General features: G+C 41.5%; 4 protein-coding genes and 1 long non-coding RNA gene across 10 annotated transcripts; 3 read left to right on the plus strand and 2 right to left on the minus strand.

Annotated features, from left to right (window-relative positions):
• Positions 1 to 3,658: 3,658 nt before the first annotated feature.
• PAQR9 (progestin and adipoQ receptor family member 9) lies at positions 3,659 to 11,548 on the minus strand. The gene has a single exon (XM_021536929.3). The coding sequence runs from the start codon at positions 11,417 to 11,419 to the stop codon at positions 10,205 to 10,207; it is 1,215 nt and encodes a 404-aa protein (XP_021392604.1). The 5' UTR covers positions 11,420 to 11,548; the 3' UTR covers positions 3,659 to 10,204.
• A 45-nt stretch (positions 11,549 to 11,593) lies between these two features.
• LOC144246820 (uncharacterized) lies at positions 11,594 to 18,132 on the plus strand. Its single transcript, XM_077785784.1, has 2 exons — positions 11,594 to 11,952; positions 16,578 to 18,132. Exons 1-2 carry the CDS (start codon positions 11,594 to 11,596, stop codon positions 17,152 to 17,154), a joined length of 936 nt encoding a protein of 311 aa, XP_077641910.1. The 3' UTR covers positions 17,155 to 18,132.
• Positions 18,133 to 19,028: 896 nt separating this feature from the next.
• Positions 19,029 to 63,759, plus strand: U2SURP (U2 snRNP associated SURP domain containing). 6 transcript variants are annotated; one of them, XM_077785660.1, is made up of 28 exons: positions 19,029 to 19,200; positions 26,909 to 26,956; positions 29,699 to 29,797; positions 30,873 to 30,987; positions 31,387 to 31,520; positions 32,644 to 32,685; positions 33,464 to 33,531; positions 34,869 to 34,963; positions 35,046 to 35,081; positions 35,183 to 35,265; positions 35,641 to 35,806; positions 36,225 to 36,436; positions 37,378 to 37,421; positions 40,657 to 40,761; positions 41,951 to 42,017; positions 42,109 to 42,272; positions 43,385 to 43,547; positions 44,052 to 44,131; positions 45,159 to 45,246; positions 46,844 to 46,966; positions 47,868 to 48,024; positions 48,358 to 48,453; positions 49,072 to 49,138; positions 50,101 to 50,263; positions 58,381 to 58,491; positions 60,915 to 61,033; positions 61,813 to 61,989; positions 63,248 to 63,759. In XM_077785660.1, exons 3-28 carry the CDS (start codon positions 29,705 to 29,707, stop codon positions 63,384 to 63,386), a joined length of 2,907 nt encoding a protein of 968 aa, XP_077641786.1. In that variant the 5' UTR covers positions 19,029 to 19,200; positions 26,909 to 26,956; positions 29,699 to 29,704; the 3' UTR covers positions 63,387 to 63,759. The 6 variants fall into 6 exon arrangements, with proteins under 6 accessions (XP_077641786.1, XP_077641784.1, XP_077641785.1 ...); XM_077785658.1 differs by lacking the exon at positions 19,029 to 19,200 and adding an exon at positions 19,732 to 19,836; XM_077785659.1 differs by lacking the exon at positions 19,029 to 19,200 and adding an exon at positions 19,732 to 19,836 and having other exon boundaries at positions 35,046 to 35,078.
• LOC110473934 (uncharacterized) lies at positions 51,814 to 52,987 on the minus strand. The gene is made up of 2 exons (XR_002466001.3): positions 52,897 to 52,987; positions 51,814 to 52,010 (listed from the first exon to the last, which is right to left on the minus strand). It is a non-coding gene; the product is annotated as an uncharacterized LOC110473934 (long non-coding RNA).
• A 10,839-nt stretch (positions 63,760 to 74,598) lies between the features above and the next one.
• On the plus strand, positions 74,599 to 79,142 carry CHST2 (carbohydrate sulfotransferase 2). Its single transcript, XM_021536921.2, has one exon. It carries the CDS (start codon positions 74,665 to 74,667, stop codon positions 75,952 to 75,954), a length of 1,290 nt encoding a protein of 429 aa, XP_021392596.1. The 5' UTR covers positions 74,599 to 74,664; the 3' UTR covers positions 75,955 to 79,142.
• Positions 79,143 to 103,762: the final 24,620 nt, after the last annotated feature.

Genomic DNA, 103,762 nt, shown 5'->3' on the forward strand with positions numbered 1-103,762 from the left:
TTGGGACATAGGAGGGGAAAAGAGCTTTTTACAAGTCAGAATCATTCTCCAGCCTGTTTGAGCCTTCTGGGCAAAATGCCAAGGGAAGAGAACTGAGACTGGTGCTTGTTTTGAATTTAGCTCAGGAATCACTTGAGAAGGGAACTGCGCTGCTGCTGACCTATTATAGTGCACATGGGAAGTCGTCACCTTAGAAGCTTCATTTACCTGCCTATTTGTTGCAGATTGTTTCTTCATGAACTAGCTGGGGGACTGAAATGGCTTTTGGAACAGAGTGATGAGTAATAAGTTGGAAGTCACTCATGTCTAGGACATACCTGGCAGTGTTGCCCTGACACTGAAATTAGAAATCATGACAGTTCCAGAGCCTGAAAATCATAATTATTTATTAGCTCTATGTGCATATTTGGCTAATGAATACCATTCATTGGATTTATTTGAAAGCAGCAATGAAGTGTGTTGGAAACTGCTAGGCGAACATCTAGTACTTTCCACAGAGAACTTGCACTTCAAGCTACAACTGCTGTAAAGGGGAGAGGGCCAGATTCACTGTGGGACTAAAGTAGCTCTGCTTGGAGAAAGTCACTGTAACTTTCAGAAGAGAAAACAGTGATTACTTCACTTGGTAATATTTGCAAGTCCACCAGTTCATTTGCTTAGTGCAAATCCATGTAAGAATCTGCCAGCAAAGTAAAAATCAATACATCTTTTAAACTCTGTGAGGTTAATTTTACTGGTTTTTTTTTCTTTTATAAGGAAGACTTCTAAAATGTCTTTCTGTCTTTTTTGTAGCAGCTGGAGACCTCAACCAAAGTATGTAGAGCACCATCACCTTTTTCATGTATGTAATTCAGCCTTATATCTGAATACAAGAATATATCATCACAGATTAACTGTAATGGAGGTATCTACTATTTGCCATTCATTATATCAATTCACTGTATTCTTTGGAATAATGGTCATCAGTAGAAGCAGATCTGAAGATACACTGTATATTCCCTCTGAGGTGATAGGGCTGCCAAATGCTATGCTAGCTGGGACTTTAAATAATATTCATTTAACCTGAACATTGCATTTTGAACAGGTTTCCCACTCTTGCAGTCTGTATCAGTTCTCTGATATCAGTTCTCTGTATCAGTTTACTGAACACAATTAAGTCAAATTGGTTTTTTTATTGTCCAAAGAACATCTGAACTTTAGAATAAAAGAGATGACATGCTTCTGTTAGAGCAGAATACTTATAGCTTGAAGGAACGTGCTCTATTGATAAGCAAAAAGGTGTTCTTCAGAGAATATTTGGCTTCTCTCTTTAAGTTTTGAGTCCATATTCTACAGACATAAATATTCTTTTTAACTATATTGGCTAGTGAATATATTTTTCAGTCCTCAGTGATTCTGCTTACTTAACTGTTCTAAACTGTTTCTTTTAAAGCTATGATCTTCTACTACACTACAAGAAACAATGTTTTGATGTAATTGGTACAAATGGAAACTCTGCACCTTTATTTCATTACTAAGTTGGTGCATTTCTGGCTATATATACTTTGCTCTTTGTTTTGTATTAAATTTTTTCAGACGATGCCCTGAGAGTGCTTTAAAGTGCTACAGCTGAGGAGGGAATGTGAGTCTTGGGTGCTGGATGTAGGCACTGCCTTAGGGCTGGATGGCAGGATCTGCTGTGCCAGACTCTTACTGGCAGCATTTCCCTGGCACTGTCTGCTCATTAGGGCTCTGCTTCTATAGCACACTTAAACACAAGGAAAAGTTCACCCTGCCAATGAACAAAGATAAACATATAGTCCTATTAAAGTTAAGCATGTGCTCATGAGATTCACTAAATTTTGGATAATGAGAGATGATGCCTGTGTGTACAAAGGTATCAGAGAAGCTGCCCCGGGGACCTGTTTACCTTTTGCTCATTATTTGTATTATTTCTGAGGGCTCCAGATACTGCTGCTTGTTATCCACCCCACTGACATTTCCTAGTTGTCCTTCCAAGTGCTGCTAAAAAGAAAAGCTGAGATTTTGGAACACTAGTGAGTGCCACAATTGAATTCCATAGCCCCAGGACTCTGGATGTGGAGAGACCAGCATATAAAGAGGGGGGAAAAAAATCAAGGATTTTTTTTCTTGTACATGTGGCATTGCCCAATTTCTCAGAACAGCAAAGGAGAGTGAGAGAGAATAGACATTTTCTAGCAAAGAGAATATACTATTGAAAAGTATGCTTAACACCAAAAATTAAAGAAAACTATATTTTCATGTTTCATCAGTCAGAAGGGACAGGAAAGGATTAGACCTTGGATGCAGGAGAGACTCAAATTAAAAACTGCTTGCTCTCCAAAAAGATAGTGTGACACGGTTATTTTGCTTCTGTAAAGCACACATCATGTACCCAAAGGCTGTGCTCCCTGGCAAGAGAAGTATTTCTAGCTCCCCACTAACAGAAGCATACTGCCACTCCTGATAAGAAATCTGCCTTGTAGTAGAGCGTTTCTGATGCAGAAAGTTCATCTGCAGTGTCTGCCCCAAAGGCTCTTGTCACTGCAGCCAAGATTTAGCTTTAGCATTAATGCTGATTTGCTCTATGTTTTTACCAGCTTTTAATTTTTAATGTGTTTCATCTCCACTCGCAGATCCCGCTAGCCTTTCATGATCCTATGATGAGAGAATAAAATCTGAAGGTAATTGTTGTGCGTCAGATGTTTCTTTGTTCCTCCTCAGATACAGTCCTGACTTTTAGGATCATTTGTCAGAGAAGTGATGTCATGGTAACAAAATATAGATTGCCTTCAGATTTCCAGTAGATTATTAGAGTAACTATGGATCCACCACAGCTGAAGGCTGAGGCACTGACCTCAATAAATTACCTGTCCTAGCAGCTGTAACTTTTGTTGCTTACCATTCTGCTCAGTGATTTGCCATCTTCACTGGCTTCATCTGTTTGGTGAGGTTTTCCTCCAGCATGTTCATGTCCAGCAGTCAGATCCAGAGTTTACTGATAACATTATGAAAACCCTCAAGTGTTAACAGGAGGATGCAGTCTTGTGAAGCATTTGTTTATTTGCAGGATGTAGTCTCGTGATGCATCTGCTTCTAAGAGGGCAATGGAGGTTTTTGCTGGGGTCATAAAATCCTTGAAGTCATTGCCACATTTCAAATAGGAAGTACAATAGGATATTCAAATAGGATGTCTGTGAATAAGAATCTCAAGAATTTTAGAATTTCGGAAGGAATTCTGCAGACCTCAGCTAGAAGATTCTACAGGTTTCCATTGTGTTCGGTTCTTTTCACAGTTATCAGGGGAGCCTGCAATTATGTTGGGATACATCCTGTCCTGCTGAATTTTGACAGAAAAGGCTTAAGGCAGATACTTTATGTAATTGAAGTTCACTGAATGCTTTTCGGTGCCTGACTTGGACTGAAAACAGTATTTTGCCATCCTACTCTGCCAAATAGGAACCTTTACTTAATGCCAATTAGCCCTCTTCATTTTGCAGTCAATATTTTGCTGATTGTTTACACTGCTGTTGCTACCAATTTCATGATTTTTCAGGGAGCACTGTAGGCTGAACACTAATCTTCTAATACATACTAATATATTAGATCTTAATGTAACAGGGATGTCTATCATTAATTAGTTAGCAGAGAACTAAAATGGCAAAGAAGGCTATTTTATTGCTTTAAAATATAAAAGACAATGAAATGGCAATGATACTTTTGCTAGTATAGTGTTTTCAGAAATACCAACACCCCTATACCCCTTTATATAAGAACTGAGCACTCTTGTACTCATGCTAACATCACCTGTGTTTGAAGAAAACTACATTCAACACATTTCTGATCCTACAGGTGTCACAGTAAATTATACAAAGAAATGAGAAAAACTTTTATAAATTCATTTCTGCGAAAATTAACTCAGAATCAACTTTATTTATAGATCACACCCTTTTTTTTTTGCTAAAAATGCATAGTCATTACATATACAGTAGTCAGCATCCAAAAGTACAAAGAGTAAATTTTCAAACCCTCCCAATAGACCCACACAAAAATCACACTTTTTGTTCATTGCATGCACAGCCCCTTAAATGTGATACCTCCTACTAAAGCGTGCTTGAACCTCTAGCAGACAGAATTGACTTGCTATAAACTGTTTATCTGTACTATTAACCCCCAGCTACAACTACAAATCCTAAGGCATTCCCATGAAGTAGCAAAGCCTTACATCAGAATCCTCCATGTTCTGAGTACAGCCCAGGAAGCAATTGCTCTGAAAGCAGAAATCTGCTGGTGGAGTTTCCTTCCAGGCAATTTTAAGCAAAAGCCTGCTTCCTTTGTCTTGGTCAATAATTTATTACTGAATTCAGTGGAATGAAGCAGCATCTATCTAAGCAAGATGTGAAAATTATTTAACTTAATTCCACACCCAGCTCCAAGACACTATGCGTCTTGAATGGAGGTCTGTGTCTTTCAGTGCATGTGACACTACCATCCTGCATCTTATCTGAGGAGAAGAGAATAAAGTTTCAGCTGTAACTTGGGTGTTGGTTATATAGCTCTGACTCAGAGGTGTCTAACAGAAGCTAGGAATATACTTGTATATAGGGAGAATTTCTAAAGGTACAGGCCTTGACTAACAAATCACTGAAACCCTTTGATGTCGTCTTTTTTCCCCCCTCAGCTACTGCTGCCAGTTAGAAAAGCTCTTAAAAACATGGTCCTCTTCTCAGTGGTGCTTTTTGTTATCAGCCCTTCCAGCTGATGGGCAGAGTGGGTTAGTAGAATGATTATTCATACTTGACAGAGTACATATACTTCTTGACAGAGTACATATATGTGGTCAAAAGATCCCAGTTCAGATTTCACTCAACCATAAGATAAACTCCATGTTGTTGGTTTTGTAGAACAGGAGGGAAAAAGAGAAAGTTGTTTGAGCAATATAATTTTATATTCTCAAATTATTACATTTGTTTTTCTTAAAAGCTTCATTTACTTCAGGTCTTTTTACTCTGGTAAGAAGTTTGACGTAGTTCAAAATTCCCAATGGCAACTGAGACATAATCATAATCTTGCAGACACTGATGGGAAATCCTGCTCCATTGTTTCATAGTAACTGGAACACAATCCATGGCTAAATGAACAAGGAGGCCTCGTGGGTGTTACAATGCCCCTCAGTACAAGTTACCAGTGAGAATTTCTGAAGAAAAGTGTACATAAGTCATGTATGTTTTCTCTTTACTCCTGACCCTTAAGCATTTAGTCAGCCTGTTTAATACTGCCTGGGTCTTGATTGGCCCCCACTTGAGCCAGTGGAAATTTTGCCATCAGCTCCAAAAGAGACGGGATGTGAACATCCTAGGAGTATGGCAATGACAAGGGTTTGTCCCAAGAGTTCACAATCTGGAAACGTTCATGTTCCTCTCCCTGTGAGATGAGGAAAAATACAACATTCTCTCTGCTGGAGTTCAGTAGTATTTCTTAGCACCTGGGAGGGTCTTTGCATTTTTAAGTGCTTTACAAACATTTGCTAGTCTTCAGAGCAACCCTGCGAGGTAGGTAAGGTATATTCTCCCCATCTTACAGATGTGGAAACTGAGACACAAAGGGTCAAATTCAACCCTGGTACAATTCCAGTGTTTCATATGAATTAAAATTCATTCAAAATGAACACAGTTTAAACAATTTGCCCTAGATTACAGAACAGATAGTGGCAAAGCAAGGATAAGAACCCAGGAGTGCCTGACTCCTCAGCTTGTTACTGGCGACTTGGTCATTTTTACTCTCATAGGTAATGAAAAAACAGATTAATCTGGGCAATTACTACAGGTATGACTTGCTTCTGTAAGGCATGTGGATGGTAATCAACTGAGCTTAGTGCAATAATGCTCTATGAATGTGCTGCCTCAGAATTTACTTAAACATGAAGTAAAACTTTCATACTATCATTTTCTGCAGGTGCACTGTTGACAAGAACCTGACACAGTAGCTGGATTCAGCAAATAAATAATAAGCATAACACTTGGACAACTAAGCAGAATTATTATTTTAGCAGAAAAACTGAACATACTTCTACTTTTAACTGCTACATTTCTACAAATGCAGCATGCAGATGAAACCTTTCCCTTTGTTTCCAAACTATAGATTCCAGTCTTGCTAATGAAGCTGCTCAGAGCTTCACAGATATCCTGGATAGTGACATTCAAATGAACACACTGCAGAAAAAATACTATATCACCACAGAACACAGGGTAGTGATTACAGATGAGGTTTATCGATCTTACAGGAAGATGATAAGCTTGAAGCTCACAGGCTACTGAGAAGTGCCCAGAAGCCAGGCTTACTGAATATATGCCAGTGTAGATTGCAGTTCTAGGCACGTGCTGAATGCAAGGAGGGGTTTCTGTGCCACCAACACTCTGGGAAGTGGCCCCAGAAACAGTCACTACACTTCAGCACAGGTGTGTCAGTCTGGAGGTCAGTGCTGGCCAAACACAGACAGACACCCAGTCATTTACAGGCCACCCCCCTGTGCTCCAGTCCCCACCTTGGCTCCCACCCCCATATAGATTCTACTACAAAAGGCCTGAAAAGCCTTTTTGGTTTTAAACATGAGCTGTGGAATCCACAGCGTAGATCTTATGGCAGGTTATAAAAACATTATGACACGTACTTCTGCAAGCATGTTAGTTTTCTAGGATTTCCTTATGCATCTAGTCTGCAGGTTAGAGCTCTTGTCTGAGCTCTGGACATGCTTACACGCGTTCTTCAGCCATGTGCTTTCACACCAGAAAGTTATCCTGCACCCTTACAAGTCACACAAATGCTGACTCACTTCTATGTGAGCAAATTCAAGCACTATAATTATAGATATCTTGTTCCAATTTTAATATTTTTATCTCATCTTAGTTCCGTCCATCAGACACAGCAAATGGAACTATTATCTGCACACATGTCCTTCACTGAATAGACACAGACACTTAGGCACTCAGGTAACATTTCCCTAGATATTCTCCACACTTACTGTACCTCTTTAATTTGTAGTCACATTTTTTTAAATAAAAAACAGACAAACAAAAATCCATGAATTAGAACTCTTAAATTCTAATCACATCTCCCTGTAGCCATTCATTCTGGATTCAGCAGCCTGCTTACAGTGGCTCAGACAGCAGTGCTTGCAACTAGCCTTTACAAATAATTCCATGAGGTGCTCAGGCATGGGCCTAAACAATTCACCAACAGAAACTTCTGAATGAAGCAATATTATTAATATCAGAGCCAGGTACCCAATCTTCAGTGTGACTGGGGCTCACAGGCAACTCTTGTAACAGCAGTAAGATTCCAGTAAAATTGCAGTTGGTTGCAATCCAAACTTCATACTGTTATCTGTCGTTGAGATATATATAGATGACCCTGTGTGGCCTAACTCCAAATATCAAATGTATTTATACAAGTTAGCAACAGCCATTTTTGACATCGCCTCTTGAGATGTCCTTTACATTGTGACTGACAAGCACAAATATAATTCATTATACAGTATGCTTTAAAAGCCTGGTCTTTTACATTTGACTTTCACTGTTTGTTTCTGAGCTGCCTTCTAGTGCTGAGGCTTGATGTCCCCAAGATTTATTTCTTAGTTTTTAATTGCTAGTTGGATGAGCTAGTGGCATCTCCCAGGCAAACCCTTTCTACATAATTAGTTTGGATGAGTCATTGGGCTCTAACTACTATGCCTCTATTATTTTAATTTGAATACAGCCCATCTCAAAGATTTTTGGCCTCTTTTTGCAGTTGTGGAAATTCATAGCATGACATGGTTGCAGGTCTTGATCCACTGGCTTTCTGTTGTGAGTTTTCAAGGGTTTCACAACATTAAAGCACATTTCAAGAAATAACCTTGTTGTGAACCAGCCACCTCTCCCAGTGGTGCAGATGATTTTCTGCTTTGTTGACAGCTGAAGAAAGCAATGCTACGTTTATGACAAAACTTAGTGAAAATAGGTGAAATTTAAAATACTTAATGTAGTTTTCATTTTCTTTTCATGCAGGTTGGCAAATGAAAACTGAACACAGCCACTCACACAGGGCCATGCAGTTTTTTTTATGGCCCAACAGCAGTAACTCAAGAGCCCACAGCTTGGGAACTGCTACTTCAGATAATTATAGTCTATCTCCTTAAAAGACATCTGACCCTTCCAGAAATGACATACCAGCAGAACTGTGGCTGGAAAAGAGTATATATTTTTGTTAGTCCATTTTCATCATTCACAAAGAATCTAAAATATTAAACCCATTATACTTAAAATGGGTTGAGATAAAAGCTAAATTGAGGGGGTTTAATTTTCTTTTAGCTTATGCACTTCAGTTGAGAAATTTTCTTGAAGTTGTTACATTGGTAGAGGGCATATCAGTTATTGGGTCTGTGATGACTCTGACCCATGTTAAAGATTTGACTTTACAATCCCTGGCTACAGTCTTTCTTATATTCCCATTTTAAACAAAGGCCACTTTCTTACAGATTAGGACTGGACTCAAACATTGTCTTGGGATTCAGATGCTATGTCCATGAAAATGGGAGACTCAAGCAGAAATACACTTCTACAATAGGAGCTGAGTAAAACAGCTACTACACTATTACGCAGTCTGATACAAGGATTTGCTAAGGAAGTACCACCCTTCTTTTAACAAAGGGTTACACAAGTAATTTCTCACCTGAACTTCGACTGGTAAGTCCCTTGTGTAACATTATTGCACTTGTTCTGTCAGACGAAAGCAAAATTTATCTGCTTAAAATCTGCACATGGTTTACAAAAATGTATCTAGAGAGTAAACTCAGACTACACTTAGCTCTTCGTTGTTTGAAAAGGATAATATATGGGTTGCTCTGAAAAGATACTACTTTGGAAAACACTTCCTAATTCTTGTCTTTGAGCTCCCCCAAAGCTTCTGAAAGAGGACTTCAACACATCCAGCTGAACCACAACTAATCAGAATAGGAAAAAGTGGGGAATGACAAAAAAGTGCCAGTATCCAGTACTTTGTAGAGCCAGATTTTAGGTGCTGAGCTCAGATTCAGCAGTACTGTATTCTGCAACTAATTTTAGGATAGTAAATATGACAGTGCTCTAATTAAAGAGCAGTAGAAATTAGTTCTATGTAGTTTTTTAAAAGATCCAGAATGAGATCTCATGCATCAGTTACTCTTCACATCCACAGAACTCCCACCGAGCTTGGCAGGGGTTTATAGAAAGTCTGGCATCTGACTTTGACTCGAGAGGACTGGTTTGGGGGTGATTTACCCAGGAAGATAAAGGGGCCCCTTAGCAACTCCCTCAGCACAACAGATGTTCCTGACATGCTGAGGGAAGAGCCATTCCATTATGCAATGTCCTTCTTCCTCTGCCCCCATTCCAAACCAGTTTGACCCCTTTCTGGTTTGATTACTTTACATATCCTTCTATTTTATTTTAGTATCCGAGTGGCTACACCAACTACACACTGGCTAATTAAAGTCGCTCCATTAACTGGTAATTCTGTAATCGTTCACAGCTCTCTCTCCTAAATCTATTGTTCCCTGGCTGAAAAGGCTGCAAGAGCTTAGAAACTATAGATAGCTATCGATTTGCTTGCATTTAAAATCCAGTATGTGGCTGCAAAGGCCTGATACAATATCAGAGAGGAAGATAAATGTCAGTGCATAATCTGCTAGGAAATTTCACATAGGAGTTGATTAAAAGTCTATGAGAAATCATTGCACAAATGTCTTCAGGTGTATACATATATATACACATATATGTAGCTAATAAATATATAGCTAGATATATAAATATATATATATACACAAAGCTAGATTAGACATAATTGTTATGAAATTAGTAAGTGGCATTCACCATTCATGCATTCTTCCTAGTAGCAGAGCTAAATTATTTCAGCTTATACTCTAAGCAGCAACATACCAGTAAGCATTTGCTTGCTTCCCCTGGTAACCTAGTAGTTTAAAGAGCACGAGCAGTTCTGCCATGGTCATTTTCTCCATCGAACCTCCATGAAAGGGACCTGGCTCTTCCACAGGTGGGTTTCTCACAGCTTCTTCAGGACATGGTGGGTCTGGTCTGAGGGCCACCAGTCTGAAGATCATCGGCCCAAGCACCTCCAGGCCAAGGGTCCCTGGCACTGGTGGTCGCTGTCCCGAGGGTCGCCGGCCTGGTCAGTCCTGCTTGCAGAGGTCTGCAACGTTGAGGAACCTCCTGACGACCACAGCGAGGCAGACGGTCAGGAGCAGCATGTACCCCACGGTGCCTAGGTAGGTGGGGGCAGCCAGGGGTGCCTTGAGAAACTCAGCCAGCCCATCCTCCACGTAGTGCACCTGGTCGTAGATGCTGAGGAAGGTGAAGATGTGGAAAAGCTGATGGCTGTGCCCCACGATGTCGAAGAGCCCCGGCTGGATCCGCTCGGGGATTTTGCTGACGTTGAAGAAGGCGGCCACCAGCAGCCAGAAGTAGCGGCGGTAGAAGTAGACGAAGAGCGTGGGGTTGCGAGCGCGGAGGTCGAAGAGGAGGCTCTCCAGCATGATGGGGCAGGCCATGCTGAGCGGCATGGCGAACACGAAGGTGCGCACGGCGAAGGGGTAGGCGCAGCAGGCGGCGCGGCTGCGGCAGCAGGCGGCCGTGCAGCCCACGGCCAGCGCCAGCGCCACGGGCAGCACGAGCACGCGGTAGGCCGCGATGGGCAGGCTGCAGTCCAGCTGCCAGCCCAGCCGCTGCTGCACGTAGCGGCTCATGGCGCCGGCGTCCAGCAGGCTCAGCCCTGGCAGCAGGTAGTAGGAGTAGGCCACGGTGCTGGCGAAGCCGTAGTAGCTGATGGAGGCGTAGTCCAGGTAGAAGAAGGTGGCGCGGAGGCGCGGGGAGAGGCAGCTGAAGAGGTGGGCCGTGCAGCTCATGGCGAAGGTGAGCAGCACCCCCGAGGCGTAGCACCAGAGGGGCAGCAGGGCCGGGTGGTGGAAGGGCACGTCCCCGGCGCCCCGCAGCAGAAGCAGCCGCCCGAAGCGGCTGAGGAACAGCAGCAGTGGGATGAAGTGGGTCCAGAAGTTGAGGGTCTCGTTGGTGGGCTGCAGCACCGAGGCCAGGCACTCCTGTGCCGAGCAGTGCAGCCGCCGGTAGCCCGAGAGGATGAAGCACTCCACGAAGTCCTCGGGCACCTCGTCCCACCGCAGCAGGGCGGCAGGGCGAGGCGGCGGCGGCGCCGCCTCCTTCTTGTCCCCATCGCCCGCCGGCATGCTGCCGCTGCCCCGGCCGGCCCCGGGCCCGCCGCCTCGCCGCCGACCGGGCGAGGCAGAGCCGCTGCGCCCGCAGCCGCCGGCGGAGGATCCGCGGTAGCTCTGCGCCTGTCCGCCCCCGCCGCCGCCCCCGGCAGCATCACTCATTGCAGCACGGGCAGTGGCAGCACCGCCGCGACTCCTCCCGCCCCGCCGCCCGGCATCGCGGTAACTGGAAACCGGCGGCGCATCCAGCGCTCCCGAGGAGCGGGAAGAGACGCCCCCGCCGCCCCGGGTAGGGTTTCCCGGGGTGGGAGGCGCTGGACACCCGAGCCGCCGTTAATGATTGATGCGGCCGCAGCGGGGGGGCGGGTCCGTGGGAGCCCCCGCGGCGCGGCGTGTGGCCGGACCGCAGCCGCGGCGCCCCTTCCCGGGCGCAGGGTCAGCTGGCACCGGCGCTGCTCGGTGCGGGGCCCGCCCGCGGGGCTCTGCTGCTGTGAGGAAGCACAAAGGGGGCACCGGGGCGCCCGCCCAGCCCCGAGCGCGGCTGCGCCCGCGCGTGCGGCAGGAGCCGGGCGGGAGCCCCGGGAAAAGGGAGACGGCCCCGCGGGGCTGGGGGAGCCCGGGGCGCCGCAGACCCGACAGACACCCCTAGACAAGGGACGGGTGGCAGCTGGTGGCGGTCTGTCCTGTGTGCTTCGGTAAGGCCGCTGAGACCTGATTTCTTTGGTGGCATTATCTCATGCGGTGAATGCAAACGTTATTTTAGGCTAAACTTTCCCGGCCAGGCTGCATGGGTGAGCGTCACTGGCACGCACGGCACCCACCTTGTCTGCGCGCTCCGAGCGGGGCGGCTGGGAGGGACACTCGGGAACGGCGGGCAGGAGCTGCTCCGTGTTGATCCTTAGACAAATCCTACACTTATTGTCGTCGCGGTTATGCAAGCAGCACAGTTACATAATCAGAATATAAAAATACGGGGGAAAGCGCTGTAAGGGTGTTACTGTTCCTAAAGGCATCTGAAGGAAATAGAAGGTAAGTCACTTATGCAGGTACAGGTAGGAACCCGACTAAGGGATTGCTCTCTGCTGCTTCAACGTGTTTCCTTTTTGTTTGTTTCAGATGGTCTTCAACATCCACTAGCTCTTGGTTGCCAAAAGTACATTTTACATGTTGATATTCAGATACATGCATGGTCACATGGTATAAACTGAAGTCAAGTGTAATTAAAACATTTTGTTCAAAGATTTTGATTATAAGCGTCTATTTGGTAGTGAATGAGGACAATGTGAAAAATCTTCTGAACAAGGGGGTAATCAGAAATAAGTTTTTTTTTTATATTAGCAGAAAGAAAGTCTTAAAAGTGTGTTACTGAAAGTGATTTTAAATGCATTTTTCATTAAAAAGTAGGGCAGACTGGTGACACTGTTTATAATCTTTATAAAAATTACACAGGAGACCTGCTAAGAAAATAAACATAACTGAACAGTGCTGAGAAGCCAAAATGAAGAGCAAAATATTAAACAAAAGACATTTTTCAGCTAGCAGGCCTAATATGCCCCAATATCCATGTATTTTAGAGGGGGTGCGTGCTGGAGTGCAGGGTCACAGCAAGTGGACACTCCTCCGGGAGTGACTGACAGAGCTCTGCCTGCAGGGAGCCTCAGGAGTGAGCAGGGCCCTGCTCCTCGTGGGTCTGCAGCATGGGATTTAGGGAGAGGAAAGGCTTTTGGGGGTTACTGGAAACTGCTCAGCCTCTGGTAGAGGTCAGGCTTCTCATGGTGCTGTTCTTCACTTGAGAGGCCACAGTGAAGAGGGGACAGGCCAGATGCTGGACTGGGTGCTGCATGCCTGCAGAGGCAGGCGGTGGGGAGGGGGCTGTTTGCTAAAGAACACCTGGCCCTGCCCTGCTCCCAGCACACCACACATGCAGGTGCTCCCAGCAGGGCTGTGGTGATCCTGTGTCTCAGTCCCATTTGGCAGTGAGATTGCCATTTGTGGTGGTCAATGCCACTGCATGCCCTACAGTAGAGGGCCAAAGTGACCGTGATCTTCAGTCTCTCTCATCGAGGTTAGATAAGAAGGGGTGGTTGACTGAATGCAATCAGGTTTTAGACCTGCACTAAAGAAGCTGTTGGAAAGCCACCAGCAGCTGTTGCAACAGATGGTGTCTAGAGAAGGACAGCATCCGCTGCTGATTGGGACCTGCTGGCCTTGCAGCGGCAGCAGGGCTCGTTCGACACGTTCTGACTTTCCTGCAGCCTCCTGACGTTCAGGGATTTGGGAGGCTTTCAGGCCTCGTGCCTCAGGGAACTCCAGGGTATGGCCTGGCTGCCTGGGAGAGATGCCCACTGGGTTTGTGGCCCACTGGGGCAGCCCAGGCTGGGAGGAGCAGGAGGGGCTTGCTTGTGACTCAAGACTGACAGTTCTGCTGGACGCTGGACTGTCTGGCTGTTGGTGGAGGTACACACTCATGCTTTAGCAGCCACATTTATGGAACTCATTGCTAATGATCTAAGTCTTTTGCTTACTTCCAAGGCAGGCTCCTCACAGGGAGAATGATCTCTGAGGACAGCCTGGGCTTTCATAAAGACTACTGCATACATATTACAGTGAGTTGAGTATTCTCCTCCCAAGCCAGCTGTGGGATAGAGTGCAGGGAACCTTACAATTTGAAGCACTTACAACCTCAAAATAGCCTCTTATTCATATGTAGTCCATCAAAGTTAGTATTACATGACTATTATGTGGTAAGCCAGGGAGAATCAGGACATCTGGAGGTCACAGAGAGGAGTCCACGTAATATAGTGCATGAAGAGCCTCTCCATTTCTCTAACCAGAGTTTATATTTAGAAGGGCATATTTAGAAGGGCATGGTCAGAATATACCATGGTTAATCCTACCATGTGTAGAATTTTCTACAGGCTTTATCTCCAAATAACCTTTTAGAAGACTCTTAAAACACTGATGAAGGTACTGCCTAATGAGGTAAGTAATGGAAGCTAATGTTAATCAGTGGTGGATGAAGACTCAAAGGAAAAGATGTGCTGAAATACCAAATGGGAGTTTGTTTCTGCATTATACTTTTGTTTTATTAAATGGTGAAGTCATTTCAGAGGTGTTATTTTGTCTGAAATATCAAAAGCCCTAAAAAATATTCTAAATTACTTCAACCCTACTGAGTGAAATTATGCCTTTCAGTTAGAAAATGAAAAAATAAAAGCTAAATGCATGTTTTGCACTCAAACATACTCAGCACACTAGGGAAGAGGTTGTACATAGCCCTCCTACTATACATAGCTTTTTTTGAATAAAAAAACTAATTTAAAAAAACTTAAAAAGAGAGAAAGTCCTAATGTGAATATGCAGTGATGATGTTTGGAAGATTTAAGATGCTTTTGAAGATAAACCTTTAGCATCACCCAATTCAGCTCACTCTGGCAAATATCACTCTTAGTAGCACCTGCTTGACTTAATCCTCTACCATACAATTCCATCTGTATAATACCTTTTTTCATTTTGTATATTCACTTCTAAGACAGATTTTGATGATTTCTTTCTCAGTGAGAAGTTTTATCCGAGTGAAAACATCTACTGTCTTTGTTTCCTCTGGATTTTTTTCCTGCATGGAAATCTTTTTAGTAACTCTGTTGTGACATCTTCCATGGAACCCCACTAAACAAGAGAGAGGGTAGAATTTGGCTCTATTTAAAAATAATAGCTATTAAAGAAAGGGAAGCTTTAGCTTCATCTAACTTTGCTGTACCTCATGGTTGCAAACATGTGAGGAAATACATCTGAAGAGATAGAAAAATGGTCCTTTTGTTCTGTGTTGTATTTTTTTTTCCCCCTATCCTTTCTTGAGCGTGTATCAATCTCTTGCAAATAATGGTTTGATGGGTAAATTTTTACTGTAGTGATTACAATACTTTGTAATAATTGAGTAGACACTGTGTTTTGGTCTAATACTGAAGCAATTAACTTGCCTTTAGAGATTCTACTCCACTGTCTTTGTAAGACTGGATAAACAGGAAACCTTGCGTCACTTTCTCCTTCTTGACTAAGTAACTAGGATCAATTATACTTTATAAAGATAATAGCTTGATAGATAAAGACAAGTAGGAGTGATACCTATATTTTAAAGCCTCACCTGCAGGAGAGAAAAGGTGTATGTTGTAAAAGGAAATAACATATCATAATAACCATCATAGTTGCACAGCAATGTTCATTTTAATGTCTCAGTGATCAGTTCTAATTTTCTGCCCTCTTTACCTTGAAGTTGAATATCTTCAGGTTTGTATCCTTTATGCTTTAAAAATAAGCAATGGAACCCATCTGAAAAAATACCAAACACAACAAACTGGGTAAAATACTTCACATTTTAAGAAAATTTCTCTGGAAGTTTGGTTGTTGCCTTTTTAGAATTCCTGGTTTTGAATGATCTGAGGTAAAACTTGCCTTTTTTTTGACAGCAGCAAATCTGAGCATAAGTATTGCTGGGAAATTGGTTTCACTGTGATAAAGAATAATGTATTGGGTGGGTGTATATTTCATGTTTTCCATGGCCAAAATCCACTACTGTCCCAGATTCCAGGGGCTCGTGGTAAGAGCAAAGTACAGCTTGTCCTTTGCAAGGGTTGCAGAACTGAACCCTCACTTATAAAGTACATAACTAAGAAATTGTTTTGTTTGTGTGTGCAGAGTGGGAGTGTTTTGCAGAGCACAAATTGCTACTCACTGTTAGTAACCCGACAGGATAGGGACTCTCAGTATGGCGAAGGAATGACTGGCATTGCACTCATCTTGAACTTCCATGCTTTCAAAACATGGATGTGCACATCTGGATTCTAGCCACGTAGGTTAATTCTCTCTGACAAGAGGTTGTAGGAGAACTTTTGAAATTAAGCCTTCATTTGATACTTGCACTAATGCCTGCAAACTACACTGCAAATGACCGACCCTTCTCAGGCAGACAGCGCAAGTCAGATGTTGCCCCTGTGACTGGTTTGCGTAATGCGCCTCATTGCTTGAGGAATCCCAGGGGGAGAAAGAACCCAGGTTCCCTGATAAAACGCGTCCCAGGAGAGAGCAGTGGGGTCCTGGAAGGGAGAGCAGCTGCTGAATGGCAGGAGCAGAGCAGGAGTCACAGCTTAGGGAAGGTAAAGCACCAGCACTGAGAGATGGAGTAACACGGAGATGGCTCCTGCCGGGGGACAGAGAGCAGACAGAGCAGTGGCAGCAAGTCCAGACTTGCTGAGAGACAAATTGCCCTCTCCCAGACAGCCCCTCTAGCTCTTTTTCGTTATTCCGGTGGTCCCTGCTAAAGCATCTCACGGAGCCCAGGCTGTCTGTGCCCCAGCTGTGCCGCCCGCCTCGGCTCCCGGCTCTCGGCTCTCGTCTCCCGGCTCTCGTCTCCCGGCTCCCGGCTCCCGGCTCTCGGCTCCCGGCTCCCGGCTCCCGGCTCCCGTCTCCCGGCTCCCGGCTCTCGGCTCCCGGCTCTCGGCTCCCGGCTCCCGGCTCCCGGCTCCCGTCTCCCGGCTCCCGGCTCCCGGCTCTCGGCTCCCGGCTCCCGGCTCCCGGCTCTCGGCTCCCGGCTCCCGTCTCCCGGCTCTCGTCTCCCGGCTCTCGTCTCTCGGCTCCCGGCTCCCGGCTCCCGGCTCCCGGCTCTCGGCTCCCGGCTCTCGGCTCCCGGCTCTCGTCTCCCGGCTCTCGTCTCTCGGCTCCCGGCTCCCGGCTCCCGGCTCCCGGCTCTCGGCTCTCGGCTCTCGGCTCCCGGCTCGGCGCTGCGCTCCCAGCGCTCCCTGGCAACCCGCGAGTGCACGGGGGAGCTGCAGCTGCCGATTCTGAGAATCCTCGCTGGCGGTTTTCAGTCTCTGGGTGGGAGGAGGTGGAGGGCGGAATAAGGGAAGAAGCTGGAAGACTGCTGCTGGAAGAGTGCTGCCTGAGCACTGGGGAACACACACACAGCCGGCGGCTTTAGTGATCCGTGAGCCCCTTTGTGAAACTACACAGGAAAGTGTGAAACTACAGAGTAACAAACCCGTACACCCAGCAGCTACACTCCTGTCCTACTCACAATCTGCCTGCCTCATGTCCTCGAACGTGCTTCCTTTGCCACAGGGTAGGGAACTTCCACAGCACCCTAAATCCTTCCATTCCCTCACACCCACATTTGCTGAATTGCAGCAGTTCTGTGCCCTGGTCTGGAGTGAGAGCAGTAGAGAGCTTTCATCTGAAAGTTGGGGAAAAAAGCAGCCAGAAAGACAAGTGTAACACATTGCAGCATGTGGTTTACTTAATGTAGTTTAGTGTTAATTATTTATGATAATTCATGATTTTCCAAAGTATATTGCCTAATGATACTTGTCCTTGTAACAACAGTTAATAAACAATTCCCAGGTCTGCAGGCAACCAGACCTACATTATAATGAAAAATGCCTACAATTTGCTTTTAAATATTGTTGTTATTATTAGCCTACTCTTTCCAGCATTAATTCTCCATGGATTTATGAATTTCACTGTTTTCTTTCCTTCCCACTCCCCTTCCTGCCCTTGCTCTCCCATTAAGCTCAAAACAGTGACATGTGCTCATTCACTAACTGTACACAAGTGCTACTGTACTATCGCAATGTGTTATAAATAGCACAGATTGGGGAGTACAGTTCATTCTGAAAACTTATCTTTAGAGATGACCTTTCAAACTCTAACTATTTCTTTCCTGTTTTTCACAGCATGCTCTGGATTGTGATGCTCTTAATTTGGTGCAGTTTGTTAATTACAAAAGAGCATAGAAGCTAAGAAGTAACCAGAGGATTTGAACAATGAAGTGGATAATTAAAATGGATTAATGAGGTGGATAAAATAAAGGGATTGAGGCCAAATGGAGCATAAATTTTCTAAACATGATTGGCCCCAAAACTCTTATCATCCAAAGGCACATTCCTCTTTCCAGCTAGATGTCTGTTTCTTATTCAGAAGTGTCAGTCATCTTTCATGCCAGGTTTATTAATATGGTGCCAGGAGAGTTGAGCATCATCTAGTGTCTACTCCTGTGGCCCGAAGTTACCCAGCTGCTTTGCTTTCAACGCATTGCTGCACCTGTTTGCACTAACATGTCCAAAACCATCCCAAAAGCAGGTCACAGATTATACTAATCCTGTGTCTCTGCGAGGCAGTGAAATAGTTTCAAGTAAACATGGAGAAAGATGGGAGAAGAGAATGGCTTGGCATGGATTCTGAAGCAGTAAATCCTGCCTAATCCCTCCGTAATGCTCCTTGACCAATGCCATTCATGTGCAAGGACTCCTCTAGGGGAACGTTTGGGGCTCAAAATATCCTAAAAAGACTGGTGGAGCTGTGCCTGTCAATGCGTGCGTTTTATTTCCCGCTCCTTCCTTGCTTGCAAGCCGCAGCGATTCCCGCTCAGAGGTACCACGAGGCCGTGCAGGCTCCTGCAGGCGGCGGGGCTGCGCCGGGGGCACGGCGTCCCCGGGGCCCGCGGGAGCTCCCGCTGCCCGTGCTGCTGCGGCGGGCGGGGCCGGCTGCAGCACCGGAGGAACGCAGCACCGCCCGGCCCGCTGCGGCCCGTGCCTCAGGGACGGCGGGGCTGTTTTGTATTCTGCCATTTTGGTGCGGCTGCGGGCGCAGTCTCCTTGCGCGGCGCGGGCCGCGCCTGCCCCCTGGCGGCGCCTGCGGCAGGAGCTGCTGCTGGCGCTCCCGGCTGCCCGCGCCCCCGCCTCGAGGGACGCTGCCCCGCCGCTCTCCGGGCCGCCCCCGGCCTCGCTGCCGCCGTGCCGTGCCCGGCCGGACCCGCCCGCCCGCTGCCGGTGACACGCGGGGGCGGCTGCCATGGAGGTGCCCGCAGCTGAGCCGGCACCCTGACACGGCGAGCCGCTGCTCCGCCCACACCACACCATGTCCCCGCACACTTGGACGCACACCTGCCGCCGGTGAGGTTTCCTGAGAGCTTTGCTCTCCCCTATAAACTTCCAGCCCTCTGCAGTTGCCTCTGCCCTCTTTAACCTCTCCTTTTACTTTTTCCCCCTCCCTTCTGGACCCTTAATTCTGCGCTGTCCCGGGTGGTTGCTAGCCCAGGCCCTGCTCCCTCCTGCCGCTCACAGGGCGCTGCGTGTCGGCAGGTGCTGGATTAAAGCTTTCATTAATTTCTCTGTATCTCCTTGTCTTTTCTTAAGTATTATCTCAGCCCCTGCATATTCCACTCTGAAAATCCATGAAAGCACGGGGATTCGAGACTCATGATAAATGTGACGGCTGGTTATAATCCCCCGTTAGACAGCCTTCAATACAGTTGGCATTGTAGTGCGATATCAAACCCAGTAAGGAAGGATTTACTGTGTTAGCCTTTTCAGTATTGAAGGGGTTTTCTCAACGAGCTGTTCCGAGCGCCGTCCGCTCCATTCCTGCTCTGCCTGCGCCTGCCATCGGCGGCTCGGCCATCGGCTTCGCGCCCTCCGCTCGCGGGCTCGGTGGGATCGGCGCTCGCTCGGCCGCCGCCAGGGCTGGGCGAGGGGAGAGGCAAGATGGCGGACAAGGCGCCCGGCGGCTCGCAGAAACCCGCCGGGAAGGTGAGGCCGCTGCGCCCGGGACACGGCCCGCGCCCGCTCCGTTCCGCTCGGGGGGCGCGGCCCGCGGCCCGCTCCGTTCGGCGCGGGAGGCACGGCCCGTGGCCCGCTCCGTTGCGCTCGGGGAGCACGGCCCGCGGCCCACTGCCGCGGCGGCGGGGCCCGGTAGCGGCAGGGCGGCGAGGCGCGGGCGGCGCGGCCTGCTCTGTCCTGGTTCTCCCCTTCTCCCTCTCCCCTGCTCCCTCTCCCCTGCTCTCTCTCCCCTGCTCCCTCCTGCTTTCTCCCGCTCTGAGCCCGGGGTGACCGCGGGTCCCGGGAAGGCGCCCGGGGGTTCCGGGGCTCCCGCGGGGCACGCCCGCTCCTCGAGACTGCCCCGGGCACGTGTCTGTCCCCGCGGCGTCCCCGCTGCGCCGGCCCGCGCGTCCCGCGCCGGGCTGCGGGCAGTTCCGAGTGCCCGGGCCCCGGCCGTGCCACCGGCGCGTGTCAGTTCGTTGTCCTCCCCACGGCGTGGGCTGAAGGCCGCGCAGGGTTAGTTTGCAGCTCGCGAGGGTGACGGAAAACGGCGAATTGAGATGGAGTGGCTTCTTTAGAAGTGCTGTGAAATTACAAGTTTCGTGGAATTGCTGTGGCGTTCCCCCCGCTCTTTTCACTCTACTGTCTGTACTTGCTGTAGTTCTGCTGGGTGCTTTTCCAGCCCAGGAGTGCAGGCAGTGCAGCAGTTCTGGAAACTTGGCCCAGAGCTGTGCTCTGAACCCAGCGGTCACAGCCCAGAGCTGCCTGCGCTCGGGGCATCGTTCCTGCTGGGAGGGTAGAGGGCAAGATATTTTGGGGGCTGCACTGGCTGCTGGTGGTTTGAGGATTACTCCCTTTCATTCACTTTCGTTTCAGGTTTTAGGTCAGAACTATGTAAGTCCTCCAGGTTTTGGTGTGTGAGTATGTAAGTCATTCAAAGAGGAAGATGTGTTATGGCTCAGGAATTTTACCATTCTATAAATGAATAATTTTTATCCATCTTTTTATTAAGCAAAACCAGGATTAGTTAATTTTTTAAAACTTTATTTTGCTGCTAAGAAACTGTAGTAATTAATGGAGTTGGTAATGAAGTGTAGTTACTTAAAGTCTGTGCATGTTTGCTCAGTTGTTATTAGAGTAGGACAGTTTTATTTTTGTTTCCCTTTTATGGTCTATTCCAAATATTGCCAAGAAACGGGTTTTTTTCCCTTGCTTTTGGCTTGGAATGGCAAATAAAAGCTGGACAGAAAACTTCAGTAGTAAAATAGGTCTTAATTTTTGGGCAGTGGCTTTCAGGGAGTAGGACATTTTGGGATTTCAAGTATAATCAGAAATAGCATACTTAATTATTGATTAATGCAGCTGATAACATGGTACAGAAAACCAACCCAGTTTTGATTCCTTTCTTTTTGCAGTTATGTTATAGGCTATTTTTGTTTTGCCATTTGCTATTTCTGTACTGATGGTAGTCTTTTTTTTTTTTTTTTCTTCAATATACAGTAATAATTAATTTATAGGAATTATTTTCTGTCCTAGATGTCAGTTCTGCAGAGGTATGTTCAGGCAGTTAACTCTTCCATCCCGTGGAAGTCAGTAGGACACCTAGGGAGTATAAGGTCAGACTGTGCTCATCTGTCAGGGGCTGCTGCGGATGTCCTGTACCTGCACTGCCACCTTTGTGCACTTCCCCCTCACCCCTCCATCCCTGCAGACATCCATGTTCCACTTCACATTCTAGATCTGGCTTGTCAGTATTATTTTATGTGCCACAGAAAATAGGGATAGTACCTACTTGGATCCATGAGAACGTTGAATTTTATCATTTTGTTTTATTTTATTTCAGAATTATATTTCACTTTTTGACATTTTCTGTTGAAAATTGAAATAAAACAAGACATGCCTATCTCTTGGGATTTATTTCTCAAAAAGTAAATCTTGGGGGCTGAACAGTGTCTGTTCCCTTTGGTACCTTTGTTTTATTATTCCATAAATGCTTGTGATATACATTGAGATACTTTTCAGATATCTGCAGAAAGAAATGGTATTTAAATTAGTAATATTATTTTTGTTATAATTAGTTTATTCACACAGCTATTAAAATGTGTATTTTTAGTTGAACCTGTATGAAAATGTTTATGGTTTAACAATTGAGCAAATAACCATTTTGCTAGATTTTATGAAGTAATTATTTTTCAGATATTTTGATTATTTTTAATAATTTTAGGATTCATTTACTTACATAATTAAAAGTGAAACTGTAGGCTTCTTTTACAAGTTATGTTTGTTTTGCAAATACAATTATTTATGTATCTCACAGACACATTGGATATGTTTCAGTGGAAATTGCAATTCAGTGCCTTTGCTGGCTTCTACATACCTGGAAAGACACAGTGACCTTTTATTTTCTGTGCTCTGTGAGGAACTGTGACCTAGTGCCTGAAATAAAATGCTTTCTCCCCTTCAGAATGGGTGGTGTTTGTTCTTCAGTTGTCTTGTCCAAGTACTGAATTTGACCCAGTTATTTTGATTATATACATATATATATTTTCAGGCGGGCATTATTTGTGTGATTCACTGATTGGAAAGCGTTGCTGGAGGTGGTACAGGAGCCCCCAGTGCCTGCATTGCTGCGGTGGCAGCTGCTTTGTGTGATACTTGCAGCTGCTAAATAACTTTGAGAGTCTCCCATGTTAATTGTGTTGCAAAGGCATTAACTATTGCTTTGGCACTTTGAGATTAGAATAGCAAGATTTGTGCTTGAGATTTCCAGAAATCTACATAGCAAAGGAGGATAATTAAAGAATAGAAAATAGACATTGCCAGAGACTGCAGAGGACATTGGTGAAGGACGTGATTCTGAAATGACAGATGCAGATGTTCAGTTATCATCTTTATGTAATGAAATGTTAGCTGCTCAGTGACCCTTCCATTTTGTTACTGTATCTTCTGAGAATAGTGACTGTCTGGCATGGCCACTGCTCTTACATAGACTGCTGTTCAAATCAGGTACCATATGCAGAAGAAATACTCCACTTGCACCAAGCTGTACTTTTCCCTTTTTCATCCCAAAAGCTGTACCTGTTATCTGAGTTCAAGGTTCTAGTGGAATACCATTCTGTACAAATACTTCTGGAGAAGGCCACTGTCCATTTGCTATTGTGTCTGCAAGTTATGATTATTCAGATAGGGACTAATTTTAATTGCATTATTTCAGTAACTGTAAAGAATAAATACATTAGCTATAAAATAATTTGCATGTGTTTTCAAGAACTGATTTCTTAGAGAGAAGGGAAGAATAAAAAATATAAGGCAACCTGGAAACTTTCTTTAGCTGAATTTTGACATCTTAATTTATTATGTGTTTCCATTTGTTTTTCCTTGCTGTTAGGGCTGACACAAGGAGTCCCAGCTTTAGCTACTTCTTCCCTACCAAACATTGTCCTCTTTGGTTGATTTGGCATGATTTGGGTAGCAGGCTGCTGCTATGAACTGGGAAATGGTTTGCCTGAACCTCCCCATCCCCTTTGTGAGTGATCAGCTAGACCAGGAACAGCGCTGTAGTTCAGTGTGACCAGTATGGGGGCAGGATCAATGGAAGGTGTTGAAACAGGGCAGGAGTGGCTTTCATCAGAGTTTCTTTTAAACATTTCACCCTGAAGCTATTGGTTCTTTCAAGGACAGGGCTTTCATTTATGTTGTAGCAATTACAGTTGTAAAAATACCATTCAGCATTTAGAGGACTACAGATTGTCTCCTGGGTAGTTGGCAGCTTTTGTTGCTCTTTGTTTCACTAAATGCATCAGTATTAATTAAAAAATTATTGTATACAGCATATTTTAAATACTTGTGAAATAACACAGTCATGCCAGGTTTACTGAGAGATTTTTAAGTCTGGAGAAACCACAAAGAGCTGGATTTGTGGCTATGTGAACTGTGGGCAGGAAGGAAGATTTCAAAGAGCTGTTCTCTTTGTTGTCCTTGGAAGCCTCCATGAAGCTGGAAGAAAATGTAAAGATCAGAATCTCAGAGATGCTTCTGCTTTGGCGTTTTCATCTCATTTTTACAGTCCCTTGAAGTTTTTGGTTTTTCTCTTGGAAGTTGAGTGAAGTTGGCTGGATTCAGCAGTGAAGCTTTGGGTGATCTGACCTCCAGGACTGGGATTTGACAGGGCTGTATCTTACTGCAGGAGCAATGCAGGCTGCTGAAATGACTCTTCAGCTGTGCTGGCAAGTGTCTTGAGAAATGTGCAGTGTGAAAGTGATGGAAAAAGTGATCCAGCTGTAAAATATCTGGTTGAGGAAAAAAAAAATAGTTTTCATGCAGAGATGCAATGAATTTGGGTTAAGACGGCATTTGTCAATTGTCTATGCTGGCAGTGACTGAAAGTTGGATTCACAGCATTTTTTCTGTTGGCATTTTGAACATGAGGGAGCTGTCCTCACATCTCATCATGTGTAAGGCAGAGCTTCATGTGTCTTTCTTTCTGCAGCTAAGTTCAGTTGAGCTACTTAATGTGATGAGAACAGAAAAAATAATCCTGCTCTAGATTTCAGCACAGGTGGGCAACATCTTCTAAAATGTTTCCCTCTGTTAGAAAGATACTGATTCCGCTGAGTCAGTGCAGCTGGTCTGACTCTTAAGGAAACAAAATGGCCCCTTTTGTCAAGGCAGTAGTACAGATGGATGCAAAGTGCAGTGTTGGGAGAATTTGTGATTTTTTAAAATAACTGCTATTTAGAAACTGGGAGATAGCAATGTGTAATTTTGCCAAGAACGTTTTCATCTTGTGCTTTGTCAGAACAGTTGCTTGATTGGTCAGGAGCAGTATCAAAGGTAGAACTAAATTTATATATAGGAAAGAGAAGACCTTAAAAATAAGATTGTTGAAGAAGGAAGATTAACGTGGCTCTCCAAAGCTGCTAGTTATTGTGGGATACAGTTGGTCTGAAAGCTAAAATTGCTTTTAGAAGTTTCCTGAGTGCACCTTAGTAGAAATTCCGCTGCTCAGCTAATGTTCAGAGCAGCTCCATAGTGCCATGGTCCCTGTTGGTGGGTTGGGGAGTGCCATGGGACTCCCACGGAATCTCTGTGTGCTACCACGGACTGCAACCTTTCTGAGCAGTATCATCTGCTTGCTGCTAGAGAAGCACAGTTAGTGTCTTGCTTTTTTTTATGTTCTTCAGGATAATCTGTCACTGTACTGAGCATTCACAGGATAATCTGTCACTGTACTGAGCATTCACTGTTTGTAATTCTGTGTAATGCTTTGTTTTTGTCTTCCCTATAAGCAGCTTCAGCACCACCCCTTTTGGGAGGTGTTGCTATCTAAAACTTCCATAAATGAAACAGTTGTGGAGAATGAGGAAGTGGCCATTGCCTTCTGCTGCTGCCAGACAAGCTCCTTTCCTGGAGCAGTGCTCGATCTGTGTCAGTACGCCAGGCAGACAGCACTCTATCACTCCCCCTTGGAGACTGATTTCTTTAACTGCAGGTTTCCACTTGTTTGTTGGAAGGCTGGAATTGCAGCTGCTGTGTTGGCTGCCGCAGGGTGGCAGCTGGCAGCAGGAAGAATGCTGTTTCCATGCTCTGGAATTCTTTTGCACAGTGTACATCTTTTGTCTGTGTGATCTTGGGCTACACATTCATCAGGTTTTGAGGGGAGGACAACTTTTCTTAGGCTACATTTGTGCAGTATGGAGACCTGTGTATAACAGATTCCTTATCTGTGCCACAAGCAGTTTGGATTCACAAAAAATCCAGGACCAAGTACACAGGAGGAGAAGTTTGAAGGAAGTGGCATTAGTAAGAAATGCTTGAGATATTTGCTTTCATGTGTATTATAATGAACTGCTACTGCTGCCTGTGAACTCAGCTTGTTATTGGCTTCTGTGCAAAGATGTGCTTGTGAATCTTGTACAGTGCTGCAAGGAAGGGGATTTGAGAGGTCTTTGAGAGTAAAACATGATTTCCCCCCCGCCATTTTTCCCCTGCCCCATTTATCTTAAAAAACCTCCAAACCTCTTCATAGAAGCCTTTTGCTTCTGCCTTGAAAGGGCTATACCTGTGTGTTGCACTCTACCTTTGTGCACTTAATTCTGATTTCTGTTGAAGACCATTTTTTTCTAAATTGATTTTACTGTATAACATAGGAATGCACGTGTTGGAAGAAAAACATCTCTGTCTTAGCTGATGAAAATGCAGGATGCACAATAAAAACAAGGCCTAGTAAATGATCTTTTAGAGTAGTATGTAGTGGTGTTGGTTTTGAAAGACTGGAAATGAGCAACATATATTACTATTTCTGGTATAAACTATAAACCCTGATAATAAGGAGAAAGGCTAATGTTCTGTAACTCATGAACAGATTTCAGCTAATGCAAATGTATTTGACTTAAATTTCAATTAAAGTATGAATTGTGCATCAGGCAATAATATCTTAATAGTAGATCTTATGTCAGGCTTTCTGGAATTTGGGGGGCATTAGGTAATTTAAATGTGTGTTCTCCATTGCTTAAAGCTCATTTAAGACCTGATTTTGTATATATGCTGGTTTAGGTGTTAAAGTTCAGTTAGGTTTAAAGTAATAACATCAATTAGTACCTGGTCACAAATTGCAGTTTTTGAGGTGGCCGGGTTCCATCTGTGCACAATATGGTCAAAGCAGTTTTGGAAATTATCTTCTAGGAAGCCAATTGTAATCAAGCACTTTATGTAATCTTTAACAGCCTTTAATGACAACTCTTGAAGATGCAATGTAACTAACCTACTTTTTTTTTTTCCCGTGGTGCCATTACGGATGTATTTATAAAACCCAGCTGTGGAAATTCAGATTTTTCAATGATCTGTTTTTAGGTCTGTCCTTTACTTGCCTTATATTGACATTGTTCCTGAGGTGACCTAGGTCAGATACATCATTAAAATACATTATAGGTATCTTTGTTCTTGTATATTTGGATGTTGAAATTGAAATGAAAATTCACATTCTAAGAACTGGAAAGAACCCCCTACAGGTTGTTTTCTGTTTCTTGTTGTGTGCCTCACCTCCTCCTCATTCTCTCCTCAGGTCAGAGGGCCAGATGCAGTACATACCACTGGATCTGCTGATTCACATGTAAGTCCAAAACACTTAAAGAAAAAAAAAAAATTCCAGCCAAACCCACAAACTCAAAACAGGCCTGTTTTTGAAGAAAACTGCTTGCTACAGTCAGAGTTTGGTGCATTGGGTATGTAACCTGTAGGTGTTTGCAAATGAACCATTGATTTCATGTTTAAAAATACTCCTTGAAACTTTCAAAACAAGCACCAGTGTAGGAAGCTGTGCTGCATGGAACTGCATCCATAATAGGTACTGGAACAGAAAGAAGCTGCAAGGACTCTGTATGGGTTTGTCTCTTATACTGAGGAATGCTTGAGGATGTGAAGTGATCTATCCTAGGAATCATGGGATATTGAAGTGCCTTTTCACATACAGTTGGCTTCTCAAAGCTGAGACAGTGTGGCCCTAATGCCATTCTTTATTTTTCTTTCTAATAGAATATGATAAAGGAAAAGGTAAGAGTAATAACCTGGTCCTGCTGTCCCCCCACTCCCTATCTCCTCAGTGACGAGGCCTTTGCCTGGTTGTGTGCTTGGTTTGTTGCATGAAGACTTGCCTGTTTCTTAGCTAAAATGAAAACAGGCAGCAGGAGCCAAACTGAGAGTTAATACCAGACAATTCATTCTGTGGTTTGGATTTTTTTCAAGATTTCAATTTTATTTTGTACATGTAAAAGTCAATTACCAGCTGTTAAATTGCTTGTAAGAGCATTAGTAGAGTTGTGGTAGCAGAAACTTTTCATAGAGAAGTAGCTTGTTTTATTGATTTCTTTTACTTGCTACAATTTGGGCAATTACTCTTAAATCTCTTCTGAGTATTTTGTACTGATGGAACTGGAACTTCAGTGCTTTGTGCCACCTTACAGTCGGTGCAGTGTTCTGGTTAAACAGAAGTTTGCTTTCTCAGCTGCAGGTTTCTCTTTGCTCCTATCATTTGCTTTACCCTTTTCACAGTATTTTGCAGTTTTTGAAGGAGGAAGGCCTTCAAGTTTTGTATAATTCTGTTTTTAGGAATTCTGTGAAGCTGTGTATGGTTAATGATAATGTTATAATTGCCCACTGGAATCTAATTAGCAGGCATAAATTAGTTCAGTCTTTACTTTATATTGTTCCTGCCAGTTGACAGGTGTTTTTTTCCCTGAGAGCCATTCTAAGCTGAGCAGATCTTAGTGCCAGAACTCTTTATCTTGTAACTGCTTCCTTTATGCTACTGGAACAAATTTTCATGTGGCTGATCTGCAGGTATCCTGTGACATTACTGTGAGAGATTATTTTCTGATGACAGGATAAGCCTTGGGAGTGTGGTATTTGTTCTGCCTGCGTTGCCGTGCCATAGCTGTGTGCTCATGTTTTGCCAAGGTTGTATATTGTTTATCGTATTGAAATAGAAAATAGAAGCTGTTTTTCAGACAACTGGGAGACGGGATTTTATTAAATGTAAAAACACACAGATGAATTAAAAGCTCCTGATAGGCCTGTCACAGCAGCTCACATTGACAAACATGGTGTCATAAACCAGATAACTTCACAGACAACACTACATAAATTTGTCACAGATAGCTTTACTTTCAGTGATGAAGAGGGAACACTTTCAAGGAAGTATGAACTACTTGGTCCTATGCTTGGCACAAGATCTAAGAGGTGTTTGTGATGCTAAGCAAGGATTATAAATTGAAGATACTTCAAACAGTTTGTTTTTAATGAAAAAAAAAATTAATGGAAAGCTGATACTAGAAATAAAACTTTACAAAGAAAGTTATTTCTAGGAAACCCTTTCTAGTTGGTATCAGAATATTTTTCATAATACGACATTTTAGTTGTTCACCGTATTTGTCTTGATGTTTTATTGAGCTGATTTTTTTAAAGAACTGTCATTGCAAAAATCATAGTTTTAAGCATCACTATGTGCTCTGTGTAAGAGCATCACAAATATTTTGAAAACAAGACTCATAGTTTCTGGGGCTTTGTTGTTCTGATTTTTCATAAATTACTGTGTTAAGGCAGGAGTTTCTACAGAAGTATGTTTTCTCTCATTTAACTTCTCATTGTGCATGTCTTTGGAGCACGCTCTCCATCCTGTTGTCTTTCTTGGTGCTTTGCTGCTTGTTAACTACCAGAATAGAGCCTTAAGAATTCCATTTCCGTACTCCAGAAATTACTGTTATGTGGAGTACTTCCTTCATCGAGGTTTTGGAAAGAAATTAGAAGCAGTCTAGCGGCTGAATAAGTTTTTACATGAGGATTTTTTATAGCTGAAAACCTCTAGAATGTGTTTTGTTATTCCAGCAAAGCTATTAATTTTTACCTTGATGTACAATGGAAATCTAGCATCCATATGGTTGTTCCATTACCTGTCCACCCTTGCACAAGCATTACTCTTGCCAAAATAGTCAGAAAAGCTTTTTTGAGGGAAGGGGGAAGAACTGTGGTGCAAAGTATGTATTTCTGAAGGTTTAGAAACTGCAGCACTGCACAGTGTTAAATGTCCAGGCTCTTACAGCAAGTGTCCTTCAGATTTCAGCTCTGTATGAATGGTGTGTTGAAAGCTTTCTCATTAAACCAAGGATGATTTGTTTAAAAAAAGCCGCACAGATTTAATTTTTTTTTGGTTGTATTAGATAATTAAAGCTTCACAGATAAGTACAGGAGGGCTTTTCTTTGTTTTATTTGAGTTACTGGTCTAGACCAAGGTCAAAAGTAACATTATTTTAATTGTTTTATAAACAGTTTGATGTGTGTTTTCTTACTCCTTTTGCAGCCTCTAATGGAAAGTAAACTTAAAGCATTCAGTATTGGCAAAATGAGTGCTGCCAAACGTACTCTGAGCAAGAAAGAGCAAGAAGAATTAAAAAAGAAGGTAATAGTATACAATGAAAATTTTACTGTGTATCAGAGCTCAAATAAGTTTGATTTTAGATTGCAACCAGATATTTTAATTATGGTAATTGTAGCTCTCGAAGAGTGAAAGTGAATTGTATTTTACTTGTATAACATATTTTTGGCATCCATGGCATTATGATACAGAGAGGCTTACTCTTTCATTCTCTGTGAGAAATCAAGTTTTCTGGCTTCCTGAAATAGGGAATTACAATAAACCATTGGTGTATTGCTCAGGATGGGGACAGCCATCACCTTAGGTAATTTTCTATTCTTCCTTTGCTCTCTATCATTGGATTTCAGTGATTGCAAAGAGTACCTGCCATTTTTGAACTTGTTTAGTACACATCCTTGTTAGTTCTGTAAAACATTTTCTTTGTCTAATGACTTTATTAGGAACCAATACAAACCTTAAAATTTGGTACTGCATTTTAGATTACTCAGGAATGCCCAAATTTTAGGAAATATATATTTGGTAGTTGGTAAGGTAGAAGTTTTGAAAATTTTGGGGTTTGAGCTTTGTACACACAACCCATACTGTGTTGCAGTGGCTTACGTCCTGCTGGGTTGTTGGAAATGCTGGCCTGAAGATCATGATAGTGCTAAGCCATAGTGCTCAGCTTAAGCCATTGATTGAACTTGTTCTCTGGGAAATACAGAAAGGCGATCCTGTTGTTGGTCTCCTTCAGCCATGTGGGCTGATCATAAAGGCTGAGATGGAACGGGCACTGTTCTCTCATGCTGAGGTCAACAAAGCTCCAGGCTCATAAGCCTTTGATACGAGCTTTTGGCATCTTTTGAATGTTAAATTGCCATGTAAACTCCTGGAAAGGAACATACTGGAGCACACATGCTCATTGACTTTGTGTGTTATGTGCTGTGTTCTACCCACATTTCTCAGAAATTTGAATTATCTAAAATTGAAACTCCTTTGATGCTGTTTGTAGCTTGAACTCTAGAAAATAAAAATGAAAGTCACATAGCTAATTTAAGAGTAACTGTGTAGTGAAAGTTGTTCTGTGGTGATAGTAAATAGATGAACATTTGCTATGTAGGAGGATGAGAAGGCTGCTGCAGAAATTTATGAAGAATTCCTTGCTGCCTTTGAAGGAGGTGATGGTAATAAAGTGAAAACATTTGTAAGAGGAGGAATCGTAAATGCATCTAAAGGTATAACTAATCTTTTTTTGGAGGTGGTGGGTCATTTGGCTTTGAGTAAAGATGAAGATTGGCTTTGAATTGCATTTTAAAATTAATATGTTATGTTAGAAGCAGAAAAGAAAACTTGATGCTAAAATCTGCTTTATGCTTTGACTGAAATAGGCATTGGTGTGATTTCTGCTTTAACTATAAGAAGAAAAAATGCCTTGATTTAGACTGTATAATCCATGTTCTTTTTCTTCCTATTAAAAGATGTTAAATTATGTAAAATCAGTATTGTCAGCTTTTTAAAAATGAAATAATGTATTGAATTGAATGACCAGGACTAAACAACAGCATTCTTTCTAATGAACAGTGTTGTGCAGCATCAGTTAATAAAATTTGCTTTCAACTTGTCTTTAATTTCAGAGGAGCATGAAACAGATGAAAAACGGGGTAAAATCTATAAACCTTCATCACGATTCTCAGATCAAAAAAATCAACCAAGTCAGCCATCTAATGAGAAACCTCCATCCCTCCTAATGATAGAAACCAAAAAGCCTGTAAGTTTCTCACTTGAATATTAACTCCATCCTGATGTATTTAGAAGTGCTTAGAAAAAGGGCCGTGTGTTCTTGCAGTGTAGTTTTATCTGCACATGTCACTCGTGAGAGAAGGTGGACATTTGGAGTTGCCTGACCCTGTAGCAGATATGAAATGCAGAGGCCCAGGAGCTCTCTATGTGGCACAATACACCTGGTGTTGCACTGCCCTTTTACTGTGTTCCTGCTAAGGTGGACAAACTTCTCATGGATATGGATTCAGTGACTGTTGCAAAGTAATAGCTTCTTCAGACCTGAGAATTTCTGGTTTTAGAAGCAATTCTCAATTTCTAGTGCTACTATCTGTTTTTGATTTTTTTTTAACTTTAAACCAAAAAATAAATTGACCTTTGTGTTGATCCAAGTTTTTCTCGTAGGTTTCTTTGAGTTTGTTTGTTTGTTTTGGTTTGGTTTTTTTTTGGGGGGGATGAGGTTTGACAAGTTCCTTTAGAAGTCCCCTTTTTGAGTTCCAAAACTTGCACAGTTCAGAAGCTGAACACCTTGTTTTATTTTGTCTTCTGCATGATTTGATGGAGTGTGTTTTTTTTTTTTTTTTAACCAAGGTTTGTCATAAAAAGTAACAAAAATATTAGAAATACGAACCTGCAGTCTTCAAGTCAAGTGATAATTGCGTATGATTACTGTTACTACGGTGTATGTGTAATGAATGTCTTGGATGTCTTAAAAGTCTTTTAATAGAGCTTACTACAGTTTTAAAACTTAAGTGGAACATGTAAGATGCTGCCTGTTAGGATGGGAGCTGAATGTAATGTGATAATTGTGGGCAGTTCCATCATAACCTCCCTCCAGCTTTAAACAAATGTCAGTGTTAGACCAGTGGGTACTACTGGCTGGCAGTTTTGATTTTCTTTGTATGTAAAGCTCTACATATACAGAAATGAATTGTGCCATTTTTTTTATTTTTCTGAGCTCTGTTCTGTCATATGCAAGTGTTTGTACTGTAAGACTATTACTGCTTTTCAAATTTTTCATAAATACTCGTGAAGTAATGCAGTTTACTCACTTGCCCTGTCCAATGGTGATTGAAGATAATGAGGTAAAAATGATTTTATTTATTTGGCAGACCCTCCCCAAAAACAAAAACAAACAAACAACTTTGCCTGGGGTGAGTAGGAAGTCCAGTTTTTCCAAAGCTGTAGTGTGTAACACAAGTATTTTGTATGTCTGCCTATTGGAAACGTTTTCATTTGAATTTGATTATATAAAAACAATGTTGAAAATAATATTTCACATGAGTTAGTTAAGGATCATATACTACTGTTAAAAAAAAAGTAGAATTGCAGTATCCATATTCTTTGTCGTTCAAGAGTGTTTTTCCTGAGGATCTTGAACTATTTAAAGTAACTGTTTTTTCAGATTGTATTTACATCCAAAGGAAAGCAAGAGAAGGAAATTCTTTTCAAGTAGAATGTTTGTGGATAAAATAATTGAAAATATATATGTAAAATAATTTACATATATATCTACACACATCTATCAAATTCATTAGAGCATGATGGTTTTCTAGGGGTGTAGTTAGCATCCTAGTTTCCAAATGGAACAAAGTGACAAAATACCTCACAGTTATCTAAATGTGTATGTAGTAGAGAGAGTGTTTGATCACATGTGCTGCATTGTGAGAACGAGAAGTAACAAATTTTTTTTCAACTATTCTCAATTTTTTATTTTCTAGCTTTGTGTTTGATAGCGCTCAGTCTGAATGTTTTGAGTCTGTTTGGTTGTTGTTTTGTTTTTTTTTTTTTTTCCATTGTTTTTTCCTCCTGTAGTTGGTTTGAAAGCTGTGGGTAAAATATGCATGGAAATTTTCTAAAGTTTTGTTATATGAATTTAAATTCTGTTCATTTTGACTTCTGAAATGTTATTTTATATATCTTTAATTTTAGCCTTTGAAGAAAGGAGAGAAGGAAAAGAAAAAGAGTAATTTGGAACTTTTTAAAGAAGAATTAAAGCAGTAAGTTTACTAGTTTTTACTGTAAGCAAAGAAAATCCAAGGTTTTTGCCTTGTTTTACAGACAGTATTTAAGATCATTCTTGCTAAGTTATTCCCCAAGGAAGGTTTTTATTTTTTTTTCTCCCTCAAATGCTTGTGAAGTGGTATAGCTAATTATCTTAAAATAACTTAGGCTTAATTACTGCCATTACTGATGGGCTTGGCTGTTGTTGGGTCCATCTTGGAGCTGGCTGCTGTTGGCCTCATCAGCCATAGGAGAGGCTTCTGGCAGCTTCTCCCAGAGGCCACCCCTGTAGCTCCCCACTACCAAAACCTGCCCAGCCAACCAGGGGTGTAGCAGAGAGATTGGTGACAGCATGAAATGTCTGTCTCTCTTGAAAAGAGTGAGCTTTATCAGTGTTTCTAAACTATATCCAGAGGAATTTGTAGGAGAAGGTTGAGCTTTTGTATAATGCAGAAATAAGAGTTGTAATTCAAGTCTAGAGACTTCAACTTATGTAGTATTAAAAGTAAGCTTGATAATGCTTGAAAAAGCAGATTGTTTCACTTCCATATGTGTTGTAATACAAGAAAGAGCAGCACATGTATTGAGTGCAGCTGCATGCCATATATTTACCCTGATGCTAGTGGTGGAAAACAAATTAATATCTATGTATTAGAAAGCAGTAGGTACAACATTCTAAACCCATATGTGGCTTTTGTGAGGAGTGCCTGAGCCTTACTGCTGCGTGTTCCTTAGTTGGTGTAAATGAGTTGAACAGACAGCCTTTTGTTCCTGGGATTCAGTATCTTCATACCAAGATTTAAGGCTAGACTGCAGAGAACCAAATAGTTGAGTACTGTCCTCAGAGTTAGAAACTGAGATGAAATCCAGTTTATTCTGGAAATAAACCACACATGTGGGTGTGCCTCTGAGTAAGGCTTAGAAAAGCAGAAGGGATGAGTAGACATGGAGGAGTTGTGTGCATCTTGAAAAGTCACCTGAGTGGTCTGCATATCTCTGCCAGTTGGATGTGGAATTTAAGTCACTTTTTCAGAGCACAGTTCTTATTTCCAGTTTTGTTTGAGAATGAAATACCCTGACAATATGCAGCTGGAATAATTCAGGTAGATATATTCCAGTTGAATAAACAGAAGTTAGATATAGTAGATAAATAGATATGGTAGATATATTGTAGTTGATGAAACAGAAGTTCAGACATTTGGCAGTTTGGAAGTTCTAACAAATTCATTGTTTCTTATGAAAAAGTCTCATAATTGTAAAGTCACTTGAGAATTTTAGAATGAAAACTTCAGAATGGTTTTAATTTGTTGCTCACTTTAAACTTGCTTCTTAGAATCCAAGAGGAGCGTGATGAAAGGCACAAAACAAAAGGTAGATTGAGTCGTTTTGAACCACCCCAGTCTGATTCAGATGGTCAGAGGCGTTCAAGTAAGTAGATGTTATTTTTTATGCTAGTCTGAGCTACAAGATTTGTAGACTAAATTGTGCATATTTTTCTTCCTGTATTCAGTGGATGCGCCTTCAAGAAGAAACAGATCATCTGGTGGTAATACAGATTCTTTTCTTATTCAGTTTAATGTTGTCATTTAAATGCATAGCAGGGATTATGACTTCTTTTTGTTTGTTTGTTTTTTAACTTTATTTTAGTACTGGATGATTATGCACCAGGGTCACATGATGTTGGAGATCCAAGCACAACAAATTTGTATCTGGGAAACATCAATCCTCAGGTAAATTTGGAGCCCAGGAGTTGGCATGTTTGGGCCCAGATAAGTTTTTTTTCAATATTCATTGGAGTAAATGCTCTGAACACAATGTTGAAAAGTTAAGGTTTAGACTACCAATCTCTAGCTCAGTTAAAATTCTTTTTCTGTTGATATCCCTAAGCAAGGTGGATCATATCTCAAACATTTGAGTGTGCTCAGGTAAAATTACAGTTTTTTAGATTCTTGTTTCTGCAGTAGATTGCATAGAGGGGCTATCAATGAAGTGGTGTTATATCAGGAAACTAAAAAAATGAAAACTTTGACATTTGGACAGTAATGCAAACAGCTGTGACAGAAATACAGTAGCAAAATGTTATTTTTTACGTCTTTTTCATGTAGATGAATGAAGAGATGTTATGTCAAGAATTTGGACGCTTTGGACCATTAGCGAGTGTTAAAATTATGTGGCCAAGAACTGATGAAGAAAGAGCAAGAGAAAGAAATTGTGGCTTTGTTGCCTTTATGAACAGAAGAGATGCTGAAAGAGCATTGAAGAATTTAAATGGTAAACAGATTTCTCAGTTCAGGGCTGCAATTATCTTTGCAGACTGTTAGCACATTTTCAGGTTATTTTATCAGATAAGTGAGATGTATTCTGTAACTCCAGTAGATACCAGGCTGGCAGTGAGTTTACCCGTGACTGTTCAACTGGCAACTAAATGTTGTCAGACAATAGTAATTGTGTACTGTAGTGTCCTGAAGACAGACACTGGGGGAAGACTAATAAAGCATTTTGTGTAATAGGCCTTCATTTGCCTATGTTGTAGTCTGGTAGATGTAATAACAGTAATCAGCAATGTAAGCAAAAGGTAAACAGTGGCAGGCGAACCTAAATGTTGCACTTAACAAGGAGAAATCCCAAGTGATACAGAACCAGTTTATAAGGTCATGGTAATAGAGGTTCTTTTCTCTCACTTTTTCAGGCAAGATGATTATGTCTTTTGAAATGAAGCTGGGCTGGGGCAAAGCTGTACCTATACCACCACATCCAATCTACATTCCGCCTTCCATGATGGAGCACACCCTGCCGCCGCCCCCGTCAGGACTGCCTTTCAATGCCCAGCCTAGGGAGAGGTTGAAGAATCCTAATGCTCCAATGTTGCCACCACCAAAAAACAAGGAAGATTTTGAGAAGGTAACTTACAGTACCCTGGGCCGTATCTCATTGTTAAATACTACACCTGTGACAGTATTTCAATGGCTTCATAGATTTGCTTTGTGCAGGCTGACTTTGGCAGCCCTTAGTCTGCAAATTCTCTGGCTCCCTGCTGTAGCCCAAGGGAACCTACTTAATTCCTGAAGCTCTGTTTCATGTCTGTGTTAGGGGACAATATATTGGCTCTTGGTTAATTTAGTGCTGCTTAAAATGTGGCTATCATTTTCCCCCTCCAGGCTCCCTGGATTTTTTTCTCCTACGTCCCCCCCTTTTCTTGGCTGCCAAATTGCAGTATCTAAATTGTTTTCCTTATAGAAAATCCTACATTTTAATTTGGGTAGCATTATTTTTACCCTAGAAGAGTTGATGTATTTTGTGTAGAAGGTAATTAATCTGGACATTGAGTAAGTATTTTATGCTACTTATGGAGTCAGTTTTCAAACTTTTCTTTTTGTGGAATATTAGCTGATAAAAGGGTAAGTATCTTTAAATCACAAACCAACTTGATTTACGTTTATAAGAATTTATTTATTCTTTGAATGACACTTAAATATCAGGGCTGTTTTTTGTAAGACTTGGGAATAAAGTAATGCCAAAGTGATCCAAGTCAAATAGTTTAGAATCTTTTGATAAACGTAAGAACTCCTTTCTTATATATTCAGCATAGCTCCTATTCAGTGCCTCAATGTACATTCTGACAGGAATGTTCTGATACTTTGCAATTAGTGAACCTTCATGGTTCACTGACACAACCATTTGAATTTTGTGTAATTGCTTAGTTGTAACTTCACAGCAGTGATTGCCTGCAAAGTTTGTGATAGATGTGTAGTATTTTCATTGCATATGTATATTTTTGCTTGTTACTTGTTAACAATACTCACATATTCTATGTTTATTATCTGATGTGACTTCATATACAGACTCTGTCGCAAGCCATAGTCAAAGTGGTTATCCCAACAGAAAGGTACATGTTTTTCTTTATTATTACTGATCTAAATATAGAAAATTTCCCCTTCGGAATTTTAAAGAAAAATGGTGATGTTGTGGAAAAGGTAATGGCTTGTCTGAGCAATGGTTATTTTATAATACTTAAAAGTAACGTGTATGGTTTACAGACTAACTATTCTTGTCTATTAACTGCTTTTTTTGAGTGAGGGTAGACTTAAATAATTATCTTTTGCATTTAATTTGGGCACTTGAGATAGATGCAGGGTAATTTTGTGAATGACCACTAGGGTGAAACACTGTCTTACAGACACAGCATAAGTCCTGACATAAACCTCTGCATATGGGGATGCAGCTGTGGTTTTTTGTTTTTTATTTTTTAACTTTTTTCTTTTTTTTTCCCTTTTCATTTTTTTTAACTTGTACATTTTATAACCAGTTCAGTTGAAAATCACTTTTGATTTCTGCTAATTTTTTAAATGTGGCAGTTAATTTTTGTCACTGAAAAAGATACTTTTGTATTATTGCAAGGATATTTTTCCATTTTGGTCCCCATCACTGTTCCTACCTTCAAGCTAGTCTAGGTATACTCTTGCTCAGTTAAGCTAAAGCCTTTTCCCAAACATAGGAACACAACACTTGTTTTAAAAGTAAAGAAGCCCAAAAGATTACCAAATTCTCTTTGACATTGGCCTTGGTGAGCAACACCAGCTGAACTGTCTGCGGCAGCGGGGGACCAGGAAAACATCATGGGATGGATTGGGAAAGTATACAGTTTTTGACCAGACATTGGTACGATCGGCTCCAATAAATGTGGTTTTATTATAACTGAAAAACCTTTTTTTGTTGGCCAACTTAAGCTAAATGACGTTTTAAAATAATGCACTATTGGTTTTTTGCTACACTGTTTTAATTGTCACAAAGTCCCTTTTTTCTTTTTTTCATGGGGGGGAGGGGGCAGAAGGAGATTTGTGAAGCTGGTTATAGTGCATTAACAATCTTGCCAGTACATGCTCCAATGTACTGTATTTTTGATGGAATTTTTGTTGCTGTACAATTTTTGTTGGGTAGAAACTTGAATAATTGGGGCGACCAACCAGGAGGAGTCTTGATATGAGAAACATATTGAGTAGTAGAACAAGTACTTGTAAAACTGTACAGTGCTCACAGAGTAGCTGTCAGAGAAAAAATTTTATTTTTCCATGTCCATTTTATTTACTGTAGCATTTTAAAAGCCTGTATGATAAGAACTCGTGTTAAATGAATTGTATTTGAAAACACTTCTAATAATTCTTTTCCTGATGATTTTGGAAGTTGCCAATGACAATTGCTAAGGTAATTTATTACTCAGTGTATCCAATCATGCAAAAATTTTGACTGACTTCAATGGGATAATATGTTTAATTATTCTCCTTTAATTAAAAAATTTCAATACTATTTTTAACATCTCTTTCTTCTTATTAAACAGCAAACCTTGAGTATGTATAATCAATTATTTTTTTTCTGAAAAATTCACTTCCAAGTAGTCACATCTTACATACTAAAATGCCTGTAACAACCTCTTTCAGATATGGGATGAGCTGAATCTATTTTCATACATTGGAGGTCTCATGAAGCAGATGTTCTTGTTCAAGCATAAGCTACTCTGACACAATTTGATTTTACTTGATGAAATAAAAATTAGATTAAAACCAATGATGATTTTCAGGAATCCAGAAGTGATCACACTGGATTTGTCTTAAAATAAATGAATGCTGTAATAGCTCAGAGGCTTGAAAGCTATTGTAGATTTCTTTCTTGCTGATGTTTTCAAATACAGTTCATGTAACAAGAAGAGTCTGGCTGTTCAGACTTTCAGAACACTGCTGTAAATAAAATGGCTACAGAATTGTTGAAACTGTGTCCTCTTTGCAGTGTTTCCTGGATTATAAAAAACAGACAGGAAAATCAAACTGGTAACAGTTTGATTTTATTTGTGTAATATTTGAGGCAAATGTAGATTCAGTGATAGATGGCTTAAAAGAGCACTTGCAGATGTCTGGGGTAGGATTCTATTCCTGTTCTATTATTATTTTTTTAAGTTGATTTTTTTTTAATCTAGTGCATTATATCTGTGGCAGAACTTGAAATGCTCATGGTAGAAAATAGTCACCTCATTGCTAAGAAGTAATAGAAAATTCTGCAACTTTACAATGTAGCATTTATGGAATTTTAGTAATTAAAAAAGTGCTCTATGGAAATCTAATGAATTACATGTAAAAACCCAATATTCATTTGTTGCATCTAGGAAAATAAATTTAAAAATGCAAAAATCTGTATTTTTTTGGCTTGCATCACATTCAAAGGACACGTGCTGTGAAGCTTTTCCTATATGTAGGTAATCTATTTTAAAACGTCAGGACTCTGTTTCCATAAAACCCCAAAGGGGTGGAAACTGGCTATCACTATTTTTGATAAAGCTTTTCTGACTCTCTCCTGTTAGCATGCTTAGAAGTGACTCTGCTTTGAAAAATGTGCACTTCACATCCATTTCTTGCCTGTCTCAGGATGTAGTGCTGAATGAAGAGATACAGATTTTTATATTTTTTTAATTGTGATTTAGTTCTGTTGTGTGTCTGAGGGAGGATACATGGGATGGTATGATACACAAGAATGGACAGTTTTGTTCTATGCCTATAGTCAAGTCTTGACTAAAAAGAGATGATCTAAATTCAGTAAATATATTGCCTTGTTGTACATCAAGAAGGCTATTTGCTTTTCCTTTCATACTTGAATAGTTTGAAAGCTGAATTCAGATTCTATTGAACATTCAGAAGTATGTGTGTTTTATTTTGAGCAAAATATTCAGCCACTTGTTCCCCTGTGGAACTTCAGCTAACACTTCAGTCTTATTTCTAGACAATGTAGATGAGGGCTTAGTTTTTGATATCTAATTGTACTTTGGTGTTCAGGTGCCCATATTTTTGTATCAGGTTTCTGCTAAGCAAGACATGGTTGTAGGCTAAGCCATGGAAATTTAGGAAGGAGATCTCTTAAATTCTTACTCCACCACTTCTAGGCATGGTTTGATTTTTAGAATGCCCGTGTCTGTGATGCAAAGCTATAATATGTTCCATGTTGCCTTAACTTTTATACAGATTTCTTAACAATACAGCAAAATAATCTCCTGCACAGTTGTAGTATCTTAGGTGGAGTGTAGTTTTATATAGTGTTAGGTCTGAATCAATTTTTCTTTAACTGTGTTGTTGTTGTAGGAATTTGCTCGCTTTGATACATCGAATGATAGAGTTTGTGGTTCGGGAAGGGCCCATGTTCGAAGCCATGATCATGAACCGAGAAATCAACAACCCAATGTTCAGGTGCTTATTACATTGCTTCACTTGCAAATATCACCAGCTGTTTTCACTGTTATTTTGTTAATATTCTGCATTCTTGAAATACTAACAAGACTGACTTTTGATGTATCTTTTCTTTATGTGCACCTATGGCTGTACTGTCCTTTTATAAGGAAGAACACACTTTTATTCCAGTTGTTACTAATGTGTACATATAAATAAGTAAAACAGTGCGCACACACACAATGTAATACATTTCTATGTATTTAAATAAATACCATTTAACACATACTCTTTTGAGGGATCCGCAATCAGTGAAAGCAGTAGCATACATTTTAAAAAAAGAAAAAAATCCCCCTCTTCCCCCAGACTGACAAACTCAATGTGCAGTCCACTCTTCCTGGAACCTATTTTTTAATTTTTAGCAAGAGCTGGGAGTAATTTTTCTTCTATGTCCATTATAATAGAATTAAACTTCAGCTGACATAGGGAAGTTTTGAGAATTTTGAGCACTTGTCCTTAATGGAATGAAAAAGGTCCAGTTTCCAAATTTCTTATGAATTGCAGTCTCTCAAAAAAGGTTTTCAGGGAAGGGCTAAATTACTTTTTAGCAGTGTTTTATTTGCAGTAAGTTTGAAGAGCTTCATTATGATTTTTATATGCGAAGTGAGAAAGTAGGCAGGTGAAAATATCTTGGCCGTTAAAAATGGGCTGCTTGTCCCCCACATTCCCCATTAGATGTTGCCAGCGTTCTGCCAGACAGTTTACTGGTGGAAAACTTCAAGTCATTCAGTATTTGGTGACCTCACTATGCAACTGCAAGCTCCTGCATCACTTGTGCTGAGGCTGCAGTTGCTCCTATAGAGACTCTTAACACTGATGATTCTTCTGCTTTGCTGTGAGGTTGCACAGTTGTTCTTTCTGACCCTGTTTGTTCTGCTCTTGAGTTCTGAGCAGTGCTGTGCCTTGGGGAGCTCTGCTCTCTGCAGATTGCATGTGTGTGTGTGTATGAGTGTGTGGAGTAGTTGTACATGTTCTGCCTGGCTGTGCTGTGTGTATACGTGATTTTAGCTCCTTGTGTTCTCTCTGCAACTGATATGGGATTCTGAACAGGGTTTGGCTGTTTTGGTTTTTTTTTCATTGCTTCTTTTAAATTTGTGTCACTTCAAGATTTGTAATATGCTCTGTGTTTTTCCTTTGCTCTTTGGTTTAGGTTTTTATTTGAAAACCAGACTCCAGCCCATGTGTATTATAGATGGAAGCTTTATTCAATTCTTCAGGCAAGTAGAATTTTAGTGATAGTTCATAGCTTCAAGCATAGTGAAGTAAAATAACACCAAAGTAAAAATACTTCCATTTTTTTTTTCATAGGGGGATGCTCCAACCAAGTGGAGGACAGAAGATTTCCGTATGTTTAAAAATGGATCCTTCTGGAGGCCACCACCATTGAATCCATACCTGCATGGGATGTCCGAAGAGCAAGAAACGGAAGCGTTTGTGGAGGAACCGAACAAGAAGGGTGCACTTAAGGAAGAGTATGTACCACCACTGATGGAGGGTGCTGCCTTGGTAGCTGGTCTGCCTGGGTTTGCCCATTGTGTTTTTGTACCTCTAATGTGTCATCCCCTAAGTTGTCATACTTGTCATAGTATTATGTACATGTCTGAGTAAGTGTCTCTTCACCTCAGTGCTTCTGATCATACTTGTTGCTAAATACATTCTTGATTTGGTAAGCTTTGTCATCACTGAACCTTTCATTCCGATGTTATTATCCCTTAATTTGAAAGGGGTTAGGAAGATGAGAGTTTTTCCCACATTTTCTGCTGCTGTCTGTAACTGAGGATATGTAGCATCTTTCTTAACATTGTTATGACCTCACAAACTAAACCGTTGCTGTGATCTTAAACTTACTGATGCTGTTCTTCAGAAATTAAAATTGGGAGTCATTGTTAATAAACAGGAAGAGAGAGATCATCGGAGTTCTTTGCTGTGAAGTGTCAGAGTACTGGGAGTGGCTGTGGTAGTGGAAATAGAGACCTGCTTTTCCTAATTTTGCTGCTGTTGTTACAAATGTGTTACTAACGTGTGGAGTTTTTTTGTTTGTTTTATTCTTCTCTTCATAGTTACCACAACAGTTATGCTTCTGTAGGTTTTAATACACAGTTTGTTTCTTATACCTTCTTTTGAAAAGGCTCAAAAAGAGAATATTTTTAAAATGTTCTCTGTGTATAGAGGTCAGGAAAATTTTGAAGTAATTGTTTGTTTATTAGCTTTCTGAATCTAGTATTTCTTATTCTGTAGCAGAAATTACTTGCATGCTTTAGAGTTATCCATTTGGTTTAGGCCTAAACTAAATTCAGAAAGATAATTACTTTTTTTAGAGATACTGATGTGTTTACTTAAGTATTTCTCAGCTACTTTTTCTTGATTTCTGTATGGTATCAAGACCCGAGTGAGAATTTTTTTCACTTTACGTATGGACACATAAATTCATGAACCACTTAAAGAACTTGGGCAAAAGAATATTAAAGTATTGAAAATTTATTTTCTCCTAAAGATGGAAAAACAAAAAAAACCTTGTTAAATGGAAATTCACAAAAGTACTTTTCATTTCATATTGAAAGTATTAAAATTCCTGCTATTCCAGACAGAGGGACAAACTAGAGGAAATTCTACGTGGGTTAACGCCTCGGAAGAACGACATTGGTGATGCAATGGTTTTCTGTCTAAATAATGCGGAAGCTGCTGAAGAAATTGTGGACTGCATTACAGAGTCATTGTCCATCCTCAAGACTCCTCTTCCTAAGAAGGTGATGAGATTTTCTATAATCTTGTATTTTGGTGGAGGAGCTCACTTAGCAGCATGTGCATGCAATTTACAAGCATTATTTCATAAGTTTGTGTAGTGTTAAGATTTTGTACTGAAGTGTGGACTTAAATTCAAGTATTATCTCTTGCTGTGGAATTTTGTTACATATTTTTTATTCTTGCTGAAGTTGCTTGTAAGTAATATTCTGCCTTACTGGGAAATTAAGAACAGTGAAATAATCTGTTCAAATGAGGCAATTAAAACAGAAATGCCATGATTCTCCTTTGTAATGCTCTGGTGATATGTTACAGGAGTTCATACCCTACAGCATAACGGGGCTAATTGCCTCTTACCATGTTTATTAATAATATAGCTGTGCTACACTTAATTCTAATTAGGTACTTCCAGATAGTTTAAACTGTCTTGTATTCTTTCTGTGAAAATGCCTTTATTTTCAGAAGAATTGTAAGTGGACTTTTCTTAATTTGACTGTTTGTTATTGTAGATTGCAAGACTGTATCTAGTGTCAGATGTATTATACAACTCTTCAGCTAAAGTTGCCAATGCTTCCTACTATAGAAAATTGTAAGTATATTTTAGGTGACTGGTAGTTAATAAAACCCCTCTTATATCCATCTATGTATGTACATTTCTGGATAAACATGGTTGTAGGAAATTCAGACTTTTCTGTGCTACTGTTATTACAGACTGATGACATTTATATCTGTTTGCATGAAAATGTGTAAGATGTAGCATGTTGGTAATGCAAAAAATATATGTGCCCTGTGCAAGAGACTGCTTGCATGGAACTCCATAAAGGTTAGAATACCTCATGTGCCTCTTAACAGAAAGAGCCTGGAGATAATAGTCAAGATATGGTATAGTTCAAGCTAAGAAGTAAATTTTTAAACAGATTTATTTTTATTAAAATGTGGAAGGTGTAACTTTCCATAAACTTTTGATAAGGTATAAGGGGATATTACATACTTTATTTCTAAGGTGCTGAGCAGAATTTAGGAAGAATGTCCATGGGACAGTATTTTTGTCATATTAAGTGTTTGTGTCTACTTCCTGGAGTCTCTACTGTTAGGGCAGCATGGTGGGAAATACTCAGCATGTTACAAAATTAGTGATTGCAATTGATGTTTCCTGTTGCAGTGTGTCTGTGTTGTGCTGGTTTATCTTTTGCACATTGTGAGAAGCTCAAGGGAAGCTGGACAGCTGTTGCTCACTGTGCTTTCATTGAGGGCCTCACTGAATAAATTAGAATACAAGTATAACTAAGAATTTTTTTTAAAATACAGATTGAATTTTGAGACAATTCTTTCATTCTATTTAAGGTTGTAAAACTCCTTTTATCATCCTCCAATCTTTCCAGGGTGTTTAAAGAGACTGCAGCAGATGTGAAGATCTCCCTTCACAGTTCTGTTGTTGTCCAAGGTGATTTAATATATAGTAATCATATTTTATTTATAGTTCAGTTCATGGCTACTATAAGGATCAGAACCTTGTGCTTTTGAGTCCTGTGTCCCAGGTATTTTCATGAATTGTGTATGTCCAGAAAACATATATTACAAAGTTTAACTAAAGAAATGTATATGTTTAATTCTAGTTTTGAAACAAAATTATGTCAGATATTCTCTGATCTCAATGCTACTTACCGTACAATACAAGGCCATTTACAGTCTGAAAATTTCAAGGTATGTATTTCATTGTTATTTACATGACATAGAAGTCACATAAATAGATGTTCCTGCACAAGAGATTACATGCTATGATAGGTGGCTTAGACATCAAGGTCCCTATTTAGGCTTTAAAAAGAGTAATTTTTAAAAGCTTTCTGTTTTGCAAGGATAGCCTTGCCATTAAGGAAGGAAATGAGCATCTGCCAGCTGAAGTGTACCAGCAGATGTAGAGTTGTGGAGTCGAGAGGATATCTTATCTATCACTTGAATTGCAAACGAGGCTTTCTAGCTTTCTTTCTGTTCAGGGCCACCTGTATTTCAGTTTCAGAGGTGAACTTGTGTGGAAGTGCTCAGTGTGGGAAAGAAGCTCCTGGGCAGAACAGCATAAAGTTACTTCTAAACGGCTTTTTTGTGTCAGGCTTTATATTAGAGTTCTGATAAGCAGTATTAACATGGATACTTGAAAGTGGTTTTTGAGGTCAAATGCTGTCTGCTTCTCATGCTTGACCCCTTTCCTTATGTTTTTACGATGCCTCTGCACTTTTTTCTTTGTTTTTCAGTCAGAGGCTTTAAATATATAGCTTACCCAGAGTAGCTAGTTTGTCTGTGTTAAGATCTTCATCCTGGTTCCCCCTTCTTCTCTCAATTGCTCTAGATTTGGAATCAGTTTGAGTTACCTGCTATTTTAAAACTTTCTTAAATTACATGATAAAGAGAGGCAGATTTTTTTAATATATCTACATCTTCAGTAATGTGTCAAACTTGACCTGAAGCACATCTTTTCAAATACTCTTTTTAAAAAGAAAAACGATAAAATTATTTGGTTTTGAAGAGACTTTAAAGATAACCTGTTCCAACCCCCTGTCATGAGCAGAGATACCTTTCACTGAAGCAGGTTGCTCAGAACTCCATCCAGCCTTGCCTTGAACACTTCACCGGTGGGGCAGCCACAGCTTCTCTGCCATTGCCTCAGCGCGTTCACACTGAGTAATTACTTGATAATAGCTAATCTAAACCAAGCCCCTTTCTGTTTTAAGGCATTCCCCCCTTTTCTTGTCACTACTTGCCCTTGTAAGAAGTCCTTTTCCAGGTTTCTTTTAGCCCCTTTGGGTGCTCGAAGGGGCTCTAAAGTCTCCCCAGAGCCATGTCCAGGCTGAATAAAATGAAAGTAGGAATACAATTTCAGTTCAATAATATATAATTATAAAGTATAAGCCAATGTTAATTATAAAGTATAAGCCAATGTTAATTTTAGTTATTTTATTTTGCAAACAGATATTTTCTCTTAGATTTGGTGGAAGCACCTGCTTTGAACATTGGGGCAGAAGGAAATTTACTGTCAGGATAGAAGTGGCAACAGCCAAAATGGATAATGCAATAGGAATTTCAAGGGAAAATTAAACCCAAGTGAGATTACTTAAAATGTCGTTCCTAAATATATATTTTTGTAAAATTACTAGTCTTCTCCAGCATGGTATCATTACAATATACATCAGTATGGAACTACTTAAGAATAGTTGTCTACAGTAGTAGTTCTCTGTGGTCTTTTTCCCATCACATGAAATTTCACAATACAAATATTTTAGCATTTATTTTTTCCTCTTGCTTCTAGCAACGGGTGATGACATGCTTCCGAGCATGGGAAGACTGGGCAATCTATCCAGAACCATTTCTGATCAAACTACAGAATATTTTCTTGGGACTTGTAAATATCATGGAAGATAAAGAAACAGAGGTAAGTGACTTCAGGAGTGATGCTCGCAGACAGCAGGGAAAAATGTGTTAATATAAAATAGAGCTGGCAAGGATTATTTTGCTCTCTTTTATGGTGAATAAACCTTTCTTTCTTCCAAGTCCTTTGCTCCTAAATAGAGGTGTAACATATTTTCAAAAGCAAATACTGTTTACTGTGTTCATGTATTTCTTGCCTGTATATTAGGTGCTGTGGTGAGTTACACTGTGAAACTGTTTCAGAGCAAAGATTAGTACAGAATGACAGGTATTACCTTTGTGCTGGAAATACTCTGTAATACCTGTCTCTGAATTCTGAGTGGAGTTTCAGGCATTGTCACTGTGAGGAAAGATGCCTTTCAGAGCAGTGGGAGGGAAGCCTGCAGTATAATTTAACTAAAGCTGATTTCTTGGAGTGGAAAAGCAGGGTGAACACACACATATGAAGGGACAGCACCTGTACCTAACAATATAGAATACACAGCTGTATTTATAATTTGTGATTTCCTTAAATTGGTGTTCCTGCTAAATAGTCTGTTTGTGTCAGTTGTTCATTTTACTGGTCTTGGGGAAAATTTCTTATCGGGGAAGTATGATTTATCTGACTCTAATTGACTTTGAGATAAACCTCAACTTAATAGCTCTTCTTTTGAATATAGGTATTGGAAAGCTTCCAATAATTTGTGGACAAATTCCAAGTTCTTGCCTATAATTTCTGATAGGAAGATATTGTTGTGTTATTTCCTCTACAATAAACAACTATACTTCATAGCAAAAATTGTTGAAGTAGATATTTTGGTATTTATAAAAGTGCTTCTTTAAAAATAAATTATTTGATAGTTGGAAAAGTAAAAAAAAGCAATGTAGATTTGTACTTGAAATAATGACATATTATTTGCTTTCAGGAAGTACCAGATGATCTTGATGGTGCTCCCATTGAGGAAGAGCTCGATGGTGCTCCACTAGAAGATGTGGATGGAATTCCTATTGATGCTGCTCCTATTGATGATCTGGATGGAGTACCAATTAAATCACTGGATGATGATCTTGATGGAGTTCCTTGTACGAAATATTTCAACTTTCAGATTGATTCTTCAGTCTTGGATCTTTTCTTCCTGCACGGTTTTTAGAAATACAGCCTAGAATTGATCTGGCATGTAGCTTTGTAAAGCGTTGATTAATTTCAATATGCTCTACTGTCTTTAGATAGTAATTGCTTTAGAAACACACGAGGTGTTTTCTGATGTTACACATCAGGATCTAAACCCTGTTTTCTTTACTTTGCAAATACTAAGATTGTGTAATCTCTTTCATTGTTTAATTCTGTTATCTTAGTACTTTTTGGTTTCAGCTTCTGAATGCTTTCTAAGTTTTCTGTGTGTCTTTTTTCACCAGTGGATACAACTGAAGACTCAAAAAAGAATGAGCCTATATTTAAAGTTGCCCCTTCAAAGTGGGAAGCAGTGGATGAATCGGAACTGGAAGCTCAAGGTTGGTTCTGAAAGTATCTTTTCTGAAGTAAACTCAAAGAATAATGTCACTTAGGTAATGATTTTTTTCAGCTGATCTGTGATAAAATGCTAATAGGATTACTATTGTAACATAGCAGGATTTTCTGAATTTTTAACCAAACTGAATTTTTAACCAAAAAGGAAAATAATGTGTTCCATTATGCTTATCGTACTTCAATAACCTATCAGCCTTTAAGAGTAATTTCCACTTTATTAAGAATAAATACTAAAAACAAACTAAAATAAATCTGGGTATGTGTCTGGCAGTCTTTTTAAATCTTGGTTTAAAATATAATATTTCACAAACTGACAAATGCTTGTCTGCTTTTGAAGGAGTTACTGCAGTATGATAGGCAGTGTGAGTGAATAGCTCTGTGAATAGTAAATATTCTGATAATGGGCTGGTTGAGTATTTTGTGAAATAGAAAGTCTGTATTGAGTGTTAGATGCTGGTAAATTTTACCACACTGTAATTCTTATTATATGTTATATACTATATATATATATATGTATCTTAGTATAATTATATTACAAATACTAATTTTCAGATTAAATGGTAGCTTTTTTATTGTTAAAATTATCCTACTGTCTCTTCTAGCGGTTACTACTTCTAAGTGGGAGCTTTTTGACCAACATGAAGAATCTGAGGAGGAGGAAATTCAAAAGTAAATACTTTTTAATTCTAATTAAAACGTATTTTATGTATCTAAGGTTGAGTGTCTGTCTTTGGAACTCCTTATAAGATATATATGTTATTTACTACATGAGTAGAGCAAAAAAGAAATTTTGAAAGTAGGAAAATAAGAAAATGGAGAAAACTCAAGATTTTAGTGCAGCATGCTTTCAGCCCTCATGATTTTTTCTAACATGATAAATTACATATTTTGGTAGAGGTGTTGACTACAATATTTGAATTTATGCTGATTTGAGAATTCAGCATCAAATAGTAAGAGCTAAGGTAGTAGAATGGAAATCTTGCTGTCAGGTATATATGAATGAATCTAAAACTTCTGCCTTCTGCTGCTGAGATGAGCACAGTGAGTCATGTTCTGAGGTGTTTCATTGGATGCTGATAGGCTCATGCCAGCAGAAGCTGGTTTTGAGTTGTCTTTTACTTTGCTCTTCAGACAGGTGAGAGGGTCTGTTAGTTAATGCTGTAAATACTCCCTACATTGCATGGAGTCCTGCAGCACTCTAGTGGCCAGTCTGGGAATATAATTTTGGGTATCTGCCATCTCTCAGGTTTATCTCCCAAAAGCAAATGTAGTAAATATTGTTCTTCTATTAATATACCATTACAGCACTTAGAGCTTCTGCTGAGGGAGTGGGTTTCCTTTGGTAGCTGAGATAGATATGTATTTGATAACTGTAAATGTAATGAATTCTTCTGTACTCTGTTTCTTTGATAAGTGTAAATTGTGTGAGTAATAAAACTAACAGTTTAATAAATGAGAAAGATCTATCTCACAGAGGGAGACTGATTTTTAGCTGCAGACTTATGTAATTTAACCTAACAGATTTCAAAACTAGTAACTAATCCTAAAAACTAAGTAAGAGAAATAGTGAATTTCATATATACTTAAGACATCTGTGACATCTTAGTTAATTCTGTATGTTTTCTGTAAAGTCAAGAAGAAGAAAGTGAAGATGAAGAAGACACACAGAGTTCCAAGTCAGAAGAACAACACATGTATTCCAATCCTATTAAAGAGGACATGCCTGAGTCCAAGTCATCAGTCAAATACTCAGAAATGAGTGAAGAAAAGCGTGCCAAACTCAGAGAGATAGAGGTGAGCACGGGGTGTTTTGTGCCACCCTTCTGTACCTTTCCAGTCCTCAGCCCACCCTGAGTTCTCTGCATACAATTGGGAGTTATTTTTACTGAAATAATTATAGTCCTATTATGTAGTGGGTTTTTGTTGTAGTTTGGTGTATTTTTGTAAAGGTTTGTTTGTTCACACCCTTACCTTGCCTGGTTTTTACATTTAAAATAATGGAGGAAAAAAAGAAAAATAATGTCAGGACATATTGCCTATTGAAAAGGAAATAACTGTTCTTTTTCAGTGTTCTGTTTCAATACCACTGTAACTTTAGATCACTTGGATGCCCTTACACTTTCCTCCCCTTGGAAAATTAACTTTTGGGATTAACTTTTGGATTTGACCTTAGTCCTCTATCTTTCTTGTTTTCTCTGTTTCTTGCCTTGAAGTGTCTGTATTTTATTGAATTTAACAGTGTCTCTTCACTGTCTCAGCCATCAAACAAAGAAGTAGCTTCAGCTAACCCACATAGTTGTGGAGTCAGAGGTTATTTTAATTTAAGCCCTGCGTACAGTTTATAGGGCTCCCTGGTTCTTCTCTCCTTTCTCCAAACCCAGGTGTTAGTGTAGCTGTTAAGCTTAATCAGCAGAGGTTGTTATGGCTTTGTTCTGTCTTCTGAGCTTGTGCTTAACTGAGAAGGTAACTAAAACTGGAATTTAGCACAAGATTTGTATAGCAGTGAAGCCTTTCTGACATATACTGCCATGTAAAATCAGATTTAAAATTGTATGTGACTTCTTGGCTTGTATTCAGTATTCAGACCTGGGGGAACACTGAATAGCAGAATTCTTGTAGCTTCTGTTCAGTGCATTAAAATGATATTAAGTTGCTAAATGCTTATTTCAGTTGTAGCAGCTCCAAATGACAGGTTATAACCTGGGTGATGTTTTGAAGGTGGAATTGTGGCTGCCTACCTGTTCGTGCAATACTGTGTTAGTAAAATCAGACATTAGCAAAGTGCTGTAATATTCTTCTAAGATGTTCAGCAAGTAATACTTTAGGATGTCACAAATGTGTTTCTCTTAAATATGCCTCCTTTTAACTATTCAGATTTTATTGAAATTAATAGACTCTTACTTTATAATCTCTTGTTTTGCACAGAAGTTTGATAGTTCAAGATATACAGCCATATTAAGTGAATAAATTCTGAATATGAGAAGCTGAATGGGATTTATGTCTGACCTGACTCATGGTGGCAGTATCTTTGTAGAAAATACATTATGTTAGACTAATGAAAGTACAAGTGAAACTAATTTTCATGTTGCTGTAATATTGACTGAGCTCCTTTCAGACTGAGTGTCTGTGTTACAGGTGTTATCTTGGCAGTTGTGGAGGCAGATAAGGTAGCAATTTGCTTTAACCATTGTCAGTTTTACACTGCACAAGTGTTTTAAGTTCTTTCAGCAGTGTCTTCTGTCAGTAAAAGTTTTAGGTGGCAAACATTTGAGTTTTTCAAGTGCATGCTTGCATTTTATTCTTTTTGATAAGTAAATTAGCATTTTAAAATCAGACTTTTGGAATTGCCAGAAGAGTTTTTTTTTTTATTTTGAGAACATTTCAGACACTATGTAGGAGTACTTAAAATTTTCCTCAAGTTTGTCATTGACAGGAGAGTACTTTCTGTACTACTTCAAAGCATTCACAGTCATGGTTTCTTCTTAGTGTGTATCCAATCCCTGCCAAAACCCACATCCATTATTAAATTTGAGGAAAGGAGCTGAGGAAAAAAACAACCAATTACCAGCTTTAACAATTATGCCATTTAATATGCACTGTAAAAAATGTTGTATAAAATATTTGGCAAAAAAATTGGTAAAGTCTAATTCTCCAGCTGCGCAGTCTACACAGTGACTGCCAGGGAAGCTGAAAAACATTTTTTCATGCATTTTTTGAAAATTCATTAATAAAGCAACAATTCTTTCACTTGGCACAGTTAATAAATTAAGCTTGTTAGCTGGAAGGAGAAAGGGAAGTAAAAAACAAACGTTGGCCTCTGCCATTAGACTGGTGCCATCAGAGGAGGCAAGTTAATAACATTTTGTTTGCTTCCCTCATGCCCCTGTTAATCCTTCTGAAGTTTGAATTCTTTCCTGAATTTAGCAGGAGCAGAGCCTTTCCTGTAACACTGAAGAACAGTGATTTCATAACTGTTTTTTTAAGTGTGGAAAGACTGGCACTTTGCTTTATATTATAACTCAAATTTCATAGTGATCTTCATGGTGCTTTGTGTGTCTTTCTTCCCCCCTGAGACATCTAAAAAAAGGCGTTTTCCTGTTTGTAAAGAGACCTTAGTGCTCTGAAGTGGTAGGAAAGAAAAAAAGGGAATTTTATTATTTGAACTGTTCATTAAGCATGTTCCCTTAGAGTGTAGATAAACTCACAGACAAAATGAAGCAGCATAGTCCTCTTTGGACCTTTATCTAGGATATCTTAGTTCTGCTTCCACCTTGCTGTGCAAATTTTGATAATCCTACTCCAAACAAAAATGCACAGCACGGGCTTCATCTGCAGCAGGAGGCAGGATCATCACAAGTCCAAGCATAACAGTACTTCCAAAGGGTTAAACAGGCTTTTAGTCCTTTTTAGTAGCTGGTTTTACTCACCTTTGTGTTGGCCACCTGAGACCTCAAAGCAGGGTTTTTCTGGGGGAGGAGACCAGTGGTGTGGAAGGCTCCTGCTGAGTCTTTCTGCTGCTAGCCCCAGCTGCAGGAGGGGCAGAGTTGGGTCCTGTGACACCATCCTGTGGCTGTGCTCTGCCAGAGCCTCCCTGCCCCACACCAAACACCCCCTGCCCCCTCACGGTATTGAAAGTCCAATTCATTATTCTACCAAGAGCCAAAGAGATTTTCCTGGCTGCCACAAAGGACAGGTGGTTAGCTTGTCAAGAGGTTCCATACAGTTTCCATTATTCCTTTCTCCAGATTACGGTGCTTAGTGTGCAGAATACTCAGCTTTTGAGTATTTGTCAGGTCACAGGAGCTATCATCATTAGAACAAAATATAATCCTTTGGTTTCTGCAGTCTGTGGAAGTCTCTGTAGCTGGCTCATTTAAGGCTACTGCAAAATGCCATAAAGATACCGTATTAAATATACTACTGATTATGGCTTCATAATAACAACAGGTGAGACAAATTGGCTTTTGCTTAACCAATAGTTTCACTTTTATAGCAGTTGTTTCTTTGAAGGTGATGACTACTCTGAAGATTCTGGTCTATTTTAAATCTTTGACACTTTCTGTCTTACATGAAGCCAAAAGCAAGGAATTGCTTAGCTCCAAGACATGTGGCAACCTGTGAGAGTGATGGAGCAGGCCAGAGCGCTCTGTGGCAGAAGAGAGACTTTACATGTGTATGTCAGTATGTCTGTTACCTGTTGCTGTAGCTGCAGAAATTCCACTACTCATAGACATGGTGGAAAAATCAAGCTTTCAAAGAAATATTTTTTGCTCTACTTCTGGCAAAATGTAGGACTTGTGACAGCCATTATTGGGGCAAGACTATTTTAAGGAAAACCAAAACTCTTTGGTCTGTTTGGATGTCTGTCCTGTCTCTAATCAGGCTATATTGGAGAGCTTACATTACTTATCAAGCAGAAATTCCTATCTTTCATCAAGTGTGTAGTGATTAGCTTCTTAGTCCATCCTAATATGTAGCATGCAGCTAATTTATCTCAAATTAGTTATGTTTGAACATGACCACTTTTATGTTCAGAGGCTGTGTAACTGTGGAGTAACCTCTTGTGAAAAAGCCTTTTTGCACTGAAGACCCTGTGCATGGACTCAGCACCAGCAGATTTGAAAACAAAGGACAATTTTTGGGAGCAGATCAGTTTGGAGTGAGGAAGGCTACAGGCAGCACATCTGGTTGGTGTCTAAATGGAAAAAGAAGAGCTTTGGTTTGCAGCAGTCTGGTTTCCCTGAGCCATGGTAACAAAATGTTACCCCTTCCTTTGGCTTGCTTGCTTCCTGGGTGGGCTGTAATCAAGGGCTCAGCTTCTAGCTAAGGCTGAACCCTTTAAACGCTCCTCAGATGGCTTCCAGGAGAAAGGGAGGAAGTCTCCAGATGAGAACCAAAAGACAAGAGGTTGCTGTGGAGTGTTTGTCTTGAGCTCATGGGAAGGAGCTCCTCATCAGTGAGAAATGTGATCCCGCACTGGAGCATTAAGTTGGGATTGCTCACAGCAGCTCCAGTGGTACCTGGCACTTTTGTGTTGCAGTTTCTGGACTGGGAACTCTGCTCTGGAAGGCTGCTCTAAAGAATTAGTATTGCAAAGTTTTGGCACGGGGATTTGAAAGATTTTTCCCTTCCATTTTATCATGTGTATTACTGACTTTGAGGATTGTCCAGATAAAAGTTAGTGTATTTATTCCTGAAAATGAACAGGCTTACCAGTTCTTATCTATTGAACAGGAATGGTTAAAGAATAACCAATGCAATGAGGATATATTAGTTCATTCTTAATGCAGGTTTACAAAGTTAAATGCTTACAAAATTCATCAATTAGATGCTTAATCAGATTTAAGCCTAAATATTAAGGATCTTTCTCTCCTGGGAGGGTATCTTGAACTGTGTGATAGGAGTATGAGCATCCTGTACTCTGCATGAAGAGATCATGAGAAGAGTGTTCACTATGGCCAGTGTACATTGAGAAGTGAAATGGTGAAGGGATATAACCAAGCATCTAAGTTCAGATAGTAATTCTGAGTGGTCAGATTTTTTAGAAATTTTTTTTGTGGCCTTTGGAACTTGCTTACAGTGTTGATGGATGAGAACTAATAGCAAATGCCTCTATACATGAAGGTTTAGGATGAAGTGATCTGATTAACTGCTCACCTCTGCTGTGTGAGGAGACACCCTGATCCTGTGAGCTCTGACACTTGCTGATTTTCCCCTGACCCAATACATCTCACTAAGGGTGGGAAAAGTGACCTGGCAAGCAGGGTGAGCTTCTGGTGTATGCAAGGCTCAGCCAAACACTGCAGTTGGTGCAAGGGAAGGGTGGAAGGGGGAACCTGTGCTTGGAGTGCAGGAGTGGATGGAAGAGCCGGATCTTTCTGTAGTGAGCTGTTACCATCTCAGCACTCTGGAACACTGAGTCACCTTTCCGGGGGTGGACTCATTTCCTCTGCCCACTGCATCTTTGAAAAGGAGTCAGTTTGCATGTGTTCAAAGGGAGATACAGCAATTGTGTAGAGGAGAAATCCATCTATGGGTGGTCTGTAAAAGACCATAGCTGTCTCAGGAAACCCCATGATCCTGCCATAGGTGGTGTCTGGGGAGGTGTTGAGTGAGATGTTACCACAGTGTAGACTTTCCTATTTTCTCTCTTTTCAAGGCAACTGCTAATGACCACCTTCAGCCCCCCACTCCACCCACAGTTTCTGGAGGAGCTGATGAAAATAATTCCTCATGCCATTTTAAACTTCCTGCCAGCAGTGGCTTGTATGCTATGCATGTCAGCATTTTTTTTTTTTTTTTTTTTTTTAATTCATTTAGCTTATTGAATCAGATGAAGCCTGATGTTTGGATTCCTGGTTTATTTTCATTTCAGGTTACTTTGGGCTATAGACTTAGGCTTCCTTGCTTTCAAAATATGATTAAACAGAGACTGTCACAGCTTTGTGGCTAAAAATGTAAAGAAACACATGAGGATGGAGGGTTTTTGTGGACTTTTGTTGGTTTTGGTTTGTTTTTTAAATTATATGGGTTATTTAGTTAGGAAAACAAAGTTAAAATCTTATGGACATATTCATGCCATGACGACCCAAGAGGCTTCCTGGATCAACTAAGCCTCCCCTGTACTCCTTCTCTATGGTTTACTGAAGTGTTGAGCAGCTGCTGACCTTGGAGTTTGTGATGGTAGGGAATGCTCCTGATTCCTTAGCAGAACGGGTGGTACACAGTGACACTGAGTATATGGTTGCAAAAGGTATTTCTGTCTTTGAAACTCTGCTTTTGAAGTGGGAGAAGAAAAACATGCCTTTATAGGAGATGGTATGCGACAAATGATGGTGACAGTTTTCCATTGGCTGAATTATCAGAAAAAAGGCTCAACTGCAGGTAGAGCAGGCTCTGTAAGTGGGGGAGGAAAGCAGAACAATTGACACAAGATTACTGTGGTATGAGATAACAGTGCTTTTTAAAAATTTTATTTCTTTTTCCCCCAAAGCAAGCTGTTCCTTTATATTTGAGACTAAAATGAAAAATGTGGTGTTAGCATAAGCTCTGTAACTGAAGGGAAAGGGGATCTTGTTCAAAATAGTGTTATCTCTGCTTGGGTTTTGTTTCTTAACATACTCATGATCAGTTTGTGATACCTTTCCTTTTTGTCACTAAATGGAAGGGCTGATTAGGTTCAGTCTGCTGCATTTTTGAGAGGGAAGAAAAAATCTGTAGAGTTTGATCTTGTGACTACTTCACATTAGGGAATTGAAGACCTGGAGAATAAGAATCCTTTCAGTTAATCAAAATGGACACATTTTCAAAGTCTTTTCCTTTGCGTGTTTTCAGTGTGGAAGAATGAATTTTTTTTAAAGAGAAAACAACTTTTTGTGTTTGCTAAAAATAAAACCTCAAGCACTGAAAAAATCTACTCATATATAGAATGTTGGTGTTGGAACAGGATGTGCAGGAGGATTAGAGCATAAACATTTGGAAGAGAGTTGACAAATACAACCTGAATTATTACCAAGCTCTTCCCTTCTTTCCCAAAAAAGAGATACCTTCTCCTCCAAAAAAATTGAATGATTGCTTGTCCAAGGACTTCTCACTAGGAAGAAAGAATTGACAAATGATATGAGATGTGAGTGAAGTTTCATGATGTGAATCAATTTGGAGAAGGTTTTAGTTCATCTAGACAAAAAAAATCCAAACCAAAACAAACCAACCCAAAAGAAGCTAGTGACTTCTTATAGTATGAGGGAAACTGGACTGGATAAAAGCAGATCAAGCCAAGATGGTTAAAGCTACGTTCTCCGTTTATTGTTTATAAGATGATAGTTTATATATACTTCAATATAGTTTACAAATTGTGAACACACTATCATTGGTCAGCAAACATTGTTTACTTTTACCTTAAGGTGGTTAGAGCCTCACACTGTAGATTTACTCTTAATTCACACTCAGATAGCTCATTACTTTGTGGTCACCTTAACATAATTTCTAACTGTGCCACACTATTTTCTTACTGTGTCAAAGTCTTCCAGGCCCCACCAAGGCCTCTTACCAGAGGCCTAGTCTGAGGGTAGCTCAACCCTTCACTCTAAATATAAATCATGTCCTGTCTCTCTCAGAAATCTGGTAACGCCCAAACAAACCAAAACTAAAACAACCCACCAAAAAAACCCAAACCAAACCAAACCAAAACAAAAAAAACAAAAAAAACCCAACCAAACAAAAAAAAAACCCAAAAAAACCCAACACATGGAGAAATTCTGATATTTGCTTAACTTTGTGACTCTTCCAGGGATACTGCAGCAAATTGAGTGTTATGTTTAGCAGCACTTGGGAACCGAGTTCAGTTGCTAAGCTTGTTAGCACATGAAAAAGTATTATGTTAGTAAAAATCAGTTCTTTCAAATCAGCCACTCTGTGCAGACAACCCTGAAGAGGAGGTGCATTGTTTTATGCCCTAATTATGTCAGTCATTTGATTTTAACATTCAGGGTTAAATGGAAAAAAAGAGTTTCCAAAGGAAACTTTGAAGTAGACAAGAGAAGTTGAAAGAATATATTGACACCTGCAGTAAATGATTTCATTTTGAAAGGAAAAAAAAAAACAGATAGTGACCCAAGAAATACAAGGGTGCAGTGTACTAATGATGGGAATAGAATTTAGTAGAATAACAGAAAAAAAATCCCTCTATTTTTAGTTCTCACCATGTCTGTAAGCAACTGCAGGTGCCTGCAGATGAGTGTGTGGTTTTGTTACTTTGATCCAGTTTAAATAAATTTAGTATCTCTGTGCACAAGCTTGTATAGAAGGAATGAAGAATACAGATGATATGCAATGGAAATTTCATTTTCAGCCACATGCCCAACTGGATAATAATAAATCTAATAATCTAATGGTCAGTATTATTTTCACAGCTTAAGGTGATGAAGTTTCAGGATGAGTTAGAGTCTGGGAAAAGACCCAAGAAGCCAGGCCAGAGTTTTCAGGAACAGGTTGAACACTATAGAGACAAGCTGCTCCAGAGGGTAAGAACTGTTCTTTATGTTTGCCTCTGATTCTGTGATAGGCTTCTATTGAGTTTATTGAATATAAGGTGGCTTTAAACATAACAACACATGGTTCTTGTTAAAATACTGCTGTAATATCAATCTGCATGTGCAAGTCCCAGTGCTCTCTGCAGAATACATACAATCTCCTTTTTTAATCCAAGTCCTGTAGTGTTTCCTACTGCACAGCTGGATATCACAGCCTGTATGGAAACCTTAGAGACCACTCCTGCATCTCCTGCATGAAGCAAACTGTTAGGTGTGGGAGAGGAAAGGGACAGCTCTCAATTGAAGATGTTCATCAGACTTCTCATTTTGCTTTTAGTAATTGATAAGCTGCACTAAAGGCTTCCCAAGGAAGGGAGAAAATAGTTTTAAGCAGTGAATCTGTTTCTGATTCTCCAGTCTCTAAACTTCCTGAATAATTCCAGCTCATCCATTCACCCAAATGTGACTAATTCTGTACCATGACCATTTTTAGAAGACCTCTCTGGACTATGAAGTCAGAGTGATTTTAGAAGTTTACATCTTATATGTGATATGATGTGATCTCAAACCTTTGAAACATAATGAAAAAACAACCTCTTTGACATTGCATATAGTGAGGGATGATAAATGACAGTTGCTTTTCTCATCTGGCTTTACAGTCTGACAGATCATTGATGGAATTAGGTACCCATGCAGTTCTTTGGAAGCTAAATACAAATAAGTTTCCACCAGGGTTTTTTGTGTCACTTGTTATTTGCATTATTTGGTACTCAATATCTGACTAATTCATAGTACCTTGAAGAAACAAACTTTTTAAAATTAGGTAAACTGATCCCTGAAGGAGATGAACGCAATGGAGGTTGATGCTTGCAGTTCAGACTTTATAAGGCTTTTATAATTTTCTTTCTAAATGTAGTTGTATTGTAAAACTTTCCACTTTCTTTGTGTTTTCTATAAAACAAATGATTTGTACAGTAAGCACAGAATGTTTAGTGAGACAATAGCTTGAACAAGCAGAAATTGATAATAACCCTGATAAAATTTTAGATGTCTTATGTTGAATTAGTTCAACCAGCTCACAATATTTTGGACTTTTAATTGTGTCTTTCAATTCCAAGAAAGAAAGAAATATTTAATGATATTTATAACCATTCTTTAAAACAGTAGTAACTGTTGTTAATGGAAGAACTTCATCTTTTGCTTTAATGCCATAATGAAGTTAGTTTTTGTTACAGTTATGTAATACTGATCCTGATTACATTAACCATGAACTTGGTGGCTGGTTGTTCTTTTTTATCAAATTTACAGTAAGCTTTCCAAGACTACTTTCCCGGCAGCATTGTATATTGTTTAGTGACTAGAATCTTAGAACTATTCAAAATACTATTTATTCTTATTTATCAATATGAAATATGTAGTTATGCTGTCAAATAAACCTGGCACATCTTGACAGGGCAGTGATTTTAGAGATAACTAACATACTTTTGTAAGAATAGGTGTAAGGATAAGGACACTTGAAGGTTTTGCCGCTAAGCCTTCCTTGTAAAAAGAATTTGAGACTAGATGAGGATAAATGTCCAGGTATTTCCTGCACTTAGGTTACCTCCCCGCCTTCTACTATTTTTCTTTTTTTTTTTCTTTTTCTTTTTTTTTTTTTTTCCATCATCCCTACTTTCTTCCATTTAATCACCCCTTCTTTATCTTCTTTATGGGGCATGCAGAGAATAGCTGTTTATTTTTTGCCATGGAATTGATTTTTTAAATGAATGATTAGTACTAGAAACCACAGCATCTGATCTCTGTGTTCAGACTTGCTGATAAGCTTTATTTTTGTATAGTTAATTTTCTATTTGACAGAGTCTGTGCCCAGGGTATATATTTTTTTTTTTCAAAATGGTCCTGTTGATACCTATAAATGGACTATAGTTGCTTGGTTTTGACAGAGTAGATGTTATTGCAGAATCTTGTTTGTATTTTTGTTTTATCTTTAGATAACTTCCAGTTATGAGAGTATATAGATTTTCAGATGGATTAATCAGGATGACTGAACATTTTTAAAGTAGAAGGAGGTTCCTGGTATTCTTCCTGTATAATTTAGTTTAGAAAATGTATTACAGCTGTAATATTTCCCTGAAGTTTGTAACATTGAAGACTAGTTTCCAGTTAGATTACTCAGGTTTTCTCACACAGGGTGATATCCCTCATGTTTTGGTTAGTTTGTGTTACAGTAAATGTTTGTGCTGTGTCCCAGGCAGGAGGAAAGGCCTGGAGAGCTGGGAGGGTGTGACCATTAGTTCAGATCATGTGCTGTGTTCCATCAGTGCTCACTGCTTTTATGCTGTTTGTCACTAGCTTGACTGCCTGTAATAATTAATCATACCTTATCTGAAATCATTATGCTTCTAATAATCTAGGAAAAAGAAAAAGAGATGGAAAGAGAACGGGACAGAGACAAAAAGGACAAGGAAAAGTCTGAGACCAGGTCCAAAGATAAGAAGGAAAAAGAGGAATGTACACCAACACGAAAAGAGAGGTATGGCTCTCCTTGGACTAAAGCGGATGGGAGGAAAACCCTCACAGTATCTTTGCAGGCAGTGGCAGCCTTGAAATTATCTGGTATCACACATCTGATTTTAAAAGAAAAACACAGAACCACCCAACAAAACAAAAAACCAAAACCCATGCTTTGGCTATTAAAACATTCTCCAAAATGTTAAAGGAATTGTCGTTTTTACCCTGCCCCAAGTGAGGTACCGCTTCCCTTTGAACAGAGTTGCCCTTTGGCTCATTTATGCCCTGGGAAAGCGTGGTAAAATGATTACCAGTTGCAAACAGGGTTAACTGTCTTGGAGCAGAGAATTGCCTGCAGTGCCCCAGTCAGAACATTGTCTGGAGGACAGGCCACAAATGATATGCTGTGGTTTCAGTGTTACTCCTCTCATAGTGAGATCCTGAACAGCTGGCATTGGGGTAGCCCATTGGACACTGATCTTCTGATGCTTGCATAGCCAAACTCTGCTTTGCTTCTAAGTGTAGCTATGGCAAAAGGCCTTGCTTTCTAGGGAGCTGTGACAGAATGTGTTTGCCATTCTACCATCATTATTACCAAATGACTCACAAGCCTTAGTTCTTTTCGAGCAGAGAAAATCTGTTGCACACGTTAAACTTCTTTTGTTTTAATAATAAAAAGCCTACAATACTTAATTACTTAGAAGTAACTGACATGACATTGGCTAAAGCAAATGCGTGCAGAGAGGAGCAGATGTTCTGACTGTGTGTTCTCCCTCCCGTGTGCGTGGCTGCCCGTGGCAGGAAAAGGCGGCACAGCGCTTCCCCCAGCCCGTCCCGCAGCAGCGGCAGCCGCCGGGCCAAGTCGCCCTCGCCCAAATCCGAGCGCTCCGAGCGCTCCGAGCGCTCCCACAAGGAGAGCTCCCGCTCCCGCTCCTCACACAAAGATTCTCCCAGAGATGTCAGTAAAAAAGGCAAAAGGTGAGCTGGTATCTTCTCTGTTTCAGGAAGCTGCTGGGTGTGTTTGGCTGGGGTCTGGGGGCCGGGGGAGTGTTTCAGCAGAGCACATTGATACTCGGATCTCTCACGGTAGTCTGCAGTGCGTGTTCCTCCTTAAAACCTTGGAGCACTGGGGTTGGAAGTTCTCACAGCCTCCTGCCCTGATAATCAGCTCCAGACTCTGCTCTGCTGTGCTTTTGTTTACCTGTTTACTGGTGATTTTAAGAAATGCTGCTTTAAACTAAAGCACCTTGCTGCTTTCTTACCTTTTTGTTTTCAAAAGGTAAGTCTTCTGTTGTCCTAAAATTTCTGTAGCCCTTCTCTAGTACCTCTCAAATTAATGACCATGCAGCCTTTCACTGATGATTAGCTTACATGAAGTTCCTCACTCCCATTGTTTGTTTTTTAAGTGGAAAAAAGTCGGATACTGCTTGCAGGGTTTTGTTTCCAAACTAGGTATTTCCTAACCTCCACTCTGACACAAATATTTGTCTTCAGTTAATGTTAAACTTGAGGTGAAATTTTATTATTCTGCTAATGCTGCTGCAACTTGAAAGTTCACCTTCCACTTCTTTTGGATGTATAGAATATCTTACTGATATCAAATTCCTCAGTCAGGCTGAGGAATACTCTTTTGATGATGTTGAAAAAAATCATAGCACATAACCACAGTATTCCTGTGCTTATATAAATAAGGATTTAAAATAAAAGAAGAAAAGTAGTTGAGATTTTTTTTTAGAGTTAATATGATGTTCATTCAGGTTTCATTGTCTTAGATCAGTGTGTTAGGTATGGGCTAGATGACAGTAAATTTATTCAGTGCCCCTTCTTTTTCTGTGGGGCTGCATCACAATCTGAATATGCTTGATGAGAATTAAAAGTATTTCACCGTAACACAATTGAATGTAGTTTTCAATTTCTGCATGGACATATGCTGCAATTCGTACAACAGCCAAGCTGGTTGAGGCTTATGTAAAAGGATGTGAATTCCTGATACGGGTTTAAGGACATGAGTGCTTGTTATTTTTCATGTGAGTTCTAAGCACTGAAGTTAAGCCCAAAATACTCTAAAAACCTTATAATGCAAAACTGGTCTTTTTCTCAAAAGCAAGATATCCTGTTACTTTTGTTATTAGGGAAAATGTTATCTACCTTATTTGGCTCAATAAATGAATACAAATAACTTCAGGAAAAGGTGCTTTTCTCTATTAATATTTGATTTTTATTTTTTTTTTGTAAGGTCGCCGTCTGGCTCCAGGACACCCAAAAGATCAAGAAGATCACGATCCAGATCCCCTAAAAAGTCAGGGAAAAAATCCAGGTCTCAGTCCCGTTCTCCTCACAGATCCCACAAGAAGTCAAAGAAAAGCAAACACTGACAATGTTAATATTTTTTATGATGCTGTCACTTACTGGAAATGCGGTTTTGTTTTGTGCCTGAACAGTCTGTTTAAAAACAAAAAAGCATTCCTGATTATTTTTTTTGTGAATGCACGTGTATACTCATGAGTATTGGCATCTGTAGACCTGTCATTGTTTTATATTGTACAAAATATCTTCATTGTGACTATTTCCCAAAAGAAAACATTTTTGTGTTTAGAAGTTTCATCAGAAATGTGTGTAACTGATCTGCTGGCAGTAGTGATATTTTGTTTTTAGAATGTTGTGACATAGCAGAAATAACCCAGATGTTCTTCCTTTTTGTAGCTTTGACAATTTGAATTAGATTTCAAATAAAATCTGAACAGAAAATGAAGGTGTTGTTTTCTTGCCCCACTGGTGATGCAGATCCCAAAGGGAGTGCAGAGTGTGTTTGGCAGTACTGTGTATTTCAGACAGACTGCTGTGCTGGATGCTTTGTGCAGGTGGCTCTGTTGTGTTCACACTGCTTTGACTGTCCAGACACAGGCACCTTCGGAATCCAGTGGATGGGCTTTCTTTCCTGCTCTGAGGTTTTACTGTAAGGAGAGTCTGGTACCTACCCTGATAAGCTTTACAGGTAAATCTTTGCTTTCCTATGTCTGCATTTTAATGGGAATATTTATAACACCACTGTAATGTTTTTGTTTGTTTTTACAAAAGAGCCTCTGCAAAGACACATCCTCTGGGGGTGCGTGTGTGGCACATGTGTGATGTCTCAGTAACAAGCCTCCTTTGTGGCATACAAGGGGAGCACTAAAGGACAGCAGGCCTGGGGCTCTGATTTCTTACATGTAGATACAATAATTGCAGCCTTCAGTACACTCTTGTTTTCTAAAACTAATTTTTCCTGCAAAAGGACAGCTTTTACATTATTTTACTGAATTTATTCCTATGTTGTGAAAATTCTTCAAGCTGGGGAAAATTAAATTTTACTACATATTTATTAATATTTTTGATTCAAGAGGCTGTTTAACTTCTTTTTTCATGTTGAAGGCTTTCCCTTCTCCAAACCTGTTCTGTGTGTTAGGCATTGATGTGGCTTTAAATTGCATCACCTCACCATGCAACCTTTCTGTGGGTGGGAGAGTGGGAGGAACGAGAAACGGGGAGGTTTCAGTGTTTACATGTGGAGGTGTGGGGAGATGGAAATAAAAATATAAAATCAAAAGGGATCTGGCCTCTTGTGAACTGTTTATAAGAGCCAAAGCCGTGCTTAGCTGTAGGCACAGAGTGCTGGACAATGGCCTGCTGTTACACTGCTGGTACATTGGTGTGTCCACAGGCTTCACACAGAAATTTGTAAATGTGTTGGGGAAAACCTGTTGGACATGTAAATAGCCTTACTGGCTGCACTTCCAGAAGCAGGATCTAAAAGGTCTTACCAAAAAAAAGTGTATTTTCTATCTTTTTTTTTTTTTTTTTCATGATGAGAGACATTGTTATAAGATTTTATAAATTGTTGCATGTGTGAGAAAAGACTGGAGAATTTTCTTTGCTAATGAGAGCTCTGCAGTGATCTGGAACGCTGAAAATATGAAGACTGCATGCATACTGTAAAGACTTTCTTAGAAAAAATATTGAATAGATGTATTGGTAATGAGAAAAGAGTACACCTTTTATCTGATTGTAATACATTATAAAGAATCTGTTTTAGAAATACGCAGAGTTTATTTTTTATATTTTTTTTCTCCCTGTAACATAAGGTATTTCAGGATAGGATTCAGCAGAGAGTTTGGTTGCTAAACTATTATAAACCAATTAGTTTTTTTTCTTAAATGCTGTGTATTTATACCTAAGCACAGACCAGATTCAGCTTTCTAGAATGAGAAGTAGGTACTAAAATCAGTTGGGGACAGGTAGAATCCTAACTGCAGTGGGAAGATGATCACTTCAGATCCAATTAACTTCTTCATTACTTTTATCTTGTAGCTGTTTATAAATGGAGGAGTGATAAATGTCAGTGTTCTGGGTCAAGTGGGACTAAAGATGCTTTGCCACAGGAGTATTTTATCTGCAGAATCAATTCTATATTTCATTTAATAGCTAAAAACCCTCAGGGTAGAAAATAACTTAGCATTTCAGGTACTTTTCAATAATTAATTTTCATTTCAGCTTTTACAAAATTCTCGTCGGTGATTATAGAAAGCTTAAGCCAAGTAGCAAGAGAGCTAAAGGAGCACACTCATTAGGGTTTATTTTGTAACTCTATTATGTGTCAGGTTATTATTTTGTAATTCTCTATTATGCAATGCCTTTTTCAGTATCTGTTCTCTAAATACTATTGCCATACCTCTTGTTCTTTGCTTCATGTCCTGGGCTCTAAAACAGCTGATCTTACCCAATAGTCTCTTAAGAGCAATTAAGAATCTCTATCTTTTACTGGATCACCTGGGCTTTTTTGCCCTGTAGAAAAGAGCATCTTTTGATCCTGCTTAATCTTAATTTCCTCCTGCTTTTGTACTTTTTGTGGAAAAGCCAAGCTATAAACAAGAGGAGTTGGAAGAGGGTAGTATCTGCTAACAAATATTTTGTAAAAGATGCAAAGTATTATTGAAGACTTAAAATCAGGCTGCTTATGAAATTAATTTTCCTTTAGGTCACGTTGCAGTGACAAAGTACGGTCGCTGTGTGCCATTACTATGTGACTTGTGTTTCTGCAGCATTTTTGGGTGAAGTGCTGAGTGGGTAATGTAAGTAACTGGTCTGGGATTTAGGAAGTAGCATTCAGATGAAGCCTTGTCAAATAAAGTCCTGTTTTGATGAGGTGTGGTCCTGTCTCCTGATGGTTTCTGTGGTTGTAGAGGAAGAGGGGAGCCCATTATCCTCTGAGAGCCCTCGGTGTGTGAGTGTCCACCTCTTCACTTTGGGAGGGCTGGAGACACAAGTGGGTAACAGGTCTGCCCTGCCTTAGGGAAACCGAGGGAAATGTTCACGCTTAGGCTTGTCCAAAGCAGAGAAGTGTAGCTTGTACAGCCCGGTTCTAGCCTGGCTGAGAGCCCCGCGCAGCCTGGAACAGAGGGGGGTGTCCTTGGGAAGGGAATGTCCCTGGTGTGTTCCCAGATCTGTGCTGGACACTGCTGTTCTGAGGAGCTTGGCGAAGCTTGCCCTGCGCTCACGGACATCCCCACGCTTAGGGAGGGCCTCGAAGGGAGGCAGCTGTGTCTGCTTGGAGCCAGGCCTGGCCCCGGGGGGGTCTGCACAAGGCTTGCTCAGTGCTGAACTGCGGGCCAGTGCTGCTGCAGAAAGCTGCATAGTACATAGAGCCTCCTTGCAACACTTAAAATCTTCCCTGTTACAGAAGTGTTTGTCTCTGAACTGCCTTTTTTAAAGTCTTGACTTCCTTTGACTTCTCTGTGCAACAGCTGTGTGTTGTTTTTTTTTTTTTTTTTGTAATACTGTTTGAGGAAGAGTTGGTTTCTGAATGTCAGTGTCAGGTTGTTATTCAGACACTGTACATGTGCATGTGGTTCCTCCCACCTCCCCTTTGCAGGTTTTGAAGTGTAAGAATCAAAAACCACTTAGGAACAGGGGTAACAAATCAATGTTTCCCAAAGCATATATTTAAAATTGCAGCTATCCCTGGTGTGGGTTCATCTGTCCTGGTGACATGAGAGCAAAGAGCTCATGTAACACCTTAAAATCCAGAGTCTTGGGATGAGAAAAGCAAGGTGAGCCACAAATGGCAAATCTGCTCTGACTCTAACCACTTGAGGCAGCTTGCTTGTGGGGTTTTCCTCCACAGGCATTGACAGTGCTTCGGTGGAATTAATGTTTTGAATGAATAAAAATGCAAAGCATTGCTGTATTTCTGCAGATGACTAAGGTCTGAACTTGGGAGTTTTTAGATAGGTAGCTTGCTGCACCTTTGTATGGCTGTGTGAAGAGTTTGGGGTGGGAGGGTTTTCAGCTATTCTTGGTCTACCCTGAATACTTAAGGTGAATATTCTAGAGGAGAAGACAGCAAAAGTGGCATAACTTAGATGAGAATTTTAATGATCTCTTAAAATCAAGCACTGTTCAATATCAATTAAGCTACTCAGTAAACTGAGATTTATCAAATTGCAAACATGACATTGTCAGTCTGAAAATTTTATCAGTTTTCTGAATATGGCTGCTGAGGTAATTTTACTAAAATACCTTATAGTAGTATTTTAAAATTTCTTTTTGTCATTGCTGCATGTGCTGTTGCAATGCTTCCATTACTTTGGTGGTTCTTGCTACTGCTGGAGCTGCTGCTCCTCGGTTTGTAAGCCACTCTTGTAAGGATAACAACTAAAATGCTAATTTAATTTTGTCCAAATCTCTTTCCCTTGTAGAATACAGAAGTCTTAAACAATTGCTTACTGCTTTTTCCTCCACCTGCTTCTGTCTGTACAATGTTGGCTTTCATGGGTGAGCCTGTGCCATTTGCCACTTCTGATGTCTGGTCTTGTGCTGGGATGTTTTACAGTGTAACTCTGTCATACGCTGGAAAGTTTTCTGTTTGTGGTTCTTCAAAGAGGAAATGGTAGTTTCACATAGACTTTTTTGTCTTAATTGCTTTTTGGTTTGTATTTTATAGGGAAAAATTTCCAATTGACATGGCAGCAATAAAATTGTCAGTTTGCTGATTGCTAGAAATGTTTTTTTTTTTAACCTGGAGGAGAGCAGTGTTCGTGCCTGTTACGCATGAACAGTTCCTTGGCCTCAGCAGCTCTTCTGCTGCTCGATGCTGTTCTGCCTGTGTTGTCCAGCCCTAATGGCTGTTGTCCTTCCTCAGTGAACAGTGACCTCTGTGCTCCTCTAACTCATTAATGAGCCATGGGCTGCTCACTCCAGTTGTCTGTATAAATCTCCCTCGATCAAAGAAAGCTCCCACCAGGGACTGCTGCTGGGACAGGGAGATGATGAGCAGCTCAGGAGGGCAGGGGGGTGAGGAGCCAGCTGGTGCTGTAGTGGCACCTTGAGTGCTGCCCCAGGGCCAGTGTCACACCTTGGTGCTGCTCTGGGGGCAGGTCCTGTTCCAGCCTTCCCTGGGCCTCTTGTTCTCTCCTTCTGTCCTTCCTGCTGCCTCGTTTGACAGCTTGCCTTGTGGAAGGGGTGAATGGGCACAGGGTGGGCAGGCCCACAGGAGGAGGTGCAGGGCAGGAAGGATGTGCAGAACTGGGGCCATCCCTTAGCAGCCGTGAGCTGTTACAGGCTGTGCTTCCCTCCTTCTCCCCTTTGCTCCAGGGACACTTGAACACAGCACTCAAACCTGAGGGGAGCAAATGCCTCCAAGATAATTTAGGTTCTGCAAGATCTGTGGAAGATGAAAAAGAGAAAAGAGACCTCAGATACCCCTGTGATGGCAAAGGCTGGGATGTGAACTCTTGATGTTAGAGCCCAGAGTATTCCTTTGGGATAGATTACAAATCCCAGTTGCTGAGATCTCTGCTTAGAGCTTGGAGTTCTTAAACACGGGATGTTTTGATACCTCTGGACCTCGCTCTATTTTTACTCTTGTGTTGACTGGGGAACTTGCTGTAGCTGTTGGTCTTAAGTACAAACCATCAGTTTGACTCTTCAAGACCTTGTTAAGAGGCTGCCTGCAAGCAAGTGTAGAATGTGTTTCCTGAATCTTGGCCTCCTGAGGCTGGACCTAGGTCTGAGATTAGAGCTTGTGTGTGGTAACTGTACTTGTGGAGAGGTAAGCAAGGAGAAACTGTAAGCATGAGGTCTGTGTAAAGCTCTCAGAAATCTTTCACAGATTTAACCCAGCAGAATTTCTTAATTCTGTATGACAAATTGTTCTTGTTTTAAAATTCAGCTGGTGTGGGAAGAGGAGGGTGGAATTCATGCATACAGTGTGGATTTATGGAAGATGGAGCAGCCTGTGCCCAGGATTGAACTTCCAGGATCATTACCAGCAATCAGAATTGTCATCAAAGCCATCACTGGGAGTAAAAACTAGTTTTCATCTTTTTTGAGCCGTGCTAAAGAGGTACAGCTCTGGTGTTTCATGGATGATTTAGCCAAATGTTTTCACCTGCTAGATTCTGCTAGAACATACACTGACCACATTGTAGCAAATAGAAACTCAAGAAGGTAGAGTGAATCCTCTGAAGTTACTACAGTAAAGAGGTTTGCACTGCAGCTGATACTGGGCATTTTCACCATGAAGTCTGCATCTCTTGGATTGCTGGTGATTTTTTTTTCCCCTGGCATTTCAGGTTATCTTCCCTGTGCTATCAGAAAAGAACAATCTGCTGATTAACTGAATGGAGACTTTTGCTTTGGGCAAATTCTGAAAAAGAATTGGCTATAAATTTTTTAGACATGAGACTGGGATTGGATTCTGACCATTGTGTGAACTGCGGGGCTGGATTCTCATCCTCTGATTTTGCACAGGGTATTTATACTAAATAAATAAATAGAGAGAAAGAAAGAAAGAAGATAAGTTTGTAATAAAACCTGATTTCTAGGCAGTTTCACCAGAGGAAAACTCATCTTTCATGCCAGCCTGCAAGAAGTCTTCACTGTGGTATGGAGTAGAAATATGAAAATTTCCTTTAGATCTTGAACCAGTTACACAACAGCCAAAAAAAGATTTCTAATCTTAATAAAAGTCAAATAGAGACCAATCTACATTGCAGTGTCCCCAGGACATTTGTAAAGTTCTGGAATTCCTTCAGCTGCACAAACAAAAATTTATAAATATTTATTGAAATGTAGCTTATTGAAAATACCACCTGTGCAACTGGAAGTGAACATGAAAGAGAAACTGAGGTGGCAGGGAACAGCTTGTTACAGACAGGTTGTACACTTGGCTTTGTATTTCTGTTTTTTGAGTGGCTGCTTTAATTTTGGCCCCTGCCAGCTGCTTCTGCACACTGAGTTCAGAAGGAACATCCAAGAGAAAATGGATACTTTAGGAGGCAGATTGCAGCAGCTATCACTTAATGGAATGGCTGCTGAAGGATTCATCATTATTGGAAAAAAGTGTGTTTTGAAGGAAATCATCTGCCACTGCTGCATGACATGTTGAATATGCTGTTAAGATATCATGCACAATACTAAAAGAAAGGGTGCAAAATATAAACACCTGCAATTCTAAATGCTACTGTAGAGATTCTTCTCACCCATCTCCAATGGTGAGACTAAAATACAGTCTTAAACCAATTCATAGGTTTCCCAAGTTTTGAGAGCTACTCAATTTTCTATAAATTTTGTTCACATTTTATGGTCTGTAATTTGTGCTTTAGTTTTAAGAATCTTACTTTTGGGCAATGTTTGAGAAATTCAGGATCTGTATTTATCCTGAATAGATTAGGCTAGATGCAGGACTATTTAATCAGCACCCAGAACTTATCTCACACTAGGTTTATAACAGCATAAATCTCCATCTTTCAATTTCTTTTAAAAGATAAAATCTTGCTCAAGTTTGACTTCAGGAAAAACTTCTCCTTGTGCCCATTGTGTGCTTCTGAACATGAGAAAGGCAAAATTTAAAGCATGAAAAAATAGAATGTTGGGAAGTGAGTTTGTAGTGTGTAACAATCTGCACTGGAAAAGGAGCATTCTCATCTGCTCCTCAAAGCAAACTACATGGAATTGTCAAAAAGTAAAGTTGGCCTAGAAAGAAGTGTTGGGGCTTTGAATTTTACTTTTTGAATGATGAATTTTTGTTTTTGAAGAAAGGAAACATTATTATTTGACATGGGTGATCTAGTATACTAAAATTAGTGAGCCTAAAATAGATTGACATGAAGTAAAATAGAGGGTGGAAAATGTACACTGATGTACCTGAATATATTTGTGAAGAACTGTATTTGTTCAGCTGCAGAATGTTCCTCTTTCACACACTTTCTGTGCCTCTTTCCATTTTTTATACTTTGTGTTTCTTTGCCATATATGTTTCTAATACTTTGCAACAGATGTACAAACGATTTAAAAAAACTAACTAACCAAAGCTCCAAACTTGTGACTTGAAAGTTGGCTGGTTAAATCTGTTCCATATAAACTTACTCAATATTCATTGATACTGAATTATTCAAAGTGCTAACTTAACTACCAGGTCTGAAACTTCTGGGAAGATCAGATAAAGCAGCTGCACTGAACCTGATTGACTGCAGTTGTGTTGTGCGTGGGTACTTGGATCCTCCTGCACAGCATAAATGCCTACCTTGCTCCAGTTTTGAAAAGTAAGATTCTGTTCAGCAGCAGGTAGGTCAATTAAAGAGCTGCTGGCCTCGTGTTTCCCTTGCTGAGCTGGAGCAGTTTGATGAAGGCAGCGTTGCTTTCAGTTCTTCTGCACTCGCTGATTCAGGGAGATGGAACCACTGTGTAGCAGCAGGGAAGGTGCAGAATCCAATTACAGCTTTTCATGTTTGGGTTTACTGATTAGTTTTACCATTTCAGATATTATACCTGCAGTTCATGTTTGCTTATCTTTATTTGTTACTTGCTAAATTTTAAATGCTATGAGAACTGGAGCTGGCATTGTAGGTTTTTTCAGAAAATTTCATATATCTCTTCAACCGAGTGAAATGGAAAGAAGGGATTAATTTGAACTTCATGGTATTGTAATGATTTTTCACTGCTATGAATTGGTTTTGCTCCCTGTAGCCTCTGTCCTTTATTGCATTAGTGCTGCAGAACAATAGTGGTGGGAGATACTGCTTTATGAACTCCAGCGTCTCAGTACTGCCATTGTCATTCATCATCTAATATAGGCTAATTGATGCTACTACAGACCATTCCAGAATGAAAAAGAAACATTTCTGCTTTAACTAGGTGATGATCACTTCATCTGTAAGCATGGAAAGCCAAATAAATATTTGATGTGAAGCTTTATAAAAATATATAAAAAAGCAAAAGTCTTGTTTTATGTGAGGAATTCTTGGCTTAGAACCAAAGAATAAAATAATTGCAAGAATTTTATGCTACAAGATCCTCCAGAGTTTTATTATTTTTCATTATATATCGTGTTTCAAGAGTTACAAGTCAATCGTTTTAAGTTCATCAGGTTTAAACTGCATATTTCTTTTGCTAACTAGATACAAATAATCTGTACACAATGTGGCTTTAAAGACTTCCTCTGGAACACTGTAGGGTAAAAAAATGTCTTCCCCTTCCCCCTCACTTTGATGAAATAGAGACTTTTTCCTTGAATATTTAATGGTTATTTATAGTCTGCTATTAACAAATTACTTCTGTATGAAAAGTCACAGTGACATTTGAACACTGCCGCCAGGGTCGCTGGCAGCCCGTGGGACGGTCCTGGGCTGGCTGTGTGCTTTGGTGGCCGTGTCGCAGCTGAGGGTGGCACTGGTGTCGCAGCCCAGGGGAGCTCCCTGCTCCCATCCCGCTGCCACCCTGCCCTGCCCGGGCTCGGAGAGAGGAGCCCTCCTACAGACCTGACCCTTCACTGTGAGGCTGCAAGGAGCTTAGAAGTTTTTCCAGAAAGGGAGCTTGGCTGTTAATATCCCTGCAGGAAACGTGGGAGGAGCGTTAAAATGTTTTGATAAGGGATACGAAGCTTGCTTAACAAATTCAGCTCCTTCACCCTCTTGGTACCGTTTTCTTGCATTTGTTAAATAATGTGCTACCAGGCAAGACACACACCGGGTGATTTTGTGCTTTAGCTGTTTTCTGAGTGTAAAAGCTTTTGCTGTAGTGTCAGATCCGTGCTGTTAATAAATGTTCCAGCAAAATCTCCCCAGTGTCATTTGTTTGTGGAGGGATTGGTCTGAGCCAGGGGCAGCCGCCCAGCAGCTCCTGGCTCCAGCTGCCCGGGGAGACCGGCCGTGAATATCTGTGCGTGGTGGGAAAGGCTGCGCCGGTGCGAGAGCTGCTGGGAAGAGAAAGCAATGGACGGGAGAGAGCTGCCAAATGCTTCTGGAACTCGTGAGCAGCCCCGGAGTGCTCCGAGCTCCGTCGGGCGCGGAGGGAACCGCTGAGACAGTTCCATAAGAGTCACTGGGCTTTGTCGCAACCCATGGGGAAGCCTGTGCCCCACAAGTGCGCTGTCCCCGCGGGACCCGCCACTCCGCACCCTTTCCAGGTGCGTTTTGGGGATGTGGTCGTCTTTAAAGCGCCGGTGCTGCCTGGAGCTGCCCCATTGCTTACGCTGCCCTTCCCACAGCGCTGCGTCTCCAGGGACACAGGAGAAAGCGCTGCCCGTTTTCCTTCCCACCCGGGACAGAGAGTCTCGGCCCATCGCCGGCCAGCTGCCGGCTCGGTGCTAGCGGGGCCGGAGCGGAGCCGGGGCCGGAGCGGGGCCGCGCTGGGCTCGGGGCCACCCGCGCTGGCTGCCCGTGGGCCGGGGCAGCACCGCGCTCCGGCCACTCCACGACCGAGCCACGAACGGGCACCGGCCATAAAAGCGTTGTGAAGAACTGCGGGCGGATGGATTTGTGCCAGGAAGATCCAGTGCGATGATTTTTTTAACGTTTTGGAGAACCTTTGAGGACTCCGAGTTTCTGCACAAACCAAGATAAGGGCGGCGGGGCTGGCCCCGGAATCCTCTCAGGCGTTTCAGGGATCTTTCCCCCCTCTTCTGTTATTCCCGTTACCGGAGCAGCTCCGCTGTGCGAGGGGTACCCGGTGAGGAGCCTCCCGCCGGGCTGGGCTGACGGAAGCGCCCCGGCAAAGCAGAGGGGCTCCCAGAAGCGCCCGCCGCCCTCCGGCGGTGCAGCCCGGCCGGGGTCGGTGCCGGTGCGCTCCGCCCGGGCTGTCCCCGGAGGCGGCGGGCGGGGCGGGCGGGGCGGGCGGGGCGGGCGGAGCGCTGCCGCCGAGGCCGGGCGGCGGGGCCGCCCACGGCGAGCGCGGGGCGGCGCCGCCAATCGGGGCCGTCCCTCGGCGGCGGCGGCACCGGAGCTCTCCCGGCGCGGCGGGGGCGGGGCGGGGAGCGATGCGCTCCGTCGGGGCGGCGCAGCCCCCGCCCGCCCCTCGCTGCCGCCCCGCGCCGTGGGGCGGAGCGGAGCGCGGCTCCGCCTCGCCCCGGCGGCCGCCGTGAGCTGCGCTGCGGCGGCGCCCGCGGCCGCTCGGCGATGGCGGCGCGGGAGAAGCGCGGGGCGGGCGGGCGGCCGTGCCGCTGCTAAGTAGGGCAGGGGCGGGGGCGGCGGCGGCGGGGCCGTCGCGGCGGCTGCGCTATGCGGGCCGGGCGCGGGGGGCCGGCCGGGACACGGCGCCGGGGGCGGCGCGCCCTGCTGCCCGCCGCGGGCCCCGGGGCGCCGGGGCGCTGAGCAACAGTTGGCCCCGCCGCCGCCCAGCATGAAAGTGTGCCGGCGGAAGGCGCTGGCGCTGTGCCTGGGCTACGCGCTGCTGCTGCTGCTCGCCGCGCTCAACCTGCTGGAGTACAAGTGGCGGCGGGAGCCGCGGCGCTGCGGGGAGCCCCCGGCAGCCCCCCGCCACCAGCCCCCGCCGCCGCCGCCGCCGGCCGGGAGCCGCGGCCCGGCGGGCGCCCGGCGGCAGCTGGTCTATGTCTTCACCACCTGGCGCTCGGGCTCGTCCTTCTTCGGGGAGCTCTTCAACCAGAACCCCGAGGTCTTTTTCCTCTACGAGCCGGTGTGGCACGTCTGGCAGAAGCTGTACCCCGGTGACGCCGTCTCGCTGCAAGGGGCGGCCCGCGACATGCTGAGCTCCCTGTACCGATGCGACCTCTCCGTCTTCCAGCTCTACAGCACGGCGGGCGCCGGCAAGAACCTCACCACGCTCGGCATCTTCGGGGCGGCCACCAACAAGGTCATCTGCTCCTCGCCCCTCTGCCCGGCCTATCGCAAGGAGGTGGTGGGGATGGTGGACGACCGGGTGTGCAAAAAGTGTCCCCCGCAGCGCCTCAGCCGCTTCCAGGAGGAGTGCCACAAGTACCACACGCTGGTCATCAAGGGCGTGCGTGTCTTTGACCTGGCCGTCCTGGCCCCGCTCATGCGGGACCCGACCCTGGACCTCAAAGTCATCCATCTGGTGCGGGACCCCCGCGCCGTCGCCAGCTCCCGCATCAAGTCCCGGCACGGCCTCATCCGGGAGAGCCTGCAGGTGGTGAGGAGCCGGGACCCCCACATCCACCGCATGCCCTTCCTTGATGCTGGCCACAAGCTGGGCGGGAAGAAGGAGGGGGCGGGCGGCTCGGACTACCATGCCCTGGGTGCCATGGAGGTCATCTGCAGCAGCATGGCCAAGACCCTGCAGACTGCTCTGCACCCCCCTGACTGGCTCCAGGGTAATTACATGGCCGTGCGCTACGAGGACCTGGTGGTGGAGCCCATCAAGACCCTGCGGCAGGTGTACGGCTTTGTGAACCTGGCAGTCAGCCCGGAGATGGAGAAGTTCGCCCTCAACATGACCAGTGGCCCCGGCTACTCCTCCAAGCCGTTCGTGGTGTCGGCCAGGAACGCCACCCAGGCGCTGAGTGCCTGGAGGACTGCGCTCAGCTACCAGCAGATCAAGCAGGTCGAGGAGTACTGCCACCAGCCCATGGCCCTGCTGGGCTACGAGCGGGTCGGCAGCCCCGAGGAGGTGAAGGACCTCAGCAGAACGTTGCTCAGGAAGCCGCGGCTGTGACGGGCAGCCGGGGGTGGCGGAGCCGGGCAGAGGAGCCGCTCCGGCTGCCCTGAGTGAGGGAGGGAGCCGGGAAAAGCAACCTGGTCTCCGATTTCCTCCAAAGACTGCTGAAGGGTAACATACAGTAATGTGATTATTTCCCTTTTTTTTTTTTTTTTTTAACCCACCCCCTTTGCATTGAGTTAGATGCGATTTAAAAACCAAAATCAAGTGGAACTGAAAATATGTGTAAACCCCCCCCCCCCGCCCCCTTCCTCCTCTCTAAAACACCAGGCAGTTATTCTGTACCAATATCGTGTTCATGAAGTTCTTGTGGGTTTGAAGATTGTAACAAAAACTCTTGCACAATTCCTAACACATCTTTATCTCCCTTGGTGCGGAGGGGATGCCCTTGGAAAACATAATGCTGAAAATCAGACTTTTGTATGAAAGCAAATGTTCAGACATGATAGTAATAAAAGAAAATAATAAATGATATTCATTTTTATAATTACCTCAATTGTTTGGGAAATCCAGTGTTGCTTATGTACAGCTAGAGGGGATGCTTGCTTAAAATAACAACGTGGTCTTCTTAAAGGGTATGGGCGGAGGGCTGGAGTGCAACATTTGATGTGTTCAAAGATCAGGAGCTGCTCTTGCAGAAACAAATACAGATCTTGCAAGTGTAGTACAGGTTACCTGTGTCAAAGCAGGTTTCTATTTAACTATTGTCTTTTCTGTTGTATTTAAAAGTCTTTCAAGTGCCACTGTATTAGTGTCCTAAGAGTTTTAAAACGTTTGCAATGGCAGCAGTATTTATTTTTGTCTTGACATGTGTGTCCAGGAGTCACTGTCAAGTAGAAGTGGATCTACAGCGTGACAAGAAATGCAGGATTTAAAAAGACATTTATCATACTGGAATCATTAGCATGTGTGACAACAAAAATAAAATTATATATATTATATATATTCTATAGTGCTAACAAAAAATAAGATGTAAGATATTTCTTGGCATTGTTTGGTAACAGGCAGAGCAGGAAAGCAAAGAAAAATGCATAAAATGATTTATTTTTTCCCTTTGTCTGTGTCCGAGGGTATATTTATGTATGAAGAGGGAGGAAATGTACATCTGTGTGTTCATGGCTGTAATAGAGCTGTTATGGAGCCAGCCCAGCGTTTGATTTCAGAGCGCTGGTTGGAGACTCATTGCCTGTGAATTGTTATTGCTCTGTGATGGAGCCAGATGGTGGTCTGGCTCTTTCTGGGAGCTCTGCCTAGAGTCTGTCCCATCGTTAAAACTTGATGATTAAAAAAAAAAAAAAAAAAGAAAAGAGATTTTACTACTTCTGCTTTTGTAATTTCTTGGAAAAAGTCCTGATTTATTAAAGGTTAAGTGGTGTGTTGCATATGAAAAGTGCAGGCACCCTAAGTAGTTTTTAATCTTGGTGTTCTCTGCTGCTCTTTGAAGGCTCATTTTGGAACTTGAGTTTTTAAACAAATGTAGTTTTGCCAAACTGTTCTCTTAGGAGACTACAGACTTTTCTACAGGAAGTACATTTTACATTGCCTATTTGGGTGTTGTGCCTTCAGAAAATGTGAAGAGTATGAGTAGGAAAAAGGAGATTGATTTGTGAAAATAAATTAATATGAACAGGATGCTGACACGTGTGTGTGTATGTGTGGGTGTATGTGTGAAAATTTTAGTGATGTGTAATATGTCTATTTCTTGTAACTCAAGTTAAACAGCTGATAACTGGCTACTAAGATTTTTGAGTTCTTGATGAAATTTTGGCATTAGATGTTGAATTTATTCTGAAAAGGAAAAAACATTTAATAAACTAGTTAAAAGATTATTGCATAAGGTTGCCTATACACTTGCTGAATGATTGCATTACATGGTGGTTCCCTCAATTCATTTTCACCATCAGTGAAATAACATAAAATCTAGCAATGGGAGATATTTTAATTGCCCTGTTAGGATGTATTCCCAGATTCCAGACAGCAGTGCTAGAAACGGGAGGGATAGTTAATTTGGTATTTAAAATACAGATTAAGGTACTTGTGTTGTTGTGGACATGTGTTTTGTGTTGCCACTGTGCATGTCCAGTGCAGTGCTGAGAGGATTTTAGGTGTTTGGCTTTGGGCTGTACCCAGTGGGGTTTTTTTATTTTCTTTGGTTGTTGTGTCTGGGGGCAGTGCTTGAAAATCTGACCTGCTTGTAGAGCACAGTGCTTGCTTTTTCTCCATGCCTGCTGTCTGAGGCTGCCTGCCCTGCCCTGCCCTGCCCTGCCCTGCCCTGCCCTGCCCTGCCCTGCCCTGCCCAGGGAGCTGCTGCGGGCAGGGCAGGGGCTGGAGCTGGGAGCCCTCGAGCTGCCCGTGGAACACCAGCCCCGCTCCGGGACACTGCAGGGAACTTGGCTTAGGTCTCTAGATGGGGGCTCCCCATGGCAGCATGCTACAGCAAAAGCTCTTTTGGTTTTGGGAGCTGAAGCATGGTCATTTCTGTGTGCAGAATTCCTTGGTCTTTTTTTGGGAAAGTTTTCAGGATGAGTAAAATGAACAGGAATTGATTGCCTCTGGGAGTGTGAAACAGATGAGCCCAATTGACTTAGCTTCCAAAAATGTCCTTTGGCTCCTAATTACGTTAAAAAGCGCATCCTATCATTCTGAGAGAGCACTTGCTGCTCTTCTAATAGCGGTGCATTGCAAGCATCTGCTTCACTTTCCTGACACAAACACTGCCAGTAGAGTTACAGCATCTGAATCTGGTCCATAATTTGGGTTCCACCTACTAGATTGCAGCAAGGAATCACCCAACATACTGTACAACTGTGCCCTGGTGTTCTTTGGTGAACAGAAGAAACAATGTTCATTTTGTGAAAATAAAGGACTGCATGTTTGTTCAGGTTAAGCTTCAGGAGAACGGAACGGGATCCTACTTGTGTAAAATGCTGGTGGGTTAAGCCCTATGTTTAATGCTGATCTATTAAATATGTATGTGAACAACTGGCAATTAAAAGATTATTTTTAGTCCTTTTTTCTATTCAGGGAATAGAATTAGAGGCACTTGAACAAACCATACAGAGTTGAAATAAAATTTAAAAAAATAGGGTAGCAGAAAGATGAAGGACATGGTTACAAAAGAAGTTTTCCTTTTGTGAAGATGGACAGCTAGTTGTGGTAAGAATAAACTTGATTTTCAAGCTTGAGATTAGTCCTGGGTTTGCTTTCTGTCTGATTTAATAATTACAGTGTGCTTTTCCAGCTGAAGCTAATGCTTGTATTGGTGAAGAATCAATAGCATAAACAAGATAGAGGTTGCACTCAGTTGCATGGGAGGGAGATGCTTCTGAAGAATTGACATGTTTGGTGGAAGAGAAAGGCCAATGGACAAGTACGTGTTGCTTCCTGCTGTGAACAAAGCCAGAACATCAAATTGTTGTGGTAAATTGCAATGATCATTCAGTGCATGAAAACAGGAAAACCCTCTGTCTTTCCACTGAATCAACTAAACCACAAGATGTGTAAAAGTGTGCAAGCCGCTGCTGCTAACCTTGGAGCTGACAATGAAAAAAAAAGATCAAGTATCTTTCATTCTTTCTTAACAAAAGGAGGAAGTTCCTTATTTTTCCAATCACTTTGCAATTTGTCAGACATTAAACATCATGCTGTGACTGGGAAGAGGAACATAATTTAAACCCACAAACCTTGTATTTCCGTTATAATTAGGACTTAAGTCTTCAGAGGTGAAATACTGATGGTTGTAGGCAATCCTGAACAAGTGTTTCTCATCCTGTAGGCCATGAGAAGAGTAGTGAGATTATTTCCCCTTCATTTTTAATTGCTAGTGGTGTGCTTAAAATGTGAGCCCTTGCACACCACACAGGTGGTCTAAGAGTTGGTGTTCCAGCTTTGCTCCTGTGCAATCCATAAATGCAGGCTTGGGTCCCTTTGGAGAGGTGAATACTCAGTTTTTTGGGGCTGCTTTATATGAACAGACTGAGCATGGGGCAAATTCTGCCTCTGTTGTTACTTCATTGGATGGATCAAAAATGTTCTTATTCTACTGCCATGTCATTTAAGGATGTTGTATAAATATTACTCTGCTGGAATTATGCATATGAATAAGGTAAGCAGATTTAATGTAGCGACTCTAAGTGAATGTGAGACTGCTTGCCATTGATGTATCTGACTTCAACTTCAGTGCTTTCTGCTAAGCTATCCTGGCAGTCAGTGCACAGGGTTTGAGCAATAACTTACAAAGATGTGCATGTTTTATAATTAAAGAACACATAGGATAACATTTCAGCAATATTCATTATACTGTGCACATTTAAAGTAAAAAATCAGGTTTATCTGGTTTATTTGGGTTCCCTGACAGCAAATGAATTCTGTTAACATGTCTAAATAACAACTCTTTGCTGTCATGACATCCATGATTCTTCATGTAAATTATTGCTTCTGCAAAGAAAATGCATAGAATTGGTACAACACAAACTGTTTTTTATTTGCAAGTTGGAAAATTTCCTTGTATTTGCTTTAATTTGCAGCTCAGGGCTCCCTGCACCATAAGATTATGAAAGGAACACAAGAATGGGCCTGCATTATTGACTGTGACTGGGCCAATGCAAATTCAGTGAGAATCAGTGCAAAATGTGAGGTGTCCCATCTTCCCTTGATCCATAAAGAGCTGGAATTCCTCCCACAGATCAACACCATGAAAGCTATGGAAAAAAAATCATAATATAATGACCTTGAAAATGGGAGAACTGGGATTAAATAATCATCTGCTTCTACACTAAAATACAAACCTTTAAAATGTGTGTAAAAATATATGGCTTATTTCTTCACAGAAGAAAATTCTGTATGTGAGAGACACATTTACACCAACTGATGTGGGTGAGCTCTCTGGTGTCCACTGCAGTTCCGAGACAGGAATGTGCTTGTTATAAACAGGGTGATGGCAAGGGATTTGAGGTTGAGTGGTGGGTTACCATCTCTTTATTCCTCTCAGAAAAATTGGTGAGTAGCCAGCACAGCCTGCAGGGCTTTTAATATCAGGTACTGCAAACTTCTGTCTGGATATAATTTCATTATTCTGATGGGATTTGAATGGAAATAGGATTTTCATGCTGAAAAACAAGATGAAAATGTGGTTGCAGGAACTCCCCAAATTAAATATTACTAGCAAAACAGCCTGAGCAAGAAAGGATCTGCAGAGCCACCTTTGTCCCAGCATCAGTTGAAGTGGAAGTTGTTAACTGGAAGGGGCTCTACAGATACAATATTAAGAAATCTGAAGATTCTAGTAAGCTTTAAGTGTGATTTTTGAGAATATCTGCATGTGCTATTTTCATTGGAATTGGAATATTATGCAGGAGTGAGCGGGAGTTATATTTCAGGGTGCCTCTGGAAGTCGTGGCCTCATAAATTTGTATTGGCAGGGGCCTATGGGGGTGTCTGGTCCAAACAATTGCCCAAAGCAGGGTCAGCATATGAGACCATGCTAGGTTGCTCCAGATTTAACTTGGTGAGTCTTGTAAACCTGCAAGGACAGAGACTGCACAATCTCCCTGGGCAGCCTCAGTGCTCTGTGGTCCTTGTGGTGATCCATGGTGCTTCAGCAAAACCAGCCCCCAAATCACTAAACATATTACATAAATTTATTAATATTTGCCTGTGACTACTGACGTGGGTCATGTCCTCACTTCCCTTTAACTACAAGAGATGTTTGCTGCATCTCAGCCATTGCAAAGGGTCATTAGCAAAGTGGCTAATGAGTGGTGATCTCAGTGGAAAAATGTGGATTCACAATTAGAACGCTGCATCCAGCAATATCCCTTGTTCTGCCCAAGAGGGATAAAGAGGAGAGCAAAGGCAAAAGAAATTCACTTAGAAGAAAGGAAAGGAATACAAAGCAGGGCTTATCAGAAGTTGCTCTTTCTCTGCTAGAGGAAGAAAGAAATACTGTTAAGGAAAATTGAAAGCAACAAATGACACCACGCAGCAAGGTCAGGAGAGGATGAATAAAGGCATTTGCATGTTAAAAGCAGTGAGGATAGAAACCTGAAGGACAGAAGATGAAATGTGATGCTATGTGCTGTAACCATTTGTAATTAATCATGATATGCAGAAAGAATCCCTCACTTCTAAGTTCACAGTTTTGGATTCACTGATTTTCCTTGCAGTTTCAAGATGAATTTCAAACAGGAATAATTTTCGTAATTATTCAGATAGTTTTGATGTTCCAATTTGTTTTGTGTATAGATAGAAACAGAGTTGCTGAACTTTTGTCTAAATATTCCTCTCTGCAGACCTCTATGCATAAATTCGCAGGCCCCCCTAGTCTGCTAAATTCTTGGCACCTTCTTGTTTTCCATCTGCCAGATGGCTCCTTCTCCCACTAGTCAGGGTTATCAACAATTATCTGTTTCAAGCCATGTGCATGTCTCATAACAGTTTATCCTGGGAGACATAAAATGGAAAAGTGACATATTTAGTGTTTATGTAACTTTGAGAATCACTCTTGGCAGCTTTCATTACTTGCTTATTTGCCACTGGTGGTTCCTATGTATGTTTGCTGTACTGATGTGGCATCAGCCCTTCATATCTCAATTATTCAGTTAATTTACTAAAATAAGACACCTTGCACACTCAGCCAGCCGGTATTTTTAGGTATACTAACTTATCTGGTTGAGTAGTGACCTGTTTTGTTCATCAGAACATCCTTATACCTGCTTGACATCTCTTTTCCCAAGTAACAAGTGGTAGGAAATTAGGAAATGGACTCAAGTTGCATCAATGAAGGTTTAGATTGGATATTTGGAAACATTTCATCACCTTGAAAGGCTTGCCAAGCAATTGAACAGGCTGCTTAGGAAAATGGCCCAGTCCCCAACTCTGGAGGTATTGAAAAGACATGTGGATGTGGTGCTTAGGGACGTGGCTTAGAGCTGGGTTAATGGCTGGACTTGACATCATAAAGGTCTTTAGAACCTAAATTGTTCTCTGATGTGATGGTGACATCAGACCCTGCCAGTGCCACACGGGGGTGGTTGGAGGCACTGGGGCTCCTGCAGCTCGTGAAGCAGTGAGAAAGGTCTGACTGCCAGAGCAGAGTTTGGGGCTGAAGTCTGCTGACCTCCCTGGGCTTGCACTTTTCACCCACTTCACTGGCTGTAGCTCCACCACGAACTGCAGAGCTGTCCATGGTAAAGGACACCTGGTTCCAACAGGTACAGTGGTAATGAGTAAGTGGTGGAAAACAGTTCTTTGTGCTTCTCTGCTCCTCTCCAGGAATGAGCACACAGCAGCCTGTGCTGGCCATCACACTTTGATTTTGTAAGAGTTTAATATCTGCTCCCTAATCACATGTTCTTTTATGCTGAGAAGAGGCAAAAATACACAATATAAAAGTGTTGTGGCTACTGTCCAGAGAATACCTGCTGTGTTATTTTAACCCAGGAATCCTCATCCCAAGACACAATTTACACACACATAAGCCCCTCTCCTTTTATTTTACATTAAATAGGAAAATGTTGTATCTGATGCCACACACCTGAGAGGCAGCTGCTGCCTTTCGGCAGGTGGTGCCCCACAGGTGTTAATGAGGAATGTTAATGAACCTGATACAAAAAAGGGACACCTGAAAGTTGTTAGGGCATCATACTGCTCAACGTTTTCCCCTCACAGACAGGTGACTTTTGGCAGAATGAGATGGAAGCCGAGGACTTTGTTATTTCTGGCTGTGCCCTGCTGGGCCAGGGGACTGCCGTGTGCCCTCAGCCTCACAAGGGCAGTTGGCCAGAGCTCTCCTGGGGCAGCAGGGCTCCAGGGAGGATAAATGCAGGACAGGAGCTGCTCTTGGGGATGGTGGCCTTTGCCAGAAGCATCTTTGATGGGAAGGGCTGCTGCAGGCCCCGAGTGCCTGTGGTCCCCTAGGAACGTGCTGGAAGGTGCCCGAGCTCAAGCCCTTTCCAGCGCCGCAGCCTTGCCGTGCCCTGGGCTGTGGGGATGCTGCCGAAGCTGCGGGAAGATCGGTGAATTTTCCAACAGGGAGAGGTGGTGGGGCTGCCGTGCTCGGGCACGTTTAGTGTAAAGAGTTGCTAGAGCACATGGAAGAGCACCAGCCGGGACCGAGGAGGCCGGAGCAAGGAATGCCGCTCCGAGGGGGCCGCGCACCGTGCGGGACCCGCGGCCGGAGCGCCTGGGGGCCGGTGGAGCGGATCGGGCCGGTGGAGCGGATCGGGCCGGTGGAGCGGATCGGGCCGGTGGAGCGGATCGGGCCGGTGGAGCCGATGGAGCAGATCGGGCCGGTGGAGCGGATCGGGCCGATGGAGCCGAGGTGAGCCACGGCGGGGCGGCTGTGCTGGGATTCCCTTAGCCGGGCTCGGCTGCCGGGCTGGAGCAGCTGCGGGAGCGGCGCTGGAGATGGGCACCGGCCGCCCATTGCTGCTGGCAGCAGGGCTCTGGGAGGGCTGAAGCGTGCAGAAACCTCGTCTGGGGAGGGGCTGGCAGTGAATCTGTTGTTTGTTGGGGGTGCTCTGCTGCTGTGAGGACATCTGGCTCCTGTGTGTGCCGCGGGGTGTGGCACATCACCGTGGGCTGTGTGGTACTGCTGCTCCCCATGGCACATTCTGCTGCTGTGCTCTGGGTACCTGCCTGTGTCTGCCTCTTCAGGGACATGCAGTGCTCAGAAAAATCTCCATCGTGTGAGGAGAGGCCTCAGAGCTGATGGTTTCTTGCACAAATGTACTGACAGAAAAATTTTATGCATTTCCTTGCCGTTCTTATGTCTTGTTTGATTTCAATGTGGAGTTCTTTGGTGTATCTACTGGTCCTGTCCCATGCCTGCAGTCCCAGAGGAATTGCAGGATGTGTCTGTTTCTCTTTGTCTTCTTTCTGAAATGGACATGGCTCTCCTGGCCTCTCATCCCTCCTGCGCAGGTGAGCTTTTGTCCCTGTCCCATTTAGAATGGTGACCAGGCTCCCTGTTGCTTAATTAGTCCTTTCATAATGAATAATTTGGCTAAGTGCTTTGCTCTGAGTAGCAGCCAGCCATTTATCTTTGTCATGTCTATTCGAACAAAGAATTATTTGGAAGTTAAACATTTCACCATTGCTGGCTTTGACTGCGGTGCAGCCTGTAAACTATACTTAGATTGCTGAAATCATGTAAAGAAATCAATGGACTTTTCCTCGCTGCAGGCTTCAGGTCTTGGCACAACAACTTGTAATGGCTCCTTATTTTCACTTATCTCCTACACTTATGTGTAGGAGATGCTGAGAAAATGCTTGTGTGTGGGCTTACAGCTGGAGTCCTGTTGGCTGCTCTGAGCACCATGGATGTGCGTCCCTATACACAGTAGCCCCTGGTTAGAAGCCTTGGATTTTCTTACCTTAGGTGTACAGGCATCATGTAGTAGCCTTTTGGGTAGCTGATGAGTTTATCCCTGTTGATGCTAAAAACACACAAAGGTGAAATGGAAGAAATGAAAAATCTAAACATAATTTTAGAGAAAGGGCAGCTGAATGCACAGGCAGATGATGCATTTAAAATGGTTTGTGTTTAAAAAAAAAATCCCTCATAACTATTTAGTTAGTACTTCTGGAATTAAGACAATTACTTTGAGTGTTCCAGCAGTTCTGCATTAGGTTACTGAAGATCCCAATCTTCTTACTTCTTCTCTGACTTGTGTTAAGAGGTCACATTGCAGGCCATTGGTGATGGGCATTCTGCTTCCAGGTTAAATGGGTGGCCTTGGAGGGAGAAGAGGGGGTATCCCAAGGTATCCAAATGGTGAATAAACTTCCTGTAGCCACTGGCTATTAGAGAATGTACTAGCATCCTTTGGTACAAGGCTGTGCTGGGTACTCTGGGGATTGATGAACAAGTGTGGCAGTGAGGAGATGATAATATGTTTGGCACAGTAGACCACATTATTGTCTAAAAAGTTTGTTTGACATATGGTTATTCTAACACAAATAGTAAATGCCTCATTATACAAAGCTATTATTGTTTCTAACTTGGCTTTCTGGTACTTCAGTGAAAGCAATGTATCTCTGGCATTTACTGGATTGTAGTAGTGACAAAAACACAGCACACTGGCATCATTATGTATGTACAGAACTCTATTTTTCAGGCCACTGGATACATCACAGATGCAGATCTATTTCCCTCCATTGTTCATATACTTAGCCTTAAAATCTGAGCTCTTCTAGTGGCAGTGTGGCCTGGCAGAGGCAGCCCAGAGCTCATGTGTGACATTTCTTTCTAAGTGAAGCTTCTCTGCAGAGGGAGGTTGTGGTGAGGATGGGTAGAATAAGTCGTGTTGCTCCTGGGGATTTCTGACAACCCCAAATTGGGGTAATTAGGACTTGAAACAGCCATGAGCAACCTAAGGGCTCTGTGCCTGTTAGGGAGCCTGTGTCCAAGAGCTCCTGCTTTCTCTCCTAATCCCCTGAGAATAACCAAGACTTTTAAGCCAATGGCTGTGAGGGGAAAAAAGCCATAAAATACAGTGAATCATGTAAGAATGTGTTTTCAGAAAGTTATTTAAATGGTCTGGCAATGCTGCTAACTGTGCATATATTTGCATTGCAACTAATCAGGCTTGGTCTGTGTAATGAACGCATTCAGGGAGAGGCAGGGCCAGTGGTACAAGAGGTTGCTCAGTGATCTTGTTGTCCAGATCCAGAGATGGATCAGAACATGGTTATACACAGGGATAAAATTAGTTCATTGATGTAATATATTCTTAATTTAAAAACCTATCCTCAGTAAAAAGTATTATTGCATTTGGATTAGAATATGTTCTTAACTCATAGACATTTAATTTTCACATAAACCCCTCTTAAGTACAAAAAGGAAGTAAGGTAATTTAGCGGAAGCATTTCTATGCTAATGTGAACCATTTAGGGAACAAGTGGTGCACAGAGCAGGCCACTGAAAACATAGTATCTGAAGAATGAGAATGGAGATAAGTTTGATTTTTATACCTAATGGCAAGAGATTATCAGGCAGCAGACTCAAAATGAATTTCTGAAAACTAGGACTGGGAGCTGAGGTATGGCATGACAGAGTATGGATTTATAGGAGAGACTAGGTAAAGAGGCATAAATATACTTTTTGTATAGATGCATCATCTTGTTTTAATAAAACATGTTGCATTGTAACAACACTTCTTCCCTTTTATTAGGCTGAGCAGTGTTTGAAGTGTATCCTCCCCACCCTAAAATGGAATTGAAATACCTAATAATTGCTTCCAGGTGTGTTGGATTTTGCTTTAGCCTTGCCTTGTTCCTGGGGTTTGGCTTCCTTCAGTCCCTGACACTTCATCTTGCCCTGATGCCCCTGTCAGTTGCAGGCTTTGCTCTGCAGCCAAGTGCAGAGCAGTACGTGCCCAGAACCTGCTGGAACTGTGCCACATCCTAGCAACATCTCTGGCAGGCAATTGTTTTGCAGTTGTTCTTGCATACAGTTTTACAGCAGTCTGTGCCCTGGCAGCAGGGATAGTGTTTACAAATTTCCTAATATGGAGCTTCTGGGGTCACAGGAACACTTCTGGTTCTAGCAGGAATTTAGTAAACTACAATCCTTCATGAAAAAGGAAAACAGGATTTTACCCTGTATTTCCAAAAATATTTATTTATTTTTATTAGAGTAGTTGGCTTCCTGAACACTTCTATAATTTCGAAGGTGTTGTGGGAATTGGTGTTGCTGATCTGGCACTCTTGCTTTCTTATCTGCTGCTTCATCATGATTTCACTGCAGTGACATTTGTTGTCAGAAAATCAATACACTGAGTTTGGGAAGAGCTGCAGCTGCTTGGGAAGTGGAAGCAACAAGCTAAACAGCTGATCTATCAAGTTCACTTGCAATATTTGTTTCAGTAATGGATCACAGCCTTATCCAGTTAAATGATGGCCTTGGCAGTCACCTCAGTACCAGCTCAGGCTGGCTCTGGTGATAGAAAAATCTCTCTGTACAAAAAGGCAATGCTCCTTCTGGAGTCCCTGAAGGAAAACCAGGGAGTCAGCCTCAGACAGGGCAGATGCAGCCCAGCCCTCATTCCCTCCATACCCCTTTTTTCTCTGCATATACCTGATTTTGGCATGTGAACAGAGAGGCTTGGGAATTGAATATGCTTTCTGAAGTGCTACCCCAAGGGACCATGACTCTTCACCCTGGGTTTTTTCACTGTTAAAATCTTTAATATGCAGATTGATTGGATGAAATTGCTCAAAAGGATGCTCTCATTATTGCCCTGAATCAGGTTTGAGATTTGATTGTGTATTATACTCTTAAATATATTCAGTGCAAAATGCCTTGCATATCAGTGTGTGAAATGGTAGGGCACCAGCTGAAATGGGCTGTGCACTGACTCATTAGACAATGTGTCTGATTTTTACTGAGTACTTATTTCAATGGCAAGTTTAGCTCTTCTGATGGGAAGCAGAAATGTTCGGTAGGTAATATAAGAAAATCAGCTGATTATTTGATGGGGCTGAAAAATGAATGGCCTTTTCAGTTCAGTGAAGGATGAATATTTCTGAATGAAGCTCATCAGATTCATAACCATGCCAAATCCAAGACTAGCTGGCTGGAAATCTTTATTTGAAAAGCATTACCCATATTTTCTAGAAAACTCCTAATGTGCTGGCTGTGAGCCTGAGGTGTGGTACTTTGTTTTAGTACAAAAGTGAGGATCAAATATGCTACTGGAGTGCATTTTGAAAATACAAGAATTAAATAGCTAATTTAGAAAGCTTTTGGGATTTGCCAATTTCCATACAAAAACCTTTGCTCTCTGGAATCTATTTCAGAGATACCATCCTGAAGTTTCTTGATATAAGGTTCTTGAAGTTACAACTTAGACTAGTGAATGCTTAAGAGTATAGATACCTATCAACAAGCTATATTAATGTATCTAAATTGATTTCCTCTCCTTTTTGAAGTCATGTAACTGGATTCTGTTCACATGCAAATATTTAAATCAAGAATTTTCCTGTGGATAATCAAATTGAAATATTGCCTAATCATGCCCTTTCTTAGAGGAGGACTAAGTTATGGATTCTGTGGATAATTTTCAGATTCTTATAATTACCAGATTCTTATGGATTCTTCTGGATGTCTGGCATGAATACTTTGCAAAAAGGGCAGTACTTCTTCCAAGTTTATTTGAGTCTGCATGATTCAAAGTAGCCATGTGCTAGCTCTACACTCCCCAGGTCCAGTGTTATATATGGTAAAGTTGGATTGTTTAGGAAGAGAATAAGGGAAAAGTGAGATTATGGAACCCAGCTGTGGAATAAAGCAGTTTCTAGCTAACCAAGAGGCAGTAAACATCTATGGCACAATGCAATGCCAAACTTCTGTGAAAGGGAGTGCTCTTTAATGCACAGTGAGTGCCAGCTCCAGGAACACATCATTTTCCAGGAACTGGTGGCTGCCTGCTGAGGTCAGGCGCTGCGGGCACAGAGATGGGCAGAGGGAGGCCTGTGTGCTCTCGTGCCAGCACTGTGCAAGCACTCTCTGCCCATTGTGTACCCTCACCATATGCTGTGGGTCTGGATGCTGAACCAGCAGTGCAGTTGTGTGTCCATCTCATTTAATCTTCCATGTTTATAACTCCCATTGTAATCACTTGCTGGTGTAAGCAAAAGGGAGGGTGTGACAAACTTGTGTAATTTGTTTTCTACTCATTGTCAAGCTCTCCCACTTGTAAATAAAAACAGTTAAACCACATCAGTAATCCAGTCAATATGCACTATAGCAAGTCTCGCATGCGTTTCTGAACTGGGCAGGAAATTGAATTGGAATGCATTTTTTAGATAGTTTATAGCACACATATTGAACATCGTGATTTATTTGCATACTGAAAAACATGAAAAACAATGTTAAGTTCATTATATATTATCATAAAATGGTTTGGGTTATAAGAGACCTTTAGTTTCAATCATCTTGCCATGGGCAGGAACACTTTAAATTTTGTATATTTTTATTTTCTAAATCTAATATTTAGTACAGCAGTATTTCAAGTAATCAAATGTTAAGTTTTTGTCCCTAGATTTAATTTTTTTCTCTGTATCTGCCTTGAGATTGATTCTGCTGCTTTTTTGTACCACAGTGTTTTTGTGTGAAGTCACTTGAATTTCATTTTAAAACCCAATGAAAAAAGACTTCTTTGTACTCTTCTTGGGATTGTTGAATAGGAGTCTGTACATATTTTGTGAATATTGTTACTCTTATTCATTATATATATTTGTAGATTAAAAGTAATGTGAATAACTATCATTGAAATATCTTTGATTCCGAGAATATCTGAAACTACCAAGGTTGTAATGCTAGAGTTACTTTTGCAGAACTTATCAATAATTGCCATAACTAGGAAACTGTTTTTTCAACACCAATATCTGGATAAACATCTGATGTACCAAGTGTGAAACTTAGTCTTCAGGGAAAGGTTTCATTGATATTTGACTTACAATGGACTAGATACTCTGTCAACTATTGTCTCTGACTTTTTTCAAATGGGACCCACAAAATGCTTGATCTCTGTTCTGAGCAAATATGTAGTGAAGCCTTTTATGCTGAAATACTCTTAAACCTGCAGAAGGAAAAGAATTTCTGGGTTGAACTCGCATCTCAAGAAGTTCTAAGTATTTTTAATGATTGAAATAATGTAGCCACATCTACATTTTGATTGGAACAGAACAATATATACATAGGTATTTGCATAGGACTTGTGCTGCTGAATTCTACTCTAGAAGTTAGAGTATTGACAATATAGCTAGCTTGACTTTTGGCAATGCCTTTTGCAACAGTTAATCCCAAAAAAGTCCTGTGCAATATATGAATTTACACATTATACAGTAGTAATGTACTAATTTCTGTTTAACTTGTGTGTACCTTGTCAAGTCTCTCCTTTGGCTACAATTTCAAAAAAGAGGTCTGAAGTCAGCAAATATGAACTTTCTGACTTTAGGCATTTGCAAATCTGGAAGTTAGAAGAATTCACTTTTCTAGGAGGGAATGCAAATGTGTGTTAGAGTAGAGCTGGAGCAGAAAGCTTTCACAGTGCCTGACAGTGGTGCACTGGGGAAGTGGTTCTCACTGCTTTCTTATGGGGAATGCCTCATCTGCAGTATCCTCCAGAACAATCCTTTGGCACTTTTGTGATGGACTTATGCAGAGTTTAGTTTCTCATTGCACAGAGCTACTTGGGAGGAGGGGAGGAGGAAGGGTCTGAGTTTCTGGTGCCATCACTGTAATGAGGAATAAATTAGATGCAAGGAGCACTTGTGTTGGGCCTTATGATTTGGTGCTGTCATGCTGTGTTGTGACTAATGCTTTTTCCCACTTTATTGTTGCTGAAATCAATAGCAAAACTCCATTTATGTTAAGAGCACATGACAAGATCCAGAATAAGTGAAAGAAGCAGATGACTAACAGTAATGGATATAATTGGAAAAAACAGTCCTATCCAAGGGTATATTCAGGGCTGATTTAGAGCACTAACGAAAGATCATTATGTCAGACTGAAAACAAGATAAAGGCAACTACTATTAAAGGCACATCCACTGTGCACAGGGGAACAGAGGGAAAGGGTCTCTTCATTCATTTTAATTGTGGGGGGGAATGACTGCAGATGGTAGTTATGTAAATGATCTTTTAATTGGTAAACAAGAATATTTCTTTGCCCATATTTATTTTTTGAGATTAAACTTTTGCTTGTGCAAACAGTGTCCTCAGGCTGGTACACAGCAATGGGCATCTGTGCTTTTTCAAATCATTAGCACTAGATTAGAAATTTTGGCTAAAATTCTGAGTATTAAGTACTAGCTTGCAGCACCTGGTTTCAGTTGATCCACATTAGGACTGGGTACTATCCCTTCTCTGGCCTGTTATCTACAGTTTTTGGGCCTTTCTTTTTCACTGAAGCAGCATTTCTTTTCCTGGGAAGGCTCTGCCAGATGTGCTGCCTTCTGGCTTCTCTTGTTCTTGGCCAGGGACAGCCTGAGAGCTACCTGTGCTGCTGGCCCATGTGCTGTGCAGAGGGATTACCTCATAGGTTAGGGATGAGCTATTTAAGAAGTTGATCTGAACTTGGCCTCGCTTCATGTGACCTCAAACACTGCCCTGGCAATGTGAAGTGGCTGTAGTCTTTTTTTCCTTCTCAAAATGTGTTCATGGACAAGTGCTTGGTGTAGCCATGAACCTCCATTGCAAGTATGGAGGGGAATGAGGCTGGGATGTTGAGCAGATTAGCTATTTGCCATCAGCTTTTGTTGTGGCTCATTTGGGATCTAAGTCACATAGTTCAAGTCACTGTCTTCCTTGGTGTGGTGCTACTATGTTCAAGGAGTTTAGAAAAAGATGCTGTAAAGTGTGGGACTGTTGGGTAACCTGATTAATGTCTCTAACTAGCAGGGAGATTCATGACTCCTGCTTGGTCTAGGGTGATGAATGGCCAGAATCCAAACTGCTGCTCTGTGACAGGGTTGTGCAGGGGAGCTCAAATTCTCTGAATCATTGGTTTTACCTTGGTTGGTCAAATGTATCAAATGGCTAAATAACAGGTGACTCCAGGAGCCCTGATGTGATACCCAGTATTTATGTCCATCCAGTTTGTGAGCTGCATGGACACTGTGCTCTGCAGCCCAAATCAGCAAGAAAGTTAGGTTAAGAGTTGTGTGAAGAAAATTAAACTGTAGTGAACAGAAAAGAGGAAAGCTATTTAAACATTTAAGCAGTAGAGAGACTGACATTAGAAAGCTAGAGATATCAGCAGATAAGGGAAATCTGCAATCCAGTTTATTGCTAGCACAGATCTTGGGTATTTTTTCTTCAAAATAGTGGTTTTAAACCCTGTTTGTGGATCCCAAACCATATTTCAGTGGAGATATGGACCTGTTACCAGTAAATTTATTGTTCATGATTAAACCTAAAAATGAATGTCCTTAGTTTCTTCCTTTAGAGTTCTTTGAAGCTGTTTCTGGGCCTTGAGGCTTCATGTCTTAGAATTAATGTATTACTTTAACTCAGGAGAATTGCTGACTCGCAAAGGGACTCAGTAGAAATGGGCAGACATGTGTAAATTTAATTTCCAATTGCTGTTTAATGAGAAGAAAATGTCCTCTATCTTGGGGAGAGAAAGGACATGATGTGGCTCTTGGCTACCACTTGAAGCCAGAGTTCTTGGCCTCTGCTGAAACCTTGTGTCCTGCATCTCCAGCTGCTCTTTGCTTGTGCCTGCCTGTAGCTCCCTGCCCCACCAACTGTGTTGATACAACTGTTGTGATATTATGCTATAAATTAGATCAGTGAGTGGGGGGCTGAGTTAAAAATAATCTGCTTTGAACCTAGATTGTGTCACAGTCCTGTGAGCAGTGGCGCGTGGCCAGCGGGCAGGGGCGGCCGCCTCAGAGCTGTGGGTGGAGGGGGGAAGGGGCTGAGTGCCCGGGATGCAGAGGCAGGGCTGGCAGCCTGTCAGGCAAGCTTGGCATTGAAACTGTGAACTGCAAAATGGCATGTTGGGGTGCTGCACCTTCAAACGTGGGTGCCACAGTGCTGTCTTTGGGTGCCTGGCATCAGGCGTGTGCTGTAGCTGCTGTGGAGCTGAAGATGAGGGTGGCTGAAATGCAGGTTGTGTGTGACATGTCTAACTGCTCCATGGTTGGCACATGGTGCTCCAGCAGGCTGAACAGGCAGCTGCCACTGCTGACCTCTGGGAATGGCAGGGCAGGGCTGTGCCTTACATACCTGCCTTTCCTGGGCGCCACATCTGGAGTGCACATCGTACAGATGCCATTTCTAATCCCAAGGATGCTGAGCAGGGTTCCCAGGCCATACTTGGTGAGATGGCCGAGCTGTTGAAATGCCTGTGGAGGAGATGCAGGATGGTTCCTTTCTTGGCTGTAGATATCCCTTGCTGTCAGTGCTAGTGGCCTTTGGAGGGGTCAAGTCATGGCCTATCTCAAATCTAGCTCTTACTGAGGCTCAGGAAAGGATTGGCAAGAAAGACCTTGGCTTTATAACCTCCTAATTAGAGCATTCAGATGGAAGTGGTCATTAGCTCCTGCTTCAAGGACTGTGTTAGACACTCACTAAAATATAATCATCCCCCCAGGAGTGAAGCAGCCACATCTTCCAGGTTGCACTTCCTGGAGGTGTTCTTGTCCCAGCAGCTGTAACATCTCTCTGAGTTTGTCAGGGCTCTGCCACTTGCTAGTGCTTAATGAGGCATGGGAGAATGACAATGCAGGATAAAAAAATGTTTTGTCCATGTTAATGGTTGAAATTTGGAAGTCAACCTCCACAGGGCTTCAGAATGAATCAAAGGTGAGAACCAATAAGGCGCCAATCCTTTATTTGGAGCATTTAGTCCTGAGATTTGTGAGCACAATAAAAATAGCTTGACAAAGATGCAGCTGAAACTGATGACTTGTACAGATCTGCAGTGTCGTAGAATAAAGCAGTTATAATTAATTTCTATAAGAAGAATATTTAAAAGACAGAATAATTAATATTTGGCAAATAATGTGTGGAGGCAGTAATCTTTATGGTGTAACAGCAGTATATACATTATTGAAAAGTACTGAGAAAAGCAATCTACAAATGCTGTGTATGGAAATTTCTTAAATTGTGCTTTAATACAGGAGAAATTAGTAGGTTTTCAGTCTTCCTGGTGTTTCACTTTTTGTGAGTTATTTGGCTGCTTTTCTACCTTCAGATTTCAAAAATATGATGTTAAGATCAAACACAGAAGTTCAGCTCTGTTCAGAGAGGAGGAGCTGTGCTGGCTGCTGTCCAGAAGCATTTAGCAGGTGCCCACCCAGTGCAGAGAATGACCAGGTGGGTCCAGGGGCAGCAGAACAGCCTTGGCACCGTCCTCTGCCAGCCTGCCCTCCTGCTTGGCAGAGCTCATTAGCTAGAGAGAAGGCTGCAGTCAGGTGTTCATGCTCTTGCCAGGACTGGAGGGGTCTGATTTATCTTTAAAATTAATTTTACCATCTGTAGTGTTTCATGTTTTTTTTTAAACTGATATCTTCCTCTCTCTCTAGTAGACAAGTTTTAACACAAGCAGAAGAGGATGATTGTGGGTAATATTAGTAGGAACAATGCTGGTTTTGAAAGTCTCTCTGTAATGTTTGAGATACTGGAATAAATTACTGCATCATTGTGCATCAATGCTGCTTTTTTTTTTTTTCTTAAGAGTACAGCCTTGTTTCTGTACCTTGAGAGTTTCTGTACTTAAAATAGCCATACTTGAGCTTAGTTTTGCATAGTTGATCTGTGGTAAAATTTCAAGATGCTGCAGGTGATATTTTGGGGCTTTTTAATGCTTCTGAGGACACTAACATATTACATCTCAGTCCTACCATAGCTGGTTTCTTGTAGAGAAGAAAGCCAAACAAATGCTTTAGAAGAGGATGAGGCCCTTCCTTATTGTCAAATAGTTTGCTAGAATCTGTAGACTAATTAATAAATATTATTTATAGGTTTATTTAAATTATGAATAATATAAATATATATGCCACTCATTTTTAGAAGTAATGTATATTATCACCCATATTATTTGTGACTCTACTTGTTTTTCTTGTGCTGCCTGTAACTTGGATTGCTCACCCGGAAAATAATTTGTCTTTACCATACAAACTATTGCCACCTACCTAGGTTTTGTATTTTAAGGAAGTGATTAATGCTCCCTGTCAAGACTGGTCTGTTGCTGTTGGCTTTTTATGGAAACTTGTTTCATTCATGCATCTATTTCTGTATTTTTTCTTCTGTCTTATTTCTCTTCAGAAGCAGATCCTCTAACACAGCTCAGTTGCAGTTGTCACACCTGTGCTCAGAAAAAGACAGTGTTGAAGGGAGGGTTTTCATTGGGGTTGTACTGTGAACAGCATGATCCGTTCTCGCTAAATCTACCAAAAGACACAGAACTGAGGGGCTGCTGTGGGACTCTGCTGACATGCTGTGACCCAGAGCAGTTTGGAGTGACATCTTCAGTCTGTTGCCAAGTTGGAGGTGTGATATTGTGATCATTTTGGTTCATTTTAGACTTGTGTTTATTGAAAGTATGCTAACCTCTTTTAGGAGACTGATGACTGCAGATACTGAATCTAGCAGGAATCCATCCTTAGAATTGATATCCTTGTTTTCAGTATCAAAAGGAAATGCAGCAGTGTCTGTAAAAGCTTTCCCACTTTAATAGTCCCTGTTCCATATTTTTGACACACTTAAGTATTTGGGGTTATGAACCTTTCACTTCTGGAGGCCTAAATTAACTAAAAACGGATATAGATCTCTCAGTTGTTGAAATTTAGCAGAGGCTATCGGTAGTGGGGACTGATCTAACTGTCCACTTTTCATTGTCTCTGCTTTCCCAGTTTAGCCTTTTTACTGAAAACATAGCAGTGATCTTTCTTGGTAATCTTTAATTTAGTTGCTTATTCTGGTTTCATGCATGTTGACTAGATTTTTAAAAATTTATTTTTATTTCCTGTTCCTGCCTCAGAAGAGGTGACTTGTATTACTGCTTCTGTTGCCACTGGATTTCGGACAACACTTGACTAAATTAATCTATACCTGTATTATATCTACCTGGCTTTTGGTAGTCTCTCTAATCTGCAGATTTGCCTGACAAGTGGTTTCCTGATAAGACAAAGTTGTTAGTGATGGTCAGCTGCTAGTAGAGGTCTATTATCTTTGCAGGCTGTTTTCCACTGACAGCAATTTCCTTCCTTGCTTCCAAAACTCATTACTGTCTTTTACTTTGAATGTTCTTGTGAGGCTAATATTTATTTGTTTTATTCTTTGAATTTACACAGAACTCTGCTAGCTTTAATTAACAGGCATCCATCTGTGCTCTCACAGCCCTGATGGTAATTAAAATTAAGCATCTCTACATTTTTCCAGAGCAATATATAGAACCAAATTTTTCAAAACATTTCTAGAAATGTCTGTGTGTAGGGGTTTCTCCTGCTGGCTTCCCTTAGTTTGTGGTGCTGTAGTGCAATCACTGCTGTGAATTAAGCATGTATTGTAACAGCTTTTCCTGCTGCTTCTCTTTGAAGCTTAGCAGGTTTTATTTATGCACACTTCTTACACACCAAGGAGTGGCATTTCCAAGGCACCCAGTGCCTGCAGCACATTTTGACTCCTGGTGGGGCAGGAATAGGCATGCCAGAATGATCCCAGCAGGGCCCCAGCATTGCTGCTCCTACAGCTTTCTGATCTGCACCAGCCATGGCTCTGGGTTTGGGTAGTGCTATGGTGAGGGTCAGGCACGGGGTGAAGATTGAGAGAGTCAAATATCCTGCAGCTCCAAGAACACTGGGGCAGGAAAGGGCATGCCAGGGTGATCGTGGCAGGGTGTCAACATTGCTGCTCCTGCATTTTGTGATCTGAACCAGCCACGATGTTGGTGTTGGGCCAGGGTTAGTGTTACTTTTAGGGTTAAGAGATTCAGAAAGCCTACAGGTCCATGAACACTGGTGCTGGGATAGGCATGCCAAGGTGATTCTCCCAAGCTCCCTCTTTGTGTGGGTTTTTACCATTTTGAATAAGACCTCACAGGTTTTTTGCAATAGTAATATTTCACATTATGTGCTGGAGTTCACACTGTCTCCCCAAGGGGGTGAAGTCCACAAGCTCCTGTGAAATGGTAAGGTGTTGGGAAAGCAAAATAGCGATAACATAAATGCAAAAGTTATGTTGTAGTTCATCCCACGAGCTGTGCTGTTAAAGATTGTGCTGATAGCTTGCAGGAAGCCTATAAAAGGAGCTGTTTGTGGAGCTTGTGGGTTCCAGCCTGCAGCACCAGGTTCCTGCCCCAGTGCTCCCTGAGCTGTAGGATACTGAACTCTCTAAACCCTAACCCTAATCTCAGCCTTCACCCTGAACCTAGCCCAAACCCACTACCATAGCTGGTTGAGATCAGAAATCTGTAGGAGCAGCAATGCTGATGCCCTGCTGAGATTGTTTTGTCAGGCCTTTTCTAGCCCTAATGTTCTTGGAGGTATAGTATATTTGACTCTAACCCTAACAATAATCCTAACCCTCACCTCAAACCTGATACCTGATGAAGTGCAAAACAATTGTTTTCTCCCATTCAGTGTCTCTAATGGCTTTCTTCTAGTCATGAAAATGAATTGCTTTTCATTAGTTTATTCTCTCTCTTCATTCTCATCCCAAAAGCTGCAGAGTGCTTTTTGAAAACTATTATTAGGTATCAGGTATTATAATTTCTTTCTGTGTTGTCAGCTTGCTCTATCAGTTTTAGTTCATTTGAACCTTCTTACCTCAGTCCTGAGAGGCCTCATGGCAATGAAGGATGGGAAGATGATGGATTTATTGCACCATAGACTGTAATAAAAACCTCATGGGAGGTGCCTGCTGCCCGTGTCTTGAGACATATGTTTAGGTAAGGGCAGTCTCCAGTGAAAGTTTAGTCCTCTTTAATCTGGTAGAGCAGAGGTAGCAGGACAGAAGGCTGCAGGGGTAGTATCAGGACACTGGTGGCCTGTAGGTAAAACTGTTGCCTCAGCCTTGAGGCTGCCTCAGTTCACAGGAGAACTGGATAACCAACTTGTGACATTGCAGATGCCACAAAATAAGCAGTGTGTTTCATATTGCTTGATGGGGAATTTTTATCTTTAAGGTCCCTGCACTGGTGAATTACTGATAAGGATAATGGGAGTTATGATGGCCAGCAGATCCCAAGGATTGGGATCAGATCTATTTTGAGATTTGCAGCTATTTGCTTTTCCCTGTCTTTAATGCATGTTACCAGAGAGAGTATGTTATAACCCAGGTGCCCTCAACATTATTCACACCAGAGTTCTCTTCTGACACTTGAAATGGTGTGTCTGCTATGTCTTGCATCCATTTGCATTTCTGCTTTTGGAAGAACAGATCTGGGGAACAACAAAAGAGGAGATTGAGGGTAGGATAAAACCACACTAAATACCTGAAATATGATTGGGAGCACAGGTTTTTAACAAACTGTACCTCATACTTTAAGGGTTAATATTTTCAAGTTGCTGCTTTGCTAGAAATGTGTCAAAAGGCTGTTAACACTATCTTAGAAGCTATTTTTTCCCCCACTTACTGTTTAAAATCATTATGCTTCTGACTTGCAGATCTGGCATCTGTAGTGTATTGATTTTCACATTTAAAAATATAAATTAGGTAATCCTTACACTGGTCGGTCTGGCATCCTGCACTTATTTAGGCATAAAAGACAAAATTTATGGGTTGAAATGATGTATTTGATTGGAACATCTGATCCAGCTGGAAGAAAGTTGAAAACTGTTTGGGCACAAGGTCTCCACATTAGGCTTCACAAAATTAGTGTAGCCTTCAAACTAAGGACATTAGCTGAAGAGCTGTTGTGCTTGCTGTAACCTCTGTGTATCAATCAGCTGAATAATTTCAAGGAAATATACAGGCAATTATAGGTGTACAAAAGTGCTGTTTTCTGCAAAACAATTCATGTGACTGTTTTGAAGGGCTGAATGTATTTTAGATGCAATTGCTAGAAAACCCCCTTGAGATAAAAGGATTTCCAGCTTGTTTTTTTAGGACCATAGACTGCTTCTAGAATAAGACTTTGGGGTAATTCAACAAAAATAATTTGTTAGCCAAAAATAGGTTTGACTGAAATAGTCTGTGTTTCATTTGTCATGGCTCAAAGGACCCTTCAAGAGACCTCTTATGTTTGGACCTTCTGGGAAAATTGCTTTTCAGCCAAATCTGAGCCTGTGAATAACAGCAGAATAAGCACTGCAAGTCATAATCCCACATTAAATTGTCAGTCATAGTCAATGTTACTTCTATTTTTTTCCCCAATTCACCACACTATGGAGTTGTTGGAACATGGGGCTGATTCCAAAGGGGCAAGCATTTAGTTGTAAAATAGGATGTATGGTGAGTGTAAGACCTGGGCTCTGAGCTGTTAATCCCACTCACAAGAGGAGAATTTGGAGATAGAAGTCACTTGTTTCAGAGTGTAGTGGGAGGACCTACTCATTACTGGGGGTTTTGCCTTTGTAGTTATTTCCCCACCACTGAAGGGAGAAATGTTTGATGTAAGTAAATGCAGTCTAATGTGGAGGCTGGTAGCATTAGAGCTAGGAGTGAATTAAAAAAGGAAAAAAAAAAAATCTCACTTTTGTGTGTGTATTTGTGAAAGACAAATACTCGAGTCAGAACAGTGCCAAATATGTTCAAGTGTTTAAACAAGGTAATCTATACATTATTTTCAAACTTTGGAAATACTGTTCCTAGATTAAAAAAAAATAATAAGACTCAGCAGCCTGACACCTATTAGAATGATAATTATTAATGCAAACAACTGATTCATGATAGATGTGATCGATAGGATACTTTCAGAAGAATGCTCTTTGGTCCAAACCTAACCATATGGGTATTTCTGTGCATGGAACTGGTTTTGTCCTTATGCCGTTTTCCACCCTCTTTTACATTGTGTAAATTGCTCAGCTGACTGAAGGCAGTTCTGTGCTCATCAGGAATCGCAGCAGAGAAACTTCAGGCAGCTGATGCAGCCCCTGCAGCAATGGTGTGGGACAATTCCCTTTGGCAGCTGTGTCAGATGTTAGAGATTATCCTGTGTAGGATTGCCTGTTCCAGCAGCCCAGTGACTGGAACCTCCAGGGAACTTGAACCTGACAGGCAATACATCTGGTCTGGGATCTAGACTCAGTCACTCAAAACCAGAAAATTATCAAGAAATTACTCACCCAGTGTGAAGTGGGAACTGGGGGAATCTCTTTATTTGTACTGTTGAGCATCTGTGTGTTTTACTTTGTGGAAATATGTAAAAGAAGGGAGAGGCAGCCTGGAAGAACAGGTGGAGAAAAGATAAGGGGAATGAAACTGGAAGTAAAAGGAAGGGGCTGAGGGCTGCAGTATTGCTGGGAGGGAATTTGTTGATTGGCCATAAAGCCTTTGAACAGGTACACACTGCATGTACGCTGCTGTAGCTTGCAGTGCATCTATATCACCTCTCCCTTCCTTCTCTCCAATGAATGCTGCTCATGGCCTTGCTGAGGTTTGATTGTTTGCTTTGTGGCTCATTCTGGATCTCTTTAAGGTACTGAATAAAAGTAGATATTGTGCTGCTGGGTTGAGCAGATGAACTTGCATTATTCTGGAAGAATTTGTAGGTCTAACTTTCCTGTTTTTGAGACTGCAAGTCTACAGTATTCCCTTTCAGTAGAATAAAAATGTTCAGATAAGGATAGTGTGATTTACTATGCCAATAAATTATTGATGAGAGGCAGCTAAAGAAATAATGTGGATTTTTCTCTCCTAGTTGGGGCCTGAAAGGCAAAAGTTGCAAACACTATTTCCTTATGATACCAAAAGGCATAATTCTTTAGGTTTGTTAGAACAAAGGCTATGGATGTGAAATATTCCATCCTTCTGGGTTGCTAACAGACTCTTGGTGTTGCTCTCTAGTGTGGGATCTGTATCACCCCCCTGCCTCCCCTGCAGTGTGCAGAAACTCTTGTGTGCCTCAAGGCAGAGCTGGCCTCGTGGTCTCTGTTGAAAGCTCTGGGATTAAGGCTGCAGGGGGAAGGGGGTAGAGCTTTCCACAAGGCATGCCTAAGCACTTAATACCATAACTCAGCATCACCTATTTCTCACCTTCGTTCTTCATTCAAGTCTTATTGAACACAATCAAGGGCACGTTTCTTTGCTTTATCTAATTGAATTAAGTCATTAGATTGAAATTAGCATACAGTAAATTGGGAAAGCAGCAATTGCCTACAATAACAGAGCCTGGGCACTAAGCACAGCTCAACATCTTTTCCCAAAAAGAAAAGCCACCTTTAAAGCAGAGAAAGTGAGCTGAATTTCCAAAAATGTTACCTTTTATTCCTTGAGGGATCCTCTGAGATTGCTCCCAAATCAAGGCTCTGCAGAACAATGGAGCCATTGTCTGTGGGCTGGCAGCAGCATTTGCACAGCTTGCCTCAATGAATATTTTGTCAGAACGGTTTCTGCATTGCCAGACTATGCTAACCTCCACCCCCCAAAGCTGGAGCTAATTAGTAATGCATAACAGAGGAAGTGGCTTTGTTTCTTGTCCTCTCACTAAAAGAATAATTTGACCTGCTAATGCGTAACTTTTGGAACTATGGGAAGAACAGGCCACAGAAATGTTTTTCTTATAGTAAAGATGCAGCAGGAGGAATTCTCTGCTTTTTAGAGGCTGTCTTGGGATTGTGTGCTTGCCAAACATCAAATACACCAAGGAAAACTGACTTTGTTTCTCAGAATTTGCCTTTTTGTCCCCTCTGTTTTTACAGAATTGGATATACTTATTATAGTTCTTCTGTAAAACAAATAGTTCACAATCCCATGCTCTGTCACATCTACCATGTGTTAGTTTATCATCAAAAGTTCTTCTGATTTGTTTTCTTCTTTTCTGCACCCACACCACAGTATCCCTGTGAATTCTTTTGTGGAGGCTGCAGCTTTTGGGGCCTATTAGATGAGCTCTGAGGAGAGCATCATGAGCAATGCAGTGGCCTCCTCCAGGCTGTGTCTCTTCTGAAGATGGCAAAATGTAAATTAGCTGTTGGGAAAATCCCAGATTCATTCCTGTTTTATAGCTAAGAGTGGCTCAAGTAAAAATCTAATTTACAACATAGTCTGAGGGAAATAATTATGTGCCAGGGAGGAGAAAATGGTTAAGGGGAAAGTGACAACAAGCCCAAAAAACATCAAAACTAATGTATGCTGTGAAAATCCTCAAGAACTGAAGGGGACAACATAATTTATAAAAAACTATATAAGTTTTTTTATTCCTTGAAGGAAGAGAGATACTCTGCATTAATGTTGCCCTGAAAAAAGCCCTTTTATCTTCTAAGGCTGATTTTGTATTCAGTGATATTAAAATAATTCTAATTCAAATTAAAATTACTTCTTGTATTAAAATCACCTAAAGGTAGGTTTGGCCCTAATTCTGATAACTTATTCTTCACATACTGCTTTTCAACACTGGACATTGTGCTCTGTTGTAAGCTGCATCCTTTAATTCATGGGAAGTCTGACCATTATGTAAGGTCAGAAAAATTCAGAAATGTTGCTACTGGGTTTGCCAGCAAAAGTGAGAAGTCTCATTTTCTTCCTTTATTAAAAGTTCCAGCTTTTGGTGTTACTGAGGATAATGAAATGGTTTATAGCAGTAAACCTGAGGAGAAACTCCTGCTGTTGTTGAGCTTCTCAAAACTGGTCCTTGGCTGTGTTTGTGGATCTCTAGGATTGCATTATTTGTGAAATATTGTTGTTTAAATAGAGAAATGAATTCTGAATCCCATAGAAGACATCATCAAATTGGGTGAAACTGAACATGTTGGGTTATAAGTGTTTTCCTGTTGGTTGTATTTTTAATTAGATCATTGATGGACAAGACTTCTGTTGCTGTCCAGGTCTTAGCACAGTTGAAGTTGTCACATGCACAATTCTCATTTCCCCCTTCCACGATTTCAAGGCTTCTATTAATTTAGCTGTAATTTCAGATTAGCATGATTTACTAAGTGTGTTTGTAAGACACCTGTGAAACAAAATTTTACTGAAATAGCTGTTTGACCACAACAAAAGATAATGAAGCTACTCTGTAAAATTTTTCCCTGAAAGCAGTTTTGGATTTGGTTTTACAAATAAATCTTTCTTCAGCACAGCTCAAAGGCAGTGTCAAAATGTGCTTGACTGTCTCAAGTTTTTGATCTTGATAGGAGAATTATCAGAAGCAATTAGGAGGCCAAAATCATGGAATTAAGAGGAGTGGTG

This window comes from Lonchura striata, chromosome 10, assembly GCF_046129695.1.
Source record: "Lonchura striata isolate bLonStr1 chromosome 10, bLonStr1.mat, whole genome shotgun sequence".
NCBI classification, from domain to species: domain Eukaryota; kingdom Metazoa; phylum Chordata; class Aves; order Passeriformes; family Estrildidae; genus Lonchura; species Lonchura striata.

Excerpts from the sequence above, each read along its gene's own strand:
- PAQR9 (XM_021536929.3), bottom strand. The coding sequence starts at position 11,419 with ATGAGTGATGCTGCCGGGGGCGGCGGCGGGGGCGGACAGGCGCAGAGC.
- LOC144246820 (XM_077785784.1), top strand. The coding sequence starts at position 11,594 with ATGATTGATGCGGCCGCAGCGGGGGGGCGGGTCCGTGGGAGCCCCCGC. Across the intron at positions 11,953-16,577 it reads GGTCTGTCCTGTGTGCTTCG|CATCTCACGGAGCCCAGGCT; the intron begins GTAAGGCCGCTG and ends TCCCTGCTAAAG.
- U2SURP (XM_077785658.1), top strand. The coding sequence starts at position 19,792 with ATGGCGGACAAGGCGCCCGGCGGCTCGCAGAAACCCGCCGGGAAG. Across the intron at positions 19,837-26,908 it reads CGCAGAAACCCGCCGGGAAG|GTCAGAGGGCCAGATGCAGT; the intron begins GTGAGGCCGCTG and ends TTCTCTCCTCAG. Across the intron at positions 49,139-50,100 it reads GAGGAGGAGGAAATTCAAAA|TCAAGAAGAAGAAAGTGAAG; the intron begins GTAAATACTTTT and ends TTTTCTGTAAAG.
- CHST2 (XM_021536921.2), top strand. The coding sequence starts at position 74,665 with ATGAAAGTGTGCCGGCGGAAGGCGCTGGCGCTGTGCCTGGGCTACGCG.